The sequence below is a fragment of the Sorex fumeus genome, unplaced genomic scaffold, assembly GCF_029834395.1.
Source record: "Sorex fumeus unplaced genomic scaffold, SorFum_2.1 ptg000072l, whole genome shotgun sequence".
Taxonomy (NCBI): Eukaryota; Metazoa; Chordata; class Mammalia; order Eulipotyphla; family Soricidae; genus Sorex; species Sorex fumeus.
In genome coordinates, this window is record NW_026606129.1 from 44956315 (window position 1) to 45100493 (window position 144179).

General features: G+C 47.5%; 2 protein-coding genes, 1 non-coding gene and 1 pseudogene across 3 annotated transcripts; 2 read left to right on the plus strand and 2 right to left on the minus strand.

Annotated features, from left to right (window-relative positions):
• Nucleotides 1–11765: 11765 nt before the first annotated feature.
• LOC130037511 (5-beta-cholestane-3-alpha,7-alpha-diol 12-alpha-hydroxylase-like) lies at nt 11766–16635 on the plus strand (annotated as a pseudogene).
• A 3013-nt stretch (nt 16636–19648) lies between these two features.
• On the plus strand, nt 19649–86856 carry GASK1A (golgi associated kinase 1A). The gene is made up of 6 exons (XM_056129352.1): nt 19649–19700; nt 21818–21915; nt 66777–68060; nt 83997–84119; nt 85850–85953; nt 86509–86856. Exons 1-6 carry the CDS (start codon nt 19649–19651, stop codon nt 86804–86806), a joined length of 1959 nt encoding a protein of 652 aa, XP_055985327.1. The 3' UTR covers nt 86807–86856.
• Nucleotides 28627–28726, minus strand: LOC130037988 (small nucleolar RNA U13). Its single transcript, XR_008794557.1, has one exon. It is a non-coding gene; the product is annotated as a small nucleolar RNA U13 (small nucleolar RNA).
• A 10072-nt stretch (nt 86857–96928) lies between the features above and the next one.
• On the minus strand, nt 96929–99001 carry POMGNT2 (protein O-linked mannose N-acetylglucosaminyltransferase 2 (beta 1,4-)). The gene has a single exon (XM_056129132.1). The coding sequence runs from the start codon at nt 98924–98926 to the stop codon at nt 97184–97186; it is 1743 nt and encodes a 580-aa protein (XP_055985107.1). The 5' UTR covers nt 98927–99001; the 3' UTR covers nt 96929–97183.
• Nucleotides 99002–144179: the final 45178 nt, after the last annotated feature.

Sequence of the window (144179 nt, forward strand, 5' to 3'; positions counted from 1 at the left end):
CTCGAGCAAATCGATGAACAACAGGAGGATGCTAACTAACAGTGCTACCCTCCAGGTTACCTGGCCTGCAGGTCCTACTCTGATTTTCTTTATATTTCCTGTTTTCTGCAGCCCCTTGGAGCAGTACAAGAACTATCCACTGTTTGAGCACTTGTTGTGCATTAATTCATCCTGCCTCGTCTGCAGGAAAAAGAACATCAAGTTTCCTCAGAGTTGCCCAGCAGCTGCAGACCAGGCATCTCTTTGTGGATCTTTTTCGCCCTCCATGTTCCCATTGGCCTGTGCTTCACGACTTCTGGGCCCTGCGCTCTCTTCAGCCCCTCCAGGGAAGCCAGTGCTTGTTCTTCTGCTCCAGACTGCCTCCTCAGCAGGCTCCACACTCCCATCTCGCGCTGTCACCCCTTTAAGGGGCCTGGTTTTTCTCTTCCCCACTTTGTTGCTCCTGCCCACCACACTGTCCTGGGAAAACTTCCAGCCCTTCCCTGTTTCACCTGCTCCTGTGGACCCCCCTCATTTTTCTTTGCCCTCCCACCTTAACTACCCTAATAGAGCAGAGGAGGAACAATGTACTGGAAGCTGCCTTTCCAATCCTGTCTGGACCCCAACTTCTCCCTCCCTCTGAGGTTCCTCCATCTCCCAGGAGGTGAGACAGAGCCCAAAACAATGAAACCAGAAACCAGCAGAATCTCCAGGAGGGGTGAGGCAGCAGCGGATAGACAGGGAACAAAAGAGGCCCTCTACCCTTGCCCCCTCATCTCATCATGACCAACATGCTAATAGGGGCTCCCTGACCACCCCTCTGGGCATCAATACAAATACTGCCCCATCTTACCTATTCCCTGCTATATGGAAGTGAGTGTCCTAGGCAGAGAGCAGCTCCCGAGCTGTAGACCCTGAACAAGGGCCATCCCCCACCAACTGCAAACCGTTTAAGTCTCTGCAGTTGCATCTTAAGCTTCTGTCATTATATCAGGCAGCCCCGGAGCCCAGGCAGAAGGGGACAGGTGCCCAGTGTGGGCCCTCTCGGCAGAGTCCTATGGTAGGAACAGCTCATGAGATGGAGCTGACAGTGAATCCTCCCAGGGATGAAACTCCCTCTTCCCATGGTAGCCCATCCTCTTTATTAGAGTCCCCACCCTACCTCCTACCCCCACCTTGTGAAAGGAAGCCTGTGCCTAACCCAAACACAATCCCATGATGGGCCAAGGGGATGACAGTCCCACACCACTCCACCCAGGGTCCCACAAAGGCACAGAAAACAGGCTAACACCCACCCTAATTCTGGACTATCCCTCATTAAATAATCTTGAATCCTAAAGAAGTGTTTTGTGTGTTGTGTTGGGGGTTGGGGTTGGAGTTACTGAGAGCCTGATCTCAGGGAAAGGAAGGAATTCTTTCAGCTCTTAAAAAGTCAGCCCCTTCCCAGAGCTCATGGGAATCAGGAGGAATCACATGTGCCTGCCCCAGCTGTTCCGCTGGGAGGAACTGCAGGATATCTTAGTGGTCCTGAAGATGCAGAGCAGCCCAACTCCCCTTCATTGAATGCTTTCTCACCACTTGAGGTACAGGGGGTGTCCCTGAAGAGACTCAAGGACCCGGATAATTCTCAGTAAAACAGTTACGAAGAATGAGCACCTCCTCAGTTTTCAGAAGTCAGTGATAAGAGGATGCTACCAGGGGGTGAAGACTAAATGTGGGACCATGTGGAAGGGGAAGCAGCTGCCACAAACCATTGGATCTAGACCTGAATGGGGGGAAGTACTCTGACCTGATGGGGGAAGGGACCCTGACCTGATTGGAGAAGGGGCCCTGAACTGATTGTGGGAGGGGATCCTGATCAGGTTGAGGAGGGATTCCTGACTGGTTTTGACTATAGGACCCTCTGCTAGTTGGAGTTGGAGTATGGCCAAGTATCAGCAGAGATGCTGCATTGTGTGCTGGGAAACATGATTTACTTCTGGCTTGGGGGAAAACCCAATGGTGCGCCAGGGTTTACTCCTAGCTCTGTGCTCAGGGATCACTCCTGGTGGAGTTCAGAGCACCATATTAGGTGTTGAGGATTGAACCTGGGTCTGTCACATGTAAGGGAAGCACCAGCCCGCTGTAGTGTCTCACCAGCTCTGGAGAAGCATCCTTTAAACTTGACCCTGAGATTAACCCACTGGAAAGGCTGGCTCTTTAGTGATTTTCTCCCCCAAGCATGTTCCTCTGGTCCCTGGGGAAGATAACCTATTTTCAGGACAGAAGCATTTACCTGATCAGTAGGATTGGTGATCAGACTGCCACCTGCTCCCAGAGCAGAATCAAATTGAGAGTAAGGTCATGTTTCTTGGTGGTGGATGGACAGTGAAAACTGGGGAGGTAAAAGGAGGACTTTGTAGTGGGACCAAGGTTTGTGCCCCGTCCCTCCTTCCTGTCCTCACCTCTCAGCACATCACTTTGCTAATCTTTAATGTAGGAGCTTGGATCCCACAGAGGAATCACCACTGTCAATGTTTTTTGAGCTGACTTAAGTGAAAGCTCTCTGTGGAACTCTTAGAGACCCTGAACTAGAAGAGAAGCTTGGATAGTTTATTGACAACATCTCCATCTGAACTTGACACACAGTGGGCATGTCATAAATACCTGTGGGCTGAACAGAAGAGTATTCCAGGTGAGCCTTCATGACAAGTCTGTGTAGAGGAGGAGGCATCTAGAGAAGTGAAAAGTCTTGTTGGAAGGCGCAAGGACAGGAAATTCCAAAGTCTAGGTTTGGCTTCAAGTGCGATGCAAATCAGAAGGGAAAAGAGGATCCAGTGCCACATCTCGAGAAGAAGATAGCACTGATGAATCTTCCTGGGTAGACTGATCTGGGCTGACAACTCCAAGGCCTTCTCAAAATGGAGGTCTGTCTGCTTGAAGACACAGCAGCTCATAGCCACACCCAACAGCCTCTAATAGGAAATGGAGCAGTAGTACCACTGCTAAGCCACCAAATTGTTCCAGGTTTAAAGCTTCTGTACTATGCAGTCACATATGTGGTCACACAACACCTCACAATTTCATAGTACTGTCAGCTCAGTAGAATCACAGCAAATCTGATTGGAAAGTTGCATAACCAAGATCAATAATGAGCTTTAACAACACAAAAGACTCAACTAGCACTAACCAGTACAATAGAATCTCAGACAATAATATTAGTAACATCATTGTGATAGATAACAATTATCACAAACTGACCAGTATTGATATAAAGTTTGATAATTCCATTTACCTTTGTATTGTAACAAACAGTATAAAGTAAATCTTTTGTGCCTACAAGAGAGCAGGCTGGGATGAGAAACTGGGGACACTGGTAGTTGGAAGGTCACACTGGTGGTGGGATTGTGGTGGAATTTGGTGTTGAAATGTTTAAGGCTTGAAACAACTGAATTATGAACAAATTGGTAAACCTCAATGCTATAATAAAAATATTTTTAAAAAAGAAGAGAACTCAGATCCACTTGACAGCAAATGTGAACTGGGAGTCATTGGAACATAAGATAAAGAGAAAATAGGAATTGTCAAATGGGACCCCAGCTCTCTGGTTTCTGTCCCAGATCCTCACCCTAAGGACTTGTGAGACCGAGACATTGGACCCCTAGGAAATTGTGTTCACTTTGTAGATCCCTTTGTTCTGTGTGACTACCCTCCAAGGTGTGTTGGGATAAAGAGGATGGGGATCTGGTGGGTTTATAGCAATAAAGCATCTCTACTGGAGACTTTCCTGGAATCTTTAAGGGGTGAGGCAGAATTGCTTACGATCCTACGAGACAGGGTGTAAGTTGTGTGTCTGTATCTTGTGATCTGAATCACATCTCACGTGATTTTAATGAAAAGATGGAAAGGAAGGGGTTCCAGAAGTTCCTGAACTCACTGTGGGGCTCATGGTGTGTCCTGTGGAAAAGGTAATGACAAAGCTCAATATTGTCCCAATGTTCTCTCTGTTTTAATCAAATTGCTCCACAACCTCCCAAAGCTGTTGATTTGGTTTTCTCTAACCTAAAGATTGATGGCATACAGCAGAGAGCCAGCATTTGCTTTCAGACATTACTGCCACAAATGTAAGAGATCTAAAGTTCTCTCCCCAGTCCTCGGATTGTCTTAAGTTCTCTCCTGAACTTGAGGAGAGAATCACAATGGCTCTCCCTGAAAGCCTGTCTGTCCCTCTCACTTGGCTGATTTGGAGTCAGAGGCTAGACTTCTTGGAACAACTGTGGATTCAGTCCAGCGATGTGACTCCAGGTCAGGAACCATCTCAGGTGAGTGTATTCATGGGTTTCATGAGCTGGTACTAATAAAACTTTCTCTAAGTTTACATCAAGTGCAGACACTCCGGGACTACCTGACAGAAGCACCCATTCTTCTGGCAAAAGACACCATTTCTTCAGAATCATCCCTCTGCGGTAGAGTCTTAGGTGTATCTGGGATGACAAAAGCCTGTCTGGCAGTAAGAGTGTTGCCCCTTCCTTCCAAGTGCAAAGTTGAGTTCAACAAGGGATGTGCATGTGTTCAAGGTCTGCCCACCTGCCCAGGTGTCCTGGGGCTGGGGACTTGGCCTCACCAGGATGCTTGAGCAGCACTTCACAGCAGGATCCCTGGCCCCACATAATGTCTTCTGAGCCCCCAGTGATCCCTGAGCACAGAGCCAGAAGTAATACCTGAGCACTACTAGATGTGGCCCAACAACAAACAAACAAAAGACTGAAAAGGAGGGAAAGGAGAGGTTAAGGACCAAAGAAATCAGGGGGCTGGGGACAGAGTGCAAAAGGCACATGTCTTGCTGTGGGAACATCGATTCCACCTCCTGTACCTCAAAGTCACTTGAACACCACCAGGGGGAACCTTCAAGTACCAAGCTGGTACCAAGTGCCTCTGGGCGTAGGCTCAAAATTAACTAAGTAAGAAGTGGAGAAAACTGCGGTTGAATAGAGCAGGTAGGTTGCTTGTTTTGCATGTGGCTTCCAGGTTCAATTCCTGGCACCACACATGGTCCACTGAGAACTGCCAGGAGTGATCCCTGAGAGCAGAGCCAGGACTAAGCCTGAGCACCATAGCAAAAGAAGGAAGGAAGGGAGGGAGGGAGGGAGGGAAGGTGGGAGGGAGGGAGGGGTGAAAGGTGACCATTTATCACCTGACTGTGACCATCCTGAGTCCCCACTCACTTCCCTCTCTAATATTCTCCTTCCAGCCCATATATAATTGTAATTGCATACATACCTATTCAGACAGTGATCTTACATCTTTCCTCTATTGCTTGGGTCATAAACTGTAAGATTTAGAGACCGTATTTCTCTTGGTCAATACCATAGCAAAATTTCCACCACTAAATGCCCCGTAATTTCTGTTGAAGGGAGAAATGGGACTGTTGTTACACAGACAACGGGACTAAAAGGATAGGTGAGTAGGAAGGATGGAGAGTGAGAGTGAATGTAAGGTGGCACTGCCATTGATGGAGAACCATCCAATAAAGCTTATGTGGATGGAGCAGACCCACCCTCAGTTTCTGACTGGATTGTAAAGCTAGGAGAGTGCATGATGCCCAGTTTTTATTCCGGTTTTCCTGAGAAATCAGAAAGAGCTTTCTGGAGGCAGCCAGTGGGCATTTCCAGTTCCCTGCTGAGTGCAGCTGAATACAGCAAGGGGAATGCAATCAGGAGGGCATTTGGAAAATCCTGTGGTTCTCTGAGGAGACAAAGTCTTGTTTGTGCATTGATTCATAAGTTAAAAAGTAATTTATTATTTTTTAAAGGGGTTGATTTTGGGGAGGAAGTAGGGGTTTGAGCACACCTGGAGGTGTTAGGCAGCTCTGTACTTGAGTATTAATCTGGGTGGTACTTGGCGGGGTGGGAGAATCATTTTGTACTGGATATCAGACTAGGGCCTCTTATAGGCTAAGTGTGTACTCAGTCCATTGAGCTACCTCTCCGGCCCTTGGCAAGTCGAGGAGGCTCAAACTGGTTGGATGGACCTGAGTCTCACCTGTCAGCACAACAATAAGGCTGCTTGACTAGAGCCTTACAGTAAAGGGCACAGCTTTCTCCTGGAGCCTGCTGCCGGGAACCTACCCAGCCACCTCATCAGTAAGCAGCAAGCTCACCTTGGCCCCATGTCAGAGCACTGTCAGACAAAGTTTATGTTTACACTCTGGGCTAGGTCTTCAGTACAAAACGAAAGTTATTGATTTGAGCTCCCTACCCCTTTGGACATTTCATAATGCCAAAAATCTGCCCCCATCAGCCTTTTTCTGGAGAATTATATGGCAAGCCAATTGGGCAATACCCAGGCCTCAGGCTAGAACTTAGAAACTGAAATCTGAGCCTCTGAATAAGGGTCCTCAGCCTGGGAGCTGCTATGGACCTTCTTAGCTCGATTCCCTCACAGAATTCCTAAGGATGCAATCAACACCCCTTGCCAACTCTCCCTTCCATGGATTTAAATCCCTGGCATTGGTGTCTCTGTCCTTCAGGCTAGATCAACCCAGCTCCTGTGAATGCACTTACAGACATTGTCCCCTGGCTGGAGACCATGTGCACTTCATGAACACACCACTCAGAGCAGACATGATTCCAACGAGGCCCTTCTTCTCAGCAAGCATCTTGGAGACCAGAGGTGAAGACAGTATAAAGAGGATGATGATGTATCTGTGGGGCCATGGGGCCAAGGGGCAGTGGCAGAGGCAACAGGAGGACATTGGGTTAAGATGGACAGATAATGAGCACTAACCCGAGTTCATTGTATGTACCTGCCCTGAACTGTCACCTCAGAACAGCACTTCTGAGACACTACTTTTATTTCCATTTCAAAGATGAAGGAAAAGAGACATAATGAGGTTTAATAACTTGTGGAAGATGAGAGGAAGGAGAGAAGGGCAAACTAGATAAAGGTGCTTCTGTCGATTCACAGCAAGATGAGGATGAACTTGGTGGGACACTTAAAAAGTGCTTTGTGAATTTGTGCTGAAAGGGCTAGCGAATTTTGGAAAAAATGTCTGTGTGAGTGAATGGAAATATCGAAGGGCAGTCAGGATGGGATGTAGGTAGGATTAAGAAATGACATGGCACTAATCATTAGGGAGATGCAGATCAAAACAACAATGAGATATCATCTCACACCAAAGAGTCTGGCCCACATCCAAAAGAACAAAAACAACCAGTATTGGTGCCGATGTGGCGAGAAAGAGACCCTCCTTCACTGCTGGTGGAAATGCCGACTGGTTCAACCCTTTTGGAAAACAGTATGGATGATTCTCAAAAAATTAGAAATTGAGCTCCCACTATATATATCTGGCAATACCACTCCTGGGAATATATTCCGGAGAGGCAAAAAAGTATAGTCAAAATGACATCTGCACTTGTATGTTCATTGCTGCACTGTTCACAATAGCCAAAATCTGGAAAAAACCCAAGTGTCCGACAACAGATAACTGGTTAAAGAAACTTTGGTACATCTACACAATGGAATACTATGCAGCTGTTAGAAAAGATGGAATCATGAAATTTGTATATAAGGGTTCTACATGGAAAGTATCATGCTAAGTGAAAACAGTCAGAAAGAGAGGGACAGACGTAGAAAGTCTGCACTCATCTGGGGAATATAAAGTAACAGAAGGGAGACAAACACCCAAGAATAGTTGAGATAAGTACCAGGAAGTCTGCTCCATGGCTTGGGATCCGGCAGCAGATGCTGGGGGGAAAGGCAGCTCAGATAGAGAAGGGAACACCAAGTAAAGGGTGTTTGAAGGACTCGCTCGAGATGCAAGATGCGTGCTGAAAGTAAACTATAGCCTGAGCAGGATGGCCACTCAATACCTCTATTGAAAACCACAACACCCTATAGAAAAGAGAGAGTGAAAGGGAATTCCTTGCCACAGAGGTGGGGCAGGGTGAGGGGGACGGGGTAGGGGGTGGGAGGGCTACTGGGTTCATTGGTGGTGGAGAATGGGAACTGGTGAAGGGATGGGTACTCGATCATTGTATAACTGAAACCCAAGCATGAAAGTTTGTAAGTCTACAACTGTACCTCATGGTGATTCAATAATAAAAAAAGAAATGACATGGCCTGAGACTGAGCAGATGAACGCAAAGCTGATGGGGGACCCAGGAGACTGAGCAAGCACTGGAGCAGTAGTCTTCGTACTGCTTCCCTCTATCCACGAACTTGGATTTCTGATATGTGGCTTCAAGAATAAGCATCAGGCCAGCTCGGGTTGGGAGATGCAAGCCGAATGTAGACTATAGATCAAACACAATGGCCACTCAATGCCTCAAGTGCAAACTACAGCACCCAAAGGAAAGAGAGAACAAAAGGGAATGCCTTGCCACAGAGGCAGGGTGGGGTGGGGGGATGGGTTGGGGTCATGGGAGGGATACTGGGATCATTGGTGGTGGAGAATGCTGGTGGAGAATGGGCACTGGTAGAGGGATCATTGTATGACTGAAACACAAGCATGAAAGTTTGAAAGTTTGTACTCCACGGTGATTCACTAATAAAAAATTAAAAAATAAAAGAATAAGCGACAGGGAGTGAGAAGTCTTAGAAATATATCCTTATGAGCCAAGCCACAGGATGCCAGACAGCAGGTTACAGTACAATCTGGCATCATGAAAAAAGAAAAGCCCAAAGATGGCTAACTGCAGCTACAGTGCTTGCCATTAGGTACCAACCAAAGCACTCAAGGAACATTAGTCCAATGGGGTCAGCAGAAGTGCTGAAGAGGATGAGCCTTTTAATGGGCTAAAGGTGATTTCACCAACTGCCAAATCAAATGAAAAACCCAATGCTCTAATTGGGATCTCTGATTCTAATATCTGGAATATAGATAATAATATCATTCCTCATTCATTCTTTCCTTTGGGGGGAGGGATTTTGAGGGGGCAGTTGTGGCAGTGCTCAGTAATTAGTCTGAGCTCCGAGCTCAGGGGTCACTCCTGACAGACTCACAGGGCCATATCAGTGCCGGGGGTCAAATCTGGGTCAGCCGTGTGCTGTTAAGGCAAGTGCCCTAACAGTTATCCTATCTTGCAGACCACTCTCTGTTCATTCTTAATATATTTGCTCCCAAATGCTAGTTTGTGAAAGTGACTCAAGAGGCAAAAAAATGAATTAACATTCTAACAATAAGATTTGGAGAAAAAGTCATAAAAACTGATGGAAAAAATCGTGGACTAAAGATCCAACAGATATTAAAAAAAAATTCCATTCACAATACTGCCTCAGAAAATCAAGTACCTTGGAATCAGCTGAATTAAAGAGGTGAAGGACCTATATAGAGAAAAACTACAAAACATTACTTAAGAAATAAAAGAGGACACTAGGAAATGGAGACACATCCCCTGCTCATGGATCAGGAGGATTAACATCATCAAAATGGCAATACTCCCCAAAGTATTGTACAGATTCAATGCAGTTCCTATCAGGATACCCATGATATTTTTCAAAGATATAGACAAAACAGCCCTGAAATTCATATGAAGTAATAAACCCCCCAAAATAGCCAAAGCTATCCTTGGGAAAAGGAAGATGGGTGGCATCATCTTTCCCAATCCCAAACAGTATTACAAAGCAGTAGTAATTAAAACAGCATGGTATTGACATAGAAACAGACCCACAGACCAATGGAATAGAGTTGAATATTCTGACACAGCCTCTCAAGTATACGATCACTAAATCTTTGATAAAGGAGCAAGAAATGTGAAGTGGAGCAAGGAAAGCCTCTTCACCAAGTGGTGCTGAGAAAACAGGACAGCTACCTGCAAAAGAATGAACTCAGACCTCTACTGCCAAATAAAAAAGTGAGATCAAAATGTACTAAAGACCTCAATATCAGACCTGAATCCATAAGGTACATGGAGAAAAATGTAGGCAGAACCCTCCATGATATTGAAGCTAAAGGCATCTTCAAGGATGAAACATCACTGACCAAGCAAGTTCAAACAAATATAAACAAATGAGACTACATTAAACTAAGAAGTCTGCATCTCAATAGAAACAGTGACTCAAATACAGAAAGTTCATGGAATGGGAAAAATATTTACCCAATACCCATCAAGCAGGGCTTAATATCCAGGATATACAAGACACTGGTAAAACTTTACAAGAAAAAATCCTCCAACCCCACCAAAAAATGGGGAGAAGAAATGAACAGAAAATTCCTCAAAAAAAGAAATTCAAATGTCCAAAAGGTGCATGAAAAAAGGCTCTACAGCACTACATCAGGGAGATGCAAATCCAAACAACAATAAGGTATCATCTTACACCACAGAAACTGGCACACATCAATAAGAACAAGAAAAACCAGTGTTGGCATTGATGCGGGGAGAAAGAGACTCTCATTCATTGTTGGTGGGAATGCTGACTGGTCCAGACTTTTTGAAAAACAATATGGACATTCCTCCAAAAACTAGAAATTGAGGTCCCATATGACTCAGCAATATCGCTCTTGGGAATACATCCTGGAGATGCAAAAAAAAAAAAACCAATAGAAATGACATCTGCACTTCTATGTTTATTGCAGCACTGTCCACAATAGCCGAAATCTGGAAAAAGCCTGAGTTCCCGAAAACAGATAACTGGTTAAAGAAACTTTGGACATCTACATAATGGAACTTTATGCAGTTGTTAGAAGAGATGAAATCATGAAATTTGCATTTAAGTGGACGGACATGGAGAGTATCATGCTAAGTGAATTAATCAGAAAGAGAGGGATAGACATAGAATGACTGCACTCATTTGTGGAATACAAAGCAGCATAAAATGAGACTAACACCTAAGAACAGTAGAGATAAGGACCACGAGGATCACACCGTGGTTTGAAAGCTGTCCCCACGTGCTAGGGGAAAAGGCAGCTGGGTTGGAGAAGGGACCATTAAGTAAATGATGTTTGGAGGGATCACTCAGGATGGGAGATGTGTGCTGAAAGTAGACTAAGGACCAAAATGATGACTTTTTAGTATCTGTAATGCAAACCATAATGCCCCAAATTAGAGAGAGTGTAAGAAGGAAAGTACCTGCCTTAAAGGCAGGGAGTTTGATGGGGTGGGGGTGACTGAAGGGGCACTGGGAACAATGGTGGTGGAAAATGTGCACTGGTGGAGGGATGGTAGTTCGATCATTGTATGACTGAAACGTAATCATGAAAGTTTGTAACTGTATCTCACAGTCATCCAATATAAATAAACAAATACATAAATAAGTTAAATTATTCCAAAATGAAAAAAAAAGATAAAACAGACAAAATTTATATATACTTTCTTTTTCTTTTTTTTGGTCACACCCAGTGATGCACAGTGACTACTCCTGGCTCATGCACTCAGGAATTACTCTTGGCAGTGCTCCGAGCACCATATGGGATGCTGGGAATTGAACCAGGATCGGCCACGTGCAAGGCTAAAGCTCTATCTGCTGTGTTATTGCTCCAGCCCCCATTTATACTTTTTTAAACATTTGCAAACTCTGTCAACTTATTATTGGCATCTTAACATATAAGTATATAAATAAAGAATTCTCAATGCTGCCTTATTGGTGAAGCCTTCAGGGTCGGGGGAATGAGACCCATTGTAATTACTGGTTTTGGCATATTGAATACACAATGGATAGCTTGCGAGGCTGTGCCGTGTGGGCAGAATACTCTTGGTAGCTTGCCAGGCTTTCCGAGAGGAATAGAGGCTTTTGGGGCGACCTCTAATAGTCCTTGTAGGTGTTACCATATTTGAACCCTAGCAAATATGGTACAGCAATTTCGGAAGATGGGTATTTAGTGTCTTATAACGTGTCACACGACCACAAAGCGGCCGCGCAGGTCCGGAAAACATCCTGGAGTGTGGCGGCGGCTGAGTAGTGGAGGTAGTGTTCAATATGAAGCATTGAGAAGGATGAGAAAGGAGAGGCCGATAAAATCTCAAGACCGAACTAGGCTGCCACAACGAAGGAATACAAAAATGATCATCTGTACTTTCAATGCACGTACGCTAGCATCAGATGCATCCATCGAGGACCTGATGGTGCAAGTGCGAAAGATCAAGATCATTGGTCTCACCGAGACAAGAAGGCACCAATCTCATCATGCCGTTTTCTACACTGGAGAAGAATTGTTCCTCGGAACATGTGATAAAAGAGGTGTCGGAGGCGTCGGTGTCCTTGTCAACACAAACTTGGCCATGAGCATTGATTCATTCGAATGCCTAACAACCCGAATCAGACGTTTACATTTGAATAGATGTGGCTCACTGCCAGCAGTTTCTATCTTCATTGTCTATGCACCAACATCTTATTATGATGAAGAAGAAATTGAGAAATTCTACATGGAGCTGGAGAAGTTCTATAAAGAAGACCACACCTTATACAAGATCATTGTGGGTGATTTTAATGCCAAGATAGGACCGAGAAGATAGGCCGAAGAACTCCACATCAGGACCCATGGCCTAGAATGGAACGAACAGGGTGAGAGACTGTCTGAGTTCATCATGTTGACCAAGACCATCCATGGTAACTCACAGTTCCAGAAGGCCGAATCTAAACATTGGACATGGGAGTCTCCCAGTGGATGATTCCACAATGAAATAGACCACATCATATTCAATCGACGGTTTTGCCTGACTGATGTCGCTGTTGTCCCAAAATTCCAAATGGGATCGGACCACCATCTCCTTCGTGCAAAATTCTACTTCACAGAGTGGGGAGAAAGGGCTGCAGAGTTTAAAAAGAGAACTCCCGGAACAACCACCAACTGGGAGCTCTTTGGCACTATTGCTGCAACATGGGAAGATGCCATTGTTGACAACATTGACGAGGAATACAATCAACTGGTTCAGAACCTCCATGATTGTGCGAGGAACGCCGAGAGAGATAGCCACAAAAAAAACGCCTTTCTTTGAAAACTCTTGAGCTTATTTGCCAATGTGGTTTGGCGCATGCCTCAGGCAACCGCAAGCGAACGTCCGAGCTCACAAAGCAGTGCAGAGATGCGATCAAGGAAGACCTCAAAGAGAGAAGGGCAGAAATGCTGGTAGATGCGGCAGAAGCCGGGAAAAGTATTCCTAACGCCCACCTGTCCTTCGCCAACTACAAGAACAAGACGACTGCCCTCCAACGTCCTGATGGATCCATCACATCTTCCAGAACGGCAATGGAGAAGATTATCCATGACTTCTACTCAAATCTCTTCAATAGCCATGTCCACCTGCCCACATACCAAATTCCACAGGATGGATATGTCGTTCCCAATGATCTCCCTTCTGAAATCCGACACGCCATTTTGTCAGTAAAGAAATGAACAGCACCCAGCCCAGACAAGGTCAGACCTGAACACCTGAAGAATCTGCCGTCGGTACACATCAATACGCTGGCTCGGCTTTTCACATGCTACCTGTCTGAATGCAAGTTTCCATCCCAATGGAAAAACAGCGGGACTGTACTACTGTACAAGAAGGGAGTCATCCATGACATTGGCAACTATCACCCGATCTGCCTATTGTCTGTCATCTACAAGTTGTTCACTCAAGTCATCCTATATAGGATTGGCAGAACACTAGATGAAGGACAACCATGCGAGCAAGCCGGGTTCCGCAAAGGATTCAGCACCACCGACCATATCCACACGATAACCAAGCTCTTTGAGGTTTCTCGGGAGTTCAAGATGCAGCTCTGTCTAACGTTCATTGATTTAAAGAAGGCCTTTGATTCTGTTGAGACAGAAGCGGTCATTGAAGCCCTAGCCAATCAGGGCATTCAAGCCCAATACATCAGGATCCTCTGTGAGCTGTATTGCGGATTCACTACCAGGATCTCACCATTCTACAAAGAAGTGATCGTTGATGTCAAGAGAGGGGTTCGGCAGGGTGATACCATTTCACCGAAACTCTTCAGTGCCACCCTCGAAAACATCATGCGATGACTGGAATGGGAAGGAATGGGAGTGAAGATAGATGGTCAGCAACTACACCACCTCCGCTTCGCTGATGACATTGTTTTAATAACACCAAACATTAGCCAAGTGGGCACAAATGCTGACCAACTTTGATCTTGAGTGTGGAAAGGTCGGACTACAGCTGAATCTTATGAAGACAATGTTTATGAGAAACAGCCTCGTTCCTGATGCCTCATTCGCTCTCAATGGAACGACCTTCTCCAAATGCAACAGCTTTGTGTACCTAGATCGAGAGGTCAACATGACAAATGACCTGGCACCCGAGCTTCGCAGGAGGTAGAGAGCAGCTTGGAACACCTTCAAGAGCGTCGAAGAAATAGTTAAGAAGACGAAGAACCTCCGGCTCCTGGCACATCTCTTTGATTCCACTGTTCTTCCTGCATTAACATATGCCTCAGAGACCTGGGCCCTATGTAAACAGGATGAGAATGCTATTCAGGTCTCCCAAAGAGGAATTGAAAGAGCTATGCTTGGAATATCACGTTTCACTCAAATGAGAGAAAGAATCCGGAGTTCCAACCTCCGTCGACGATCAAGAATCAGGGACGCTGTCTCGTTTGCCAAGGCATCAAAAATCAGATGGGCTGATCACGTAATGAGATTTAGAGACGACCGCTGGACTAGAGCTGTTACCGACTGGATTCCACGGGATGTCAAAAGACAGCGTGGCCGTCCACCTACCAGATGGTCAGACTTCTTCATCAAGATCATGAACGATCAGTTTGAGGCTCTTCGTGTTCCTAGAGCGAACAGACGCCATTGGGCTACACTAGCATGCGACAGGGACAAATGGAGACATTATTGGCATCCGCTCGAGCAAATCGACGATTAACGGAGATTAAAGAACCTGCTCTGGCAGGTTCTTTGCCTTCAGCGAGATAAAACTCTTTGTCCTCATGAGTCAAGTGATCAAGTGAAATAAAGAATTAACCTGAAGCTTCCCTTTGGTCCTCCTCCCACACCTACCTGCTCTCCTACAAAATCAAGCATCAACAAAATCAATAAAACCAGGGTAAGTACTTTTGCCCCAAGGCACTATCTCTCTCTCTCTCTTCTCGTTCTTTCTCTCTGTTTATTTACCAGAATTTATGGTCACAGGACAAGGTCAACTGGGCTGGCCTTTCATCTGATTTTATTTAAATGTGCACAAAACTCCATTGGCAGAGACTAGTGCTCAGACTGTAAGAACACAGCCTTGGTGTTCTGGACTCCAGTGCTGGGAGCCCTGCTGGTGGCTGTGTTTGGGTACTTGTGCCTTTTGCAGCTTCTCCGGCAATGCAGTCCCCAGGAGCCCCCTCTGGACAAAGGCCCTGTACCCTGGCTGGGCCATGCCATGGCTTATCGGAACAATATGTTTGAATTCCTGAAGCACATGTGGGCCAAACATGGGGACGTGTTCACGTTGCAGCTGGGGGGCCAATACTTCACCTTTGTCATGGATCCCTTTTCCTTCGGCCCCATCTTCAAGGGAGAACGGAAAAATCTAAACTTCATCGCATTTGCCAAAAAACTGGCGCTATAGGTATTTGGATATCAGTCAGTGGAGGGAGATTTCCAAATGATGCACTATAGCAGCGTCAAGCATCTCAAGGGGGTCAGCTTGGAGGAGCTCAACGAAGTTATGCTGGACAAACTCTCCCTTTTTATCCTGGAGCCCCTGGGCCAGAATCCAGACTCTAGTTGGCACGAGGATGACCTCTTTGACTTCTGCTACAAGGTGTTGTTCAAAGCTGGCTACCTGAGCCTGTTTGGCTACACCAAAGACAAGAAACAGGACCAGCTCCAGGAGGAAGAGATCTTTAAGGAGTTCCTCAAGTTTGACCGCATGGTCCCCAGGTTTGTTTACTCTCTGTTATGGCCCCAGGAGTGGCGGGAGATCCGCCGGCTCCAGCATTTCTTCCACAAGACACTCTCTGTACAGCACAACCTGGAGAAAAATGGTTCCAGTATCTGGATATTGGACATACTTCAGGGATCATGATGTCATAGCAGACATGCAGGACAAATTCAACTTCATGATGCTCTGGGCCTCTCAGGGGAACACGGGGCCTAGCTCATTCTGGACACTCTTGTTCCTCCTGAAGGACCCAGAGGCTTTCCAGGCTGTGAGGAAAGAGGCCATCCAGGCTCTGCGGGAGGCCAGACAGGATGGTAAGCCAAGCTTTGACAAGGTGGTCAGCATCCTGCAGCACACCCCTGTGCTGGACAGCGTGATGGAAGAGTCCCTGCGGCTGGGTATTGCTCCCACCCTCTACAGGCTAGTTGAAGAGGACTATACTCTCAAGATGGCCTGTGGGCAGGAGTTCCTGATCCGCAAGGGAGACATACTCACCCTCTTCCCTTACCTCTCTGTGCACATGGACCCTGAGATCCACCCTGAGCCAGGTACCTTCAAGTATGATCGTTTCCTCAATCCCAACGGCACCCGCAAAACAGACTTCTACAAGGACGGCAAGAAGATCCACCACTACACCATGCCATGGGGTGCAGGCGTGTCCATGTGCCCTGGCAGGTTCTTTGCCCTCAGGGAGATAAAACTCTTTGTCCTCATGATGGTTGTGCATTTTGACCTGGAGCTGCTGGACCCGAATGCACCTGTGCCTCCCATAGACCCCCACCGCATGGACTTTGGAACCACCCATCCCAGTCATGATGTACGCTTCCGCTACCGGTGGCGGCCCATCCTGTAAGCTTGACCACATGGCCGAACACCTGACCTGCACGGCTCCTTTGGGGTTGCCGTGTCTCTTAACTCTCTGAAGCCCCAGACTCCCACTAACCACTGTTCATCTGGATCTCTGGGGACAGCCCCCCATCCCACCTCCTGCTGCTGGGATGGCCAAAAAAGCATTTTCCGGAAGTGCCTGGCTGCCTCTCAGGCTCAGCAACTCCATGCCACTTCACATTTCAGTTTTGCAAATGTTCGTTCCCAAATGTTCAGCCAGGCATTTGACTTTGCTAGCTTCCTCTAATTGAATTAGTCAGAAAGTACCATTTCTTGTTTTCACTGCCTTATCTTGTTTTCTAGTCCTGAGAACCTTCTAGAATCTTGGCCCTCCCATCCTCTGGCTTGAAGTGGCCTTCATCCGGATACCTTCTGCTTGGTAGGTCTCACAGATGACCTGTCATGTGTTGTTTATGTTCGGTTTTCCTAGGGCTTAGGTTTCTTATTCCGTCACTGATGGGGTCCTGTTTTCTAAGTGTGGATTAAAATGCAGAAACCTGATTTCCACTCTGCTAACTTGTCTCAAGTCATTTCTTCCTTTCTCCCCCACCCTTCCATCTGGGCCTTATTCAGCTCTCCATCATGTGCAATGGAAACAATCGGGTTCCAAACACACTGACGGTCTGGGCAAAGGTAGGAGGCTGCTGTCCTTGGGGCTGCCTTGTGGGTGGGCTCCAGCAGGAGCTGGGGCAGTGGATAGCAGGTTGTTTTTCATTTCATCCTCTCAGCCCTTTGCTTCTTAGGACACTAGAGAAGAGCCACTTTCTGGGACTAGCTTATATTCAAGAACAGTCAGAGGGAGCACACCAGGGGTGGGAGGGGGACACCTGGGAAAAAACAGAAACTTCAGCATGGGTGGTAACTGCTGAGAAGGCTCCCATGAAGCTTCTCAGTTGGAGTGAGGACAGTTTTGCTCCCAGACAGAGTCATCCTGCCTTCCTCCCCAGCCCAGCCCAGGGAACTACCCCTCTGGCCTCTAGCCTAAGAACAAGAGAAACTAGAAATTTTCCTGGGACACTGGTGGGTAGGACAGTACAGACAGGGAATAGCAGGGGAGACAGGTTCCAGGCTGGAAAGTGAAGGTGAGTGCAAAGGGCTCTGTCCAGATGGCACCTGTGAGGGGCAGCACAGGCTGGGCCTCTGACCAGTGCCAGTGTGTCGTCTTGTTACCAGTGCTGAGAGGGGGGGAGCGGCTGTACAGGACATGTATGATAGTGAGAGGGACCAGTGGGTCACCTATAGCCAGCCCTTCTCTCCTTTGGGCAGTTTCAGGGCATTTCTTATCTCCCTGTTTTCTCGAACACATATTCACACCCAGACCACTTGAGAAAACAACATAGAAAACCCAAAGGTGTTTTTACATGCCCAGACCACATGGCCACAGCAACACCCCACCCACAGAGCTCATGACCTCTGCACAACCCGCACAGCAGCACAAACACATGCTGTGGACATCACTCACGCTGTCGGGGCTGGTAACAGGGAGCTCTTTGCTGAGCAACCACGACCCTGTTGACTGTTCAAGTTGTATCTTACATAGGCAGGACTGAGGACCTGTGTCAGGTACAATTTCAGGAACTCCAAAATGCAACTCTACGTGGCCCCCCAACTCATCCACTACCACCCCCACCACACACTCACACATCCTGCAGTGGGCATCTTTAATGCCAGAGCTTCATTTCCCAGGGGTTCAAGGGAACTCCTGAGATTAGGAAGACTTTGGCCTTGGTAGGGGTAGGGGTGGGGAGTGAGAAGGCACAGAGACAAGAGATACTAAGAGGATTTCAGGAAACTTCAGGGACTGCCCTGATGCTGGTGAATGCTGTGACTCGACTCTCTGATGCTCTGGAGGAGGAGAGAGAGAGTGGAAAAAACACTGACCACCTGCATGATTCTCTACCCACTCAGCCAGTCACTAAACTCTTATAAAATATGTGGGGCCGGAGAGATAGTACAGTTGGTAGGTCACATGGATGACTTATATTTGATCCCTGATACCCCATATAGTCCTCCAAACACTGCTAGGGGTAATCCTTGAGCACAGAGCCAGGAGTAATCCCTGAGAACTGCTGGGTGTACAAAAAAAAAACCAAAAAACAAAAAAAATTAAAACAACATAAAATACATGAATTGGGAGTGTGTCTCAGTAGGAGCACACATGCCTTGTGTATGTGAGACCCTGATCAACACTGCTTTAGAAACACACCACACATCCCTAAGTGAACACCTACCTCATTGGCTACACTCACTGAAGCACGGGGATGTAGGGTTTCACATGGCAAGACCCAACTCTCCTGGGGCTTCCATGCACCCAGTGTGGGTTCTCCCACCCTCCATCCCACCCACCAAAGTTTCCATCCACATGCTGCTGTCTGCCATATTCTGTGCTTGATTGAGCAGGACTGACAGACCAGTCCTGTCAGTCAGGAAGTGAGACCAGGGCAGATTTTTGCTAAGTGATTCTGTGAGGTGAGGGAACAGAGATGTCAGAGTGAGCTCTGGCCCAGAGTTCCCCGTGGCAGGGCTTTATAGCTGCCCTGTCAGTGCACCAGGGAGGAGGACTGAGCCCTGCATGCATCAGCACCCACCTCCTCAAGACAGAGCCTCCCATCAGGATTCCTTAGACTTCATAACAAAACACTCCTACTTCACAGAGGAAAGGATTTTATTAAGTTGTGTAGCTGTCAAGTTCAGGATTGGAAGGAGCTTCGTTCTTCCTAGATTCTGGAATCTAACCTGGTGCCCAGACCTGACTCATTCGCTGGGCCATGACGGCAACATGTGAAGTTCAGGCTATCGAAGGAACAGCTCAGGTCTCATAGTCTCTTAGCTTTGGTTTCATGACTTTGTTCAAGCAGACTCCCACTCAGCCTGGAGCACGTGCTCATGCTGAAATGTAGCACTGTCCTCAGAAACACAGTCCAGAAATGACCCAAGTGCCCTGCTCTATCCAACCTCCGCCCAAAGCAGGGGGCAAAATGACCAATGAATGGTTATCCAGAGCAAGTGGGGCTCCTTCACAAGACAAAGGTAAGTGGGTGTCTAAAAAAATAAAAGGGTACCCACCAGGAAGCTGCCAACACAATGTTGGGAGGTGGGTGGAAGTGTGCAGAGAGAATCTAAGGCACCGGAACCCAGGGAATGAAAGGGAAGTGGAAGATGGAAAAAGATACATAATGAGAATACATCCTATGCTGAGAGTAGATAAAGGACCAAACATGATAACCTCTCAGTATCTGTACTGCAAACCATAATGCCCAAATGGAGAGAGAGAGAGAGAGAGAGAGAGAGAGAGAGAGAGAGAGAGAGAGAGAGAGAGAGAATGAGGAAAATTGTCTGCCATGGAAGCAGGGGGAGGGTTGCAAAGGGGGGGGTGTATACTGGGGAAATTGGTGGTGGAGAATGCACTGGTCAAGGGATGGGTGTTCGATCATTGTATGACTGAAACTCAAACATGAAAGTTTTGTAATTGTATCTCACGGTGATTCAATTTAAAAAAGAAATAAAATAGGGGTGCTGTGTAGATATGCACTTACATATGCATAGGTTACATTGGAAAGACGTAAAATTGCTGCTTCAGAATCAGACTCAGGGGTAAGAGAATGATTGTTCTATTGTTTAGAGTTTTTCAGTCTCTGATCCCTTGCTCCCTGCTATCTTTGTTCTTCATGTATTTACCTCAATGTAAAAAAAAAAAAAACCCTTCTCTTTATTGCAATGCCATGAACAATTAGACCATAAAAGTCACCAGTCACACTTCTTTGAGTGTGTTAAATATATGGTGTAATATTCCCAAAACTTTACCAAGTTTTTCATGAATCATATTCCTATTTTATCTAATTTTGTGGCTTACATGCATTCAAATATGACATCTGTAAGACTGCGAGTATGAATCCAACTATTACTAAATCCAGTCTCAGGAGCAGTGTATTAGATTTTAGAATCTAGAATCAGTTTTCCTGAGTCTTTACTCATTGGCCTCCTCTTCTTTCTCACAGGAATTATTCTTTTTTTCCCCTGGCTTTTTTGGGTCATACCCAGTGATGCTCAAGGCTCTGCACTCAGGAATTACTTCTGGTGATGCTCAGGCGACCATATGGGATACTGAGAATTGAACCCAGGTAGTTCGTGTACAAGGCAAATGCCCTATCTGCTGAACTATTGCTCTAGCCAGAATTATTCTTGACAGGGTATTCAAAGAAGAAAACCCAGCAGTTAGAACTGTTCCCTCTACCCCTCCAATCTTTACCTGTTGCAAGTGCCTAGCAGCTGTGGTTTTGATGCTGAATGTGGAAAGCACAAAGGTGAGAATGCTGAAAAGATTCAAGCCAGCCAATCAACAAAAAATGAGAGAGAGAGAGAGAGAGAAGAAGAGCCACAGGGTGAAATGTGGCACATTTGATCCCTATTTCTACCAGCCCCTCTTCTTTTTTATTTGTTTGTTTGTTTATTTATTTATTTAGAATACCCATCCCTCCACCATTGACTATTTCCCACCACCATAGATCCCAGTATCCCCCCCACCCCCATTCCCCCCATCCCACCCTGCCTCTGTGGCAGAACATTCCCTTTTGTTCTCTCTCCTATTGGGTGTTGTGGTTTGTAAAAGAGCTAAGCCTGATTTTCAGGGAGAAATGTTGGATGATTTACTTTCCATTGATCACTTTGTATATAAGGAGATGTCGCGCAGCCGCGTAAGTGGCCACGCAGTTTGGAGTAAAAGTCCTGGTTCCCACATGCCCGAGCTATGCTTGTAGAGGCTCATGGTCACTGGGGTTCCATCTGGAGGAGGCGGGATGCGGCACCTACCCCATCTGGGACTTCCCGGTGATCTCGGCTTTGTTTGGAACCTGGAGCATTCTCCGGGAGCTGGAGCCTCCCAGCGGCCTTTCTTCTGTTGCTGTGTGCTGTAAAGATGGCACTGGGGGGGGGGGGGGGCGGGTTGTGGGCGTGACTTCCAGAATCAGAGGTTACCTGGGAACCGGGGCAGTCCCGGCAGTTTGGAGTAAAAGTTCTGGTTCCCGCATGCCCGAGCTATGCTTGTAGAGGCTCATGGTCACCGGGGTTCCATCTGGAGAAGGCGGGATGTGGCACCTACCCCATCTGGGACTTCCCGGTGATCTCATGTCCCTCTTCTTTTTACTCAGGTTTGATTGTGCAGGAACAGAAGGATAAAACCTTGCTCTTTCCCACCACAGAATTCTTCCTGGAGCTCTTGCAGAAAGCATGCAGCATGCAGTTCCAGGTGGGGTATGGTGAAGGATGGACTTGGATTTAATTCAGTCCCTTGTGCAAACCCAGGGAAAATTATAAAGGGTTCAGTTTTGATATTTCTTTTTTTTAATAATGTAGGAGTACTGCTATTTATTCAGCCATTGATTAAGCTGATTGAATTGGGCATAAACTCCACATTATTTTTTAAAAATTTTTTAAATTTAAATCCATGACATTGGCAACTATCGCCCGATCTGCCTATTGTCTGTCATCTACAAGTTGTTCACTCGAGTCATCCTAAATAGGATTGGCAGAACACTAGATGAAGGACAACCATGCGAGCAAGCCGGGTTCCGCAAAGGATTCAGCACCATCGACCATATCCACACGATAACCAAGCTCATTGAGGTTTCTTGGGAGTTCAAGATGCTGCTCTGTTTAACGTTCATTGATTTAAAGAAGGCCTTTGATTCTGTTGAGACGGAAGCGGTCATTGAAGTCCTAGCCAATCAGGGCATTCAAGCCCAATACATCAGGATCCTCCGTGAGCTGTATTGCGGATTCACTACCAGGATCTCACCATTCTACAAAGAAGTGATCGTTGATGTCAAGAGAGGGGTGAGGCAGGGTGATACCATTTCACCGAAACTCTTCAGTGCCACCCTCGAGAACATCACGCGACGACTGGAATGGGAAGGAATGGGAGTGAAGATAGATGGTCGGCAACTACACCACCTCCGCTTTGCTGATGACATTGTTTTAATAACACCAAACATCAGTCAAGCGGCACAAATGCTGGCTGACTTTGACCGTGAGTGTGGAAAGGTAGGACTACAGCTGAATCTTACGAAGACAATGTTTATGAGAAACAGCCTCGTTCCTGACGCCCCATTCGCTCTCAACGGAATGACCATCTCCGAATGCAACAGCTATGTGTACCTAGGTCGAGAGGTCAACATGACAAATGACCTGGCACCCGAGCTGCGCAGGAGGAAGAGAGCGGCTTGGAACGCCTTCAAGAACGTCGAAGAAATAGCTAAGAGGAGGAAGAACCTCCGGCTCCTGGCACATCTCTTTGATTCCACTGTTCTTCCTGCATTAACATATGCCTCAGAGACCTGGGCCCTATGTAAACAAGATGAGAACGCTATTCAGGTCTCCCAAAGAAGAATAGAAAGAGCTATGCTTGGAATATCACGTTTCACTCAAATGAGAGAAAGAATCCGGAGTTCTGACATCCGTCGACGATCAAGAATCAGGGACGCTGTCTCATTTGCCAAGGTGTCGAAAATCAGATGGGCTGGTCACGTAATGAGATTTAAAGATGACCGCTGGACTAGAGTTGTTACCGACTGGATTCCACGGGATGTCAAAAGACCGCGTGGCCGCCCACCTACCAGATGGTCAGACTTCTTCGTGAAGATCATGAACGATCGGTTTGAGGCCCTTCATGTTCCTGGAGCGAACAGATGCCATTAGGCTACACTAGCACGCGACAGGGACAAATGGAGACGTTACTGGTGTCCGCTCGAGCAAACCGACGACTAACGGGAAGTTAAGTGATTAAGTGAGTTCATAATGTTTGATTACACTCAATATTCAAACGCTCCACCACCATTACACCTTCCCTCAACCAAATTTGGGATGTTTCCATCCCAAACCCCAGTCCCTGTCACAAAACACAACCAAAGTAATACATTTTGTATTGTCTGTTATGAAGAACTGCTGAATATGCTTACAAAAAAGTTTTCATATAGGAAACAGCGTGAAGATTGTTCTATTTTGGCAGGAGCCATTAAGACATTCTATAAGATATCACTAATATGTTGTTAAAGTTTGGGTGGTGTGAGCTTTAGTATACATATCTGAAAATATGCATATATGCATATATATATTTCTCTCTATGATTTGTTGCCTACTATCTGAACCCCATCAAATGTTTATTCATATGTGAGGCTCTGCCCAAGCGAGTGGGGAGTGGCATTGAGCATGGCAACATTTGGGTTGTGGAAGTCTTTGGCTGCTGGGTCCCTTGGAGCAGGGAGGGCTCTCACATGCCCCCCTCTAGGGCGCCCCATGTGAAGCAGCCTGGCACGGAGTCCAGTGGCATGGTTATGGGGGTCTCATTTTATGCTCCCTTTAGGGTGAAGCAGCAATGTGATCTGGATGGTGGCTGATGGATGACAGGATTATCTGGCGCAGGCAGGAGGTGGCTTATGGGCGTGACCCCTGGGTCACTGGAGGATGGGGGAAGCGGGCAGAGGATCTCCACTCCTGGTCCTGTTGAGCCCAGAGTCCAAGGTCACAAAGTTCCACATTGCCTGGGTTCCATAGGACTCCATTCATGCATGAGGCTCAGCCTGAGCACATGGGGAGTAGCCCTGAGCGTGGCACAGGTTCCTGCCTACCTCTGCGCTACAGGCCCTAACTGCATATTTTGATCTCTTTTGAGGTTTATGGGTCTCTGAAATAAGGGCAATAAATGAGCTTATATAGCTGAGCTGGAGGTGGTTTGTGGGTGTGTCTCCCACATACCTAACTTTTGGCCATTTAATTTCTTGGTAAACTTGGCCCCAAGTTGTTGGGGTCTGGCCAAAGGCACAGCAGCAATTTTGAGGTATCTGAAGTCTGAAGACACCATCAGGAGGCTGATGCACTCGCCCCACAGGTACAGGATGACCTGCTGGTGGCATCATACCCCCAGTTTTGACATTTTTTAGATGAAAAAAAGTTTCCCCAAAGTCCGAGTCAGAGATACAGATAGGACAGACAGCCAGACACACAACACAAACAGCACTTCAGTTTGGCCACAGGACCGTCATACACTCTGGCAGTGGCAGAAGGGGTTTTGAGGGACTTTTTGGTGAAAAGTTGGTTGGGATCTGTTCAGTGTTTCTAGCTCTGCCCATGAATAGCAATGTAGTACCTTTGCTGAGCACAAGGGGGAGTTGGTCTCAATTGAAGGAAAATGAAGGAAATTTGGAGCAGCAGCAGAGGAAGAATGGAATGAAGAGAGGTAAATTCCATTTAATTGAGTCATATGTTAGTGTCCTGGACGCGTTCTTCATTTCTGGGTCAATTATTTCCTGAACCTGGAAGTGGTGTGGAACCAGTAGGCTGCACTGGAGACTTAATACAAACTTAACCCAGTCCCTTGGAAGAGAGCATTTCTGGGAAAATGAAAAGATGGGATTTCTCCAGAGAAGAAGAGGAATCCTTGGATGACATTGGAGAAAAAAAGGAAAAGGGGATGAGGGAGCTTGGTGGATAAATAAGGAGTAAGTAAATGAAGTGGTCGGGAGTTGAAAAATGAAGCTGAAAAGTTATGGGGTGAGGTGGACAAGTAAGACATCACTGGAACATTGCAGAGGGCAGGAGCTGTCACAAGAATGAGCCCTGGAGGGGTAGTGGCTGACCAGAGAGCAAGACCAGAGAGCACCAGGTATGGCAAGTGGGACTCTGCTGATCTGTCCACGTGAAGGTGAGTGTCCTCCACAGCTCCACCAAGGCAGGCATCCTAGTGCCCAGTTCTTGCTCTTCTCGGGTGCCCACAGAACTTCCGTTCTTCCTACCACCCTAAGCTTCAGATATTGAGGTTGGTGGTATACCTATGGCCTAGTAGACAAAGTGTGGCAGTGATAGAGGGCTGATGTGAACTTGTATTTTGGGCGTGCTTTCTTGTTTTAGCCCCCCCCCCCATGTATTCAGAAAAATTAGCTTCAGGCATTTTTTAGAAAATTCACTAATTTTTGAGACCCAGTGACTTCTCTCAAAACTTCTCTTTTAATTGTAAGCATTTGTAAGATGATTTTATTGGAGACAGGACTTGACCATTTACTAATCTGCAGGCCCTGTTGTTAATCAAGCTCTTTCATGATTTGTTAGAATAATAATCATCATAAAAACAAAAGTTGGTATTCATGCTATCTTAGCCAGAATCATTGATGGGGGCGTCTATATTGGTCGACCAACTATCTGAAATCCAATCTCCGGTTTGAGGTGCAGATGTTCTGGGCAAATCTTCTCCGGCTCCAGTATGTCTCTGCATATCTCAGGTGGCACCTCCCCTCGGATAGTTGAACTGGACATACTCAAGGTTGGGTATTTTATGTTGTTGTCAAATGTGAATATAAACAAGGCAACATGATAAACTTAAACAAAGAGGAGAGGCCAATCTGACACAGCCCCGCAGGTCTAGTCTGGCGCGCACACCACCACAAAGGGCAGCGGGATGCGGTGCAGAGTTCCCAGAGCATCAGCGTAGTGGTGCCCGAGCGACTATGGGCATGAGAGATGGGGACAGGGTGGAGACAGGTAATAAACCTTGGTCCAGCCACAAGATCCTTCTTTCCCCCTCCATGGTTTTCTCATTGTCCCTCACACCCCTGAGAATCTTGCCCTTTCCTCTACGTGAGTTTACCCTGGGGCCATGTGACTGTCTGCTAACCTCTCCTCCTGCTCACCTCACCACCTAAGCACTTCTGTCCTGAAGTGAGGTCACACTGCCACCCTCCATGGGCAGCCTGAGGACCAACTTGGGCAAAAAAATCTCTTGCTAAGAAGCCTTTTCCAGTGCGACGATTTGAGTGGCAAGTTTAAAGGACATTTCCTAGCTCACGACGCAGCAGCACTGCTGAACCTTGGTTCTGCTCCAACTAGTTCAAATCCCCAACAACCAAAATGGTTAGTGTCCCCTACCCCAGAGTGTCAGGGTCCACTACTCCAACCTCCTCAGCATCACCACCCATTCAGATCATGAACCCCTCTCCCTGCCCCTTGCAAACAGTTCTTGCCTCCTAATAGTCCCACATCCAGGCTTTACCCCCTGTGGTATCCTCTGATCACTGACCTCAGAATATTGAGAATGAGGTCACTCATTCTTTATGTTTGATTTTCTGGGGAATAACCTGTCCTTGATTTCCTTCAGAAGCCCCCTACTTCTCTGAAGGCTGTAAAATATTCAGTGAGGGGAAGGTTGGGTTGCTCTGCATTTTCAAGAACAGAAAGAGACCTCAAACTCCTCATAGGAGAACTGTGTGGCACATGATTTCTCCTTTTTAAATGGGCTCCCAGGAACTGATGTTTTTGTAAGATCTGGACAAACTCTTTTCTCTAAGCTCAAATCCCTAGTAACTCAAACCCCACACTCACAATACAGCAGATGAAAACTCAGTTATTAGAAAGAATTTACTGGGGAGAGTCAAGGAGTTAATTTGGGCCTGATTGTGCATTTCATTGCTTGGACACGCCCTGAGTAGAGTGATAAGGGGCTGGTGGTTCTGCACATCTTGCTGCCCACAGGTGATGTTTAGATGGGACACAGGTTCTCTGTGAGACATGGCAAGGGGAGGCAGTGAGGTTCTCAGGCTTGCTGCCCGCAGGAGACCCCAAGAAGGATTCTGAGCTGTGAGGACCTGGCGGTGGCCTAAGGGATGCCATGCTGTGGACAGTGCTGGGGTGTCCTGGGATGCCCCCTGCATGTCCAGTTCCTGCATGTTCCCTGTAGCTTTGTTAAGTGAAGGTGACCTGGGATCAAGTTCCAAGAAATGGGGGTCAGGTTTTATTGGTGTAAGATCACTGAGTAGGAGCATTGCACTTGGAATCTGCCATAGCCGGCATCTCTCTGGTTCCTGCTCTCCATCCAGTGCTGGAGTTTTAAGCCTGGCACTGAAGAGCTGGGGTTTGGGGGGTTGAGAATGAATGACATCAGGTGTCCATTGACACTCCTTAGACTATACTAACTCGAGGGTCTCCATGGAAACTGCCTGTACGTTATCAACCAGATTAGGAATTCTTCTGTGATGTGGCTATGAATACGGCCACTGGGAAAATAGATGTGAACTGTGAATGTGTTCCCTAAAGATCAGGGCCATGGTCAGCTGTCTTAAATCAATTCGTTTCCTTTGGTGAGAAAACTCAAAGGAAGATGAGAAGATTCAGGATGAAAACTGAAACTTTCTTGTGAATACCTTGCATAGGTGGATTCTTAAATACTATCGGAGAAAGGATGGCCGTCATCGCTGGGTCACCAAGTTAAAGTAAAAGCCAAAAGAAAAGAAAGTTTTATGGAATCACCAATAGTTAAGGGATCACTTGTTGGAACAACCAGACATATGCATCATTCTAAAAGATGCTGTTCCTATGAGCATGGCAAGCAATGCCCAATGACAGTAATACTAGCAAAGCTCCCCCATCACAGGTCACCCTAATAGATAGTAGAACAGTGAAAATATTTGAAATATTGCAAGAATTACCAGTGTTTGACATAGAAACATGATGTCAGCACATGTTATTGGAAACCAGTACCAATGGACTCACCCCACATAGAGTTGCCATAGAATGTCAACTAGAGGAGACAATGCAGCATCTGTTAAGGCCCAGGAATGGAGCACAGCATAATACAACGTTGTTAATTTAAACTATTTTTTACTGTACTGCATTATACATTAAACTTGTTCAGACTTATTGCTTGTTTGCTCAGAAACCTGCAGACCAAAAGATAAAAATATATCATAAAGACACACCATCACACACAGGAATTATGACTCTTTGGTTGGGGCCAATTGGGGCAATTGAGCCCAGTGGAGTTCAGGGCTTACTCTTGGCTTTGTGCTTGGGGATCACTCTTCGTGGTGCTTCAGGGACCACAAGAATTGGGTGGGATTTAGCTGAAATCTGCCACGTGCAGGGAAAGTGTCTGATACCCTGTAAAATCTTTCTGGCCCTTAAGAATTGATTTTCAGATCAGAGGAATAATGCACTGACCTCATAGTAAGATTTGAGGGAGGTCCATTTCACACAGCATGTGAACACCCAGTTATGCTTATGAATCACACGAGGATCAGTGGTTTAATAATTTTATTAGGCCTTTCCAAGACTAACTTTCTATTGTATATTTTATTTATGTTTTATTAATATTAGGACTTATTCTAGGTTCTGTGCTCAGGGATCACTCCTAGTAGAACTCAGAGGAATAAATGTTATCAGAAATCACTCCCAGCTTGGCAGCTCATTTATTATAATATTTTTTTCCCTTTCACCCTTTGTATTACTTTTTTGTGGTGGGGCCATACACCTTACTATGTTCAGGAAACCATATGGAGTGCTGGGGAACCAAACCTAGGTTGGTTACATGCAAGACAAACAAGCTTATACTGTGCTATCACTTCAGCCTTGCTTTTTTTGCACTTGGGCTGGTGCTTATCTTTTTATAACATCTTAAGGGTTTTTTAAAAAAATATGTGAATTTATAAAGTAATTTCTCCTATGTACACTGCTTTATCTGTATCTTCAAACTTTATTATAGTTGTATCTTAAAATTCCTCATCTCAGCATACCTGCTGCCAATTTCTCATGAAAATTTGCAGTAAGTATGCTGATGGATATTAGCTAGACTTATTGGGACTATTTAACAATATTATCAATGTTAAATAAAATGTTGCACACCTGAAATAAATATATTGCATGTCAATTATACCTCAATAAGAAAGTGGAATGATTTATGAACTCAGAGGTTACACTATATACTGGACAGCTTAATCATTTCAACCTCTGTTTATTCAAAAATGCGTATTTAGATCTGTGCCAAACATCATGATGTATGGATCTGTGAATAATTATGGTCATGATATATTGTGCAGGGAAACTCACAAGAAGAGAGCCACGTATGGTGGAAGTGCAAGACTCTGATGAGAAATACAGTTGCATGAATCCAATGTTGACCAACTAGCAGTGAAAAGGAATGGGGTGGGGTTTGCCAGATCAAAGCCTATGTCGAGGTTCTTGAAGCAGAACCTGTAAGTGAGGCACTAAAGTCAAGGATGTCACCTAGACACAGATATTTTTGGGGGGTGTTTAAGATATTGTGGATCTAATGTAATTACCTCCCTGTTTATGTTTTAGTTCTCTCCATCCTGCCAGGACATTCTGTAGTGGCTAAGAAAATTCCCATTATTGAACAGTTGCCATGTGGACTACTGGCCACAAGGTGATGCTATTTACTTCTTTATCCCCTCATTTTATATATTCTTGGGAGAGGGTGGCTTCCTAAATGGAGTTCAGGGAAACTGGGGGGCCTTACTGGTGATTCTCAGTCAACTCAGGCAGCAAGTCAAATGCATGAAATCAAGGATGGGGTGCTCGGTGGGTCTCCAGGGTGTGTGGGGACCAACCATGGTCAGCTGCATGCAAGACATTTGCCTTAACTCGTGTACTCTCTCTAGTAGTACCAAACTCTCCTTACTTATGATATTTCTCTTATACTTTTCATTCTGGGACTAGCCCAGAGGAACTAAATCTTACCTAAGTGCCCTGAAACTGAGGTGATTTCCTACTTTCATTCTTTCTGAGAGAATTTCTGTATGTCAACTGGTGAGAGTTATTTCGGATATCCATTCCTGTGAGTCCTCAGAAGTAATCTGGGGTCTTGAATGAACTGAACAGTGTCTCCAGCCCTTGACAAAGGTGATTGCCCTCAGGAAGCATGTTGTGGCTCTTCGTTGATTCTCTAGATTGCTGCGTGGATACTGGAAGGGGTTGTCAGAGCCTGCATTGGAGGGAAGGCTCTGCGAGCAAGGCCAGGAAGAAATGGAGAGCTACCACCTAATGAGCCCCTCTCAGATATAAGGCCTTTTCCAGTGCCTATTCAAACTTTCTAATAAACTTCATGGGGTAGGTTTTCTCATTTTAGAGGCAAGGAACATGATACTGGTTGTCTTAATCTGTCCACCCCAAAGTGGGGAGGCTCCATTTCAAACCCAGACCTTGATTATCTTCATGGTGCCACATTCTCTTTCTTCATCTGTGAGATGTGCAAGATGAAGTCCCCTCCCTGTAACTCCCTTTGTAATATGTTAGAGGTCAAAGCATGAGGTACCTTCCTTGAGGGACAATGTGACTCAACATAACAAAAAAGAAGGCTTAATTATTTTGACTTATCTTATTATTATTATTATTTCTATTTTAATTCACGGGCCACATCCAGCCTTGCTCAGGGGTTATTCCTGGCTTTGTGCTTGTGGGTCACTTCTCTTCTCTTCAAGGGATCGAACCAGGGTCACTGTATGCGAGGCAAGCACCTAAACCCCTCTCTCTTCAGTCCCTTGGCTTAGTCAATGCCAGGTAGAAGGACACCTACAACTGCATTATGGAGGGGAATAAACACAACAGAGTACACAGGTCATGATGCAGAAAATACCTTGAGGTCCAGCATCTTAGAGAAGGAGACATGCAAGTAGGTATATGGACAGAAGTCCATACTCAGTATGGGATGTGATAGGTAAACACTTATAAGTTGAAAGATTTTTATTGTTCTTTTCTTCCCCCAAAGATGCCAATGCTCATGAAAATTCCAAGAGGGAATATATATGTATATGTGTGAATGTATACATACATTTATATATAAATACACATATAAATGTGTATATATATGTGCATATATATACATATATACGCGCATATATATTACTGTATAATTTCCTCAATAGCTCTTGGAGACTGAGTAAAATTATATTTCCTGATTCAGAGGTTATAACTTAAATATTCTGTGTGTAATCAAAAGGGGAAATTTGGAAATAGATGCATTGATTCTTGCAATCTACACGAATACTTACACGTTCTACAGTATTTCAAGTGATGCATCTAATTATGGCAACAAAAGCTATTGCCCCTTGCAAGTAGGAGAAAAATGGAGTTTCAAATAATCTTCTTGATATCTATTAAAATCTCTATAAAAGTAAGCCAGAAGCAGAAGAAGAGATACAAGATGACTTCACTTCTCTGTGGTACATAGAAAACCAAATCAAGGGTATGGGAAATATCAGTCGATAATAAACCTTGGAGACTAGAAATTGGATTCGAGAGTGCTAAGTTGAGGGGTGGGCGGTGAATGGATTGCTGGGAGGCAGAACAGAAACATAAGGGTAAGGTATTGAGCACACGGGTGGTGCTAAGGGAAGTAACTGTACCAGAGCTATAACTGTCAGTTGTCAGTTAACAAACAATGGTGCAGGGGTAGGAGGGAGGGAAGGCTGGACCTCAGTGGACTTAGGAATGGGAAGGAGGCTCATGGGCAGTGGCGTGGGCAGATCTTTGTGCATCACCATCAGAAACTTGAACACTATTGTAACTCTGTCACCTAAACTATAATAAGTACTTAAAAAAAATCAGAAACAGAAGAGTCTTTATATCTTAACCAAATACAAACTAGATTTTGCTCATTGAGCCCAAAGTCTAACAGAGAGTGAAAATATAAATCTATCAAATTTTTGCTCATTCTATAAATGTCTTTCTTACTACAGGAAAAGAGAATATTTTTTTTCTGTTAATTTATCCATATATTTTGTATACAGAAAGAATTGCTTAAAATGGGTGTTGTTTGCTTACCTGTGGTGTGGAGGTTTTATAAGGAAAGTCTTGGGTCACTTCTCAGTTTTCTCAAAGCCTGAAGAAGCCCTTTATGCTCTTTGAAGAGGCCACAGGAGCCCAGAGCAGAGGGAGCCACACCTGAGCCCTCTGTGTAGCACTGCAGCACTGTCCTCCTGTTGTTCATCGATTTGCTAGAGTAGGCGCCAGTAATGTAGCCATTGTGAGTCCTGTTACTGTTTTTGGTATATCGAATACACCACGGGTAGCTTGCCAGGCTATGCCATGCGGTGGGCTACTCTCCGTAGCTTGCCGGCCTCTCCGAGAGGGACGAGCCCTCTGTGTGGGCTACAGGAAAGACTCAGAGCAAAACAAATTGACTACGAGACAATTTCAGAACTCCAAAGGTATCACCAGAAAGAGTGTGGCATGGTCCTCTGAGTCCCCACTGGGAAATGGCCCTGAGCAGTACTGGGTGTGATCCTCAAGTAAAAACTAACAACACGAAACAACCCCACCAGTATAGCTTCTAAGTTGATTAACCAGAAAAAAAAATAGGTAAAATCAAAGCAGGTTGGGAAGGGGTAAGCTCAGAGTTCAGTGGCCAAGGTATCCATCCCTGGCCTCATGAGGTGAGTGTGAGTTGAACCTGGGATCTCTGCTGGCTGGTTCCAGCTGCAGGGAGGCCAGGTGTGTGGGAGCACTGCCACTGAAGAGTACCCTTCACCAAGAGCATGCGAATGAGCCCTGAGTACTGTGACCAGGATATGTGTTAGTGCCAATCTGAAAGAGAGTGAGCACGTGTGCAAGCATCACCCCTACCAAGGAGTGAAGTCCGGGGCATACCACAGTCCAGTGTGTGAGCCCCACAACCTGGCATGTGACCCCAGCAAGCACCCCCAGTCAGGTGTGAATGGGACCCCATCATTACACTGTCCCTGAAGGAAGGGAGGGGGAACATCTGAGAGAAATGTATCATTTATTTTATTTTATTTTAGGGTTTAATTGGCCTCTCCTTTCTCATCCTTCTCAATGCTGCCATATTGGTGAAGCCTTCAGGGTCAGGGGAATGAGACCCATTGTAATTACTGGTTTTGGCATATCGAATACACAATGGATAGCTTGCAAGGCTCTGCCGTGCAGGCGGAATACTCTTGGTAGCTTGCCAGGCTCTCCGAGAGGGATAGAGGCTTTTGGAGCGGCCTCTAATCGCCCTTGTAGGTGTTCCCATGGCTAAAACCATATTTGAACCTTATCATATTCCCAGAGTGAACAGATGCCAGTGGGCTACACTAGCATGTGACAGGGACAAATGGAGATGTTACTGGCGCCTGCTCGAGCAAATCGACGACTAACAGAAAGTTAAGTGATTAAATGATTAAGTGATCAAATATGGTACAGCAATTATGGAAGATGGCAGCATTGAGAAGGATGAGAAAGGAGAGGCCGATAAAATCTCAAGGCTAAACTAGGCTGCCACAACGAAGAAAGACAAAAATGATCGTCTGTACTTTCAATGCACGTACACTAGCATCAGATGCATCCATCGAGAACCTGATGGTATAAGCGCGAAAGATCAAGTACAACATCATTGGTCTGACCGAGACAAGAAGGCACCAATCTCATCACGCCGTTTTCTACACTGGAGAATTGTTTCTCGGAACATGCGATAAAAGAGGTGTCGGAGGCATCGGTGTCCTTGTCAACACAAACTTGGCCATGAGCATTGATTCATTCTAATGCAACCCGAATCGAACGTTTACATTTGAATAGATGTGGCTCACTGCCAGCAGTTTCTATCTTCATTGTCTACACACCAACATCTAATTATGATAAAGGAGAAATTGAGAAGTTCTACACGGAGCTGGAGAAGTTCTATAAAGAAGATCACACCTTCTACAAGATCATTATGGGTGATTTTAATGCCAAGATAGGACCGAGAAGATCAGCTGAAGAACTTCACATCGGGACCCATGGCCTAGAATGGAACAAACAGGGTGAGAGACTGTCTGAGTTCATCATGTTGACCAAGACCATCCATGGTAACTCACAGTTCCAGAAGGCCGAATCTAAATGTTGGACATGAGAGTCTCCCGGTGGATGATTCCACAACGAAATAGACCACATCATATTCAATCTACAGTTTTGCCTGACTGATGTCGCTGTTTTCCCAAAATTCCAAACGGGATAGGACCACCGTCTCCTTCGTGCAAAATTCTACTTCACAGAGCGGGGAGAAAGGGCTGCAGAGTTTAAAAAGAGAACTCCCAGAACGACCACCAACTGGGAGCTTTTTGGCACTATTGCTGCAACATGGCAAAATGCCATTGTTGACACCATTGACGAGGAATACGATTGACTGGTTCAGCACCTCCATGATTGTGAGAGGGACACCAAGAGAGAGATAGCCACAAAAAAAGTCTGTCGTCTTCAAAAACTCTTGAGCTTATTCACCAATGTGGTTTGGCGCATGCCTCAGGCAACCGCAAGTGAATGTCCGAGCTCTCAAAGCAGTGCAGAAATGCGATCAAGGAAGACCTTAAAGAGAGAAGAGCAGAAATGCTGGTAGATGCAACAGAAGCTGGGAAAAGCATTCGTAACACCCATCTATCCTTCGCCAACTACAAGACCAAGATGACTGCCCTCCGACGTCCTGATGGATCTATCACATCTTCCAGAATGGCAATGGAGAAGATTATCCATGACTTCTACTCAAATCTCTTCGATAGCCATGTCCACCTGCCCACATATCAAATTCTGCAGGATGGATATGTCGTTCCCAATGTTCTCCCTTCCGAAATCTGACATGCCATTTCATCAGTAAAGAAATGAACAGCACCCGGCCCAGACAAGGTCAGACCTGAACACCTGAAGAACTTGCCATCAGTACTCATCAATACGCTGGCTCAGCTCTTCACACGCTACCTGTCTGAATGCAAGGTTCCGTCCCAACGGAAAACCAGCAGGACTGTACTACTGTACAAGAAGGGAGACATCCATGACATTGGCAACTATCGCCCGATTTGCCTATTGTCTGTCCTCTACAAGTTGTTCACTCGAGTCATCCTGAATAGGATTGGCAGAACACTAGATGAAGGACAACCATGCAAGCAAGCCGGGTTCCACAAAGGATTCAGCACCATCAACCATATCCACACGATAACCAAACTCATTGAGGTTTCTTGGGTATTCAAAATGCCGCTCTGTCTAGCGTCATTGATTTAAAGAAGGCCTTTGATTCTGTTGAGACAGAAGCGGTCATTGAAGCCCTAGCCAATCAGGGCATTCAAACTCAATACATCAGGATCCTCCATGAGCTGTATTACGGATTCACTACCAGAATCTCACCATTCTACAAAGAAGTAATCATTGATGTCAAGAGAGGGGTGCGGCAGGGTGATACCATTTCACCGAAACTCTTCAGTGCCACCCTCGAGAACATCATGTGATGACTGGAAAGGGAGGGAATGGGAGTGAAGATAGATGGTCAGAAACTACACCACCTCCGCTTTGCTGATGACATTGTTTTAATAACACCAAACATTAGCAAAGTGACACAAATGCTGGCCGACTTTGACCGTGAGTGTGGAAAGATCGGACTACAGCTGAATCTTATGAAGACAATGTTTATGAGAAACAGCCTCGTTCCTTATGCCCCATTCGCTCTCAATGGAACGACCATCTCTGAATGCAACAGCTATGTGTACCTAGGTTGAGAGGTCAACATGACAAATGACCTGGCACCTGAGCTGTGCAGGAGGAAGAGAGTGGCTTGGAACGCCTTCAAAAGCTTTGAAGAAATAGCTAAGAGGGCAAAGAACCTCCGGCTCCTGGCACATCTCTTTGATTCCACTGTTCTTCCTGCATTAACATATGCCTCAGAGACCTGGGCCCTATGTAAACAGGATGAGAACGCTATTCGGGTCTCCCAAAGAGGAATTGAAAGAGCTATGCTTGGAATACCACGTTTCACTCAAATGAGAGAAAGAATCCAGAATTCCGACTTCCGTCGACGATCAAGAATCAGGGACGCTGTCTCGTTTGCCAAGGCATCAAAAATCAGATGGGCTGGTCATGTAATGAGATTTAAAGACGATCGCTGGACTAGAGCTGTTACCGACTGGATTCCACGGGATGTCAAAAGACCGTGTGGCCGCCCACCTACCAGGTGGTCAGACTTCTTCATCAAGATCATGAATGATCGGTTTGAGGCTCTTCGTGTTCCTAGAACGAACTGATGCCATTGGGCTACACTAGCACACACTCACTTCTCTCCCTCTCTCTTCCTCCACCCCCATCTCTCTCTGTGTCTCTGTCTCTTTATTGTTCCTCATCTACTCCAGCACTGTTCACTTCAGATCCCACTACCCCTACTGGTAGGGACAAATGGAGATGTTACTGGTGCCCGCTCAAGCAAATCAACGATTAATGGGAAGTCGAGTGATCAAGTGATTTTAGGGTTTTGGGCTATGCGCAAGGCTTACTCCTGGCTCTGTGCTTAGGGATCACTCCTGGCAGGGCTCCGGGAACCAAATGGGGATGTTGGGAATTGAACCTGCCTGCGAAAAAAGCGCCCTATCTGCTGTATTACTGCTCTGGCCTGGATGTGTAATTTAAGCACAGTTGTGAGGAAGGGAGTGCAGGTGAGAAGAGACATGCAGGTAGTGAGAAAAATCCTAGCACATCAGTCTGAGGACCAGTAGGAGTAGTGGGATCTGAAGTGAACAGTGTTGGGAGTAGATGAGGAACAATAAAGAGACAGAGACACAGAGAGAGATGGGGGTGGAGGAAGGGAGAGGTAGAGAAGTGCATGCATTAGGAAAGCTACAAGGACCCAAATGTGGACCAGTTTGGAGGCTCTAGGGACATTACTGAGGGTAAGGTAAGGCCTCTGGAGGTGAATCAAAGGAGGAAATACCCCTGATTTATGTTTCTTCTTATGTAAGCTTTTTCAAAAGTAATTTTATTAATGTAAGATGGACTCAGTTCTGCTCCATTACTGACTAAGGTTTGAATTTTATGATTTAACACAAACATTTCCTTATTTTTGCAGGCTATCGAATGTAGCCTGCCCACAGGGCAGAGTCTGCAAACTCCCCGTGGCGTACCAAATATGCCAAATAGCCTTGAATATAATCTCAGGGCTAAGATGAAAGAGACGTTACTGGGGCCTGCTCGAGGCAATCGATGAATGATGAAATGAAAAAATTTCCTTATTTACTTTGATTTCTGGGCTGGAGCGATAGCACAGTGGGTAGGGCATTTGCCTTGCACGCAGCCGACCTGGGTTTGATTCCTTCACCCCTCTTGGAGAGATCGGCAAGCTACCGAGAGTATCTCGCCCGCATGGCAAAGCCTGGCAAGTTACCTGTGACATATCTAATATGCCAAAAACAGTAACAAGAAGTCTCACAATTTGTTGTGAGATGTTACTGGTATCTGCTTGAGCAAATCGATGAACAATGGGAGGACAGTGCTACAGTGCCACTTTGATTTCTAATGAAGGCTCTCAGGAACTCTGCTCATCATGGTCACATAGAGACAGAAAGGACACATGTTTTTCAGTCACTGTTTTCATGACTTATGACTCCCACCCAGAAGTGAGTTCATACTTACAGCCTCCTGACAAGAGCAAGTAATTTGACTATCCCAACTTCATATGATATGGAGAAACTCATCCCAGCCTTTGTCTGGAAAATGGGGAGTGTTATGTTGGCAAACAGTTCGAGTAATTTTTATAATTCAGCTTCTTAGAAATATAGCCTTGCAAATCTGTATTTCAAATGAGAATCCTGCACAATCAAGAGCTCCACTAGTATGTATATGTGTTGTGCATGTGTGTGTGTGTGTGTATTGTGTGTGTGTATGTGGAGGGAGATGGAATTTAAGACTTTCCTGTTATCATAGAAGCAAAGAGTGGTGAAATCCAAAATATAAATCTCTCTGAAACCAAGTTGGCTCAGAAGTTGAAACAGAAACTTGCCTTGCTTTCTTCATGTACTCCTGGATTCAGCCTGATTTAGAGCTCATGTAGCAGGTCTTGTTAACAGAGACGGTTCTGCAGGAAGGCCTGTCCACACCCTCAAGCCTTAGCTCAGGCAAATCCTCTGAGGTGGAAGAGAAGAAGGTAGAAGTTCTACCTCAAGGCACCTTCTGTATTTCTTCTATTTCTTTTCCTTTCTTTTTAAAAATCACACTAGATAGCCTACCATTGAAACTGTCAGTGGTTTTCAAAACAAGTCATCCAGTGTGGAGGAGGGTGTGGAAAGAAAACATTTTTCTTTCTAGCCTGTTCTGTTAGTGATACTTTATATTTCCGCTCTTAAAACCTCACCCTTTCAAAATCTCTTGGTTGTGGTTTGAAAAGTTTTAAAGTAGAAAGACAATAAAACGGCTCACTGAAGGACCTTGTAAATATGTCCTGCATTTATTGGAGGATGCAATCACCCATTTGTTTCTATGGTGAAAGACCAACCACGTTGGAGGCTGCTGGTATGTGTAGATAATGAGGCCTGCAATCTGGGACTGTGTCAGGTAGCTTTTAATTGAAATTTAATACATAAAGTGAAAGGAACATCCTGAGAGTTACCTATAAATGTTCATCTGGTATCAGTAGCTAGGAGTCACTAAACTCTGGAAGTACCACAAGAGCTCGTTCTATTTCCTTCCAAGTCATGATCTCTCCCAGGGAAGGCCTTCACCTCACTTCTCACAGAAGAAATGAGGAAGGTTTCTGGGAGAAGATCCCTTACACAGAGTCATGGGCAGATGTATTTTTGTGGCTGACCACCTCCCCTCCCCTTCTGTCTGAAAGTGGTTGCAATTTACAAATTCTCACAACTACAAAATACTTCAAGGGCTGGAGCGATAGCACAGCGGGTAGGGCGTCTGCCTTACAAGCAGCCAACATGGCCGACCTGAGTTCGATTCCTCTGCCCCTCTCGGAGAGCCCGGCAAGCTACCGAGAGTATTCGATATGCCAAACACAGTAACAACAAAGTCTCCAATGGAGACGTTACTGGGCCCGCTCGAGCAAATCGACGATCAACGGGAGGGCCTTTACCTTTACCTTTACAAAATACTTCACTGGGTGAATATATCAGAATTGACTTCTCCTCTCTGCTCTGCAGAAGTGTTTGGGTTGGTTCCTGGTTGTGACTATTGCACTAACACTGTCTGGCCATTCTTCTTAGGTGGCTCTGGGGCTGGTGCCGGCATTTCTGGGAGTGGATTTGCTGGGTCACACACGGCCTGTTTTTTCATTTGGTGGCACAGTTCTGTGGAGAAGGCTGTGGTCAGAGAAGTGTGTGAATACATCCAAGAAAATGTGAGCTGCTGGCTAGGGTGGTAAGGTTTCCGGCATCAGTGCAAGTGGGAACTTGCCAGGAGAGGACATTGATTGCTCAAGTCCAGCTCCTGTGAAGATCTGGTGAGTTCCCTGCAGATCCCTGGTGGATGGTTGGGAGCTCAATTTTATCTGTTCGCTCTGTTGAGTTGTTCCAGGAGTATTCAGTGTCCTGGTCAGTTGTTCATCTATAAACAGAGTCACTCTACTCACCACTTGGGCTTCTCCTTTACTGAGCCTGAGCATGGAGCATAGCACTGTAGAACTGTCCTCCTGTTGTTCATCAATTTGCTCGAGCGAATAAGTCACGGGTAACTTGCCAGGCTTTGCTGTGTGGCGAGATACTATTGGTAGCTTGCTGGGTTCTCCGAGAGGGCGGAGGAATTAAACTCTGGTCGGCTGGGTCAGCCACCTGCAAGGCAAACACCCTACCTGCTGTGCTATCGTGGTGAGCGAAATGGCATTGAGCTAGGAAGGTGGGCTTCAGCACAGAGGGGTGTGTGCTGAGATATTTTGTTACCTTCCCTAGGCTAGTCCTGGGCCAGATCCTGGAGTTGCTCATAGCAAGTGACTTCCCGGAGACCTCGGGGCAGGGGCTTGGTCCTCTCTGAAGACAAAGTTCCATCCAGTACACCCGAGGGAAATTGGGCAGTTGCTTCCTGTCCCAAGAATCTCGGTGCATGTCAGCATGAAAGACTGGTGTGCTGCCCATCTGTTTACCTGGGCCTGTTTTTCTCTAATGTGACCAGGAGCATCGCTGCTTCTTACATGCTTCCAGTGTCTCCCTCTTCCTCTGGAGCAAATTGATGTTGGTTTGCTAAAGGATTTACTCTCTGGTCTCTGGAATGTTCCCTTAAACTCCCTATTCCTTGGTTGCCTCATTTGTGAAATGGGGATGATAAATTTCTCTCTTCAGACTGTGATGATGAAATGAAACAACCCATGGAGAACCATCTACAATGTAGTAAGAGTTGAAAAAAATACTTTCTCTTCCGGTTCTTTTCCTCTCCTGTTTCCCAGTGATAATTTAAGGAGACCATCTGGATCTTTTTTTTTTTAAGCATCATCCAGGGGGGAGGAGAGAAAATGAGCAGGTAAGGTACCTTGCACATGGCTGACTTGGGTTTGATCCTTGACATCTTGTTTGGTCCCCCAGGCACTGCCAGGAGTGATCCCTGAGCACAGCACCAATGCGCCCCACCCCCCAAATATCCTAAGTATTACCCATGACCCCCTCAGAGCTTTCTGCTGTAGGGGGTTGAGGAAGATGCCATAATCTGTCCATTTAACTTCGATTTTTGTTAGTGTCAATATTTCACCCTGGTTTGCAGCTTCTCAGCGTGTCTCCAGCCCCATCTCCCGGCCAGAAGCTCTTAAGAATCACTGCATCTGGGGCATGGGATGAGTGGAGTCTGGGGTTCATCCAGTATCTGCCAAAAGTTGTTCCATACTTAGGAACACGGGCCTCACAGCTACAAACACCGGACCCGATTCTCATTCCAACGTGCTTTTTTCAGACCTCTGGGTACCACCCACTCACCGCAACCGGCTATAGGTAACCCAGGCACTGTCCATGCATCTGTAAGCCAAGGAGGGGGTCGATTTATAAATCACTTCAGCGGCTGTAACGCCGGTCCATTCTCAAGGAGAAAAAATTTCACTGTTCATGACCGTAAGTGGTCAAAGGATCCTGGTTCTGTATATTCTGCCCAAACCGCTCTTGGCACGGCGCCCACACAAGGCTCGGAGGCGCCAGTAAAGAAGACTCGCAGAGGAGCGGGGTACCTCAGGGTTGCCCTGATCTCCCTGCCCACCCTGCAGACAGCCGAGGTCCCCGCAGAGCCCACAGACTGCGGCGCTGGAGCCCCGGGCCCCACACTGCAGGGCGAGGTGCTGGCGGCGTTTCCCGGGCTCGAGTCCCGGCCGGCGGGCGGCTGTTGGCGCGGGTTCCCTGCGAGCACCTGGACCCCAGCCCCGAGCCAGCAGCCTCGGTCAGGGCTTTTATTGTGAAAGGAGCCCCACCCCCCGCCCTTCGCTTTCGGGGCCGGGCTCGGCCAACTCTGCAAACGTCCCGGGACCCCCGCGGCGCGCAGCTCGCGCACTCGCGGAGCCTCGCGGCGGTTCGTGGACCCCCGGGGAGCGTGTGCCCCGGGAAACTCACCCTCGGGGGCGCCCGGGCGAGCCACTAGGAGCTGGAGAAGTCCCCCGATTGACCGTGGGGGACATGGTAGGGATCTGCTGAGGGTAGCGCGCGGGGCGGCGGGGGCTGGGGGCACCCGGCAGGTGGGCAGGAGCCTGCACGGCCTCCCCGTGAAACGCCGGATGGGGGTCTGGGGCAGGGAGGGCTCTCTCCTTTCTACACCCAGGATGGGGCTGGGGGTGTATGGCAATGGGTTTTGTTGCTTTGCCTGGGAGGATCGTAATAACGGGGTGGTGTTTCAGATGTCTGGTCCCCTGACTGAGCTGTAATCCACTTTGGGGGCTGTTCCAATCTTATCCCTTCCGCCCGGCAGGGAGAGGAGATTCCAGGACGCACCGTGGGCAGCTCTGATAAGCGAGACGCCTTAGACGTCTCGTTTTCCCTCTGATACATGCATATGAATTTTGTATCTTCTTCCATCATCTAGTTCTGTTTTTGTTTTAAATGAACTTAATTTTTTTTTATTTGGGGAGGAAAGGCATACCCTAGCAGTGCCTGGGAGACTGCTCCCGTCTCATTGCTCAGAGATCACTCCCAGCAATACTTTGGGGACCAAGTGGTCCTAGGGGACTAAACGGAATTCCGGCAGGGAAGGCATGTGCTCCAGCCCTTTGAGCCGTCTCCCCAGCTCAACTCAGTCATATTATAGTATTTGAAAAGGTATCTTACATTGGTTGCCTTAGAATTAAAGCAGCCCTGGAAACATCTCAATGCCCTGGTCCCTGGGCCACCACCTACCCCTCTCCCGCTCCTACCACCTCCAGAACCTTAGGGTAGGTGTGAGAGGACTGGAGTGTGGGGGCAATGCATCTTGTGGAGAAGGTCATTATCCCACTGATAAAACCCAGGATAAAAAAAAGCCAGAAGCAGCAAGGAAGGAGTCTTGGATGGCGCCTGCAGGAAGTTGCTGACACATTTTATGTGTGTGTGTGTGTGTGTGTGTGTGTGTGAGAGAGAGAGAGAGAGAGAGAGTGAGTTTGAGTCACTAGGACGAGTGTTAAGTTGCTTTCCTTTCCTTGCACACAGATAACCTGGCTTCTATTCCCAGCAGCATGTACAGTCCCTTGAGCCCCACCAGGGGGGAGGGATCCTTGAGTGGAAGCCTAGCATAAGCCCTGAACCCCAGTGTGGCCTAATCCTCCCATAAATAGCTTCGTTAACATGGAAATGCAAACACCCCCAAGTTATTTGAATGTGATCGCTTGCTTTACCCAGTCATTCCTTAAGAATATCCTGATGCTGATCCAAAGTGGATCTTGTGGGATACCCTGGCTTAAAAATTTGAAGCAAAAAGTGTGGACTTCTTCCAAGTCTTTCACAAAAGCAAAAAATGAGCCGCAGGACCTGAAGGAGCATTTTGGATCGTCCTGAGGGGTCCATGGGTCTCTGTCAGGGTTGGGTGCGTCTGTATCTCAAGCTAAGAGTGGGACTCTTGTAACTTTCTTTACAGTTAGAGGTGCGCCAAGGACTCTGAAGTTGGATGATAAATATCAGTAGAAGAAATTTTGACCATTAGGGCCAGTTTTAGAAAATTCTCCCTGATTCTTAAAAAGCAAAACAAAACAAAGCAAACAAACAAAGGAAAGCCCAAAATCAACTTCCTGAATGAATGCATTTATGTACAATGGTCTTATTGCCAGCTTCGACAGATAACCCTGTTGTGTTGATATCAAACACGCAGTTTTGTGATGCGGCTGTTTTTCTTCCCTTTTTATTAAAGCCCACTCCCATGCCTGCATATGGGAAGATTCTTTATAGCCATCCCTTGCATGGACATCTTTCTGCTCATGGACTCTAGGTCATTTCTAGTTTGGGTCTGTTTATGGTGGCAGGTGGCCAGCTTCTGATTGGCCATGGAAATGGGGATCTGAGAACCCCACTAAGTGGCAATCAGACAAACTCAGGAGAACAAATTGCTTCCACTTTACTGCAATACCCTCAAGGGCTCAGGATAAGGGCCTGGGGGGAGAATTTTTTCCAAACCTCTTCATTTTGTGCTGTTGGGGCACGTTATTGTAGGAAGAAGAGAGTCCCAAGAAAAGGGGGTAAGGTGGCTGTTCTCCGAGAAAATCCAGGAGCTAAAATCCCTGGAGACAGAATCTCCATTTATAGAGAAGAGCCACTGGGCCCTGGGCTGAGCTCAGGTCTCCCACTTCTCTGGCTCTTTTCCTGAGTTTTAACGTCATATTCATGTCTGTGCCATATGTGGTCACGGTGTGTGGCTGTGAGAAAGCACTCCAATGCTCTGAGTTGGTTGCTCTGGCTGAGAGAGCCTGTAGGTCCCTGGGCTCAGCTGGCAAAGAGGTAGGAGCCAGAACTGGAAATCAGGACAAGCAACTTTCAGGAAACTGGGAAACTGGATCCCCCTTCCCTCCCTCTCTCTTTCTCTCTCCCTCCCTCCCCTCTCCATCTCTCCCCACCCCCCAAGAGACCAGCTGCCCCCACAAGGACCAGTTCTGCTGCCTCTTCGAGCCCAGCTTTGTCTAGTGCTGGGTGGTTTTTAAACCCACAGGCGCTATCATCCATCTGAGCAAGGATCAGTTACAAAGTTGTCGGAGTGGGGTTCAGGACTCACAAAGAACTGAGCCTCACAGCTATTCAGGAGCCAGTGAGAACAACAAACTTCCCTTAGGTCCCCTAAGCACTAACCACCCTTTAGAACAGGTGGTTAGCTGCCCAGTCCGAGGGTCTCATTGGGGGGGGGGGGGCGGAGAGGAATCTAAGGGGGTGGAGACAATCTCTCTGAGCCTGATTATCTGAGTGAACTGGGGGCACTTTGGCTCAGATCAGTTTTTCATGTGACTACTGATATCTTTCCAACTGGGGATTTAGGGCGGGTGTGTAATCCTGCTGTTTAGATACAGGCCTGTTTGAAGGACCACTTGGTCTGAGAGTAAGAATAGAGAGATGGTTTGTGGGTGTCCCCCACACCCCCCATCCCCAGCTGCTATTCTCTGTGTGGAACACCTCCAATCCCCCACATACACTATATATAGTCTCAGCAGTGGTGGTCTGGGGTCTGGCCATATTATTCCTGACACCTTGGTCTGCTGACTCAGTGCAAGCCAGAGTGGCCATATGACAGCAAGGTTGAATCCAGGGGCGAGTAGGGTTCAGAATGAAAGGGATGGGCCAGAATGATAGTACAGCAGGAGAGGCACTTACCTTGCATGCAGCTGACCCTGGATCCCTGGCATCCCATGTTGTCCCCCAAGTCCCACCAGGAGTGATCCCTGAGTACAGAGTTCAGGAGGAAGCCCTGAGCACAGCTGGGGCTGGCCCCTCCCCAAAGAATAAAAAGGGAGGAGGGCAGTGGAGAATGAGGGAGAAGTAGGCCCTAGGCGAGTCCCTGGGGTGGTTTCTTCAGTGAGCACTGTCCCCCTTGGGAGGCAAGTATCTTACTCTCTAGTGGCTTTGGAATACTTCAATGGCCTGCCCAGATGCCATGAAAGGGTAATTTACAAACTCTCTCTCTCTCTCTCTCTCTCTCTCTCTCTCTCTTTTGCTTTTTGGGTCACACCCAGCGATGGGGGGGGGGGCGGGGGGAGGGAGGATGCTAGGATATTATTCCTGGCTCTGCAATCAGGAATCACCCCTGGCAATGCTCCGGGGACCTTACGGGATACTGGGAATCGAACCCAGGTCGGCCATGTGCAAGGCAAATGCCTGATCCGCTGTGCTATTGCTCCAGCCCCCAGACTCTCTTAAGAATGGGGCCAGACACAAAAACTCAGACACCCAGGCACCCATTTCTGACAGACCTCTGCTGTGATCTCAGAGCGGGTTGGGCCAGCTCCTGCCCTAACAAAGCCTGAGCAGCTGCTCTGCTCTCACACCCTAAATCTGCTGCCTGGCCGAATTGCCCAATTAAATATTCTGGGTTTTCTGAAGCAACATCTCCAAACTCTACAACACTGACATCACAGTAGTGGCATATCAGATCAGATGGGATGTAACTTGGAGATTTACAGCAGGTAGGGTGCTTGCCTAGCATGTGGCCACCCTGGGTTCGATTCTGGCGTTCCATCTGGTTCCCTGAGTACTGCCAGAAGACCAAGGAGACTGTAGGGAATGGAGGCCCGGGGGTGAGTCTGGTGAATGGTCCTGTCTGGGTGGAAGATGGAAGAACAGCCTGCAGCTGGCCAGAGGGATAAAGGCCGTCAAGACTCAGGAAAAGAGCTGGTGCCAGGGACTTCTCTCAGGGGCCAGAGGGTTGCCAAGTTTCTTGGCCTGGTGTCTGGGTACATGGGCCTCTGTCTGCTTTTTTCTCCTTCTTTTATTCTTTTATTCTCATTTTTCTTACTGTGGCCTTTAGTCACACTTAGAAGTAATCATAACATAGAAATGTTATGTGGAACATTGTGTACAAGGGCGTGTGTAAAATGATACTCTGCTTAGTTCTATAAAATAACTTGTTTCTCAAAAACAAGTTCAAGAATATTTCAAAAAGCTAAAATTCATTTCACAAACAGTATTGTCTTGAAAAATAAAGTTGATTGTTAAAGTCTTCAGGCAAAGTGTTTGTCATTTCTTCCTTAGTCATCTTACTGGCTTTTGTCTTTCTAATGTTTAACCTAAAATTGGAGCCCGTTAAAGAGGTAAAGTGTGTTTATTAGTGGGTAAGGAATTGAAATTTGGGGAACACAGATTTAGGTCGAGACTTAAAAACATGGTTCAAGAAGAGACAAAAGTTAGGGGGTTTTACGGGAAGAAAAGAGGAAGAAAAGAGATTGAAGGCTAAAGAAAATAGTTAAGAGTCAATTAGCTTGTTTCTTTGCATGTATTTTACGTATTTTATTTGCTTCATCTAGTAAATAAAATTATTCTATGAAAAAAGAGTCAATTAGTTTGACAATTTTAAGCTATTTGTGACTGTATAAAATTAGTTCCCACTTGGTTCTGTTCTCTGGCATTCAGTGTCAGGCATCAATCATTATGATCAGGGTTTCTGTTCTGCTGACTTCAACAACTACTACACGCAAGACACAATTGCCATTTGGTCTGTTCTAGTGGCCTTTGGTCCAATCCAAACAAGACTCTGAAGTGGGCTTTTTCTACCGTGGCACTAGTGGCCTCATGTTAAAATGGTTTCACAGTTTTTGACAAATCATGCAGGGAGACAGATTTGTCAGTTGATAGACATTTGTCAGCTTTTCACTAATCATACAGGACAGAGGACAGAGATAATTACCCTGATAATGAGTATAGTCCAGCCACCCTAACCACCTTACCTGTGGTTCCCGAGATCTTGTCTGACGTACGGTGGCAGATTTCTTCCTCCAGGCCCTCACCCACTATCTAGCCCCACCAGTGGGTGGGCAGGGGCTGTGGCTTCTCTGCCTTTCCAAGCCCAGCTTTCCCACCTGTCTCAGGCTTGGGTTTCTTCTAAGTGGCTGCGGGAAGGAGCTGTGTCTCATGCTGTTTATTTGTGGGAAGATTCTGTTTGGCTTTCAAGGGTGTTTGCTTGCAATGAGCAAACAGTCTCTTCCAAAGCATCTGGAGAATTTAAATCCATCTTGGCTTGGGCAGTGGGTGCAGGTTTAGGAGCCAAGTTGGGTAGGGATTTTTTTCAGTAACGCCATCAGCCAGAATACTGGTCAAAGGTTAAAGGGCTGGGAGAGGAAAAAGGAGGAACATAAACCCCTTTGGAGCCATTGAAGTAAGTTGGTATTGAAGTAAGAGAAGAGAGTCCCAGACATGGGCCATCTCCGCAGGGCTCCTTGTTACCTCCTGGGTCCTGTCCTGGAGAAGCAGGCACTGCTCCCAGCTCATATGAGAGCCACTTGGGGTCCCGGGGGTCCTAGGCTATGCTGGGCTGGATGACAGCAGGGCTCTCTGGTAGAGTAGTGGTATTCTTGGATGGCCTGGCTGTGAGGGTGATTTTATATCCCTCTGAACACTTGTGCCTTCAGGTATGGCTCAGTGCTCCTGCCTGCCCTTCCTTCTAAGACAAACACGCTGACCTTGGTGGCTTTCCTGGCCTTGGCCCATGCTGGTCTGGCAGTGCTGTGAGGTGGCTTCCCACTATCCCAGGTTCTGGGAGAGTCTTAGGACCTTCTGGCAAGGATTACAAAAGCTTCTTTGGCTATTTTAAATGATTGGCACCAGGTTTGAGGTGGGGAAGGCAAACCTAGGTAGGGTCAGGCCTCCAGTACAGAAGGGGCAGCCATCCTGTCCGCTTGGGCTCTTCAAGGTCCAGAAGGCCCTAGATCTTCCCAATCTTTTGAACCTGGAGTTGAAGTCGGGACTTGGGAAGCCTGGATCCTCAAGAATAACCTTGCTGCTTTTCCCTCCCACCTAATCCTGGGAGATTTTCCCTTTCGGCTTTCCTCTGTGGCCTGAGAGCATTTTTTCCAAAGCTCTCACTGTCTCCCTTTCTCCTTCAGTGAGAAGCGGCTGCTTGGTTGGGGCATGGGGGGTGGGGTGGGGGTGGGGATGGGGATGGATGTGGAGAGTTGGGATGGCCCTTGGGTCTCCCTGGCCTAGTCCCACTGAGTAGACCTCCCCCTGGTGAGGGGGGCACAATGTCAGCCCCTTGAAGGCGCCTCCTCAGAGGTGGATTCCAGACCAACCTTTTTCGGGGCAGCTCCTGGGACTAGAGCACAGTCAGTTGTGGGGGTGGTGACAAAGGGCGCCCATGTTCGCTATGGTCAGTAGACACAGAGGCACCTGCTGATCAGGTCCCTGTGAGTGCCTCCCCCTCTCCATCATCCCGGTCTTGGGGGAGGAGGATGAGTCTCCTGAATCCCACTTGTGGGACACTCCCCCCCAGGAGAGGGTTTGTTGCCTCCCAGGTATGTGTGGTGCAGCCAACTCTGCCTTTTATAGATGCGGAACCTAAGCTCATCTTGTTCAGCTTGTGGCTGGGAGTGGGGTGTGGGGTGGGAAGGCAGGGCCCCATCCTATTTTGTATTGCTTTGTTTCGAAGTTTGTGCTCAGCCTTATCCCTGACTCTGTGCTCAAGGATCACTCCTGGCAGGGCTCACGGCACCATATGCAGCATCAGGGATCAAAACCAGGTTGGCTGAGTGCAGGGAAGTGCCTTAACTCCTTTGCCATCTTGTGGACCCTGGATCCCATCTTTAATGAGTGACAGGCTGCGTCTTTGTCCTGAATCTTTAAAAGTAGGGGAGAGAGTGCAAAGGGCAAGGACGCAAATAGTGGCAGAGAGCTTGTCCTCTTCCAACGCGGCCACCAGTCAGCCAGCTGGGGGAACATCTGGGAACCCGGAAAGGAGCCCTGAAGTCAAAACAGTGGGGTGTGGTGGAAGTGGGGGCCAGGCAGGATTGCCCTGAGCCAGGGAATGTCCCAATAAAGATGACTCCTGAGGTCTTGGAAACCCCTTGGGAGCCTCTTCTTGAAGTTTCCTTCTCGTTGTATCTCAGTTCATACTGCCCCCATCCCCACAACACACACACACACACACACACACACAAACACACACACACAGTCACTCCCCAAAACTCTCACCCTGGATACTAGCACCCCATGTGCCTTCACATACACTTGAACACCACAGAGAAGCCTCAGGTTGGGCTCCTAGCACGCCAGTACTCCACTCCAAAGGCGGGGGTGGGGGCTGCTTGGGAGAATGATGGGGTGAGGGGTCCAGAGCCAGGCCCAAGTTTGCCCAGGCTGGAGTGGGGCCGCAGGGTCTGCCCTGGACGCCTGAGCCAGTGGAGGTGGAGGCTGAGCTCTGGGGGCGGGGCTGGCCAGAGAATGGACCGTTTGGATGCCTGTCCTGTGTGGTGGGCAGGACACACACAGCCTCCTTCTCCAGGACAGAGGGGCTCTGTTGTCTGTCCACACAGAGGCCCAGTGTGTACCTTCTGGGGGGCCTGGATCCTGGTTCAGGGACTGGCCTCCTCGACAGCAGGAGGCTGCCGGCTGTTGCATACCGGCCACTCTCTGTAGACCGTGTGAGTCCCTCACTGAGCCGTCTCCTGCCCCCCCCCTCCCCCCAACGGCGCCCTGGAGATCATGCTGTATGTACAGAGATGCTATTGTGTTTCTTTCTTTCAGAACCTTCTCCGAGGAGGACTCCAGTTACAGCCCCCTCGCCCCCTCGGTGGGAGGGTGTGTAGACGGGTTGGCTGGGCCATGTTGCTCCATTTAGTCTCTCCAGCATAGCACTGTAGCACTGTAGCACTGTCCTTCCGTTGTTCATTGATTTGCTCGAGCAGGCACCAGTAACGTCTCCATTGTGAGACTGGTTGTTACTGTTTTTGTTACTGTTTTTGGCATATTGAATATGCCACAGGGAGCTTGCCAGGCTCTGCTATGCAGGCAGAATGCTCTTGGTAGCTTTCCAGGCTCTCCGAGAGGGATGGAGGAATCAAACCTGGGTCGGCTGCATGCAAGGCAAACTCCCTACCTGCTGTGCAACTAGTCTCTCCACCATGAGGCAGAAGAACACTCCTTGATCGTTTGTCTTTTGAAGTGGCCCAGGGTGAATAGGTTTAGACTGTGCCTATTCCTGGCCTTAGGGTTCCGAGAGTGAGTGCTAATGAGACACACTTGGGCATGCCATGAACCTTGTACCTTCCAGCCTCAGTTGCCCCATGAAGAGAACACTGCTCCCCTGGGGAGGTGGGTGTTGGTGAGGTTCCTGGGCACATACTAAATACTAAGCTAGTGGAGGCTGGCTCCACTGTCCTTAGTCTGCAGAGAGGGAGCACAGCGAGGCCCTCTGGGCTGTTTACTGGATCCTTTAATATAGGCAGGTGAGCAGGACCTGGGGAGAGCTCTTCCTGGCCCCCAGTCATCTGCCCCAGTGCCCGGGAAGTGAGGCAGAGGCTGTGCCTCATCCTAAGGATTGTCACTATTCCGTCGCCTCCCATATATGTGTTGTATTTGTTCTGTTTTACTGCTTTTGAAATGTATACAGATTTCTTTTTTTTATGTAGGAGTACTGCTATTTATTCAGCTACTGATTAGCCGATTGAATTGTGCATGAACTCCACCTTACTTTTAAAAAAATTTATAATTTTATTTATTTATTTATTTAATTTTATTTATTGAATCACCGTGAGAGCAGTTACAAAGCTTTCAGGTCTAAGTCTCGGTCATACAATGAAACAACTGTACCTTCACCAGTTCCCATTCTCCACCCCCCAACAACCCCAGTATACCCCCATCCCACACATGGGGCAGATGATTTCCACATTACTCTCTCTCTACTTTGATCACATTCAATATTTTGACACCAGACTCACCATTATTATTTGAGATTTTACCCCAACACTCAGATTTGCTGAAAAGGCAAGAGTAGACAATTTGTTTTCTACTGCTGGTTATGAATAACATATGATGTTGCATGGCTGCAATAGTGGTTGCGCAATTTTGAAATTCCGAAATTTTAACACTTAAATCTGGAGGGATTTCTGCCAAAACTTACTGGATTCCGAGATTTGCTCCTGAGTCTCTGGGATCATGACCGTTAAGCAGCTTGATCAGGAGCCAGAGACGCCGTTCTTGGGCGGTGACTTGGGGTCTTGTTGGGATGGGGAGGACAGGACCGGCTCCGCCCCCATCCCGTGAGGCCCAACAAGTTTCATCCCTGCGGGCCCAAACCTGACTGTCCAATAGCCTCTGGAGGATGACAGCCACTGAGCCGCCAGGGGGAAGCAGGTGGAGGGACAACACCCTTTCCCCCCTGGGGTGGCCCAGAGAAAGTAACCTACTGTGGGGTCCGGACACATTTCTGCCAAAAGCCACTGGGTTTTGAGATTTGTTTCTGAGTCTCTGGGATCATGGCCATGAAGCAGCTTGATCAGGAGCCAGAAAGGCCATTTGTGGGCGATGACTTGGGGTCTCGTTGGGGTGGGAAGCACAGAATCGGCTTCCCCCCATCCCGTGAGGCCCAAAATGTCTCATCACTGTGGTCCCAAACCTGACTGTCCAGTGGCCTCTGGAGGATGGTGGGCACTGGGCTGCCAGGGTGAACAGGCCAAGACACGAAACCTATTCCCACCAGGGTTGGCCCAGCACCAGTAACTTACTACAGGGACTGGACGCATTTTTGCCAAAAGCCACTGGGTTTTGAGATTTGTTTCTGAGTCTCTGGGATCATGGCCATTAAGCAGTTCAATCAGGAACCAGAGAGGCCATGCCTCCAATTATATAGTTGAACCGGAGGTGGTTTGTGGGTATGTCTCCCACATACCTAACTTTTGGCCATTTACTTATTTGGTAAACTTTGCCCCAAGTTTTTGGGGTCTGGTCAAAGGCATAGCAACGATTTTGGGGTATCTGGAAGTCTGAAGGTGCCATCAGGCTGCTGATGCACTCTCCTCACAGGTACAGATTGACCTGCTGGTGGCACTATACCCTCTGAATACAGATTTCTTGAGACATATGAGGCATTTGTAGAGAAATAATTAAGTGGCATGTCACATGACTTTTAAGGTACACATGTGTTTAAATCATTGTACATTTGTATCTGTGTGTGTGTGTGTGTGTGTGTGTGTGTGTGTGGTGTTGGCAATTTAACCCAGGGCCAAACACATGCTAGGTAAGTGCCCTAGCCCTGAGCCACATCCCAGCATTTGAAATATATCATTTGAAAATTATAAATATATATATATTTAATGATAAGTCTTTGACCAAGAAGGTAAAATCATTGGTGAAAGGGAGTCAGAAGTAGATTTTGAGGGCCTTGAGGTTGTGTTTAGGTATAATGCTCAACACCCCCAGTTCAATCTCGACACCACCCCACATTGCTGACTGTCATCTCCTGCACTGCTGAGTGCTGTCCCAGTGCAAAAACGAGTAAGACCCTGGAAATATGCATCAAGCAAACCACCTCCGACGACACAGCATGTGTGATCCCAACACTGCCACCACCACGACAACAGCACCAGATAGATTTTGAACCTTGCACTGCATGGCCCCTGGGAGAGTCTGTGCAGGGCTGCTCTGGTGGTACCTGTCAGAAGAGGTGGGCAGGCCTGCCAGAGAAGATGGTGACTGAGCTGGCAGGATAGAAGGCCAGGCTGGTTGGATGGGCATGGCCTGGGACAGTCAGGAGACAGGTGCAAGTCCAAGTCCAAGTCCAAGTCCTCCCTGCCAGGTTTTTTCTTTTCTTAAAAAAATATTTTTTAATTGAATCACCGTGAGATATAGCTACAAAGCTTTCATGATTGAGTCTCAGTCATACAGTGACTGAGCACCCATCCCTCCACCAGGTACATTTTCCACCACCAATGTCCCCAGTAACCCTCCCACCACTCCTATCTCACCCCTCCCCCTTCCTCTGTGGCAGACACCTCCTTCTACTCTTTCTCTACTTTTGGGCATTATGTTTTGCAATACAGATACTGAGTGGCCATCATGTTTGATCCTTTGTATACTTTCAGCACGCATCTCCCATCGTGAACGATCCCTCTGACCATCAGTGACTTAGTGATTCCCTTTTCCATCCCAACTGCCTTCTCCCCCAGTTCATGAGGCAGGCTTCCAACCGTGGAGCAATTTTCCTGGCCCTTGTCTCTACTGTTCTCGGGTGTTAGTTTCATATTATGTTATTTTATATTCCACAAATGAGCCTGCCAGGTTTCTTTATCAAGTACATGAGGTGTTAGGAGGCTCCTGCCAGCTATGGGTGGGTACCCTTTGGAGGTACCCCTTCAGAGCTGCCAGGGGCCACCACAGGTTCTGGAGGCTAGACTTCAGAATCCATTTCTGTGGCCCCCTTGTCCTCCACGAACCAGCATGACCCAGAATCCTTCAGTCTCTGCTTCTTTTCCCCCAGAGCTGTCCACCAGGACTTTCTGAGCTGTTGAAAACATCTCTTCCATGTAGCTCACATGGTGTCTCTGCTCGAAGGGCTGTTGAGTGCTTTCAATTTGACTAGTGCGACCAGAAAAGGCAATTCTAAACTTGTATGTGAATGGTATGTGAATGGTCTCAAGTGGTCAATGCAATAGTGTTAGAAGTGCTGATGGGGCCCAAGTAGCATACAATATTTAAAGCATCATTTTGTTTTCTGGTTTTGTTTTTCTTTTGGTTTGGGGGCCATACCTGGCTGTGTTCAGGGCTAACCCCTTGTTCTGTGCTCAGAGATCATCCTGGTAGGACTTGGGGGACCATACAGAGTGCTGGGGGTAGAATCTGGGTTGTCCATGTGCAAGGCAAGAGCCTACCTGCTGTAGTATCACTCCAGTCCCACTGTCTGTGTTTTCTTCTCTCAAGTGTCATTGAGCTATGACCAAAGACAATAAAGGTAAAGGTAAAGGTAAAGGCCCTCCCGTTGATCGTCGATTTGCTCGAGCGGGCCCAGTAACGTCTCCATTGGAGACTTTTGTTGTTACTGTGTCTGGCATATCGAATACTCTCGGTAGCTTGCCGGGCTCTCCGAGAGGGGCGGAGGAATCGAACTCGGGTCGGCCATGTTGGCCGCTTGTAAGGCGAACGCCCTACCCGTTGTGCTATCGCTCCAGCCCAAAGACAATAAAGTCAGTGAAATTTCAATGGCAACTCTCCTTCTGTCTTGGTGTTGGGAGGCAATAGGGAGAAGCAAGGACTGTGGTGAACTCAAGATCTGCTATTGAGAGAGGGAGCTTACTATTGCTTACTTACACACACTTGGAGTATGAGCAGAGAGATATCACTGGGCCCAGCACTACTGCAGGCACAAGAGAACCAGCATGAACAAAGTAGACCAAAGTCATTCCCCTGGAGAGGGGCCATTCGGGTGGGAAGCTGGAAGCTTGTATTTTCATGAAAAAAATTTGGGTTCTCAATTATTGGCTTAAATATATTTAAAGTATTTCCGGCTCAATGAAATACATCTGCAAGCCAGATATGGCCCATGGATCCTGTTTATAAACTCTCCTCTAGGTCTTAGGTCTAGAGGTCCTAATATTAGTGTGATAGTTTTAAGGAGAGTAAGACAGGTTCTTCTTTGAGAGTCTATAACCTGCTCATGCCAGTTTTGTTGCGCGTGTGGTAGGAGGAAATCTGTCTGTAATACAGAGAACGGTCTCCTCCTGCTCTTCTCTGGCTCTGGGCTGGCCTCTGAGCCAGAGATCAGAAATCTCTGGAATGCTGGAACGACTGGCCTGGAGAGAAACTGCTTTGTCTTTCTACCAGCACTTCGTCCTCCCTTCCTGACCCAGCCCCACGACTAAATGTATGGCTCGGAAAACAAGACACCAGAGAAAATTCCCAACAAATGACAAGACCTTGCAGATTGGTTTGGCCTGCGGTATTCCTGCACTGGTACCCTTGGAAGCTGGAACAAAGTGGTCCGTAATTCACTTATGGATAAGGAGAGGGTTCCTGGGGCCAGCAGGACTGCAAAAGCCCCAACATATAATCAACAAGGAGACTCGAGCAGAACCACTAGAAAGTGGGAGTGTGGTGGATATAGGACAGAAATTTAACTCCCTGTGCTCGGGACCAGAAAAAGCATTACACTCCCACCTCCGAGCTCTGCTTTCTCAAGTTTCCCCATGCTCTACAGTGGGGATAATTCCAGGAGCATTACTAGGAGAGGCTATGATCATGGCAACGAACAATCCGAACACTCACTTAACTAGATGGCAGACAGTGTTGAATGTTTTTCCTGCAACCACCCCTGTAACTCTCCCAGGGCTGTCGGAAGCAATTTTACTTTATGAGCAACAGTCGTCTTTACTTTCCCACCCAAATGGCCCCTCTCCAGGGGAATGACTTTGGTCTGCTTTGTTCATGGTGGGTCTCTTCTGCCTGCAGTAGTTCTGGGCTTGGTATCTCTCTACTCTATGAGTATCTACGAGGAAGGTTCTGTTCTTATTGCCACTGGAAAGGCAAAGCCCAAATTCAGCAGCCAGGACGCAGTGGAGCTGGACAGACATCAGGGCCTGACTCCAGAACTCATGAGTTGAGTCAATGGGGCTCAGAGATGAGGCTTGTCAGACAGCTTTGGGGACTGGAGAATGGTCAAGGTGAGCAGATTTTCTTTGGGATCAGGGGGTGAAGGGGGCCGTCAGTAACAGTAGGAAGTGGGGTGTTTGGTACCTGGCTCATACTATGTTTTCTGTGGGCTGCGAGAGCTGAGGAGAGGACACACACACACACACACACACAGACTGGGGGAGGGTGGGATAGAGAGAGAGAGAGAGAGAGAGAGAGAGAGAGAGAGAGAGAGAGAGAGAGAGAGAGAAGAGAGTCCAGGGAAAATTTTTTTCTTGTTCTTTCCATTTTCCTTTTCTCTTAATCTTCTCCCATTGTATGGCCTGCTCTTTGGTAATCTGATCTTTCTCTGCCTCTTTTAGAGCATATAGGATTCCATTAGATCCCACCATCCTGGATAATCTTATTATCTTAACGTCCTCACTGATTTCCGTTCTCCTTCATCCACCTCCCAATAGAGTTAGATGATAATTATGTTTACGTGTTTGTGACAACATTGAAATGATTTGCTGCGGTCTGAGTTTTCCCTCTGTGAGTTAACAAACGATTGCCTGGTGGTGAGTGAGGCTGTGAGGCTGTGGGGATGCTTTCCTGAGAGGGAAGTTTTCAGGGAATAGATGAGTTGATGTGGGTAGAGGTGTGCTGGGCTTGGAACCAGGCACAGGAAATGCTCTGGAGAGTGCTGGGGACAGTTGTCACCACGGAATCCTCACGAGGAGGGCCACTGTGTGTCAAGTTGGTGTGACCTGCACCCTTGCCATGGCCACTCGATTCTTCTCTCGTCCTCTCTGGCCCTGAGCTTCCTGCCAGAATCTGTGCAATAGTTGTTTTAGACCACCATAGTCCAATTCCTCTATGTTCTCTAGGGTTTATCTTTCTCAAATAGGTATCTGGTAAATATTTGCAGAAGGAGCACAAAAGCCACCATCTCCAAGGCCAGATCACGCAATGAAGAGACAGACCCAGGAAGTTCTCTTGTCTCAGTTCCCCACTGTCGGCACTGGTTTTCCATATCCACTGGGATTATTGGATGTTTCTGGATGAGGATGAGCACCCAAAGATGGGAGATAATCCTTCTATCATGTTCCCCAAGTCCAGACCCAGGCCCAGCTCCTGCAAGCTGGGATGGGAGCACTTGGTCTCTGGGGGCTGAAGACCTTGCAGGAATCCTGTCTCTTTGATACCATGAGCAGATGACGCCATATGTCCGAGCTTTGAGGTCTTCAACTGAAAAATGGACATGATAAGAATTCTTCTGCTGGGACGTGAGAGGGTCTAGAGGCAATCTTCTTGGTACCATCCTGGTGAGAAGTGCTAAAGAATTAAGAGATGCTGCCAGGCTTGGAGGTGTCCTTGGGGAGAGGCACCTGGCTCTGTCCCTCATTTTTCATACTCCACCACCTGTATCCCTACATGCTTGGAAGATAAATATCCTGGGAGGAAAAAAGGCTAGAAGGTTTTTATTTATTGTTGTTCGCCTCGTCAGCCACACCTGGCTGTGCTTAAGAGTTATGTGGTGTCAAGGGTTAACTCAGAAGCCTCACAAATGAAGGCTGCACCCTATTAAATGGGGGAGTTTTGAGGTAGAAAAAAACCCAATATGGGCAAATGATCATATCCTTCTCATTGTTCCAAGGAAGCTGTGAATGGCCAAAGGGCAGCACTTATTCTTCTTCCCCTGTGTCCCCAGCTTCTGATCAGTGACTGGTACTGGGACTGCTGAGAGTGAAGGGGTCAAGTTTTGAGCAGCAGTCTTGGTTCTGTCTCAGCATTAGATAGTTTCTCGGGGGAGGTTGCTGATGTTCCAGCCTAGGGGGCCCCTGAGTCCCCACACCGGTCACTGAGATGCTCAGAAGTACCTGATGACACCTGGTTTACCCAGAATCCTCCATTCCATCGTACCCAACAAGCCATGTGTTAGGTTAAAGGCAAGTTTAAATCACAGCGCAGCTGCCACTAACAAAAACCTCTGCAGTGAATGAGGGAGACTGCAAAGGCGAATTTATACTCAGAGGCTGTCCCACCGCTGGGTCCTCCCTCCTGCTGGGTCCTGGAGCAGGAAGCTGATGCTTGTGGAGTGGGAGCAGGGGAGGGCACATCCAGGGGGGTCTCATACTCCTGCATTTGAAAACACCATTAACATGTTATGTAAATGCATCAGGGTGAACTGAGAGGGTTAACATTTCAATTCCTGTTACTGTTCTTGCAAATAATTTTCATTTTGGCTGAAGTCTTTGCATAAATTGTTTCCTGGTGTGAAGAATTTATTTGAATCTTAGATTTCTGCCACCTCTAAATGTAACATTCTTCTGTTTAGTGTTATTTTTTTCCCTTCTAAATTTAAATAAATGCCTCCCCATATCATTCTTTTATTGTTCTGACAACCAGGAGTTGCACATATTTGGCTGTGGAGCTCACTGAGAGTCGTGCACACATTTTTTTTTTTCTCATGGCAGTGCTTGTACATGCTTGGTTGTGGTTCCCCAGCGATTTCATTGTGTGTGTGTGTATCTGTGTTTTTCAAACAGCAGAGTCCTGGAACAGCATTTGAACTTGGAGGAGGGTGCAGGAATTGAAATCACTGATGCTAGCAAGGCAGGTGCTCAACCACTGCACAATGGATCCTTAGGGTCCTCCTTATTGTTTGGAAAAATTGCTTCTTTTCTGGGGTTCTTCTCCACTTTCTAGTTCTCATTTTCAGATGGTTCCCATATCTAGGACTAACTTCTGCCATTTGCTCATTTGGAAAATCCCCATTACTTATCAAAGTCACTGTGTCCCTATGGAAAGGTTATGGGAGTGATTAGGCAGCAGAAACTGTGTGGTGGTCTCTCACATATTTCTTTGGGTAGAGGAATCTCAAATGTGAGCTGCAGGAGCACTTCAGACAACCCCTGCATTCCATAAATCTCTCAAGGCGGGGAATCTAGAGATAGTATAGTAGGTAAGGTCAGCCTTGCACGCGGATGACCCAGGTTCAATCCACAGCATCTCATATGGTCACCATAAGCCTGCAAGGAGCCATTCCTGAGTGCAGAACCAGGAGTATAACCCCTGAGCATCATCAAGTGTGACCCCAAACCAAAAAATAATCTCTCAAGGCCAAATATCTGAAGTAGCTTTTGCCTTCCCACCATACTTTTCTCCCTAAAATGACAGGAAAGGGTTGTGGGCTTGGGCCAATGAAAGAGAGAGGGAGAAGAGGCATTCATTTCCTAAGGCTTTGGACAGGACTTCAGAGCCACTAGGCAGACCACCCTTTCCAAGACTGAGCTGGCTTCTTGAACTTAGCAGCTATGGAATTGTACAAGTCAAGATGGGAAGCCATGGGAAATTTTTGAACAAGGTAGCCAAACCCCAGGTTCCTATCCCATTGTTAGTCCGTCTCCAAACTCACCTCTGTCTTCCGAATTCAGGACTTCCTTTATTTTCTTGTATAGTGGTGCAAAAAGTACATGGGCTTTGGGGGAAATTTAGATCCTGCCTGACACTAATCAGCTGTGATGCCTGCTCTAACTCTTCATTACTACCATGGTGAAATCTTCAAATGCGCAGATACAGTGTGGGGCTTGGAGGGGATCTGACACTGGGGTGTACTCATTGTGTGATCTTTTCCCAATGAGAAAAATTTGATTCCCTGACTTAAGAAGACTTGAGAAGGAAGGAACTTGGGTACCACCTAATTCTGGAAGGAGCCAGAGGCATGGACCCTGTGTGGGTTTGAGATCAAGCCCTGGACCTAATTTGAGGATAACAGATGATAGAAAGCTTCTTCTGATGTCACCTCTCAAATATGCCCAGACTTCAGCTGGTAGCATTTTCTCATCAATATTCTTCTGTGCAATAGGCTAGGACAGAAAAAACAATCAAGTTTTTAGGAAAATATGAGGGGGAAGTCATGGGTGGCGGTCTTTGGGGTCTACTCATGGCTTAGTGCTCAATTTCCAGTGCTCTTCTCTGAACCATGCGGTTCCAGGGATTGAACTCAAGGCTCCAGTCCTTTGAAATATCTCCCTGGACCTTAATTTATTTTGTTTTTTGAAAGAAAAATAGATGTTTCCAGGAACTTCTCTCAGTTTGCCCCACTGCACAAAAAGGTTGTTACCAACTCATTAAGTCTCAATTTATGGAGGGTTTATACCCTGATCCAGTTCTTGCTAACTTTGGGTCAACCCAGAGCTTTGGTGCAACCCTTAAGCTTTCTGCCTGCTGCTCTCTTCATCTCTAAAATGAGACACTGGTACTGATACCTACCTCTTAAGACTGGTGCAGATGAAACAAGTTCATAGAAGGCAGCTTCTTCCAACAATCTCAGGCACTAATCAACAGTAATACATGTCAGTTATTGCTCCTTTGGCTTTCCTCCTCCTGCCCTGAAAATGGGCCCAAATGACAGGGGCAAAGGTCCTTTCTAGTTTTGCAGCTGCTGACGTGGAAGGAAAATCACAGCTCTCCAATACTGCTGAGCAAGGAGGCCAGGCTGGTGGTGCTGAGGAAACAGGCAGCCTGGAAATCTGCCCAGAGCTCAGCAAACAGCTCCAGCTTCCAGCAGATTTGATGGAGCAGGAGGCTGGGTGCTGGGGAGGCTCTCACAGCTGCTTGTTGAAGCCTGCACCCCCAAAGGCCCCGAGCCAGCTCCATCCCACCTCTCTGGTTCAGCCAAGGGAAGCAGAGTATGGCCAGGTCCAGCCTGCTGAGTTACTTTCAGAACTGACATGTGGTTTTAATTCAGCCTCTGAAAATATGCGTGTGTACTCCCTCTCACCCCAGCCATGGATTGGTTGTGGCAATTATTTAACAAAACTTTTAAAAATGGAATAAATTCTGAAATCTCCATTTGTCTCACACAATCTCCTCCCTAATACCCCCCTCCCGCAACACACACACACACACACACACACACACACACACACACACGGTGGTGTCAAGGATTGAACCTAGACCTTCACACATGGAAGGCAAGTACTTGACTGCTGCCCCATATTCCTGGGCTCACAATTGTTTTAGTGGGGAGGAGAGGGTTTGGTCCATGCCTGGCGGTAATCAGGGGACCATGAGATGCTGGGATAGAACCAAGGTTGGCAGCATTCAAAACAAGCATTTCGTTCTATCTTTCCAGCCCCCTCACTCAGTGTCTTAATAGTGATGATGAATCATTGACCAGACAATGGTCACTGCTTAGAAGAGGGCCATGGTTGGAGAACAGACTAGAAGGGTTGTCACATGCTTAATGATGACTCTAGGACCAGAAGTAGCTGTGATTCTTAGGTTTCACACTACATACCACACACATGCACCAACATACAATACTTACATGTCTACTCATGTGCATAAACCTACGTATATAACACATCATCACATGGCTTCCCTCTGTGTGTTCCTTCTCCTGCCTGAAAACTCCCTCTTAGAAATGCTTTACAAGGGATTTTGAATTCTTCCTAGTTGGATGGGGAAAGGAAGGTGATTGCTGTCTTTGCTCCATCTTGCTCACTCAGCAGGGTACCCCAGGGGCCATGTCAGTTCAGTTTGTGGCATGTTTTTTTGACATCTGGGAGTTGGGGAAAGATGTTTCACCACTATCTTTCCAGATTTCTCCTGGGAAATATCTGGATGGAGAGAATCATAGTTGGCAACAGGATAGGCAGAGTTTAGGGAGGAGAGGAGAGGGATCTAGAATCAAAGAGGGAGGCAAAACTTAATGGGATTTTTTCCAGGTGGGAAAAACCTTTCTCTTCCCATGGTAGACCCTGAAAAGGAAAAAGTCTGCCAGGACATAGTGCAAACTGGGTCTTCTTCCTGCTGCCCTGTTTCATAAACTGTCTCTGTGTGAAGGTCACCAACTTAGGTTGCAGCTTTCCAGAAAAGTCATTCAAAGACCTCTCTGCTTTCCATCTGGCCAGAGAGACCTTCGGTGTCCTTGGCCCATCCGATGGGGAAACCTTCACCTGTAGGTGGGATTTTGTTACCATTTCCGTCACAGCCTAGATCACAACTTCATGGCAGATTCTCACCCCTATCAATCCAAAGAAGGACGCTCCTCTTCTGGTCATGGACATGTGTTGATTCCAACAAGAAACACCAAAGGGTGTGTAGTAGCTGGTATGTCACTGTCACTGTCCTCCCGTTGATCATCGATTTGCTCGAGCGGGCCCAGTAACATCTCCATTGGAGACTTTGTTGTTACTGTGTTTGGTATATCGAATACATCACGGTTAGCTTGCCAGGCTTTGCCGTGCAGGCGAGATACTCTCGGTAGCTTGCTGGGCTCTCCAAGAGGGGCAGAGGAATCGAACTCGGGTCGGCCATGTTGGCTGCGTGCAAGGCAATGCCCTACCGTTGTGCTATCGCTCCAGCCCTGGATTTGGCTGAGATAAAGCTGCCTAGACTCCCAACTCACCATCTTACAGGCATTTGACAGAGGCATTTTTATTGTGGCTCAGGATTGTGAGAAAGCTGACCTGGCTGGGCTGACTTGGCTCCAGTCTGCAGCTGGTTTCATGCCCAGTTCAGAGGCCTCACTGGGTGTGTTCCTCTCACAGTGTAGAATAACTGTGCAAGGAGACAGGTGAAGCCACACATCCACCTTTAAGGCCTCCAGTGTGAAAATGGTAGAGTTATATCCACTCACGTTCCACTGGTGGAAACAAGTCACATGGCCAAAGTCAAGGAAAGTGGGCAGAGAAGAGTACTTGTACTTGATCTATAGTGAAACCATGGCAAGAAGAAGAGGGAGGAAGAATTCTGAACAAATCCTATCAATGATACCAAATTTACTCCCTGTATGGAGACCCTGGGTGGAAGTTTGGTGGTAGCTACTCAGTAGGTGAATTCTGTGTGTATATGTGTGTGTGAACTACTTTTTCTAATTTTATTTTTAAACACTGTGGTTTACAAAGTTGTTCATAATACAGTTACTTCAGGTATTTAATGTTCCAACACCAATCCCACCACCACTGTGAACTTCCATATACCATTGTCTTCAGTTTCAAGCCTCAGCCCTTAGCAGGCACAAAATAATTTATTTTATACTAGTTGTTACAACAAAATGGCAAGTGGAATTATCAAAAAATAGTTCAGTAAAAGAAAATTTGTGAAAATTATATCTCACCAGGCGGTTGGTTATTAAAGTCATTGTCTGAGGATTTACTGAGCTGTGTGTGGCTAGGTGAATCATCAGTGTTATTGTTTTTGCCTATTGAGCTAAGTTGGCTTTTATGCTACTTTTGCATCTAATTTGCTGTGTTCCTCATGGACTGTCCGTATTGTGGGATTTGGAGGCATCACACTCCAGCAGTCACAGAACTGGGATGATTCTTTGACTTGCATCTCTAGAGATTACTCTTGGAGCTGTGAAACTGGGCTGCTTATAGGCCAGTGTCATATATACACTGAGGTTTACAAATCTGAGATTGCCATTTGAATGCCAGAGGCTGTGGGGTATGGGTGTAGTTGCAGGAGCTTCCAGCAGTACATAGGATGGGGTGGGGGTGGGGGAATTCCTTCCCAACCCCTCTCCGAGAAGGCCTCAGAATTTTCAGCTTGAAATTGACTTGGTGTCCCCTTGCCTGACTGTGTGCCAGGGAAGCACCTTAATTTCTATACTATCCTCAAGACCGGAATCTTTCCTGTTCCATCCTGGACTGTCTTTGGAAAGTGCCTCTCTAGGATGACACTTTCTTTCTGTTCAAGGGGCCTCCTCTTGACTTACACTTTATTTTTTGCTGAGAGTTTCCCTTATTATTTGTACCTGGATTTTTTCCCAAATACCAGCCCTCCATTTCTACTTTCTTTCAAACTCAGAAGCCAAAACCCAGAAAGAGAGGCGCATGGGTACTTCTCAGATGCAAAAAAGTGAAGGAGGTTCAGAAAGTGGTGAGAAAAACCGGTGCCACCCCTCATCCCAATGTATCAAACTGTATACAGTAAAGTCCTTGGCATGTGCTGTCTTGCTTAACGTTATCCAACACTCAGAGGAAGGAATGATGTCGCCTTCCATATTTTTTAACTTAGAAAATGGGGCAGAGGAGGTTGTGTAACTTGTTCATTGTAACAAAACTCCGACAGGCACAAGAAGAACCCAGCTGTATTTTACCCCAAAGGCTCTGAAAGACCTTTTATTTATTTTTTGGAACTACCATTGGGTGTGCTTTCTGGGCCCATGGGCATCTTTGCTGAGCAGTTATGCAGGGTCAAGGATGGGTGGGAGGGATTTGAGGAAAGGAGGAGAACTGAGCACACTCTTCATTCCCCCCTGCTGTACCCATGGTAGAACAGACAATTGTGTGCTGGTGGGGGAGAATTGGGGGCGAGTTTAAGCGACAGGTGATTCCACTGCTGCCCCTTGAGACCCCCCTCCCCATGCCAACAGATGTAGGCATCATCTCCTCTCCGTTTTCTTGAATGTGCTCTTTATTACTCAGTTGAATAGTTCTCTTCAGAGGATTTTTTCCCCAGTTTGATCAAGTCTGTTTTTATTTTCCCAAAGCCTTATGAGGGTGGCCTGCAGGCCTCATGGCCATTTTGCACAGCCCCACAATTGTCAATGTTCCCCAGGTCATCATCTGAAGCCAAGGAAGATCTGGGAGAAGGATCAAAGCTGGTGGAAACATTTTTGAAAGATGATTTATTTTTCCCTGGTGCCATCCAATACTTTGAGAATACAAATCTTGCCTCCAACTTGAAAAAAATACTTTTTTTTAAGAAAAAGAATTCCGAAGTCTTTATTAAGGCCATTCCTCCTTTTAGCTCTTATTAAAATGATTTGTTTTCTTTCCTGCTATGTTTTCTTTGGTAAATGGTAGCAATTTGGATACTTCCATTTTCTTATCTGTGAAATAGAAATTAAGTAATTGCCAGGTCTCAATGTTATTGAGGGATTAAATGAGTTAATAACAACTCTAAAATCAAAGGTTACTATCAATGAAAAAGAAGGGGGCCCCAAAACTTCATCTTTTGATATCTCCTTTATAAAATTCTCATATTCCCACCACCAAGTTCTATCTGTTAGATACTCATTACTGCATGGCTTGTTATAATACAAAAATGAAAATGATTTAAATAATCTTTGGTAGGGGCTGGAGAGATAGCACAGTGGGTAGAGCGTTTGCCTTGCATGCGGCCGACCCAGGTTCGATTCCCAGCATCCCATATGGTCCCCTGAGCACCACCAGGAGTAACTCCTGAGTGCAGAACCAGGAGTAACCCCTGTGCATCGTTGGGTGTGACCCAAAAAGCCAAAAAAAATAATAATCTTTGTAGAGGAATGGGCAAAGAAATGATGACATATTTTCACTGTGAGCTCTTATGCAATGGACAAATAATATAGATAGTTAAATAAAATAAACAGTTGTGAAAATATCAACTAAAGGAGGTTGTAGAATAACCTAATAAATATCTAAATAATTTTCTTGTGTGATAGCTCCAAAAATTATTTCCCTAAAGTTGTCTACATCCTAATCTCTGGAACCCATGAATGTTTGAATGTTGTTATTTGAAGAATTTCTTTTTTTTTAATTAAAAAAAATTTGTTGTTGTTTTGGGGCCACACCCAGCAGTACTCAGGACTTACTCCTGGCTCTGCGCTCAGAGGTCACTCCTGGCTGTGCTTAGGAGACCATATGGGCATGCTTGGGATTGAACCTGGCTCTGCCACATGCAAGCAATCGCCCTACCCGCAGCACTATTGCTTTGGCCCCCAGGTCTTCACATTTCTGATGAAACCAATGATGTTGGGAGGGGGAGCAACCTGGATTATCCAAGTGTCCCCCAATACTGTCACATGTTACTTAGTAGAGGGAGACAAATAAGTCTGATGTGTATCTATAGTCACTTTAAAAAGGGAGGTGGCAAAGTGACCACAAATTGGGGTGATGTTTTCACATCCAAGGAATGCAAAGGGACGCTCGTTGCCACTAGAAACTGGGAACAGTAAGGAGCATATTCTTTCCTAGAGCCTCCAGAGTAGGATGGCCCTGCTTACGTCTTGGTTTAGATACAGCGAAACTGATCTTGAACATTATGCTTAATGTTGCTTGAAGCCAACAAGTCTGCGGTGATTTCCCATCATAGAGCATGAACTAATACTAATGCAATATGACATTTGTTGCTGCACAGATGCACTTATTTCAGGGACTCCAAAGACATCCCAGCTCTGCTTCTCAACAACCAGGCAAGATCGCAAGCACCTTCCTGCTGGCAGTGCCAAGGTTCCTGAGCACCAGTGTTGAGATACTCAGATGACTTACTAGTGCTTATATCGCCAGGATCCCTGTTTGTCAGATGGTACTGGGGTGAAGTCTGAGAATTTGCATTTCTGACTAGTTCTGCTAGGTGATACTGATGCATACTGTTGGTCCAGGGACTGCCCAGGGGAATCCTGGGGGCAGAGTTAGTGCTGTCATGGAGAGAGGGAGGAGACCAGAGAGAGAGAGAGAGAGAGAGAGAGAGACAGAGACAGAGACAGAGACAGAGACAGAGACAGAGACAGAGACAGAGGGATAGAATGAGTGAGAGAAAGAGTGAGAGGAGTGAGAAAAAGAGAGAGAAAGGAAGGGAGGGAGGGAGGGAATGAGGGAGGGAGGGACCAGGAGAGCAGGATAGCCCACTTCCTTTTGAACAAGTGGGGGCCCATACCTGGACCAGGTCTCAACTATTTGAGTTTAATCAAGGGAGGTTGGGCAGAGTCGCCTATAGCTGGGGCCATGTGCTTGGTAAAAGCAAGGTTATGTTTGGTCACACTAGAGATACCAGTGTAACCCCTACGATTCTGTTGGAGATGAAAAGCACTTTGTGATGGGGATGGGGTGGGAAAAAAATCTTATGGTGCTTGGGGACTGGCATCAGCGTTGATGGAACAGAAGCCCAAGTGTGTTCACGGGCATCTGCAGTGGTTTCCTAGATGATGTGGCTGACTAGATGCAGGGCATGGGTGGTGACCTTACCTGATGCTCCTCTGCCGGCAGCAGGTGCTATTCCCTCTGGGTTCTGCTTCTATCTGATTCCTGCTCCCCACACTGTCCTCCACTCTATGTCCCCTCTGTTCTGTGGACTGAGCTGCTCTCAGGTTTGCTTCTTCTGTTCTATCCTGCAGGCATCTTGGCTTTGGAGAAAACTGCGTGGCAAGAGGCGGCTGGTGATGGCATCGTGCCTCCTGATGACTCTGTCGGTGGTGGCTGTCACCCGTATCCCCCCACAGCCTCCGGTCCTTGATCCTGTGGAGCCCCCAGGACACACTGGCTCTGCTGTCTCCCAGCCCCGGCAGGCTCCAGGTTTGAGTCGGAGGCAGAGGGCAAGGCACATGGGGCTGCGGCATGGCTGGGCCTTACCCTGGAATTCCAGCCTGGTCTGTGCCAAGCGGCAGGGTCCTGGGGTCATGGAGGATAGAAACGGGCTGTTACTGCATGGAGACAGTGTGCATCCAAGGAGGACACGGAGGGATTTGCCTTTGGTCCCTCTGGGAGATCTGAAGCACAGCACCTGGCCTCTGGTGCTCCCGAGAGAGGACGAAGTCCGGGATCCTGAAGTTAAGGGGCTGGACACCCTCTGGCAGGCTGATCTTGTCCCAGAGGCCCAGAGAGAGAGGGGTGCCTTGGACAGCTCCTTCCCAGGCAGCCACAGGATCACCTCACAGACTCGGACACCAGATGCTGGACTGACCCTCCGGTCCCAGCCAGAGAAAGGCCGGGATCTGTCAGCAGCTGAGGCCGGCGCCCGGGCTGGTGGGAGACCAGCATGGACTCCCGGTGTGACTGCTGGGGCTCGCCAGTGGCCTGGCTCCATGAAGGAGCTGAGAGGTTCCGTCTGGTGCACTGCTGAGCCTCTGGGCCAGAGGCCGGGCTCTGGGAGCCACACTCAGCTTCCTCCCTGGCTCACGGACCATGACATGCAGAGCCTGCGGCTCCTGGCCCAAGGACAGGTGGTGGGCAAAGCCAGGGTCCCGGGACACGGGCAAGTGCTGCAGGTGGGCTTTGCTGCCGAGACAGCCCTGCACAATGTGTCTGCTGGGCTCGGCCAGCTCTGCTCTGGGGGCCACTGTGGTCTAATCAAGAGGCCTGGGGACTTGTCCGAAGTCCTGTCCTTCCATGTGGACCGGGTTTTGGGGCTACGTCGGAGCCTCCCCGCCTTGGCCCGGCGTTTCTTCAGTCCCCTGCTGCCCTACCGCTACACGGATGGGGCTCCAAGGCCCGTCATCTGGTGGGCACCGGATGTGCAGCACCTGAGTGACCCAGACGATGATCAGAACTCTGTGACCCTGGGCTGGCTGCAGTACCAGGCCCTGCTGGCCCATGGCTGCAGCTGGCTCGGCCAGCCCCCATGCCTGGGCATCCAGCATGCTGAGTGGGCACGCCTGGCCCTCTTTGATTTCCTGCTGCAGGTAGGTAGGTGAACGGGGAGGGGAGGAGGCAGACCAGGCCTGGAAATAACCATCCCATCTTTTCGTCTCTCAGACCCTCTCTTGCTTTCCTGCCTCTGTGTTTAATCCCCCAATGGTGAGCCCAGACCAGCTCACCAGAGCCAAGGGATGACGTGATCAGGAATTTGGTGACTTGCATGTGAAATACAGGTATTAGTTAATAAAAAATGTTTATAAGGGCCAGGAGATAGCTCAAAAGGTTGAAGCACGATCCTGGTACACTCCAAGTCCTAGGGGCATCCCTGGCACCACATGGCTTTCAGCACTGCTGGGTGTAGCTCTCTCTGGTGGCCCCCAGCACTACTGGAGAAGAGTCCCCCCAAACCCTCAAAGCAGAACAGAAGTTACATAAACTAATAGTGTAATAAACTCGAAGCCAGAGTAATAAGTGCTCAGAACCCATGACTTCCTAATTATTGTGTCATTTATTTTACTGTGGTCTATGCTCTTGAAGTCTTTTTCAGGTATTGATTGAATTATACATCCTGGTGAGCTACAGCTGGCCTCTTGCCAGTTCCAATCTAGTCCTGTTTAGGGTGAGGTGTTCACAGGATGTAAAACAATCAAATGCTCCAAACCAGGATTTCCCTCTGTTCCTGGAAAGCTGGCGGTCAAATATTTATAACTCATCACCATTTGCAATGTAATGTCTTTGAATCAACAAGGATTCAAGATAGTTGCATAATTTTTAAAAGAATGAAAGAAAGAGGGGGAGAGAGGAAGGGGTGAGATCCCAGAGCTCCAGCCCCAGGGCCACCTGAGGTCTCTGCAGTACTGAGACTTCCCCCTGGAGTTCCTGGGGACCCTAGGAAAGGGGTTGAGACTTTCAGGGTATAGGGTTAGCTGGGGCCTGGAAGCTACCAGTCATTTACTATTGACAAGTGTGGCTTGTCAAGTTCCGGTATCCTTTAGCTACACGTCAACTATGGAGATATATGTGGCAATGTACCCAGGAAAATGCAAAAGAAAAAATACCAGTAAAGCTTGCTGTGGGGGGTGGATATTCACATAAACACACCCTGAACCAGTCCCCATTTCCTTAGGGACCCCTATGATGAAAGATACACCAGCCCTTAGATCTGTCTACCAGCATTGGTGAATGAGCCATAGGATAAGATTCAGGAGCACAATCAGGGCCTGAAGGGCTGTGTTTGGTCCATACAAAGCTGGGCTACAATGCAATTCTTGGGCAACATACATCATTTGGAAGTCTCCCCGCAAAAATCCAGCTTCCTTTGAAAGACCAGATGGTTTCAGAACTTTGAGTCTCTGTTTCCATAAGGAGGTGATCAAATAATCTGATTGAGTTGCCCCACATTCCTGTTGGCTGACACCCACCCATTGCCCCAGTTCCAAACCCTTGGCATGTACTGCTTGTCCCAGGTGCTTCTTGACCCCTAGTCTCTAGCTCAGTCGAAGAACTGGAAGGCATCTATGCCTCCAACTAAGAGGGTACTCTTCCCAAGCCTAGGAGAATGAATCATGTAGACCTCAGGGCCACCTTATGAGTGAAAAACTGTACCCCTGTTTTATTTTTAAATCTAATTTTATTGTTTATTTACTTTTGGGTTTAAGGACTATGGCCAGCAGTGCCCAGAGGCTTTTTATTTCCCCCTTGTGGGCTGGAGTGATAGCACAGCGGTAGGGCGTTTGCCTTGTGTGCAGCCAGCCCGGGTTCGATTCCTCCACCCCTCTCGGAGAGCCTGGCAAGCTACTGAGAGTATTCAATATGCCAAACACAGTAACAGGAAGTCTCACAAAGGAGACGTTACTGGGCCTGCTTGAGCAAATCAATGAACAACGGGAGGACAGTGGTGCTCAGGGGATCATACGCAGACAATCTGCCTTAACCCCTGTGCTTTGCTCTGGCTTGATCCCCCTGTTTGAAAGCTGAGAAACTGATGTCATAGATGTTGATTCACTTGTTCGTATAATCTCAACCAACAACCACTCCTGGCTGCTGGAGCAGAGACCTGGCCCAGACAGTGTGGACTCTTCATTGCTCACTTTCCAGCTATCTGGGGCAGGAGAGGGACCTTGCTGCTCTGATGACTTTGCGCTGTACACAGAGCCCTTCTGTCCGTTTCCTGGGGCTGCAGTGTGGGGCGCTCCTCAGCCACCCAGTGGAAGTCTCAGCAGCCAAAACACACACCGGTGGGGTGTGTGGTCGGCCATGGCTCAGCTGGCCTCATGCCACTCTTCCCCTGCTTGGCCCAACCGTGACTGGCTGCTGCCTCCTTCCTAGAATGTTCTAGAGAAGGAGAAATTCAGAAGAGGCTGGACCCTCAGTCCTAGCTGGTGACAAAGCATGAGCCTGGGGGCCAGCAGAGAGCAGAGTCTGGGTGGCCACCAAGGGGCCACAGCAGGCAGTGGGATCCTCATGCTAACTGGTTATGCTCGGGAGAGCTGGAAGGTGCTTTCTGGCTGTGAGGGTGCAGCTTGTTCACTGGCCGTCAACATGGACTTGCAGGGCCTGGCCTGGCTGCTCAGGAGTGATTGTCTCTCTGCCCCCAGTTAGCTCAGTTATTTGTGAGGGCTGGGGGGGTGGGTTGTGTTATACCCAGCAGTGCTCAGGAATACACCCTCAGGGTCTGTCACTAGTGAGAGCCCATATAGCATCGCCATTGCTGCTGCTGAAAGATGGTGAGAGGTCATCATGGTGGCACTGCACTGCTAGTGATCCGGACCCTTGTTTATACCCTCCCAGCTTCTCGCCTCCTGTTGCAGTGTTGTGAGAGTAGGCTTGTAGGATTGGGGTGCTGGGTGTTTGGCTTAGAAACCCCCTTGCTTCCCAGGATCCAGTTCCATGCCTTAGAGATCTCTTTCCATTTGTTGCTTGTAACCCCACAGCCAAGTTTCTCTCTCTGAGGGCTTCTCTCTGACGCACACCCGTCTATCCATCTGGGCATTCTCCTTTGTTTTCTGAAGGCAAAGCTTTGCTCATTGGGGTTTATCTGTAAAATTTGGGGTCGATTTTCTGTGATTGGTGGAAGAGGTAAATACAGGGACTCCCTGTCATGTCCTCTTGGTTCCCAAGACAAGGCTTCAGAATGTGGGTGTCTCAGCACAGAAGCCCAAGGTACTGACCGGAACAAATGCCAGAGACAACTCACTCAGCAGCACGTTCCTTGTTTGTTTTGTTTTATGCAATTCAAATGTTTGCTTTCCTGTTTGTAATATTAGGATGTTCTGCTGACCTGATCCAACATGCACCAGCTGGACACACATCGTGTTAGTTTTAGACTCATACCTTAGACTAGCACAAATCACACCCTCTGCTTCATGGGTCCCACATAGCATTAGCTATTAGTGACTGATGAAATAATGCTAACAGACCTCTCCAGATATAACAGTGAAGAAGGAGAAGGAGAAGGAAAAGGAGAAGGAGGAGGAGGAGGAGGAGGAGGAGGAGGAGGAGGAGGAGGAGAGGAAGGAGAGGAAGGAGAGGAGAGGAGAGAAAGGAGAGGAAGGAGGAGGAGGAAGAGGAGGAGGAGGAGGAAGAGGAAGAGGAAAAAGAGGAAGAGGAAGAGGAGGAGAATAATAAGAAGAAGAACAACAGAAACAACAAATCAGAAACAACAACAACAACAACAACAACAACAACCAGTTCTTCAGTTCTTGCTCTGGGGTCCATAGATCAGCTAGCCTCAACTGACGTGGTTCCAGGCTGTGGGTTTGTTCAACTCTGCTTTTCATGTCTTATGCTCTAGTCCTGGCTGAAGGAGTGGCACTGTCTGGGAAAACTTCTGTGGGGGGGTGGAGGGGGGAAGAATGGAAGGAGCCAAGAGCCCAACCAAGCACATTTTTTATTTGTACTGAAATGTACCAGAAAAGTACATTTTAAGTCTTGTCACTCATATTGCACTGCTCATATTACACTGGTCAAAGCCCAATGTCAGAGGAGGGGAGAATGCTCTGCCCGGAGAGGAACCAGGAGAAAAAGCAAACATTTCTTGGACAATAATCAGATCAGGGGGGTGGAGCGATAGCACAGTGGGTATGGTATTTGCCTTGCACGCAGCTGATCCGGGTTCGATTCCCAGCATCCCATATGGTCCCCTGAGGACCGCCAGGAGTAATTCCTGAATGCAGAGCCAGGAATAACCCCTGAGCATCGGTGGGTGTGACCCCCCAAAAATAATCAAATCAGTCACACTTGAAGTATACAATCTATATTGAACACAAACGCTACATGTCCATGTGAGCCTCGCACATCATATACATATGCACACCATATATAGACCCATGGCCCCCTTCCCCTCACATTCTATGTGTGCTCAGATTCTGCTGCAGGCAAAGAAGGGGGTTAGCACTCAATCCTGCTCAAACCTTTATGAGCGTTTGTAAAATATGTCTGAAGGTCATCCCACTAAGGTCCAAAGAAATTGGGCTGCTGACTTACTAAGACCCGCCTGTCCTTGATTGAGGCTGCTTTGTGTGTGTGTGTGTGTGTGAGAGAGAGAGAGAGAGAGAGAGAGAGAGAGAGAGAGAGAGAGAGAGAGAGAGACATAGATTTGGGGGGAAGGGGTATTAGATTACATCCAGCAATGTATTCAGGGACTATTCCTGGCTCTTTTCTTAGCAGTGACTGCTGGTATTGCTCAGGGGACTGTGTGCTACACTGAGGATTCAAACCAGGTCAGCTGCATGCAGGGCAAGTGCCTTAATCCCTATCTATCTCCCTGTCCCTTTCCTGGGATTTTTAATTTCTGACTTGTGTAGCCTCACCCATGCACTGGCCATGCTCTTTGAGCCAAAAACAGGCCAAGACAGAGAGGCGCAGGCACTTGTAGAAAATCCTCAGGATGCCCAGGAAGAGGGAATGCCCAGTGGACATGGGTAGAGTGGCAACAGGAGCCATTCCTCGGAAGGAATAAGTGAGACACAAGCTGAGCAGGCCAATGGGCCTAGGGCAGCATTCTCTGTGAACAATGGGCTCTTACAAAACCATACAGCACTGGGCCATAATGATAGTACAGTGGGTAGAGCACTTGCTCTATATGCAACCAACTCAGGTTCAATCTCCTGCACTATAAATGGTTCCCTGTGCTTTGCTAGGAATCATCCCTGAGCATAGAGCCAGGAGTAAGCCCTGAACACTGCCGGGTGTGGCTAAATAAATAAATTTAAAAAAATCTACACTATTAACACAGAGTGAGTGGGTGTCCCCTCCCTTCTGGCCCTGGGCAATAATGAGACAAGAGGAAGAGTGGCAGTGGGCCCAGTTCTTCCAATGGATCAGGGAGAAGCCGATTCTATCTGGATGGAAATAGGTCAGACAGAATGCCTCTTTGGACTGGGGGGTGGGGTGGGGGTATACTGAAGATGCTCCATTATGCTTAACATTAGAGGCCATCTGTACCCCAAGTTACGCTCACTCTGCTGAGAAGCCTAAAGCCTTTATTCTGCAGGGACAATGAAGGGGATATAAACAAGCCACGGAAAGGAGGTGCTGCAACCAACCAGAGAGCTCAGAGAGCTCTTCCTTAGAGGCTAGGGTGTGAGACTGAAGTGTGGGTCATGGGCCGCTTTTCTGTTTTCAAGGAATTTCTTTGTTCTTCTGTTTCCTTATAGAGGGTGAGTGGCTGGCTGGAATGAAGAAAGAGTCATGGAGAATTTGGGTAGGTCACAAGGGGCTGATATTAGCTTACAGAAGTCACTGCACTTCTGTTTAGGAAGAGACTCAGGTCCCAGCATCCACTAGCCTGGTCCTGGCCCCTCCTTTTATTCCCTGGATAAACCCAACATCCCCTAATGCACCTTTCTGCCTCTTATGTCCCCTGTATGTCTCCTCCAAGCCAAGGGGTGGTCTTGGTTTGGGCCTCCCAGGCAGAACCTGCCAGTGACCAGGACTCCAGTCTACGGGCCTCTCCAAGGGGACTCCAGGGAAGGTGGACAGGGAGCAGAGAGGGAGCCTGGACAGCAGGGGGTGGCATCAATCAGTCTAGGTGCCTGGGGCTAGTTCTCCAAGAAATTCTGAGAAATGGAATAAAAGATGTGTTCAGGGTTAGCCCAAAAAGCGAGGGACCAGGTTTGGGGCTGGGGCTTCTGCAGGTGCTAATGCCCCATTGTTTATAATCACAGGCTTGCCCTGAATTTGGAGAAAGTCGGCCCTTGTTTTTGCAGCTGTAGGAAATGAATGTTCCAGGTCAGGAGGGGCCAACGCTAACGCTGCAAGAGCACTGCTCTCTTAACCATCTCTTCCTGTTCTTCACTCCATTTTTTTTTTTTTTGCTGCGTTGTTGGTCTTTTCATGATTTGAAGAGTTTTTTTTTTTAATTAAGGAAATTAGGAATTTGTTTTCATCTTATTCTAAGATTGCTCTTAGGTTCAAGTGTTATTCAGCTTTGTTTATAGTAAATATTCAATTTTTTTTATGTTGGATTTTGGAACACGTCCAGCAGTGCTCAAGGTCTGCTCCTGGGTCTGTGCTCAGGGATTCCACCTGGCAAACTCAGAGATCACATGGGGTGCTGGAATCTAGCAGGGTTGGCCACATGCAAGGCAAATACTGTGCCTGCTATACTATATTTCTGGTCTCTACGGTCAATTTAAAAAATGTAATTAGGGTACACACTCAGTGGTGTTGAGCCCACGTGGTGCTGGAACCAAATTCAGAGCTTTGCACATGTTGGGCACATACTCGGCCACTCGAGTTCTCTCCCCCGTTCCCATCTTTAATTTATTATTTACTTTTCTTTATAGCAATTTAGAAAAACTTTATGTTGCTTAAATGATCAAGCTTTTTTTCTTGAATTCTAGGTTACGATAGTATGTTTTTAAAAGCCCATTCTCAATTTAGGGCTATTAAAAATTCTACCATGTGGTTTCATACATCTTTAGAATATATATTATTCATAATCTCTTTGGGGGGGAGGGGAAAGATAAGGTACAGAACAACAATTTTATATTTCAGATGGTAATCTGAATGTCCCCACACACCATTTGTTGTGTAACTAATCTTTTCATAGTCTGAAAATTTGCCTTTACCATGTTGCTTATTTCCTTACTGGTCTCTGTCTATTTCTGGGCTCATTTCTGCTGCAGCGAAGCAGAAATATATGACTATTTATATGACTAGTCACACTGTTTTATTATTGTGCTTTAGAGTTTATGCTAATAAAGAGTAAGGGTTGGCATTTCTCATTGCTTTACTTTTTAAAAATACAAAAACGTGTTTTATTTAAAACACACATATTATAAAAATAAGACCTTTTTCTGAGGATATTTATAGTGAATTCATGTGTTTCCTAAAAAAAAATCCCAGCTTAAATTGTGTCTCTAATCAGGGGTAGCAATATACTCTGGAAAATAATGTAAACTGTAATATATGTACATATGAAAAAGAAATGCCTAAAAATAGCACTGTCCTCCTGTTGTTCATCGATTTTGCTCAAGCAGGCACCAGTAATGTCTCCATTGTGAGACTTATTGTTACTGTTTTAAGCATACCGAATACGCCACGGGTAGCTTGCCAGGCTCTGCCATGCAGGCGGGATACTCTCGGTAGCTTGCCGGACTCTCCGTGAGGGACGGAGGAATCAAACCCGAGTCGGACACATGCAAGGCAAATTCCCTAAAAGTAAAGACATTAAATTCATAGTAGTTCTTACCCCTAAGAAGTGACAGTGATGGAAAGAGAAAATTTGGGAAAACAGACCAACTATAATGTCTGCATTTTATGCACAAATATATTCTCATGTTATAAAAATATTTAAAGATTAATACATTGTAGTGGTGCTGAGGATCAAACCCAGGGTCTTATACATGCAAAACAAGTGCTCTGGCACTCCAACCTCAGATTAAAAATATTCTAAAGGATAAACATATAGTTGAAACATAAATATAGAAATGTAAGGGTATAGATTATTATTACTTCAAACATTTATTCCCATAAGACATCACTGAGTACTTATTCTCATGGCTTAAAGCAAATAAATCCAGACAACTTGTTTGACAAAGAACAGTATTAAGCATTATTATGACCACATTAATTTAAAAATAAATGAAAATTTTTAGAAGAAAACATTTATCTTTGCTCTTCTGTGTGACGAAGTTCAGTTTGGTATAAGATAAACTTATAGAATCATCACAACAATCCGGAATGGTTATTGTTATCACTGTTTACAAGTTAGGAAATCAAGTTCAGAAAATACTTAGCCTGATATCACACAGCCCAGACACAGCAACACCAAAATTAAAGCCCATATGAGAGTCCAGAACCAGAAGACTTTCTACTGGGCAATTTACTGCATGGAAATAAGCATATTTTCAGCATACATTATGAGTCAGAAGGCAAAGTCCTTATATGCATTTATATGTGATGCATATTCATTTATATAATATATGCATTATATACCATTCATATTAAGAATATATATGAATTTATATATAATGCTTACAAAGAAAGTATTTGAGGCTGGAAATGTGGCTAAAGTTGGTAAGAGCATGTGCCTTGCATGTGCAAAGTCCTGGGTTTGATCCCCAGCATGGCATAGCCCTTAACCTCTACCTGGAACATACTAGAAGTGGCCCTTGATACGTAGTGTTAAAAATAAATGGGAAAACAATTTTATTTTTATTTTATTGGGCCACACCTGGTGGAGCTCGGGCTGTACTTGTACTTGTAGGTCACTTCTGGTGGTACTCAGGGAATGGTATGGGTACCTGGGAATGAACCCAGGTTGGCCACATAGAAGGCAATATCTGCTGTACTATCGCTCCTATCCCCGAATTTTTTGGGTTTTGGCCACAAACAGCTGTGTTCAGGGCTTATTCCTGGCACTTTACTCAGGAGTCACTCCTGGTAGGGCTCAGGGGACCATATGGGATGGCAGGGCAAACAATTTGGAAGGCAAGCCCCATATGCATATGCAATATGTTAGGCAAGCACCTTGAGGCTGGAGCAATATCACAGTGGTAGGGCATTTGCCTTACGCGCAGCTGGCCCGGCCGAGCCGGGTTTGATTCCTCCGCCCCTCTCGGAGAGCCTGGCAAGCTACCCAGAGTATCTCACCCACACGGCAAAGCCTGGCAAGCTACTCATGACGTATATTCAATATGCCAAACACAGTAACAACAAGTCTCACGATGGAGATGTTACTGGGCCCACTTGAGCAAATCGATGAATAACGGAAGGACCGTGATAGCATGATAGGCAAGCACCTTACCCACTGTCCTATCTCTCCAGCCCCTGCTTTGAAATATGTTATCCACCATTTTTCTGCTTCTCGCACAGTTGTTACAGTTTAAAATTTCCTTAACTGTTCCTGCCAGTAAGAACCAATTTGTTCTCCCAATGTCATTTTCCCAGCTCACCATCACCTCCTTCAGGTCATATAGCTCATGGACACCTTGGGCCATCAACCCATGGCTCCTTTGTGGTTTGTCCTTGATTGACACCCTTTAGTCCTATGACCTCCTTGCAATTATCTTTGTTTCTCATATTCTCATCCCATAGCAAGTTCTGAATAAATACACTTCCCTTGTATTTCCCAAAACTTTGAATGTGTCAGTAACAATGTTCCTTCCAACGTGAGGTTATATTATTGACACCAGTTGAAGCTTTTTTTCTAGACTCCAGAGTAACTAAAACTGAAAAGCTCGTGTTTCAGAGCAGTGTTTCTCAACCTTTTCCCACCATGATCCCTTTCTAACCTTGTTTGCATACTGTGGCCACCTGCTGGGAGGAAGTTGACACCCTACTCCCCCCCATTTTTACATGAATTTCACCTATGGTCTTCTTAGAAGATGGCCCTTGGTTGAGAAATATTACTTTAGAGAGATTGACTCTTCATCCATTTCTAAAAAAATCCCTCCATCCACTTTGCTTTTTAAATCTTATGATTGCTCTTTTTTTTTTTAGAGTATTTGTGTGTGTGTGTGTGTGTGTGTGTGTGTGTGTGTGTGTGTGTGTTTTATTAGTTGAAACACCATGAGGTACAGTTGTAGGCTTACAAGTTGTTATGTTTGGGTTTCAGTTATACAATGATCGAGTACCCATCCCAGCACCAGTGCCCATTCTCCACCCCCACCAATCCCAGTATCCCTCCCACCCCCCATCCCCCATCCCACCCTGCCTCTATGGTAGGGCACTCCCTTTTGTTCTATCTCTCCTTTTGCGTGCTGTGGTCTGCAGAAGAGACATTGGGTGGCAGTCATGTTTGGTCCATGGACTACTTTCAGCAGGCATCTCCCAGCCTGGGCAGATCTTCCCAGCACTCTTTATTTGGTGCTCCCTTCTCTATCTGAACTGCCTTTACCCCTAGAGTGTGCAGCTGGCCTCTAAGCCATGGAGTGAACAACCTGGTATTTATCACAGCTGTTCTTGGGTGTGTTCTTGTTGTCTTATTCTGTTACTTTATGTTACCCAGATGAATGCAATCTTTCTATGTCTGTCCCTCTCTTTCTGACTCATTTCGCTTAGCATAATTAAATCTTATGATTGCTCTTTGCCTTCCTTTTTTATTTCTTTCTCATCTTATATTTTAGGTAATATGATTACAATCATGTTAATATTTATGTACAGAGTTATAGCACCTCATCACCACCAAAGTGACCAATACCCCCCACCAATGTCTTTACTCTAATGGTTGTTCTTAATTTGCTTAAATCAGCTTCTGCAGCCATGTCTGTTTGATTGGTGAGGATAACGCAACTTGTCTGATGACTACTGAAAAGACCATGAAGTTTTCTTCTATTAAGTGTTTTCAGTCACTTTGAATTTAGTACTTTGACTCCACAACAGGTGTGAGACCATCAAGACTAACATCCCCTCCCAACTCAGCAGGCCCCCAAACATAGGACCCGTGCCACCAGGACCGGCTGACCCCTTCAGTGTTCTCTAACAATATAACCGACTTTTCCTTTCTCCTGCATCAGTTCTCAATTGCCACAGGTCCTTTACAGAACAATGGAGACCACTGTCATCTCTAAATTCCAGACATTCTTTATAGTACTCTCCAGGCTGACAGGATTTCAACACTACGCTTCTCCAGATTCATTCAAATTACCTGCTGCTCTTTAACTCTGTTGCTCAGTCAAAACATCATTCAGAGGTGTTGTTCTGGCACCTAAATTTTCAGCACTTTTAATCAGTTAATTTCTGTTTGGGGGCCACACTTGGGCTGCACTCAGGGCTTACTCCTGGCTCTGGGCTCAAGGATCAGTCCTACCAGGATATGGAGGGCCATATGGGGTGCTGGGAATCAAACCTGGGTTGGCCCCTTATGCAAGGCAAATGTTCTCCCTGCTGTACTATCTCCGCAGCCCCTTTTAAATTCTGTCCATTTCAACTGGGAGCTCTCTCTCTCTCTCTCTCTCTCTCTCTCTCTCTCTCTCTCTCTCTCCTCCTTCTCTCCTCTCTCGCCTCCTCTCTTTCCTCTCTTTTTCCTCTCTCTCTCCTCTATCCTCCTCTCTCTCCTCTCCTCTCCTCTCTCTCACTTTCTCTCTCTCTCTCTCTCTCTCTCTCTCTCTCTCTCTCTGGCTTTGGTGCAATAGGGACCAATTCAGGATAATCCTCTCCATCTCCTCCTCCCCTCCCAGAGCCTGAATGTTCTGGCCAACAGCTTGTTTCTCTCACAGTTTAGGAGCTAGAGCTGAGACACTGAGCAGTATGCGTGCGTGCTGACAGTCTCATTGTTCTTTTCCAAAAAATAATTTTCCCTGACATTTATGCATACTTTTCTCATGATGTGAAATTTGCAATCAGGTTTTTATTATTTTTAAACTTCCTTCTTCTTCCCCCAAACTTTTGGAATTTTATTGGTATCAAATCACCATGTATGCACTAATATAGAGAAGATTTACATCTGTTTTGGAGGAATGGGGGCTTGACCAACAGTGCTCAGGGCTTCTCCTGGCTCTGTGCTCAGGGATCACTCCTGGTGGTTTTCGGGGGGCCATCCCTGGTGCTGGGGATTTGAACTGGAATCAGCTGTATGCAAGGCAAATGCCTGTACTACCTTGAGCATTTGCATCTTTTTTTGTTTGTTGTTTTTGTTTGGGAACCACACCTGGAAGTGCTCTGGGGTAACTCCTGGCTCTGCACTCAGGAATTACTCCTGCTGGTGCTCAGTGTACCATATGGGATGCCAGGGATTGAACCTAGGCAGGCCAAGTGTGGAAGGTAAATGCCCTATCCATTGTATACTACTGCTTTAATCCCCAGAGCATTTACATCTTTAAAGAGAGTCATTCTAGGAAAGATTCTGCTCCTCCATTTATTCACATTTCTCAGATGTTTCATATTAATATTCCTTGATGTTTCCCACAGCTCAGTTATTCCCAGGTATTTAATCTTGTGGCCAATAAAAATAGGAGTCTTCCTTTTACATGATCTGGCACAGAACACTTGGTCTGTGTAAGAATATTACTTCTGTGTTGGTTGGTTACGGCGAACTGCTGTCTTTGCATTGCTTCTGACAGTTGATGGGTGTTGCCAGGATATTGTCTGCCGTGCTCTGCGTGTGCTTCTGACCTGTCTCCCTCTCTCGCTCACCAGTGCTCCCAGAGCAACAATAGACTAAGGAGGATGTTACTTTTTGCACATTGGGTCACTTTTGAGTCCTGCCATCAAACTCAGGCCAGTGGTTTCCGCATGTTGAAGATATGCAGAAAAAAAAAACTCATCACTTTAAGAGATTTCTGTCAGAAATGAAATTTTCTACAAACCCTTTCGTGTCTGTGAAGATATTCTTCTCTGCCACATGTTTATGTGGGAACTTTGGCCAAAGGGGTCTAAAGGGTGACATCCCAGCCTTGTCTGTTGGCAGCTCCATGGCTGTGGCAGTTTCCTTTTCAGAGACCTTGTTTTTTGGGGGGGTGTTTACAATGTGAACCGCTCTGCAGGTGTCTGTTCAGGTGCACTCTCCTCCAACGCAAGAGACTGCAGAATCTTTATTTTTGCGAGGTGCCCTCCTGGCAACTTTCAGCCAATTGTGCCAGCGGTTCAGTGCCTGAGTGCAAGGGTGTGGTGCTGCTTTATCCCTGTGGCGTCAGGGATCACTCAGGTCACCCTGGCAGTGCTTGGGGTTTCCAGGATCACACCAACCTTGCTCAGGGGCCTCCAGAGCTGTACCCCACAAAGCTTGGGGGTCTGTATCTGGTGCCAGGCATTTAACCACGGTCAGAAGCACTCAAGGCAAGTGCCTTCCCCCATGTACCAACTCTCAGGCCCCACCCTAGGGAAAGGTTTTTGCCCCACCCCGTTCCCAGGAGGCCTCTACCTGGCTTATGTAGAGCTACAGGCTTGAAAACAAGAGTCTGAGTGAAAGGAGAGTGATGGCCTGATAGCCACTCTCTTCCACACACAGGCTGAAGCTTTCGGTGTGTGGACAGAAGCCCTCTGGCTGGGAGATGAAGATTCTGGTAGCTCCAGCAAGACTGAGACACAGTGAGCCCAGGATTGAGCACACCTCATCAGAGCTGGCCAAGCCTCTTCCTCCGGCCAGTAGACTGGCCACTTCTCCAAGCCCCTTTGTGCAGATTTCAACACGCAGCAGCATTCAGTTCCGGAGGGAGCACCAAAGAACACAGATTCTCCAACTGCTGCCTCTGCTGTTCCCCCACTTGCCCGTCTAACCATTTCACAGGAAGGGGCCCGCTGGGCAGCGCTGCCAGCTGGATTTCTCTGCCACGCCATCTGGCTGTTCTTTCTTAAGAGAAAGGCAGCTTCAGCAGCAGGGGCTGGGCAGCCAGACAAGACCAAGCTCCAGGTTCATTGCGTGACCCTCCGTGATTTGACTCTGTCCTCTTTTTTGGGGGGGAAAATATAAGGAGATGTCAAGGGGAAAAAAAAAAAAAGGAAAATCTGCTCTGGTTTGGATTTTCTGACTCACCTGGCAGAGTTGTGTGATGACAGTGTGGCTGGGTGGTTTGGGATATTTTACGTGTGCAGGTATGAGGCACTCCCTGAGGGCCAGGTCCTTCTGGTGCCCGCATCACATGGCACATGCATGTGACCTCTCTCCAGCTGGGAGGGACAGGCTGCTGTTATTCCTACGAGGAAATCGGGTCACAGAAGAGGGGTTCTGGGCCCACATCACCACCAGGAAGTAGGACCTCAGCTCTCAGACCTGAGACTGGCTCTTACCCCAGCGGGCAAACTCTGAGGCAGCACGTGTTAGCTGGCATTAAAGGTCATGCGTGACAGGGATGGGACTCCCTCGACTGCCACTGCTAGTGGGTGTTCATAGAGAGAGTGAGATGGAGGTGGGTTGACAGCAGGAAGGAGGAAGCAGGGACTTGCTATGAGATCAGAGGCCCTGAAGGGCAGCTCGCTGGACCTTGCTCCTGGCCAGTACCAGAGAGCTGCAGCCGACTGTATTTGGCCAGGCATGAGCTGGGCCTTCTCTACCCTCTTTGAGCCAGATATGCTGGCCTTAGGGATTGTTTACCACTGTTCCATTTCTGGATGTCTGGTTCTGCGTGGTTAACTAGAATTAGTCATTTTTTTCCCTGCTGTATTGAAGGGAACTGATTTTGTATTTCTTAGGGACTTTCAGAGAGGTTTTTGTTGTTGTTGTTGTTTTCCTCTAAAGGCAAACAGAAATGGAGCAAGACCTGTGACCTGAGGGTGAGAGCTGGTGGCTGGGTGGGCTGACTGGGGCCTGATCTGGCTTTGTTGGGCGATGCAGCCAGAGTGCCAGACTGTGCCCCAGTGCCCTGCATGTGTCGAGAGGGATGGGCTGCAGGGGGGCCCATGCCTGGTGCTGACTAAAGTCCGAGTGATTTGTGCCTCAGGTTGGTTGAGCGGAAGGAAGCACTGTAGAACCAACTGTACTGTGGCTTCTGGGTCTCCTAGTCCCCCCCCCCCCCCTCTCTCCTTAGCAAGGCTGCAACCATATTTGCATACCCTGAGGAGTGAGGCTGGGGTGGTCATCTGCCCCACTGCAAACTTGCCCTTTCTGTTCTTCAGGGAAGCAGGGCAGGAGAAGGGGGAACTGGACTTCCCACCTGAATTCTAATCCCTGCTGGGCCTTGGACATGGGGTGCAGGAGGTGGGATAGGGGCAGGATTGACCCCAAAGTAAATATGGGGACAGCAGCGTCCCATTTTGCAGGGTTACAGCGAGAAGTGAACAAGGTAGAGATGGTGGCTTTCAGAGTGCCATGCCCCTGATGCTCACCAACCCTCCAACAAGGACACTGTGCTCAGTCACTTTGTTCTGACAGTGGCTCCCAGAACCAAGCCAGCAAGACCTTCCCTGCCACCTCTCCTGCTAGTCCTCCCACATTGCCCTACCCCCACCACCTCCCATTTATGTGTTCTTCCGTGTCTGGGGGAAGGAAATCCCTGCAGGAAGGAAGCAATGAGTGGAAGGTGACACAGGAGTAAGTGCCCCGAGATGGGTGGCCGGCCTTGGTTTTGCCTGTTACAGCGTACACAAGTCACCCACTCTGGAACTATCTTGGTGGTTCATTCAAGGCCTTTTACCACTGAGGAAGAATGGGGTCCCCAAGGCAGCCTTTGTATTTATTTATTTATTGCTTTTTGGGTCATACTCGGTGATGCACAGGGGTTACTCCTGGCTTTGCACTCAGGAATTACTCCTGGTGGTGCTCGGGGGACCATATGGGATGCTGGGAATCGAACCCGGGTCGGCCACGTGCAAGACAAAAGCCCTACCCACTGTGCTATCGCTCCAGCTCCACCAAGGTAGCCTTTGCTGCCCAAAGAAAGGTGGGGGCCTTCACAGATCTCCCCAGCAAGCACACATGGGTAGCCGGGGAGCGCCTCCGGGGCCTGGGAACTCAGGAGCAGACAAAGCCGAGGGCACTGGGTGGAAATCATGCTCATGGCTGAGGGGTACAGGGCAGCAGTCCCAGGTAGCCTCTCTCTGGGGCCTGGTGGAGGTGGGTGGGTTTTCGGCCTTCCTCAGAGGATGGTGTCCCACAGGTGCACGACCGTCTGGATCGCTACTGCTGTGGCTTCAAGCCCCAGCCCGGGGACCCATGTGTGGAGGAGAGGCTGCATGAGAAGTGCCGGAACCCGAGTGAGCTGCGGCTAGTCCACATACTGGTATGTCCTTCAGCCCCTCCTGACAAGTCTCATGCTTGTCAACTGCAGCGTGCATGGGGGGTGTGTGTAGGGGTGAGGGGAACAGGTGGGGGGATGGGTTTCCAGGGAGTCACACCAGAGTGGGGTGCATGCTGGAGTCAGAGACCCCGTTGCCTGGAGGGTCTCCGGAGAACCCCTCGAGCTCCTGGAAGCTGAGTCAGAGAACTGGGTGTCTATAAATAAAGAAACCGGGGTCCGGAGTGGGACAGAGAGTTTCCTGGGCCATGAGAATGGGTGAGGACTGCCAAGGAGCTTTCAGAGCACAGGACCTGAGGCTTTGGGCCCTACAGTGCACAGGCCGGAGCTGACCAAAGAAACACAGGGGGACTCCTTGGTAAACCAGAGCCAGTGACCATCCAAAGGACCATGTGGCAAATTAGCCACATTCTTGCACAAGAAGGAAAGGCCATGCATAGAGGGAAGGCCTGCCTTATCCCTGTGAGGGACAGTGTCCCTTACTTGCTCTGGCTCCTCACTTTTGGAGAGTCATGGCTGGAGCGATAGCACAGCGGTAGAGCGTTCGCCTTACAAGCGGCCAACATGGCCGACCCGAGTTCAATTCCTCCGCCCCTCTCGGAGAGCCCGGCAAGCTACCGAGAGTATGCAATATGCCAAACACAGTAACAACAAAGTCTCCAATGGAGACGTTACTGGGCCCGCTCGAGCAAATCGACGATCAACGGGAGGGCCTTTACCTTTACCTTTACCTTATGGTCAACACATGTTGTGGGCTGAGCCACATCAAGCTAGAGGCCGGGGATGCCCCCCCTGGACCATTAGTTGGGGGGAAGCCTTCATCCCCCCACCCCCAGAACCACCTTTCCCTCTCCCTGGTGGAAGGCAAACACCTGGGGCAGGGAGGAACTTTCTAGTATTTCCTTGGGACAGGCAGCCAGGAAGCAGGTCCTGGAGGGCCGCAGTTTTCAGAATGACTCATAAGGCTCCCAGAAGTAGATGATTCCTGATGTGTGGAGGCAAGTGAGGAAGAGGCAAGGCCAGAGACAGGGGAAGCACATGTCCATGAGCCTCCTGGAGCTTACCTGGAGAGGGTAATGGCGCAGCAGTTGTGAAGTGCAGGGAAACGTGGAGAACTGGGCATGTGCTGGAATGACGAGGAGCCAGAGAAGCTGCTCTCTGTGCAGGGATCACGGTATACTTGAAGGGGTGGCAGGAGTTTTCAGCTGCCAAGGTCAGTTCTGAAGAAGTTGGAGAGTCGTTGACCCCAAGTCCTAGGGGGACAGTGCATGGTGGCTGCTTCCTGAGGATAAAGAGTGCTTTGTGCTCTGAGGAGTAACCAGGGTGCAGGTGAGCATGAGCAGTGTGAGACACTGCCTCCTCTCCTCTCCCTCCACACCCTGCCCCTGGCCATGTGGGAGATGATCTTGCACCTCAGCACTGTGAATCCAGCTCTGAACCGGCTGCCACTGCTTAGCTGTGTGATCTCGTGCACATGAGTCTAGATCTTTGTGTTTCTGTAAAATGGGTTAATACCAGTGAGGTCTCAACCTCTGGAGGTACAGGAGGGCTCCCTGTGATGGTGCCTGTGAGGCCGCAGAGGGTCAGCTCACTGCGCAGCGTGTGGGGAGGAGGGCAGCAGCCAGGTGGGCTCTTCCACCCCTGAACCCTGACATTTGTGGGTGCTGGCTCAGCCATACCCTCACCCACCCATCTCTGTTGGGCTCCTTCTCCAGGTGCGAAGCAACAACCCATCTCACCTGGTCTACATCGATAATGCTGGGAACCTTGAGCTCACTGAGGATAAGCTGAACTTCCGGCTGCTGGAGGGCATAAAAGGGTAAGGGGCTGGTCTGACGGGCTGGAGCCCTGGGACTGGAGGGTCCTGCTGCAGATCCTGGGACCTTAGAGAGTAGCTGCCCCAAAGTCCATCAGACAGATGCAGCTGTGGCTCACATAGGGTGGGGTGGCCTGGAAAAGCTGAGAGAGGATCCTGTCACTGGTGCTCAACTCTGGGCTGGCCTGCTGCTCGCTCCCGCTACCTAGAGGACCTTTTGGCCCCACAGAGTGGGGCTCTTTGGGGTGCAGCCAGGCCAGTGTTTCCTTGCCCTCATGAGTGGAGCTGGTCTGGGATCCTGCCTTTTGCTCCCTTCTCCCTGCAGGCAACTCAGTCTTCCCGGGGCTCATTTCAAACATTTGCCAAGCAGAGCTGCAAACACCACCCAGCTTCTCTGTTAGGTGGGACCCAGCCTGGAACACTGTCCCCAGAAGTGTTTTCACAGAGAATCCCAGTCAGCAGGACCGGTGATATGAGCTCCGACTTGCTGTTCCCTAGAGCCTTCCTGCAAGGCTTCTGTTCCACTTCCTGTAACAGAGTCCACTGACCTTCCTGCAGGTTTCCTGAGTCAGCCGTGAAGGTTCTGGAGTCAGGCTGTCTACAGAATCTGCTGCTCCACTCTCTTCAGATTGACCCAGTGTTCTGGGAGAGTCAAGGTGGGGCCCTAGGGCTGAAGCCAGTTCTGCAGATGCTGGAGCAACGTGGACGGATCCTGCTGGGACATATCCAGAGACACAACCTCACACTCTTCGGGGACGAGGACCCGGGAGCCCACCTGTGGGCTGAGGCAGGGCCCTCTGTTCCCAGGTGGGTTCCCCCATGGCAGGCATCAGTGGATGAGTCCCTGTCCCCATAATCACATTTTCCTGGATCCCTCCATCTCGAAGATAAATGGAAGAAGCCAGAAACCCAGACTCCATGGATGTCACAGGATGCATCGTGCCTGAGGGTGGATATGGTTGTGGTGTTGGGGGTTCAATCACATGATACTCCTTTCTGCCTTCTTAGCTCTAGCTGTTGACTCTCTGGAACCAATTAAAACATTCAAGAATATTTTATGAGCTGCTCTGCTGGAGCGATAGCACAGTGGGTAGGGCGTTTGCCTTGCACGAGGCTGACCCGGGTTCGATTCCTCCATCCCTCTCAGAGAGCCTGGCAAGCTACTGAGAGTATCCTGCCCGCATGGCAGAACCTGGCAAGCTCCCCATGGAGTATTCGATATGCCAAACACAATAACAACACGTCTCAAAATGGAGACATTTCTGGTGCCCGTTTGAGCACATTGATGATGAACAATGGGATGACAGTGCATGGCAGTGCTCTGCTGCAGATACTGTGAAACTGTGTATTCCACATGCATACACAGAGCTGGACAACTCTGTGTGTTCGTGTGTGTATGTGTGTGTGCATATGTGCATTTGTACATGTGTATGTGTGGGGAAGAAACAATGATGCTGTAGGAGAATGAAGCTGTAAGGATGAGGATGAGGAGAAAATAAAGTCACTGATTACCAACCAGCCTGTGGCCCCTGTACTTCTGTTTCCCCAGGCTTCTGGCCTTCGTTTGTCCATCATTGTGGGCTGGGGTTCTCAGCCGCTGAACACATGCATCCACTCTTATTGAACTCATAGCATTATTTTGAATGAATATATAAACATTGATCTTCCAATTTATTTTAAATTTTAAATTTAATTTTTATTTTTATAAAGTAGTTCACAATATTTGATTAACTTTGATATTCAATCACTGGCAGTTTCTCCCTCTTGGAGAGCCCGGCAAGCTACCAAGAGTATCCTGCCTGCACATCAGAGCCTGGCAAGCTCCCCGTGATGTACTCAATATGCCAAAAACAGTAACACTAATGGGTCTCATTCCCCTGACCCTGAAAGAGCCCCTAATACGCCATTGGGCTACTCTGGCATGCAACAGAGATGAATGGAGATGTTACTGGTGCCCACTCGAGCAAATCAATGTACAGCGGGACTACAAATGATAAAAGTGATGTGTGTGTTCATGTGTGCATGTGTGTTTGTGTGTCATTTGTGCATGTGTGTGTTTGTGTGCATGTGTGTGTTCATGTGGGCATATGTGTGTTCATGTGTGCATGTGTGTGTGCATGTGTGCATGTGCGTATGTGTGCCCATGAATGAAAAGAGTCTACTGAAGTATCTTCCCAGAGCTGTTCATTTGTGTTCCCAGAGGGCTCTTGGTAGCAGATCTAAGAAGTGAAATATTAATGAGTTTGTCCTTAAAAGCTTTAACTGTTCAATTCTGTTGTATTTTGACTTAAGAATGATAAAAGGTAACACGTCTTCACTAAAAACAAATTCATAAATAATAGAATCATAGAAAAACTGAGAGCCCTAGAAATTCCCTAGAGATGTGTATGCATGTATTTTATTTATGCACTATCATGCAAATAAAAGGATAATAAAAGCAGAGTCATCTATTTACCAACTCCCCATTTTTATAAAACCTGGTATCAGTGTGAGGCTGAGAGCAGCCAAGGATGCGCTATTGTCTTCACAGCCCCCTTTTCGATACCAAGGACATGCAGGCACTGTCAGTCTCGCTTCTGCTCAGAACGGAGTATTCATTCTCTTGTCTATCAGCCCTGTCTCACCTCTCCAGCGGTGTGGGTTGTGTGTTCCATGCCAACCATCTCCAGGCATCAACCAATTTCAGGACTGCATGGAATTCCAAGACAGGAAGACACCATTTTTTCTTTTTTAGTCATTCCTATTCTGATAATTAGGTGGCTTCAGTTTTTCATCAATTATAAACAATACTGCTGTGGACATCTTTGCGTAGGTGCAAGTATCTCTGTAGTTATATTACTATAAATAGATTTCTGGGTCAGAGGTATGAGCTTTTTTTACCTTGAGGGGCAACCCCCTCTCCCAAATGCATGATCACAATCATCCTGTTGTTTATCGATTGCCTCGAGCAGGCACCAGTAATGTCTCCTTCGTCCTAGCCCTGAGATTTTAGAAAGTGCCACCTTTGAGGCTTTTTCAGGGTTAGGAGAATGAGACCCATCATTGTTACTGGTATTTGGCATATTGGGTACGCCACGGGGAGTTTGCCAGACCCTGCCGCGTGGGCAGGTTACATTCGGTAGCCTGCCAGGTTGTCCAAAGTAAGAATAAGATAATAAGATAATAAGCTTCTGGGAGCTGGGTTTTATAGTCTCTGGGTCTTGGCCGTTGATGGGATTACCCGGTGCCAGGGGGCCAGTTGGTGGGTGTGACCCCTGCCTACTGGAAGATGGAGGATCTGGGTGGAGGATGCTCAGCCCCGATCCAAGCAGGCTTGGAGATCTCAGCCCCGGGACCCAGGGACTCAGTATGCCTTTGTTCCTCTGCTGGTACCTTCATGTGTGTGGAGAGTGGTCTCAGCATGGTTGTGGCTGGTTCTGGCAGAGTCTCCTGCCCCCGCGCCTGGCTGTCCTCGCCCGGGCCCCTTGCATGGGGGCGGGTTGAGTTTCCCTCCCCGTCCTGAGCAGAGCTCCGGCAGCCGAAGACATATCCCAAATTGATGGTGTTAATTACCATTCTGATTAAGAGCAAGGGTACCAACTGCTTACCAATTGTTTGACATTCCTATTTAGGGTAGGGTAACAAAATTTTACTGTCTCAAGCTCTTTATTTTTATTGAACTATCTTTATTTTTAAAAATCTATTTATATTTTTGCTTTTTGGGTTCACACTCTTCAATACTTAAGGGGCTATTCCTGGCTCTGCCCTCAGGAATTACTCCTGGCCGTGCTCAGACCACATGGGATGCTGGGAATCAAAGTTGGGTTGGCCGTGTGCAAGACAAATGCCCTAGCAGCTACATTGTCACTCCAGCCCCGAACTGTCTTTATTGATCTAATATATTTGGGTGTTGAGGGGACAGGTTGGTCACACCATGGTGGACTGATGCAAGGCAAGTGCTTTCACCCTTGCACTAACTCTGCAACCCTGGGAAAACTATTTTTTAAAATGGCAATTCCTTAATCTTTCCATTTGCATGTTAGTCATTTGAATTTTATTTAAGTTGTCTTTTCCTTTTGAGATGTTTGTTCTTTCCTTGTTAATTTGTTAGCAATCTTTAAGTCTAATTAGTGTAATCAATCTTTCTCTGTTAGATATGTTGCAAATATTTTCTTCCAGTCTTGTCATTTGTCTCTTGACTTTGTTTATGGAGTCTTTTGCCAAGTGGCAAATTTTAATTTCTGTGCCGTATTATCTATTTATCTTTCCCTGTAAATTTTCTGAGTTTCACGCCTTCTTAGAAAGGCTGTCACTATTTCAAGATTATTGAAATAATCTCTTCTTTTTCCCCTAGCACGTATAGAGTATTTATTTTAAACATAAAGCTTTAACAATCCATATAAAATTTATGTTGAGAGCTTTGTGAAGCAGAGATCATAACTAAATTTAACTCTACCAAGATTAAATGTGCTAACATCATTATTCAACAATTCACTCATTGTCTACTGATCTCACAATATATTGTTCCCAGATGTTCAAGAGTTCCATTTGTCAATTCTGTGTTACTCCACTGATTTTTTTCAGTTCCTGCATCAATATAATTCTATTTCAATTAAATTTTACTATTTTGCCAAAAATATTCATCTTTTTTATGCTTTATTTTTTCACTTTTTTGGTTGCGCATTTGCTTATAATAGAATAGTGTTAATCTATGAAACATGCGACCCAGTTCCCAGCGGCATTCAAAATTCCATTAGTAATTCAATGGGGATTGTATGAAATTTATAAATTAGGCAGAATCTGACCTGTTTGTGATATTGTGTACTCCCATTAAGGGACATGATTTATCAAATCATTCTTTGGTAACATCCATGAAAAATTTAACATTTTCTTCAATAATAAGTTTGCTTATTTATTTATTTTTTGGTTTTGGGGTCATACCCAGTAATACTCAGGGCTTACTCCTGGTTTTTCACTCAGGGATCACTTGTGGTGTGACTTGGGGTGCCAGGTACTTAACCCAAGTCTACCCACCGTAAAACATGTGCCTTACCTTCTGCACTGCACTGTCCTCCTGTTGTTCATCGATTTGCTCAAGCGGGTGCAGTAACTTCTCCATTGTGAGACTTGTTGTTTGGCATATTGAATATGTCACGGGTAGCTTGCCAAGCTTTGGCTGTGCAGGCAAGATACTCTTGGTAGATTGCTGGGCTCTCCAAGAGGGGCAGAGAATCGAACCCAGCTCTGCCGGGCTGGCCACTTACAAGGTAAACACCTTATTGCTGTGCTATTGCTCCTGCCTACTTCTGTACTATCCTCACAGTCATGGTCCTCCCATTGATTATCAATTTGCTCCAGCGGGCTCAGTAACATTGTGAGACTTGTTACTGTGTTTGGCATATCAAAAGTTCACGGGGAGAGGCGAGATACTCTCGGCAGCTTGCCGGGCTCTCCGAGAGGGGCGGAGGAATCGAACTTAGATCAGCCATGTTGGCTGCGTGCAAGGCAAACGCCCTACTCGCTGTGCTATCGCTCCAGCCCATGTACTATCCCAAAATATTTAAATAGAAAATCATAGATTCAAATAATGATATTTTCACATTTTTATTAAGTTAAAGACAGTTTCTGACAGACATATTTCACTAAGTTCAGAAAGTTTCTTTTACCCTTGGGTTTTAATAAATTTTTCAGGATTCAAGATTGGTGCTTTAATGTTATTAATTACCTTTTCAATGTCTACAGAATAAATAATAATATGTCTCCTTTATTTTCTAATGTGGAATGCTCTCTACAGCCCCACAATAAACCTATAGGATAGGTTTTTAAAATTTAGTGTTTGTATATATGTTGCATATATATTCACATATGGTCTAAGACACAGATTTCCAAATGTATTTAGTCCTTGTCCTTTTTTCAGGAAGACAAAAGCAAAGCACAACTTTTTACGGGACAAGCTCCCTGGGACTCTACCTTCTTTAAGGGAACAAAGAGGACTGTAACAGCAGCCACTTCTGTCACCCTTGGCTTGTTCCATCACCCCCAGGGGAACAACTGTAACCCTCTTTGGGATGTGCTGGTCTAAGTTTTCTCTCTTGTGTGTGCCCTCCATGCTCATCTTATTCTGAAAGTTATGCAGTCTCACTGGATGGATTCAGAATGTTCTCATCTTTTAATATATTTTTTTAAATTTTTATTAGTGAAACACCATGAGGTACAGTTGTAGACTTACAAATTTTTGTGCTTGGGTTTCAGTTATACAATTATCCCTCCACCAGTGCCCATTCTCCACCACCACAGATCCCAGTAGCCCTCCCAACCCCCCATCCCACCCTGCCTCTGTGGCAGGAATTTCCTTTTGTTCTCTCTTCCTTTTGGGTGCTGTGGTTTGCAAAAGAGGCACTGAGTGGCAATCATATTTGGCCTATAGTCTACTTTCAGCATGCATTTCCCATCCTGGGAGGATCCTCCCAAAACCCTTTACTTGGTGCTCCCTTCTCTATCTGAGCTGCCTTTCCCCCTGGCATATGCGGCTGGCCTCCAAGCCATGGAGCGTACCTCCTGGTACTTATCTCAGCTATTGCGTGTTAGTTTCCTATTTTGTTACTTTATATTCCCCAGATGAACGCAATCTTTCTATGTCTGTCCCTCTCTTTCTGACTCATTTCACTTAGCATGATACTTTCCATGTAGTACCACTTGTATGTAAATTTCATGACTTCATCTTTTCTAACAGCTGCATAGTACTCCATCGTGTAGATGTACCAAAGTTTCTTTTACCAGTCATCTGTTCTTGGGCACTCGTGTTTTTTCCCCCAGATTTTGGCTATTGTGAACAGTGTGGCAATGAACATACAAGTGCAGATGTCATTTCGATTGTACTTTTTTTCCTCTTTGGGATATAATTCCCAGGAGTGGTATTATCTTTTAACTTATTTATTTGGGGGCTTTCCCAGCAGCTCTCAGGGACACAGTCATTCTCTGTCAATGAAGGAGAGGGCTTCCAGGCTCATTGGGGCAGCGTGATGGTGATTTAATGGGAGAAAGCATCCCATTTCCCCACAACTCAGTGTGCCAAGTCATGTGTCTTCATAAAGGAGGTACAGAGAGGTCAAGTTATTTGCTCCATGTCAACCAGCATGTAGGTGGAAGAGCCAAAATTTAAATCCAGGTAGGAATAGAACCAGCAAAGTGTTGAACTTTTTTTTTTTTGATTTTTGGGTCACACCTGGCGATGCACAGGGGTTACTCCTGGCTCTGCACTCAGGAATCAACCTTAGCGGTGCTCAGGGGACCATATGAGATGCTGGGAATTGAACCCGGGTTGGCCGTGTGCAAGGCAAACGCCCTACCCACTGTGCTATTGCTCCAGCCCCAGAACTCAGGACTTTTCACGGAGACTCTGACACTATTCCCAGCCTCCGCAACCCTTGTGACAGCATCTCTTGCTCTCATCCCTTTGAACACGGAGCTGATGACTGACTGGGGGTAAGGCAGGGCAAGTCCCGGAAAGCAGCAAAACGCAGGTCTCGGCTCTGCGCCTTCCCAGGCTCCCTGCTGTTGCTTGCCCTTCCCTTGTTAGCGGCTCTATGAGCAGTTTCTCCTGCACCACAGAAACTTCAGCTGCTATTCATCCTTTTCAAAAAACACCCAGTTTCAGGGTCTGCTGCCAGCACCTTGCCCTCCACCCCCATCACAACCTCGGGAACAGGGGCACCCTGCCAAGTGGAGGATGGGATCAGGGAGGGCTGATGGTGGAGGACAGTTCCAGGAGGACCGTGGCTGCCCCAGGTTGGCCATCCCCCCTCAGTTTACTGCATGGGAAATGAGAGGCCAGTGGTAGTAATGCAGCTTCAAAAGCTCCCACAACCAAAGGCGTACTGGGATGTTCAGTGCCAAAGCGCAGGGCTGACCCCACGGAATCTTCCTCGCCAGCTGCAGGAATGCCGAGATGTGGGTGGAACGGAGCCTCCCCAGGGGACTCTGTAGGCACTGAGTTCTCTTCCCATTGCAGAATAATCCATATCCCGTCCGTGTTTGGGCCTCGAGGGCTTGGGGATGATTCTAGACCTATAGTGAGTCATTGGTGACTGGTCAGGCCCCCTGCCAGGGGCTTCACACAGACCCTGTGAAGGCGTCCATGGAGGGACCGGCCCCTGCAGATAAAGAACCATAGGCAGGATGGAGGGAGGACTGAGCCGTGCAGAGAGGGGTGCAGAGCCTCCTGTGAGCCTGGGGTGCATGGCCTGACAAAAGCCGAACAAATGACTCCACATGCTGAGTCATTTGTGCCTTGGTACTACAAACCTTCCCAGCAGCCCCACTGAGCAGGCCCTGTCAGGCACTACCGTTCCCTTTGACATGTCAGGAAACAGCTCAGCCAGGAGGCACGCCCTGTCCTCGGTCCCAGAGCATGGGGAGAGACTTGACCCTCAGCCCCAGGGGCTGCAGGACCTGTTCCGAGAATCTCCATCCTCCCTCCCATCCTCGTCTGGTTAGTTCTTTCCATCTACCTTACAACCACCGCTCACACCCAGGTTGGCCACTGCTCAATCAGGTGGGGCTGAAGATCAGGTGGGGCGGGGTCCTCTTCCATCTGGTAATAAGAGTGCATGTCTGCTGAGCAAGGTGCTGGGGCCTGAGACTTTGGGCAATGCAGAAGCTGTGCTGGGGGAAGGGACTGACCCTCCCCAGAGGTTGGAGGTCATAGGACACAAGGGTGAGGGAGCATTAAACTTGGGGGACAGTCCTCTTGGCTTGGCCCAGGTTTTGCCTCTGCTGTTCCCTGGATACCGGCCTCTCTTTCCCTGCAAGTCTGCTCCGAGGAGGGGAAGAAGAGGGTAGATGCATTTAATTTCAGTTTTAAAGTTTTGGAGCTACCTCTAGCAGTGCTCAGGGGCCACTTGTGGAGGTGCGTGGCTTCAGGAGTTGGAGACTGAACTTGTTCTGCTCACATGCACTTCAGTCTTCTGAGCCATTTCCCCAGTCCCCAGACGTTAAAACCATTTGTTTTTTTATCTGAGGAGCCCCCCAAGCAGTGTTCAGGGGGCCTGGGATCCATTCTGAGCTAAAACTCAGCCACTGAGCGTGATGGCTCAATGTCAGGGACAGCAGGACCACACCCAGTGCTCCTGATTGGGGAGCAGGACATGCAGTGCTGGGGATTGAACCTGAGGCCTTGGGCATGCAAGACCTCAGGGCAGATTTCCTTTGGTAGCTCTGTGGGTCTTCATGGCCATCTGCTCCCCCTAATTCACTTCTCTCAGTCCAAATACCTTCCACCCTTGGATGCTATTGACGCAGGCTCCCCTACCTCCTGGGGGAAATAAGGGACCCTCCAGAGCTCCCCCACCTCCCCACTGGGAGAAACTGGGAGCTGGGTGTGTGTGTGTGTGTGTGTGTGTGTGTGTGTGTGTGTGTGTGGCGGGGAGTGACTGCCCTCTCTCTCAGCTCTGGTCCTCGGAAAGATGATGCTTCCCGGGAACCTGCAGAAAGAAGTCCCATTGAGGAATTTGGGTTTGGGGCATCAGCAGTATCCAGCTGCCCAACTCACTCCTGCATCGCCCCCCCCCCCCCACCCCCACACACAGCTTCTGACAGTGTTGCTTTTCATGGTGGGAAGATTTTTTTTAAACGTTGATCAGGATTTTTTTTGCTTTATAAAATTTGTGTATCATAAAATCTAAAGGGGAAAACCATGAGAGGCAGAAGAGTACCCCCTCCTTTTCAGATTTCCTCAGACGACGCATTGCATGCAGGTTCCCTGTGGCTTGAGCCACTGTGTGTCTGTGAGTGTGTGTGTTAGTTTGTGTGTGTATGTGTGTTAGTGTATATGAGTGTGTAAGAATATGTATGTGTGAGAAGGAAGTAGCCCCTAAACACCACCGAGATAGCACAGTACTCCCTCCACTTCCCACCCCCCTGCAATAAGATGGGACCAAACTGTCATGAGGCCATTCCCAACCCCCCGCTCCCACTGTGGCTGTCAGTTAGGGACTAGGATGCAGGTCTGTGATGCTTTGGTGGGAGAATGCCCATCAACCTGCTACTCTCCAGAGCTAAGCTCCAGTCAAGGTGAAGCGTTAGCCCCACTCTTCTCCTCTCCTTCATGGGGCTGGGACTTGTGCTGGGGTTTTCCTATGAAGAAAGGGTTTTACTGCTTTCCCCCTAAGGACATGGCTGATCTTGGGCTAGCTTTCTGTTTCTGTGGAAGTCACATTAAAAAAGGTGAAAGGTATCTGACAAAACTGCTGTGGGGAGAAGGGCTGCAAAGTGATGTCTCACTAGGGATGGAGTGTCTGGATGATGCCCAACAGCTCATTTCACCGAATTATGACTCATATAATGCGATGGGCATGGACTCAGGAAGGAGCCTGGGCACTGTGAATACTGACTGTGGCTCCTATGAGGTTCTGAGGAAAAGCTGCCCTCACAAGTCCTGAGGTCGATGAAGGTCATCTCACCCCAGGTAGAGTGGTGGCATGGGGAGGTACAAGAGAATGGTTCCTAGACGTGTTGAGGGCCCGTCCTCAGAGCCCTGGGCCCTGCCTGACCTGCAGCTCTGCCTCAGAATCAACCTGCAGGCAACACCACTTCCTCATCCTGCCTGTCCTAACTTGCTCACCAGAAGGCATCTATCACTCTCAGTGGAAATGGTCCCGGGGTGGTCCCACTTGCTCATCCCCCTCTGATGTCCTCGTGGCTTTCCCAGTGCCACCCCGCCTTGTTGGGCAATCAGGAATATTAACACCTGAGTATTAACAACAGTCCCCCACCCCCACCGTCCCCCACCTGTTCCACAACAAGACTCAAAAAGATGTTCACGATCATTTAATGGTCATCCCAAACACTCTTTATGGGGCAACAGGATGAATTCCATGATGGGCACTGAGGACCCAACATGCCCCAGACACCCTACAACCGAGGGCCACTTCCAGATACTTGGATCCCGCCCAAAGAGACACGGGGATAAACAACATGATCTCAAAAACAAGGCGATTCTTTCAGGGATTCTTACTTTTTTCTTCCTTCTCCTAACAACCTTCTTCTCTAGGAATCTGGACGCTCAGGATAGGAGAAGGCAATGAGGGGTAGGGGCTGTCCCGTGGCACTGGCAGAAAGAGAGGCGCTGCGAAGCCCGTACCCCAGTCGCAGCCGGCAGTCCTAGAGGCACAGGGCTGCTCAATAACGGACCTGCTCAATAATAAATAAAAGGGTGATTCCCAGAGCCACCGGCCTCGTCCCCCGCGCATGCGCACTACGTGTTGCACACAAGCACATCTGCGAAGGGTCCTTGGAGGGTCTTGTTGAAGATGCAGCGGACCCACACCAGGTAGGTGGTGAAGGGCTTGATGTTCTCGGTGAAGGTGTGGTTCTGCAGGGACAGGATGTAAGGCACGTAGGTGTTCTCGCCCTGCTCCTGCAGCCACACCTCGTACTTGACCTCCCGTACCTTCAGGTACTTGAGATTCCATGGGATCTGCCAGGAGACGCTGAGGCGGGCCTCGGATGCCCCCTGCACTGACGCCTGGCACCGTGCATCTCGCACCTTGCCCGGGTACAGGCCCATCGTCCACTTCTGCTTCCGGGACCCTGGCCGGCCCTTCACCACCTGCCGGATGGTCTGCATGAGGGACGGGATGTCCACCGTGGTGTCCTGGTAGATCCGGAAAAGCCATTCCGGGTTGCGGCAGCACAGATGCCTGGGGACCTCCTGGCTCTGCAGGATGCGGGCCTGCTCTGCCCGATCCAGGTGGGTGATGCCCCCCTGGTCCCAGGGCCGCTCGGGGTGTGTGACCGTGTTCTCCGGGATCATGTTCCGCCAGGCCACATACTGGAGGTCCATGCCGGGCAGCGTGGCAAGCGTCTTATAGGGGGTGTAGTGGTCAGGATTGACGGCGTAGGGGAAGAGTTCCACCACAGTGGCCCCCCGGGGAAGGAAGAGCGCAGTGACCAGCTGGGCCCCGTGCATGCTGACCAGCATGGATGCATTGCTGACCAGCCGGACCACGTCTGCGAAGGTATGATCTTCCAGAGTCACAGTGACCGTCTTCATCTGGAACTCCTGGGCCAGCGCGAGCAGCAACTCAGCCTCGTTCAGGATGAGTCTGTTCTGGGTGCGGCTGAAGACCAGGATGTAGTCCTCCCTGAGGGGGGTGCCCGTGTGGCTCACGTTCAGCTTCTTCATCATGAAATGTGCAAACTGCCGGATCTCTGTGCCCGAGACCAGGATGTTGGCCTTGGGGCCCTGGGGCTGGACGAAGCCATACTGGTACCAGGTGGTGATCTTGGAGAGACCCACGAATGCTTGGGAGAAGCACAGCAGCCGGCCCAGGGCCTTGAGCTGTGTCCGCAGAAGCGGTTGCTTGGGGCTCAGCAGCTTGTAGAGGTCGAAGTGTGCGCCCTCGCCCCAGCCCTCCATGAAGAAGAGCCGGGCCTCCTGGGCCAGGCCAGGAAACTGGCGCAGCGTGTAGAAGAGGGGCAGCAGGTCATCGTGGAAGACATGCATGAGGTTGTCGGGGTTGAAGCGATTGAGGATGAAGGCCACATCGGGCACGAACACGGGCTTGGGCATGAAACGCAGGGCAGCGGCCGGCAGCTCCACGAAGTTGAAGTACTGGGTGTTGTGGTCCTCCACGGTGGACAGGTCGAGCAGGGCTGGCTGGAAGCGCCGGGAGCCCAGGTTGGGCAGCATGACGGAGACGTTGCCGTGGAAGAAGATGAACTCCTCCGCCTCATTAGAGTAGCACAACCACTTGAAGCGGCAGACACGGTCGGTGTGCGTACGGCCGCTGCACACCATGTGCGTGCCACCCTCCATTAGCATCTGCAGGGCCTTGGGGTAGTTGATTCTCAGCATGGGGGTTGGCTCCGGGGCCTGGCGGCCCAGGGCCAGCTCCTCCTCCAGGGTAGCCGCATGCTCGCATAGACGCACGTGCTTCCACAGGACAGCTGCCAGCACGGACACCAGCAGGGCGTTGAGCACTGCTGAGAGGTGCATCCTCGCCACGCTGCAGGCACCCTAGGGACAAGGGGGCCTTGGGGAGGTGCTGCAGGACTGGTGTGTTTCACCCATCCCTGGAGGCACCCTGGGGACTGGTGAAAGTCTGCAGGAGGAGAGAAGGAGAAAGAAAAGGCGCTGACACAGGCTGTTTGGCAGAATTTCCAGCTCATGCTATGGGTCAAGCTCTGCTGTCCACAAGAGCCCTGGATCCAGCACCATCTGGTACATTTCACAGGAACAAGAGATGAATCTGTCCCAAAGTATTCACTCCCTCTCTCCTGGACGGCTTCCAAAGGGGTGGGGAGGGAGCACCCTGACTTTGATCTTGGCCACACAGCCTCCTGGCTGATGAGGTGTTTGACAGAACCCCCTTCAGACCTGGCTGGCTGCAGGAATTCCCAGAAGCAGGTGCTCGGTACCACATCCAGGGGCATCATCTCCTGAGACTCTGCTTCAGGAGACTTAGAGGGTGGCCTGGCAGCTGCATCTCTTAGTCCTGACTCATTTTCAAGTTTCCTTGTGGATTACCCAAATTCCATTCTACTTCTCTCTAGTGTTTTAAAATACATCTCATGGGGCTGGAGCAATAGTACAGCGTGTAGGGCATTTGTCTTGCACGTGGCGACCTGGGTTCAGTTCCCAGCTGGAGTAATTCCTGAGTATACAAGCCAGGAGTAACCCCTGTGCAATGACCCAAAAAGCAAAAAAAAAAAAAAAAAACCCAAAGAAAACCCCATACACACAAAAAACTAAAACCTCATCTCATTATACACACAAACACACCTATCTATCTATCTATCTATCTATCTATCTATCTATCTATCTATCTATGGCTTCCCTAGGTATCAGAGTCCATAGATGTGATTTAAAGTTTATAAGTACTGATATTTTGCCTTTGTAGGAGAACCTACCCCCTATCTTACACTTATTTAGAATTATCTTAAATTTACGTACATTGAGACCCACATCAGACAGTCCTGCCTTGTGCTTCAAGTGGAAAATGTAATTTCCTCAAGAGAAAAGGGAAAGTCTACACTGACCCATATTTTTATACTTTCTGTTCTCTCTTCGTCCCTGATGTTCCAAGGTTTCCTTCCATTATTATTTAGTTTTCCTGAAGAATTTCTATTAGTCATTCTTTTAGGCAAGATCTGCTAACAACAAAATCTCTTGGTGCTGGAGTGATAGTAGAAGGTAAGGCGCAGACTACACATGCAGCCAACCCAGGTTCAATCCCTGGCACCACGTAAGGCACCTGGAGCCAGGAGTGATTCCTAAGCCCTGAGTAAGGTGGGTTGCCCCCACCCCCCCAAAAAAATAGCCCTCCCCCCCCCAAAAAAAAACCAAACCAAACTCCAAATCTCTCATTTTCCTTCAAGTGAAAATGTCTTGATTTCAACTTCTTCCCTAGAGGGCATTCTTGGTGAGTATGGAATATGCTGACCTCAACGTTTTCGGGAAACATCTGCTTTGTTTGGATGGCCACTGCCCTTGAAGCAATGCGTCCTTACCCTCTTGGGACTCCTAAGAGTTTTCCTTAGTCCTGGTGGATGGAGGGTCAGAGTTGTGGTGGTGGTGGTGGGGAGGGTAGGGAATTTTGTTGATTTTACTCACTCTTATATCTATAGGTTTATGCCTTTCACAAAATTTGGGAAAATTTTATTTATTTAGTTTTGGGGTCATATTCAGCAATTCTCGGGGATTACTCCTGGCTCTGCACTCAGGAATTACTCCTGACGGTGCTTGGGAGACCATACAAGATGCAGGGGATCAAACCTGGATCCACCATGTACAAGGCAAACACCCTACCCACTGTACTATTGCTCCGGTTCAAATATGGGGAAATTTTAGGCATTAGTCTATTCAATACTTTTCTAACCTCACATGGCTCTCATAGGGCTCTAAAAATACTGATGATGGATTGAAACTTTTTCTTTTTTTTTAGGGAGAGAGAGATAGCTCAAAAGGTGGAGCACATGATTTGCAGGCACAAGGGATCAAACATGATACCTGATCTAGGAAGCTCCCTTCTCTCTCTCTCTCTCTCTCTCTCTCTCTCTCTCTCTCTCTCTCTCTCTCTCTCACACACACACACACACACACACACTCTGTATCTATCCAGCTGGAGCACTGACCTACCAAGCAGGTACCAGGCCAAGTAGAGTCAGGAGTGGTACCAGGCCCCCAAGCACCACTGTGGAGGCCCCATTACAAATTTGCTTTATATTGGGGCTGGAGAGATGGTACAGAACTTAATAAGACACTTGCTTTGCATGCAGCTGACCAGGGAGTCAATCCCCATCACCCAGTTCTGTTCCCCCAAGCCCCACCAGAGTGATCCATGAGCACAGAGCCAGGAGTAAGCCTGAGCACCACCACGAGTGATCTAACTCCCCAACCCCCACTCCCATCACTTTATAGGAGTCTGAGGCCATGTAGAGTTCTTTTTCAAGTCTATTTTCTGTCATTATCTGTCATTGTCCTTACTGGGTAATTTTAATTGTTCTTTTCCCTGATTCTTCCTTCTGTCATCGCCCTTCTATCTGGTAATTTTTTAAATTGGTCACTGTATTCTTCAGTTCTCAGACATCCACTTAGTTCTTTATATAACAGTGATTTCATGCAATTAGGTTCAACCCAATAAGGTGAAGATTCTGGCAGAGAGGAAATGGGGGGGGGGGAGAAATGGGGGAATCTCAGAAGAGATGCCAAACCAATGAAACTTCCAGGTATACAGATCTTCGGGCTGAAAACTCTGGGCCCTCCTGAAGTGGGGTGAGCAGCCTCCCCTCTACCTGATAATGCTAGAAGTCCCAGCAGCTGCACCTACAGCCCTCAGCCTCCACCATATAAATGGCTCAGCTTCACAGTTAAGAGATGCCAACTGATGAAACTCCCAGGTACACTGGTCTTTGGGCTGAAAACTTCGGGGCCTTCTTGGGAGGGGGTAGGCTGAGTCCCCACCCTCCCAAAGCTCCAGCAGCTGCACCCACACCCCACAACCTCTGGCATATAAATGGCCCAGCTTCACAGCGCCAAGACTAATCTCAAGAGATGCCAAGTCCAAAAATCGTCCCAGTTCTACAGCTCCTGGAGCATGCAGCCACATACCTTCAAATTCCATAATACTGACAGCCTAGTAGATGCACAGTAAATTAGATGGAAAAGTAACACAGATGCCCACTAACCTCAATAAATAAAAACAGTAACACAGGAGGCTCAATTAGCGTCAAACAACTCAATAAACCCTCAATGACTTTAATAACTCCATTGTGAGTTATAATAATTTTCACAAATTTTATTTTACTGTATTATTTTTTGATAATTCCACTTACCATTTTGTTGTAACAAGCAATATAAAATAAATTATTTTGAGCCTATAAGGGGGCCGGCTTGTTGGGTGGGTGGGAAACCAGAAGCAATGGTGGAAGGAAAGGTCAAAGGTGGGATTGGTGTTGGAACACTGAATGCCTGAAACAATGATATTATGGACAACTTTGTAAACCACAGGAACTAAAGTTATAAAAAGAAAAAAGAAAATGTCAGGGCCTCAGGTGGTTAATGGAGGGCCACGGGAACAAGCACAATGAAAGATGGAGTTTTAAAACATGCTGGACATGCATGGCTGCCTTTGCCCCATGTGACACAAATGCTGATCAGTACCCAGGTAGGAACTGTCACTTTCTACCAGTCACTGGAACAAGAATTTTAAACCTAGGCAGGAGAAAAGGAAAATCCCTGTCAAAGACGGATGTTGAGGCCACATGGAGGATGTGGCTGTTCTGTGCTGCTGTTCCGTGTGGTGCTGTGGCCCAGAGTCTGATGTCAAGCCCAGTTCCTTGGGATTCTGGGTCAAGCGTATTAATAAATGACACAGAAGATGCCAGGACTACCTAGCACCCTCCCCCTTTTCCGTTTCTTAATCAAGTCCTAGACTTGCCCAGAGAGTGGTCCCTTCCCAAGATCAGATGCACTCCTACTATGCACCAGGCAGCAGAAAGCAAGTGCCCACCAGTCAGTTACCAGTCCCCTCGGGTCCTGACTAGGGCAAAGCAGACCTCAGGGTCTGAGTCCTGTTCCAAGCCACCACTAGTAGACAGCGAAAGGAAGGTGGATTCCCAGGCTACTGCCTGCCACCTGCTGACCAATCTCACCAAGTGGATAGAGAAAGGGAGGCAGTTTCCAGTCTAGCCTGCCACCTGCTGACCAATTCCCACCTAGTGGAAGCGGTTCCCTGGATGCTGCCTGCCACCTGCTGACCAAGAAGGAAGTAGCCCGACAGCAGAGCCAAAATGCCAAGAGCAAAATTCCTGGTACTAATCTCGGCCATTCTTGGGTGTTAGTCTCCTATTTTGTTACTTTATGTTCCCCAGATGAATGCAATCTTTCTATGTCTATCCCTTTCTTTCTGAGTCTCGCCACAGAGGCAGGGTGGGATGGGGGTGTGGGGGGTGGGAGGGATACTGGGATCCGTGGTGGTGGGAAATGGGCACTGGTGGAGGGATGGGTATTTGATCATTGTATAATTGAAACTCAAGCACAAAAATTTGTAAGTCTACAGCAGCCAACATGGCCGACCCGAGTTTGATTCCTCCGCCCCTCTCGGAGAGCCCGGCAAGCTTCCGAGAGTATCTCGCCTGCACGGCAGAGCCTGACAAGCTCCCCGTGACATATTCGATATGCCAAACACAGTAACAACAAAGTCTCCAATGGAGACGTTACTGGGCCCGCTCGAGCAAATCGATGATCAATGGGAGGGCCTTTACCTTTACCTTAACTGTACCTCATGATGTCTCACTAATAAAAATTTTTTAAAAAGTCAAAAAAAAATTATTCCAGTCCTCCTAAAAAAAAAACGCCAAGAGCAATGTGGCAGAGGAAAAATGCCACAGAGACCCCAGTTGCTGGAGCTCTGGCTGGGGGTGGGGGGGGGGCTTTCCTCACCACTGATGCTGGTTTGAGTTTGGCTTTGGGTAATAGCTGAGAGTGGTCTCTTGGGCACAGAATGATACTTTTTGCAGAGTATCATGCATGAAGCAGATGCATGAAAGCTGAGTCTCCACCTCCTGACTCTGAGCTCTAACTCGCTGGCGCTATTTGGCAGCAGTTTCCAGGGCCTGGGAAGGGAAAGAACAACATGAGCTTGGAACATCCTGTAATGTCAAATATAAGGAAGTTTTTTTTTAAAATGATGAGGTGTAAAAAAAAAAAGGCACAGAAGCCAACCCTGAAAGGATTTAGTCCAATGGCTAAATCTGGGGCAAGTCAAATAACAAAATTAAAAAGTCAGAGCAGTGGTTTATAACCTACAGAGTAAAATTAAGATCCACAAGTCCAGACTGATATGAATAATTGACTAGACTAATAGGGAAGAAAGGGTGGATCTTTCTTAAAGTACAACTCCAATTAATAAATGTAGCAGCAATAAAAAGGCAGGAAATCACCATTTGGCAAACATCACAGAAATAATTGTTCCAGGCAAGAGCCACTGATGGATGCTAAAATTAGACGACGAAACTAAGATGAGAACCAGAATATTTGCATAGTCCTTAGGATATACAGATCAATTACAAAGATTTAAAAATGAATTTTACTTGTAAAGAAGCCGGCAGACATTTCCTGAACCAAACAACTGACATCCCCAGTAGTAAGTTATCATGCACCCCTAGATATGAAGCACTGGGAGGGAGGAAGGCAACACAGATGGGCTGGCCTGCATGGACCTCACTGGGCACTTTGGGCTCAAGGGTTATAAACCCAGCGCGAAATCAGGAAGGTAGGCTTGTAGTGGTGAGAACACAGGCACTGAGATCAAACTGTCTGGGTTGTTAACTTGGCCACTAATAGACCAGGCAGCTTGGGAAACGTCCCAAGGGAATGGATATATCAAGAACACTGAGGGGGCTTGACACGGGCACCCAGAGAGTTCCCTGATGGAGCAGGGGGTCCCCACAGTGGCAACAGGCCGGGTTCAGGCTCCCACCCATCTTCTCCCCACTCTCATTTCTGGTTAATGTGAGATAGGAATCAGGTGGGGGGGTCCTTTGGCAGTACATTCAGGGAACCATCCCAGCAGAGATGACCTGGAGAGACAGAAAAGCATAAACCTGAATGTTTGCAGGGATGACACTGACTGCAGTGAGAAGCCTTCCTGTCAGTCTGGAATGAGGGCAAGAACCCACCAAGAGATGGCTCACAGGTGGGATGGTGTGTGTGTGTGTGTGTGTGTGAGAGAGAGAGAGAGAGAGAGACAGACAGACAGACAGACAGACAGACAGACAGACAGACAGACAGACCCAAGCCCCCACAAGCTAAAAATCCTTGACAGCTTTCCAGCTACCACCCTCCGTCAAGCTGCAGCCACTCAGACAAGACCCTGTAGAATGGGCTTTCCAAAGCAGCTCGAGCACCCCATTTTGGTTTTGATTTCATTTGGGGGCCACATCTGGTGGTGCTCAGGGATCACTCTTAGCAGGAATTGAGGGAACAATATAAGATGTCAGGGATTGAACCCAGGTGGGCCACATGCAAGGTAAATGCCCTATCCACTGTACTATCACTGGCCCCACCAGGCACCCCATTCTGGAGCTGCCCACAACTCGCTCTGGGTGTGGGAACTTCCCTTCCTCTACTCCACGATTTTCTACAGCCTTCTTTAGAGCATTATGTCTTCTGACTTTCAGTGAGTACACACATACGCACACACACACATACACACACATGCGCACACATGTGCATACACAAGCACACTCTGTCTCTTTCTCTGGAGAAGTGCACATTCTCTGGAGGATTAGGACGCTCTCTCAATAAAGCGATTTCACTTCCTTTTCTGTTTCCATAAAAATTCTTTTTTTTTTAGTTTTTATTTTTTAACTATCTCCATGATTTATGAGACTCCATGAAAATTCTCGTCTATGGCCAAAGACAAAGGCTCGGGTGCTGCTGAAGGTCTTTCCCTTGCCTTTGTCCCCTGCTAGGGTCTTGTCGTGCTGCGGTCTGAGAATCTTTGAGATCCAGAGACCCTGCAACATCCAGAATGGAGGGCCAAGCTCCCCCAGTGGGTCTCAGGGGCAGCTTAGCAATGACCCAGGCAGGGCGGGCAAGACTTGAATGCCCACCCTGCACAAGAGTTCGCGTGGCTGGAACCAGTCCTGACCTTCCGGGGCATGCACCCCACCCACAACACGGGGACTGGACACAAATAATCTACTTGCACTTGAACTCTTATCTCAGGACTGGCAGCCCGGGTGGCAGGACATTAGCTTTCTATGACACCAGAGAGATGAAAAGCCATCCCTGAGAAATAGAAGAAAGTCTGCAAGTATTCAGGCTGGCCAATGGCATTGCCAAATCCTTCCCAACAGGTATCACTGAAAGAACACAATACCGCTGAATCTTCCCAGGGAGACTGGTCCGGGGTTGATAACTCTGAGGCCTTCTCAGAATGGGACTGCAGATTCCCTTTTTTTTGCTAGAAGGCACAGCATCTCACACCTGAACACTCTCTGACATAAAAATGGCCCAGAGACACAACTGAACTTCATCAAACTGCCAAGTCACGAAGTTGTTGCAAATCTTTGGCTCATGGACCATGCAGTCACATACATGGTTGCATCATACCTCAAAATTTCATGGTACTGTCATCCAGGAACACAGCAAATAGAAACAAATTTGCATAGAAGGCCACCAAGCTCAATGAGCCTAAATGGTAACACAGAGGCTCAACTAGCCTCTAACCAGATCCTGAGACAATGACTTTAGTAACATCGCTGTGAATATAACAATGACCACAAATTGAGACTTATTAATCTGCACTGCACCATAGCACTGTCCTCCCATTGTTCATTTGCTCCAGCAGGCCCAGTAACATCTCCATTGTGAGACTTATTGTTACTGTGTTTGGCATATGGAATATGCCCTGCGGGCGAGATTAATCTAAGTTTTGATAATTCCATTTGCCTTTGTGTTGTAACAAACAATACAAAGCAAATCCCTTTGTGCCTGCAAGGGGGCAGGGTGGGGTGGTGGGTGGGAAACTGAGGATATTGGTGGAAAGAAGAGCACACTGGTGGTGGGATTGGTGTGGGAACATTGAATACCTGAAACAGCTGTATTGTGAACAACTTGGTAAATCATGGTATTATATAATATACATGTATTATATAATACCATGACATTTTACATATATATATATATATATATACATATATATATTTGCTTTTTGGGTCACATCTGAAGAGGCACAGAGGTTATTCCTGGCTCTGCACTCAGGATTACTCCTGGATGTGCTCGGGGGACCATATGGGATGCTGGAGATCGAACCCGGGTTGGCCGTGTGCAAGGCAAATGCCCTACCCATTGTATTACAACTCCAGCCCGGTATTAAAATAAATTTTAAAAAATGTCTTTCCCACACGTGCCCTGGGACCCCCTCTTCCCACCCACTGAATGTACCACTAGAACCAAAGAGTCAGGCAGAAGGATTAAAAATCTCAAAGAGAAGAGATGGAGGCATAGGGCATGTTCATCAGACTGGCCCTGAAGGAGAGAAAGGAGAGCTTTCCCCTGCACCACAGATAAACGGTCCTGGACAATACATTCCAGGAGGAAAATTCAAATAGGCGGCATATATTTGGGCCAAGGGGGAGGCCACAGACTAGGGCAGTTTTCACTTTTTCACTGTGACTTGGACCTTGGAGGGCTGCCGGTCTCAGTGAGTGATGGGAGAGAACTTGGGCCAGGAGATCTAGTCTGGGAGATGAAGGCAGATGCCCTGCCCCATGCAGGCCCTCAATCGGACTGTGGCCAAGTTGTTAGCTGACCACGCTCACTTCTCAGTGCTCCATGCACTGACGGGACCCCAGGACAACAGCAGAGGCCGAGCCCTCTTTCCAGAGGCCTCAACTCTCACCTGGCTCTGACAAAGAGGGCAAAGGGGGAGGGATTTGCACATCAGGAGGCAGCGCCTCTCACTCCCGCAGATCCCTAAACACGGTCCTTGGCAATTACTGCAGTGAGGGACCACTTTCCTAGGACAGCAAGAGCAGAGCTGGCATTGTCACACCACCCTCTGCTGTCCTTCATCCTCCTCTCCAGCTGAAGACACCTCTAAGCCACTGCTGTGCAGATCTGGTGAGCACTGCATGCTCCCACAGAGTCCCAGCACTGGGCCAGGCCCCACCCATGCACACGTCTCCTCTTCCTCCCCCTCTGCACGGCAGCAAGGATTGCACTATCCTGTTCTCCACCTGAGAGGCCTGGCGTCTGGCCACAGTCGCATTTCCAGTGGGGCTGCCTCTCACTTCGAGGCTTCTTGGACAAGGAGGCAAAGTAGACCCAGAGGCAAGACCCTCCCGAGGAAATAGAGTCTGTCTCCAAGTCCTGGGCTGCTGGGGAAACCAGAACAGCAGAACCCAAAGGTTGTCACAGGAGCCTATTTTGAAGTGAGGGAGGTCACAGCAAGGAAGGTCTGGCCAATTCACTTCAGTCCGCCAACCTGCTTTGCCCATCCCAGCCTGTTTTTGTTTTTTGTTCCCCCCCCCCCCCCTTATCACCCCAGAAACCACTGATGCAAAACCAGCACCTGACCCAACAGGCAATTCTGGGACCATGAGCAAACACCCGCTCCTGATGGATGCAAAAGGACATCAACACCCTGTCCTCTCAACGACAGAGGCCATCTCTCCGAGTGACCAAGAGCACATTCCAAGTGACCAAGAGCACATTCCACCCGTGGGAATGGGTTCCCACCCAAATCTTCCACATGTGTCACCTAAAGCTACTTAAACCACTCACTCCCTTGCTTAATTCTTTTTTTTTTTTTTTTTTGCTTTTTGGGTCACACCTGGTGATGCACAGGCATTACTCCTGGCTTTACACTCAGGAATTACTCCTGGCAGTGCTCGGGGGACCATATGGGATGCTGGGAATAGAACCTGGGTTGGCTGCGTGCAAGGTAAAAGCCCTACCCGCTGTACTATTGCTCCAGCCCCTCCCTTGCTTAATTATTATTAAAAGCAAAATGAAAACTCCCACTCCTGAATCTGGGAGATGGATATGAAGATGCCTCCTACCTGGAGGTGTCATAAAGCTTCTTTCGTGCTTTTATCTCGTTTTATTTTCCTGTTTTCATTTTGTGCTGGGACGAAACCCAGGTCCTCATGCAAGCAAAGCCCGTGCTGCATCACAGAGCTCCATCCCAGACCCTCTAAGGCTGCTTTCTTCTCTCCAAAGCCAGTGCTATCAGCCGAGGGCTCGTGTGCATGTCCAGAGGTGATCTCTCCCCTCGGGCCAGCCTTGCAGGGCACAGTGGTGAGGATGCCAAGGTCACTCCAAGCATCATTCTCTGCTTCCTCAGGCACCAGATGGAGGACCCAACTGGTGCAAAGCACAAAGAACTTCATGGCTCAGCCAGGGCACAGCATGAGAGAGCAAGAAGCTTCTCCAAGATACAGAAAAAGGAAAGAGACTAAAAGCAAACCCAACAGAAGCCCTGAGAAATGGAGGCAGACGAACAGATGCTGCTGCCTTTCATGCCAACCCCCACTCTGTCCCCCATTAGCTGCAGACTGGCTAATGTCACCCGGTTCCTACAGACAGAGTGACCCTCCTTTTCAGGATCCCATCTATTCTGAAAAACAGGGTGGCCTTGGTGCTGCCACCCACAGACACAGCCAGAGCTGCAAAGTCGGAGGGGGGTGGGATGGGGGAGAGGCAGTGGGGTGGGGCTGTCATGGGGGATGATGGTCTAAGGCTGCTCATCTGGCAATAGGAGCAGATTTCACAACTGTCCCCCCTTCCACTCCCCCCTGCCCCAGTCAGCTCCAGACACAGGTGCGAGGAGGGTGTGATAAAGCTCTAGGCATGGGTGTGTGTGTGTGTGTGTGTGTGTGTGTGTGTGTGTGTGTGTAGAGATTTGGGCCACACCTGGCAGTGCTCAGAAGTCACTCCAACCAGGACTCAGGGGACAGTATGTGGCTCTGGGGATTGAACCTGAGTCAGCCACGTGCAAGGTAAACAGGGACCCTGCTGTACTGTGTGTTCAGCTCAAGTATATCTAGGCTGAGGGAAGGGGTATAAATCCAGCATCCCATATGGTCCCCTGTGACCAAGAAGCTGGCATGCAGAGAAATGAGGGGCAGGCATGTGGTTTGGACATGGACCCTGTAACTGACAGTTCTAGCTGATAAGGACCAGACCCAGCTGGCTGGGAATGTGTCGGGGGCGGGGAGGTGGGTAACTTGGATGCATCAGGGAGCTCAGGCTGACATCAGAAAATGCCACAGATGGAGATTTTAAACCACAGAAATTCGGGGCTGGAGCAATAGCACAGTGGGTAGGGCGTTTGCCTTGCACGCAGCCGACCCGGGTTCGATTCCCAGCATCCCATATGGTCCCCCGAGCACTGCCAGGAGTAATTCCTGAGTGTAAAGCCAGGAGTAATGCCTGTGCATCACCAGGTGTGACCCAAAAAGCAAGCAAATAAATAAATAAACCATAGAAATTCATGTCCATGTTTATGCAGGCTGGGACAGCAAGACCCAGGTGTTAGCACGTCTGGCTGTCCCAGGGCCCCTCGCCTTAGCCTGCAGAGGGTTGCTCACCCACATGCTTCCATGACCAGACCGTGGGTATGTGGAAAGAGGGGAGCTCTGGTCTTGCTCCCTCTCCTGCTAAGGACACCCACCAGGTCTATGAGCCCAGAACTCACACTATGACTTCATTTTACCAGAATGAGCTCCTAAAAGGTGCTATCTATAAATTAAGTCACGGAGGAGAAGAGCTTCAACATGTCATTTGCGGTCAGGCAGAGACCCACAGTCCATACAGTGCCCAGCTCACCCCAGAGAAGCTAGTATCCATTTGTGATGTGTTCTCAGTGGTAACTCCTGGCAACTGTTCTAACTGAGTGAAGATGATGTGCACACCCAGGGCTGAAGCAGGGCTTCCCTGCTGGCTGTTAACAGCCCACAAGACAGTTCTGCCTAGAAAAGAACTAGGGCATCCCTGCCCATCTCCAGCTGTACCAGGCGCCCGACTCTCCACTGGGCACAGGGCAGGGAGTGTACTGCTGGTACCCACTTGACTCCAGGAGACTCTCCAAGGCCCGGGGCAAGATGGGCTGTGAAGGCACTTACAAAAAGCTTTCCATTTATTGACAGGGTGACATTACTCTTAAGGGCTGCTCATTCTCCCACTGAGAACCAAGGACGCGTTCTTCCGTGTGTCACTGAGAGGTGCTTTTATCCTAACAGCAGTCTGAATGTGCTTTTATAAATGTGCTTTTAAAATCAAAACAACAATGAGAGATCATCTCACACCACAGACATTGGGACACATTAAAAAGAACAAGAACAACCAGTGCTGGCGCAGATGCGGGAAGAAAGGGACTCTCATCCATTGTTGGTGGGAATGCCGACTGGTCCAGCCTTTTTGGAAAACAATACAGACATTACTCAAAAAAAAAACTAGAACTTAAGCTCTCATTTGACACAGCAATACTACTTCTGAGAATATACCCTGGGGGTCCAAAAACACACAGCAGAAATGCCATCTGCACTTCTATGCAGTATTATTCACAATTGCCAGAATCTGGAAATAACCCAAGTGCCCAAGAACAGATGACTGGATAAAAAAATTTTAAAAGCAACAACTATGGTACATCTATACAATGGAATATTACACAGCCACAAGGAAAAATGAAGTCATAAAATTTGCTTACAAATGGATGGACTTGGAGAGTATCTTGCTGAGCGAGTGAAATGAGTCAAAAGGAGAAGGAAAGACACAGAATGACTGCACTCATTTGGGGGATATTTAAAAAAAATAGTGTGAGACTAATATTCAAGGACATAAAAAACAGGGGCCAGGAGGGTTTCCCCATGGTTGGAAGCTTGCCTCAAGTATGTGGGGGAAGGAGGGCAGCTAGGATAGAGAAGGGAACACTATGATGATAATAGTTGGAAACCATCACTTTGGACTAGGACTGAGTGCTGAAAGTAGGTAAAGGCTATATGCATGATAACCTTTCAGTATCTATATTGCAAGCCATATCCGAGTTCGATTCCTCCACCCCTCTCGGAAAGCCTGGCAAGCTACCAAGAGTATCTCGCCCGCACGGCAAAGCCTGGCAAGCTACCTGTATTTGATATGCCAAACACAGTAACAGCAAGTCTCACGATGGAGACGTTACTGGGCCCGCTCAAGCAAATCGATGAACAATGGGAGGATAGTGATACAGTGATGCCCAAAAAGAAAGAGAGTGAGAGAGCAAGAGACATTGAGAGAGAGAGAGAAAGAAAGAAAGAAAGAAAGAAAGAGAGAGAGAGGAAGGAAGGAAGGAAGGAAGGAAGGAAGGAAGGAAGGAAGGAAGGAAGGGAGGGAGGGAGGGAGGGAGGGAGGGAGAAACGATTGAGGGAGGGAAACAGAGAGAGAGAGAGAGAGAGAGGTGTCTGCCATAAAGGCAGGCGGGATGGGGTGGAGGGAGAGTAACTGGGGACATTGGTGGTGAGAAACGTGAAGAGACCAGCATTGGAATATTGTATGACTGAAACCCAATCATGAATTACTTTGTAAATGTGTATCTCACGGTGATTTTGAATAAACAAAACTTTTTTATTTAAAAAATAAACCAAGGGGCTAGAGCAACAGCACAGCGGGTAGAGTGCCTTGCACGCGGCCGACCTGGGTTCGATTCCCAGCATCCCATATGGTCCCCTGAGCACCGCCAGGAGTAATTCCTGAGTGAAGAACCAGGAGTAATCCCTGTGCATTGCCGGGTGTGACCCAAAAGCAAAAAAGCAAAAAAAAAAAAAAAAAGTGCTTTTATACAAATGTGCTTCTTATCTGAAATGTCTGCATTGATAATTAATTCACCAGGAGGATTATAAGACCCCTTGCTTTAGGAAACGCGGGAACATCACAAAGAATCATAAAGAAGCATGCAGGGCATACCAACATAGACCAGAAGCCAGACATCCCTGGGAAGCATCTGTGGGTGGACTAGGTGGGGTCTTTGTGGTGGCAAGTATCAAAGTAAGAAGCTGGTGTTGTAGGCAAAGAGATGAGAGAGGGGCTGGTAGTGTGTATTGGAGGCAAAACAGACCATTTGGGGATCCAAACAAGCAGTCGACATAACACCCAGTTAGAGGAGCCCAGCCTGAAAAATCTTTAAGATACAAAAATTTCAAGGGTTGAAGAGAACAGTACAGTGGGTAAAGCATTTTCCTTGCATGTCGTCAACCCAGGCTTACGCCCCAGCATCTCATGGGTCCTTCGAGTCTGACCGGGTGTAAAAACTGAGCACAGAGCCAAAAATCAAAATCAGTAACAGCAAAGTTGTGGAATTCCAGCCTAGAGCATGGCTGGACCCTTTGGGAAAAGTGGCTTCACCACTGGAACAAAGGCCAAGCTAAGATTATCAACGACCACCAACAGCTCAAGACTCGCCCTCCCCAACATACACCCGAGGAACAGGCTCCAGAGCGGTGCGGTGCGTGAAAAGTGTATAAACTGACTAGAAAGGGGTAAAGGAACACAGGGCCCTTTCTGGGGGACAAGACGCATCCCTGCCTGAGACATGGACCTTCTCACTGTGTGACTTGCACTCCTGGTCTTGGGGACTCGCTGTGGCACTCCTTGGGATGTGTACTGGGCTCTCTCCACCCGGGAGCTTTATAAAACCCTTTTTCTCTCTCCTCATTTCCCAAATAAACTTACTTCACTCTTGATCCCCTTCCTGGGATTCTTTTCCTCAAGGGAAAGTGACGTTCCTGGGAAACCTGTCTAGGATTTAGAGCTTGACTTTCCTTTCCAGATTCTTTGCTCCAGCCTGAGTTCAGGGCTCCTGAGAACTCGGGGACTGGAGCTCATTCCCCCACGAGTGGAGTATGTGTAACTCAGCTGCGGTGAGATGACGGGTCTCAGGGCTGGGGAGATGTCAAGTCTGTACCGTGCAGGGGCTCACTGCAAACTCGCATCAGTCCTGGGTTCCCCCAGGCACTTTCCTGGGTGACCGAGGAGGGGAGAGAGGTGAAGGGGAAGATGCCCTTCTTTGGGCTGCCACCTCTCTCCTGCCCATTTCGCATAAGCCACCTACAGCACCTGCGCATGCTCACTGATGCCCTCTAACAATGATACTGCAAGTCTGCCGACAGCCAATGTCACTAGGTTCCTTGGGCCTCCACGCCGCGGGCTCTTCCACCAAGGGAGCTGGCGTGGCAGAGCATGGCAAACCAGGTGAAGATGGAGGAACGAAGGCCTGGGCAGTGCCAGGAGGCCTAAGGTGTCCTCAAGTGGGCAATCACATGGGTTCTGCAGGGTGAAGCCTGGTCAGGAATGACCCTGCCAGATGGGTCTGCCTAGGGCCTCATTACCTTGGCATCACTCTCATTCCCGTCCTTGTATAAATACTAACAAGAACAGCAGCAGACCAGACCAGGTCCGGATTGTCCACTTCCCAGGGAAGGAAGTGAAACCCAGCCAGAGAGTGGAGAAACCTGCGCCCAGTTAGCAGAAAGGGCTGCGGGCCTCAAGGCTCAAAGCCTGGTGCTGCATCTGCTACTGTTTCTTCTTTTTATCGGCAAGCAATTTCAGACCTGCAACATGTTGCTTCCACTAGGAACTCGCTACGTTTTTCACTCTTACCTACTGCTCAGTTAACACATTTTTAAAAAAATTTTTCATCCTCCCACCCCCAGACACACCAACCCTTAGGGCAATATTGTGCTTCTCAAGGCCCTCCATTATGCTTCTTTTAAGAATAAATTACATCACCAGAATGCAGAAGTGGGATATTGCTATACTAACTGCCAGCACTTCGTGGTCTATTCTGTGGTTCGGAATCCAGTCCAGGATGAATCACAGCCTCCAGGGATCAGTTCTACTTCCCTCCGACCTGAGTGGCTTCTGGGTCTTTCCCTGACCTTCAGGACCCTGAACTTTAGAACAGTCCAGAAAGCAATTTCCTGGGAAGTTTCTTAGGTTCAGTACATCTGCTGTATCCTCCTGATTGGACTTAGGTTCAAGAACTGGAATGGAATCTACACATGCTCAACCTTTCCTTCTGAAGCCTTGTGAGTCCTGCTGGGGACCATTAGGAAGGATCTGAAAACTGGGACCCTAAGGGGAACCAACTCCCACTCTGCATCTGCGTGCTGAGGCTGCTTTTGCATGACAGGAGGGGGCCTGACTGTCCATATGCAAGGTAGGCTCCAGGAGTAAGGGGAGTCACACCACCCCATCCACCCACCCCTACCCCTTGTGGCTGCCACTCTGCTTGGGGCAGAGTCCTGAGGGTGTGCAGAGCAAAGGGGATGGGGGACTCCAGCTGAGGAGGGTTGAAGCTCGCTGAACAAGGAGGGATGGGCTACTCTACAGGCCCAGGTCTACTGAGTCCCTGTTTAGCAGCATCAACCCAAGAGGGCTGCCCCACAGCAGAGAGAAGGGTTGGTCACTGTGTCCTCCATGGAAGCACCCTTAGATGACCCCCTCTACCAGAACACCAGAAATGCAGAATCCTGGGTTTGATTCCAGACCCATCATTCCAGAATGGGAGGTGGAATCCAGAGAGCCGAGTTTTACCAAAGTTCTCACAAGGTGCCTTCTGTGTATTCCCATAAAGAGCTCAATTTCCTGCTGCTAAATACCCAGGGTGGGCATTGCTATCTAGGTCAGAAGCAAACAACCTCTTCAACAGAGGAAAATCCTCCCCATCACTCATGTCTTGATTTGTTCCCGGTCTCTGCTAAGACGATGCGGAAGCCTAAATTCTGGGGCAGGAGAAGCCTGCGATAAAACACTTAAGGACCCTCCTGAGAAGTGTTCTCAACTATCTCCTCCTCATAAAAAGTACTTAGCTTGTGATCTTGAAGAGGAAAAAACAAACAAACAAACAAAAAGGCAGCCTGATCTTTCAGGCCAGCTAAATGAATGAAAGCAAAAGCCACTGTCTAGTGGGACAGGCAGGGAGAGGTCAGACTCCATGGTGGGCCCCAGTATCAGATGCACAAACCTGCAGAGAGGGTAGGTGCCCCAACAGCAAGGTTAGCCAGTCACTCTGTCTGCATTCAAACCTGTGTCAGACTTGGGGGGGAGGGGGAGAAATGGGGAAAGGGGGAGGGGGACAGAGGAAGGGGGAGGAGAGAGAGAGAGAGAGAGAGAGAGAGAGAGAGAGAGAGAGAGAGAGAGAGGAAGGGAGGGTGGAGGAAAAGAGAGGGAGAGACTGAGTAAGAGGGACTGTGTGGGGGGGTTGGGGGGGGTAGAGTTGTGGCCCGGAAGAAAGAGAGACACAGAGAGAGGGCAAACCTTAGGGCAATGCAGCGTTTTTATGACTTAAGGGCAGAGCAGGAGTGGACTGTTCTAGAAATACAAGCCCACAGGCCTTGCACTGTAACTTAGCAACCCAAGGGCTCTTGTGTAATCGCTCCCTACTGGGGGAGGCAGAGTGATCCTGTGGTGGTGGCAGGTGGCTCAGGAAGATAGGGTCATGTTCCCACCTGGAGAGACATCTGGGGAGCCCACTGAGGTCATAACACCCCTAAGCCACTAATGTGGAATTCCAAATCCACTGCTTTTTAGAGGAAAACAAACAAACAAACAAACAAACAACCAGAGCCCTCAGATATGATCTGCTCTGACTATTTTATGAAAGATACTCCATAGGTAGGTCACGTGAAAACAGGGAAGTGCAGCAGGAGGGCTGCCCCTTCACAAAGCAGAGTTGGGCCCAGAGAGGCAGCCCACGTCCACAGCTCGGGGCTTCTTCCTAGCCCCTAGATGAGGCATCCTGATGGCACAGCCAAACTCCAGATCTCTCAGCCTGGCCCACCGGGTTTCATGGCCAGAATTTCCAGGGGCCTCAAGGCTTGCTCCCAAACACCCTCAGGGACACCCCCTCTCTAGTTCCCCAAATAGACAAGCTGTTGCAGACTCCTGTCCTCTTCCATGTGGGAGGAAACCCCCTCCTAGAACACAGAAGCCTAACCATCCCAACACCAACCTCAACAGCGATGTGGACCACATGTGCAGAAGGCCAGTAGCAGTAGCAGGCGCTGGTTCTGAAGCTGAGATGCAGTAGGTGGGCTGGGCTCTGGTCCTGCTCATCTCTTCCCCTCCCTCCCCAACCCCCAGCAACTGGGGCATGCTGATTTTCCTTTCTTTTCTGACATATAAAAAGCCGTGCATCATGACTGCCCAAAGTTTGATGAGTTAGAACGTAAGGATGCACCCCAGAAACCATCACCATAATCTATGCCACAAACCATACATCTATTCACCACTCCTAATGTTTCCCCAACTTCCTTATTTTTTATTGTAAGAAATACACTTAACCTAAGATTTAGCTTCTTCTTAGCAACATTTTCAGTCTATCAAAGAGCACTGTGAACTACAGGCTGTGTAGTGGATCTCTGGGACCTCCTCATCTTGTAGACCTGAAAATTCTGTGCCGCTGGACTAAAGGCCTTTCAGCTCTCTCTTTACCTTGCTTCTAAGAGGTCAAATATTGGGGATGGAGCAATAGTACAGTGGGTAGAGCGTTTGCCTTGCACAGGGCCAGCCCAGGTTTGATCCCCAGCATACCATATGGTCCCCTGAGCACTGCCAAGAGTGATTCCTGTGTGCAGAGCCAGGAGTAACCCCTGTACATTGCTGAGTATGACCCCAAAAGCTAAGAGGCCAAGTATTTTATTTTTTATAGGAGCCATATGCAGTGTGCTGGGGTGGTGGGGAGAGCAAGGGCCATTTCCTCAATGCTTAGCTCAATGCTGGGTTCACTCCTGGTTGGGAATGCTTATGGGCCTTCAGAGCCACACCCACGGGTATTCAAGGGACCAGGCAGCCCTGGGGACCCCATTCAGGGCCATCCAAATGCTGGGTGTGCTTCAGCTGTATTGCCAGGCTGAGTTTGAATATTTTAGCTTCATCATATAATGGCACAGTATGACATTTGTCTTTCTGTATCTACAAGCATTGGCATGGTGCCTGACAATTATTTTTGTATTATTAATCAGGATATTGTAAGCACTCTGTCAGGCCGGGCACAATGCTCAGTGCTTTCCATGAATCGTCTCATTGATTATCACCTACAAACCAAAAGGAGGTGTTAACAATCTCATTCCACAGCTGGGGAAGTCTGCACAGAGTTGCTAAGTGACCTGCCTGATGTTGCTTGGCTGTTAAGAGGCAATCAGCTAGAATGAAACTCAAGTCTGACTCCGAGGCCTAGGATGACATTGGCAGGTTTTGCCTCTCACATTTATTATCTTCTCCGATAAAAACCCCTCTCAGAGGACAGGAGCGTCCTGCGGGAGATGCTGACAGAGTGACAAGGACCCTTGGGGAATGGTTTGGTAATTAAATTTTCTCATTAGCTCTGTATTCTGGAGGCACCTTTGTTTATTGCTGAATGTTCTAAAGCCAGGTCGCCTGAAAGTCGGCGGGGAAAATGCCACAGCTCCACTGACAACTCAGCACATCAAGGCCTCCTAGACACTTCCATGGACACGCAGACCACGGTGTGTGTGAACCAGCATCTCATCCTCTTGAACCAAGGATCTCTGCTCTGACTTCTGCTCATCTTTCCTGGTGAGTCAGGTACTGCAGCTGCTACCTGCTGGCCATCTCAGAGGCAGAGGGGTTCAGTGTCATTCCTGCCTCTCCCAACTACAGCCACTGACATTTCTCCTCCAAACAGTGACTGGAGGTGATGGAAGATTGTCAAGATGTAGGTGTGCTGGAGAAGGGGTCTTGCTCTAGCAAAGGTGGTCCTGGGTTCCACTCTCCCTCCCTGCATGCCAGACTGAGACACCGGGCAAAGGATATCTGGTGCCCAGCTTCACAGATGCTCATACCAAGTGGGTCCTTTTATTCCCATTTGGCAGAGGGAAAAAAAAAAAAACAGGTTCTGAGCTGACAGTGATTTGCTCAAGGGCACATGGAAACTCGGGACTGGGATCCGAGTGCCCAGCACACCAAGCATCAACTCTGAGTAGGTGATGAAGCCTCTTGTGCCAGGGCTGGGAACAACTCAGGCCTTTTGTCCATGCTTGGTCTGGCTTTCCCAAGAGTTGCATAAAGTAAGCTGACCCCGTCCACCAAGCACGCATATATATGCCTCTGGTTCAGGACGCCAAGACCTGGGGAGGGGATATCTATCAGGGATGGGGAGGAGGGTTCGGACACGGGTCTCGGGTCAGGGACCCACCGGCCCCTTCTTCAGAATCTAGCTCGCTACTTTGCAGCAGGTTAACACCCCATACAGAGGGGTCCTCTGGCACCAGGGAGAGCAGGGATGGGCTGCAGGCAGCCTACATAGTACCCTTGGAGGGAGTGCACGAGGCCCAGGCCCCTTAGGTACCTCGCCTGGCTCCCAGCCCTACCCGCGCCTCCTGCGCACCATCGGTACCCAAGCAAAAGAGCTTTGGGGACGTGCAGCTGGTGCCAGCCCCAAGCAAAGGGCTTCGGCGGGCAGCACCTGCTTGCCTGGGCCCGCAGCCCCCGCCCCGCGAGGGTCCACCTCCTCCACCTTCCCATCCCCGTGCCCCCCCTCCCCCCGCCCCGCCACCTCTCGGGCCAGCAGTTCGGCCACACCACGCGTCCCTCCTCGGCTCTGCCAACTCCCCGAGGTTCTCCCTCGCTCCCCGACTTCACGACGCGCCATCCGCTCCCAGCGGAGGTCGGGGGCGCGGCAGCCCGGTTGCAGACCCAGGGGGGTGGTGGCAGGACCCCCGAGAGCAGAGGGAGCGCGCCCGTCTCACCTGCAGCGCCCCCAGGCTGAAGCCAGCCACGCCGCCGCGTCCGGGTGCGAAGCCCGCGCGGAGCCCGCTCCGGCCAGCACCGCGGCCGCGCCCGGCACCCACGCACACAGGCCCGGGCGCAGCGAAGTCCCGTCCGCCGTCCCAGCCCCTGCTCCGGGGCCAGCGCGCGCCTACCCGGCTGGCCAGCCCCGCGCGGCAGCTGCGCGCGCGCGCAGCTCCTGCGGTCCGGCGGCACCACCCCGTAGCTCTGGGAAGCCTGGGAACGGTAGTTTGGAGCCGAAGACACCGGCCCCTGCCGCCCTGGAATCCTGGGAGTCGTAGTTTTCTCTTCCGGAGGCGCTTGTTGAAGTTGCTGGGGGTGTCCTAATAGTCCATTTCAATGCGAGTTAAACCTTAGGCAGATGAATGATAAAGTATTTAAATTCTAAGTACGTGAAGTCTGCCCATGATCTTAAAAATATTCTCTGGGAGTACCGCTCTGCAGCGCCACTGCAGTTCCCCGCTCCCTACCCTAGTGACCTGCACTCTTCAGATCGAGGGCAACGCTTCCAGATTGTGTTGGCTTCCGACTTGAAAATACAGACGACTCGATTTGTTGATTTTATGAATCTTACGCCCCTTGGCTCTTTGCTAGGACTTATAAGAATTGAGCTCATGCGTCAACCATGCATTTATTCATGCATCAACCTTGGCTACTTCTACCCCCTCCTCCCCACCCCCCTTTCGTTGAGATATGAGATAATTTCAATCGAACTGGGAAAATCCTGTCTCTCATTTGTGATACTTTAAAATGATAACGAGCAAATGTTAAGCCAGTGAGTTGGTAATTTTTTGCAGGACAATTTGATATTTTTTAAAAGTCCTTAAAACATGCAGATCCTAAGACAATAAATTCTAATGACTGTGGGTGGGTGCAAAGGCTGAACAGTGTGTTTGCAAAAATTAAAAGGCTTGACTGTCTGCATTAAGCAGTTGTATTAAATTCAGATAAAACAGAATCAAGTGTAAGAAAATTACCAAGGATAAAATTGATATTATGTAAGGCTAAAAACGGGTCAATTCACAAAGAGGATATTATGATTATACTAAATCAAACTAAATGTGAATGTGCTCATCAAGAGAGCCTCAAAATACATAAGTCAAATACTTGTAGAAGTGTGATAAAAGTACAAACCTACAAATCTGCAACTACAGTTAAAGACTGCAATAAATCAATATCTCAACAGTCGATAAAGCAAACTAACTGAAAACTCAGCTAGAAAAAATAGATAAACAATATTCTAGATCTAACAAAGCAACAAATCTAATTGATATTTACTCACTACCACGGAGCAGAAACAGAATACACCATCTCTTAAAGCACCTAAAGCACATACTAAAATAAACTCCATCCTGCCATCCTGCCTAAAAATTAAAAAAATTCAAAAGACAGGAATAGATATTTTACAGGGGTATGTTTTTACTATAACAAATCAAGACTTGAAAACACATTCAACACCTACCTACTAAGGAAATCAAGATCATATTGCATGCCACTGTACACCTACAAGACCATCTAAATTGAAAAATAATGGTAATACCAAATTCTGGTGTGTTTAGAATTAGATCTCTAGAATTGAATCTCTGCTTTGCTGCTGGCAGAAGTACTTTGGTATCTTCCTTTAAAAATAAATACACATCAATTGCATTTTTTGAAATTTATCGCAGAGATATTAAAATTCATTTTACACAAAAATTTGTAATAATTTTTATTGTATAAATAATAAACACTGTCCTCCCATTGTTCATCGATTTGCTCAAGCGGGCCCAGTAACGTCTCCATGTTGAGACTTGTTGTTACTGTGTTTGGCATATCGAATACATCACGGGTAGCTTGCCAGGCTTTGACGTGCGGGCGAAATACTCTTGGTACCTTTCTGGCCTGTCCGAGAGGGGCGGAGGAATTGAACCCGGCTCGGCCAGGCTGGCTGCACGTAAGGCAAATGCCCTACCACTGTAAACATTTTTTATTTTTTTGCAAAATCTTGTTCATTTCTGCAAAGTTTTATACATTTTCCCTGCTCTTTCTGTAATAGAGTCAAACCAATAACAAATGTCCCTTAACAGAATAGCGGTTAAATACAGTGTAATATATCTTAAAATAATTATATTGAAATGATACTCCACCACTAAAAAAGGAATGGAAGATCGATACATGCACAAACTTGAATAGAGCTCAGAGGTATTATTCTAAGTAAAAATAAGACATTAACAAAAGGTTTCATATAGTATAATATTTAGGTAGAGTTTGTGAAATGATAAAAGGTATAGAAATGGAGAACAGATGAATGGTGTTTGGAATTAGGGATGGAGTAAGAGGGGTGTGACTAGGGACAGCATTAGAGAACGTGAGGCAGGTCTCGAAGGTGGTGGACTAGGTTCTGTATCATGATTACAATGGTGATTGCATGAATATGAACTCATATGATAAAATGACATAGAAGTGGGCCATGGGTATAGCTCAGCAATAGAGTATTTATTTGTCTTGCATGTGTGAGGTCCTGGTTTTGATCCCTGGTACATACTCCGCCAGATACACACACTGCCAGCACCCCCCCCCCCCCAACACACACACCATTTTGTGACAATTTTGTACCATTGTAAAATGCCTGGTATTAATGCTGCATTCTTATTATGTAAGAAGTAATTATTAGGAAAAATTAGATGAAGAATATCCATGGAATTTCTCTGTTCTATCTCTGAAACTTCTTGTAAATAATTATTTAAAAACAAAAGAATGTTGTAAAAAAATAAATTCGGCCAGAACTCTCAAGGACTGGAGGGCTGTTTGGGTTTGATTTCAGCACTGCATGAGCCCCCTGGCACCACTGGGAGTGACCCAGAAGCATCAAACTTGGAGTAACCCTTGAATATCAGTAGGTGTGGGGGGGTGAAAGAAAAAAGGAGGAAGGAAGGAAGGAAGGAAGGAAGGAAGGAAGGAAGGAAGGAAGGAAGGAAGGAAGGAAGGAAAGAAAGGAGGGAGGGAGGAAAGGAGGGAGGGAGGAAGGAAGGGAGGGAGGAGGGGAGGAAGGGAGGGAGGGAAAGTAAATTCATATATCTGCCAAACAGAATTAGTTCAATAAAATTGTAGATTGTCTAAGAAGTCATTAAAAAGATATTACAGAATAGTATTTACTTAATGTAGTAGAAAAGAATTCACATTATAACATTTAATGAAAATAATAGAATGAATATTAAAATATTTATTTGGATACAGTGGAACACTGAAATATTCAATATGATCCCGGTTTTATGTAGCAGATATTTTTTGGTGATCAGTCACACCTGCTGTGTTCAGGGATTTCTTCTGGCTCTGTACTCAGATGTCACTTCTGGTGGGTGTTCGGGACCATATGGGTACCAGGGATCAAACTAGAGTCAGCAGGGTTGTAAGGCAAGCACCCAAAACTGCTGTGCTTTCTCTCTGGCTCCTGGTTTCCAGTTTACAGGAGAACTGGGCTGAGTGATTAAATACTTTCTCTCCATTTTGTAATTGGTCAGGAGACATATGAGACCTAGCTTAGTGTGATTCCACCTTCTCTCCAATCTCTGTCAAGGGCTTGAAACTACGCCTACTGCTTCCTCTCCTTCCCCACTGCTAAGTATTGTACATTCCTGCAGTGTTCATCCTCCCTCATTCTCTACCAGTCTTGCTTCTGCTGCCCTGTAAGTTTCAGCAATTTCAAAAACTGAAAGATAGAAAGTATGTGTTAAATTAATGAAGAAATTTAAGCAACCTGTTTATAACTGCTCAGTTCGAAACGTCTGAATAATAAATTCTAGTAACGGATTATTAAAGTATCCGCAAACTCAAAGCCAGTGGAGAAACAGGAAGTCATAAAATCTCTATAGTAGCTGTGCCCAGATTTGGGGAGGGGGGAGAGGAGATACCATCAGGGCTGAGATTGCAAAAGAGGCAGAGAGTAATGCTGCAGAAGACAAGCGTCTGCCTGCCAGTGTTGAATGCAGGGTTGGTTTCTTAGTGATGGTCATAAAATTAGGGGTTTTTTTTTTTTTTTGCTTTGTTTTGTTTTGTTTTGTATTTTAGTGGTGGGGAGAGGTGAGGCACACCAGGGAGTTCTTATGACTTATTCTTGACTCTGTGCTCAGGGTCACTCCTGGAAGACTCAGGGGACATTTTAGGGTGTGTCAGTCATATGCAGGGCAAGTGCCCTGCCCACTATACTGTCCCCCTAGAGTGAGGTTTTTAAAGAGCTTTAAAAACTTGCTTTTGGGGCTGGAGCAACAGTGCAGCAGGTAGGGTGATTGCCTTGCATACAGCCACCTGAGTTTGATTTCCAGTTTCCCATATGTTCCCCTGAGAACCAGGAGTAACCCCTGGCTCTGCACTCAGGGATCACTCCTGGTGGTGCTTAGGGGACCAATATGGGACACTAGGGATCAAACCCAGATTGGCCGCATGCAAGGCAAGTGGCTTACCAGCTTTACTATCTCTCCAGCCCCAAATATATTTACTTCTTGACTGAGTAATCTCCCAGTAATTGATCCTGGAGGTGTATTCTCCCATATATGTGTGGGCTTATGGACTTCAAGTTGTTCCTTTCTGTTGGGAAGATTCACGGAAATGCTTTCCCAGCAGTAGTGCCGTGTCCCAGTAGATGCCATATAAAGCTTATCATCTTGAAACTAAGTACAAAATTAAGGAGAAGAGAAATGACACCCTACCCCCAGCCCATAGCCTCTCCCCGCACCCTCCCCCCAAGGGAACCAGAAGCAGGAGTTAAAGGCAAAGAGATCTTGCCACAGATGAAAAAGGTCACTCCAGGATCTGTAAGCATCACCCTATTGCACTTCTCTTCATAGAAGAAGCAGGAGAAACAAGCTCAGAATGTGGTTGTTAATACTCAAGGCTCTTTTTTAAAATTATATTTTTATTTTAGTTTTTAAATTTTACATAGGCACCGTGATTTGCAAAGATTATTTCTGACTTTCTGGGTTATACCTGGCAACGCTCAGGGGTTACTCCTGGCTCTGCACTCAGGAATTACTCCTGGCGGTGCTCCGGAGAACTATGGGATGCTGGGGATTGAACCTGGGTCTCAGCGAGCAAGGCAAACACCTACCACTGACTATACCATTGCTCCAGGCAGCTGATTTTCAAAGATTTTACAACACTAAAGACTCTTTTTTTTCTTTTTTCTTTTTCTTTTTTCTTTATTTTTTTAAGCTCTAGATACTTTATTGATAAAATTTTAAGTCACAAATTTTCCAATTCAATAAAATAATATGTTAGTTTTTACAATTTTTTTCAAGTACCCATCCCTCCACCAGTGCCCATCCTCCCCCACCACGGTTCCCAGCATACCTCCCCCCCATTCCCCTGCTCCCTCTCACCCTGCCTCTGTGGCAGGGCATTCCCCCTTGTTCTCTCTCTCTTCTTTTGGGTACTGTGTTTTGCAACACTAAAGACTCTTAAGGACAATCAGATCCACCTTTTATTTTCAGGGGAGGAAGCTGAGTCATAGAGAGTTGTGGTAGTAACAATGATGGAGATGCTTATGGGTCCCCTATAGGCAGTGGTTGTCTCTGGATCATTGTCCACACTCACAGATACAACTCCTAGCACTAAACAAGCAAGTTCATGCCCGAGGACTGCTCAGAAACTAGGCTGGGTCCTGAGGCACCTGCCTGCCTATGTCTTGACTCAGCACTCACAGCTCAAAGGGACCCACTCTTGACTCCTTGGTGGCTCCATTCATCAAAATCTTCTTATAAATGATATTCAGAGAAGACACTCCCCACCCTCACCCCTAGGAAGAGAACTGTTGGGAATTTACATGAAAACAGTCCCATTGTAGGGGGAAATACAATGTGAGCATCATCAAACTATAGCTTGGTATGTTCTTCAAGTGAATGAGGCCTTTGTGGAAGGACTCAGTTGCCATAGCATAGAGACGAAGAATACGAACATTTGTTTTTTTCAGCTGACAGTGGAGATTGTCATTTGAGAGCTCTCCTGGTGAGGCTCTAGACATAGGTACTGTGCTGATTGCATGTGGCATCCCTTTCTATCCTGTCTTCTCCCCATGAAAACATCAAAGACCTCAGTAGGTGCGGGAACATCTTTATACCTTTCCTCTCTAACTGATTCTATTTTATTGGGGGGAGGGGAACACCCTGAAGTGTTCAGGGCTTACCTCTGGCTCTGTGATCAGGTACACTTGGTGGTGCTCAGAGGATCCTACGTGGTATGGGGAATTGAAAAAGAATCAGTCATGTACAAGGCAAGTGCCTTACCCACTGTATTATCTCCACAGTCCTCTGCCTGGCTCCAAACCAATACTATTCTCTCCCTCCGGTTCTGAGGTCTTTTGATGTGGGATCAGGCAGGGTTTAGAAGTTCTTTGACATGAGTTACTATGAGAAACTCTAATAACTTGAAAGAAGCAGAGGCAAATTAAATCCCCCAACACATGGTCATTCAGACTGGAACCTAGGGGTCTTGCTCACCAGCCTTCCTGAGCCAGCAGTGAGCTATTGTTTATTCCATTTCTGTGGAAGGATCTGGAAATCTCTCTGCTTCTTTAGTCTCACTCGCTCATGCCAAGGACTTTGTTCAAATCTGTACCAGACACCATGCTATATGCTGGGCATGAAAATGAGGCTGCTCTAGGCAGGTGTGGCCAGCAAGTCAGGCCTTGTCCTTTGCAGAGCCAGGACCTGAAAAAATTCCACTGAAATGGATGGGAGAGGCCTTTAACAGGACTTCAGTGGGACACAAAAATGAGGGTCTGGACAGAACAACATGTGGTGAAGGTGAAGGGGATGACTGGGCATAGAAAAAACCGTAAAGGCAGAAAAGTGATTTTTTTTTCTGATTTAGCCCACCTAGCATCCTTTTTCTGTGTGAATAGGTTCCCTGGTGTTCTTGTGGAGAACAAGCCCTCCTCTCCTTCAGTCCATATGGTGTGAGTAGACTGGGCTTTATTTTTGCTGGTAGCTTCTGAAAGAACCAGGAGAAGGAGAGATTGAGTATGGAAGAATCTCGTCATGTGTAGCAAAGGGTAGGGATGCTGGTGCAAGACAATTCTCCACTTGCCAATGCCACTGAGGATCCATAACCGGGCCTGGCAGCAGTGGGCTGGTCCTCCTCATGTCTCCCTTGCTGACTTAGCATTCGTATGCTCTTCCTTTTTGCTGCTTCCGTTAGGCTCCTCTGTGAGCCGTACAGCTCATGAGCAGAGCTGTTGGAAGCGGTGGGAATTCAGGCTTTGAAAGCAGACAGGTCTAACCACTAGCACTGGCTCTGTGTTCTCTTCTAGCCTCGGATGACTTGTTCCCAAGGTGAGAAGAAGAGCACTCTGCAGGCATGATGAGTCCTCGATGTCCGATGTCCTGCCTTGGGGGGTGGGGGGGGGGAGGTTCTTGCCTTCTTGAGAGCCCAGGGCAGGGGGATTAACTTGATCCTTCCCCTGCTTTGAGGTCATGTCCTGGTTGGTTGCATGGCAGCCCTAGACTGCAGTGGGTTTAAGAATCAATTGAAACTGGAAACCTTGCTCTTTACTTGTTTTCTACCCAAAGACAGGCATAAAGTGTGTTTGCAAGCAGAACAGAGGTTTCGACTTACTCACCGTGGCATCCGCTAGGGGGCGCTTCGCCGGCTTTTTCTTCACCGGGAGCCTTGGCGTGGGCAGTCCTTGACCATCTCCTCTCCCTTCTGCTCCTGGCTCCTCCAAACCTGCTGTTCCGTCCCTTGACCTTAGGCAAGAGAGTCTCTGCTCTTCTCTGAAGCCTCCACTCCCGTCGGCATCTGCTTTCGGACCTCTCGACTTCTGTCTTGCGCTGGTTTATAACAGGCAAAAGTCTGCAAACGTGAAGGGAGCCTCAGTGGTCTTCCCAGGGCCCCCGGGGACAGACGCTGCTGCTACTGCTGCTGCAGTTGCTTTTGCCGATTCACGGCAGGGCAGGTCCGAATGGCTGCACCAGGACCCTGGGGGACCCAGCCTGCTCCTCTGCAGCCCGTGGCAGCTCCAGGATGAAGTGGCACACTTGTACCAAGGCTTCCTTTCCACCTGACTCCGGACACACACGCGAACAGAAAGAAACGCTGTTTCCAACAAGCTTTGGCGGTTTCTTCGCTGGAGCAGCAATATTATGTCACTGTGGGCAAAAGGACAAGCCAGCACGTGCCGTGCTTTCAAAGGACCCTTCAACCCCCTCTCCAGAGTGGTGCAGTTGTCTTTGGCTTTACCACCTGCTCTGCTGCTCACTCTGCACGGTGGGAGGGAGCCCAGAGCACTGGTTTGTTGTAACCTGCACCAGCCTTTCACTCCCCAAGAGGGCAGGAGGGTCGCAGTCAGAGCTTTGGGAAAGTGACAGCAGCTCCTCTGGGAGTCACAAACAGAGGGGAATAAGGTTGCTGACTCATCTGCCTTGGCCCAAACCACACTTTTCTTTAAGTGCCTCGGTGATGAATGCAGGCATCTTTAAATGATCATTTTCTATTTTTAATAAGCTTGTGATTTTTCTTGCTGTTGTTGTTGCAAACGACTTGACTTTGTTTTCTCCCACTGGGATGAGTCTGATGTTACTGACACAGTGAGCTAATTGCTCATTCTTTGAGATCTCCAAGAAAGTGTTTTGCAAAGGTAATTAAAGGGACTCTTAGCAGTACCTTGCCCAACCTTCTTATTTTATGGGTCAGAAAATTGAGATCCAAGATAGATGGCACCTACTTAGGTCATAGAACTGGCAAATGTCACATAGTTAAGATTACAGAAATGGTAATTTTGCACATCACATTTTCAAAGGCATGACAGAGAGTTTGAAGAATACTGTAGCACTGCGATGAGGCAGTGACCTCTGATGTGAGCATCTGATTCAAGAGTGCGCTGTGGAACCCGAGAGATAAGTCCTTGGTCTCTGTTCCGTAGAAGGACCTGAAGTGTCATTTCCCCCACCTACCCTCAAGATCCTAGGTGATTGGGGTGGCCCCTGTTGTCACTGAATAAAACAGGGTTGGGCTGATCCTGCTGGCTTCCCACTCTGGCTTTTGGGGGGAACTTTTAGATGGATCCTCAGGGATGGGTGAGTGATGGGAGAAGAATTGTGTGGGCAGAAGCTCTTACTTAAGATTCCAGGCCTTTCCTGTGACTTCCTTTTTTGGGGTGGGAGTGCTTGGGCCACACTTGACAGTACTCAGAGATTACTCTTGGCTCTGTGCTTAGGAGTCATTCCTGGCAAGTTTCAGGGAACCATACCCAGTACCAGGGACCAAACCCATTTTGGCTTGTGTAACGCAAGTGACTTACTTCTGATCTATCTCTCAGATCCTCAGCCTGTGACTTCTTCCACCCACAGAGCATTCCAGGCCACTATAAAGGGGCTAGTTTCTCTTTACAACCTTGAAAGCAATGCAGCAATTACTGTAGGTCCCATTTCTCTCCTGCCTCTTAGTCAACCTCCTCCTGGCTCATTATCTCCCACTTCTTTCCCTCTGATGGCATTTCTTTTGCATAGACATGTGGATCTGTGTTTGGCATCAGAGAGAGGAGAGGATTTTCTATGGGTGAGTGGTTTGAGGTAACTGCTGAGAAGACAGATGATTCTAAATGCATGCCCGGCCAGTAAGCATCCCATGAAGTCAACCATGTTCACGATGGGTGGGAAGTTATGGTAGTATTCGGTCTGCCACACTGTAATGATCACACAGTTTCCATGAAGGTGGAAAATGTAAACTGAAAAACAATCCAGACCCTCTTTGGGATGGCTCAGAGTCAAGGACATTGAGTCATGCCAGCTCTCGCCAGCTGGTGCTGGCTTCTTCGACATACTTGCTGGTTCCCCTCGACGTGTACACTCAATTTATATCTCTTGGTACACAAATATCTTGCTCACTTTCAGCATGAGTATTTTCACTAGTAGTTGGCTTGAAATTTCATGTGTCATACAATTATTTGAAAACTCTGTGAAAACAGAAGTCTTGGCACCCTCCCGCCCACCCACCTGCCACTTCTTGGATCTGTGGCTTAGCAGCACCTGAACCATCTTTCTCCTTCAATATTTTGATTTCTTGATCTTTCTAGATATACACCCACTCATCCCCCACCCCCCACCATCAACCCCCGCCCCCCACCGCCCCCTTCGTCCCAGCTTCTACCCAGCTGGGACAGAATCCCTGAAGAGGTTCAGGAGGAGACTCCAGCATTCTGGGTTAATGAGAAAAGAGTTTTCAGGACGAAGGACAGCAGCCCCAGGCTGGCTGCCCGACGCTTTCCCAACTCCACCACACCCCAAAGCGCAGATCCCTGCCTCCTCTGCTCAGCTCATCTTTGCTTCAAAACCAACCTCCGAGGCTCCCATTGTCTTTCCGTTCTGAGGCTGCATCCAAAATGACCCACCATTTCTCTCTAAACCTTTGAACATGGTTTCAGCTGCCCTCATCACAGCTGTGTGCCCTGGGACTCCCCTCAGGGGGTTCAGAAATCAGCTCTGAAATAATATAAACTTGTGTCTTCTTGGTTGATGTGCTTGACCATTTTCTGGGCACCCATTACTCCAGAAGTCCCACTTTTGTCTAGCTCTTGGCTGTAATTTTTGTTTCTAGTTCTCAGCAATGTTCAGCCAATATTTACTGCCCGTGTAAATTCACCCCCCACCCCAAGCCTGGCATCTGCTTCAAGGTTAACAACTGGATTGGGGAAGAGAGCGAAGCTAAGAGGGGAAAGGGAGACAGGGTTTGGCTCATCCTGGGTCTTAAAATCCAAATTAAGAGTTCTCTATGTTATCTCTCTCTCATAGCTTCTCAAATGAATGTGTTCAAGAACCACCTGGGATCGTGCAACTTCTGAATGTGGCACTCAGGGGCCACCAGGACCAAAGCAGTACTGGGTGTGGGGACACAGAGTACCAGTGAAGGAGCTCAGGCCTCACATATCTACTGAACTCTGCATTTCTAATCATGTGATGCTGATACTGCTGGCCACACTTTGAGTATCCACCTTTGGTTCCTCTTTCACCAAGGTTGCCCCCAACTTCCTGTGGTTATCAAGCAGTTGAAATGTGCTAGTGAGATGAATGAGTCACACCTAAAATGTTTATTTCATTTTCATTTACCTGAATTTAAAATTGAAAATACATTCAATTGGTCATAAAAAATCCTTTTGAAAATGTTTAGATTAACTTGAAATTGTGACTTGATGCTTTCAGTTGCATATTTTATGAAATCTCTATATATCGAGTGTTTCCAATAAAGACAGCCTCTGAATAGAGGAGTCTTTGAAGTATAAAAACCAGCCAGAATTCACAATCTTATTATGTGAGAAAGAATCTGAGACATTTAGTTAAGTTTTATATGTGTTATATGACATTTGAAATACACAGTGATTTATGGGGCTAACTACAAACAGTTCTTTGTAGGGGTTTCTGGGTCTTAGTGCTTTGGGATCACTCCTGGGTCTTTGTGTTTATGGATCAATCCTGGCAGTGCTCATGTGATCACATGCCATGCCAAGGATTGAATCTGGTAAGTGTTTTACCTACTGTATGATTTCTCTGGCCCTAAATCATTAAAATTAAACTCACCAGTTTCTTTTTTTTTAAATGTAGGAGTATTGCTATATATTCAGCCATTGATTAGGCTGATTGAATTGGGCATGAACTCCACCTTGCTTTTTTTTCATTTTTATAAATTTATTTATTGAATCACCGTAAGAGCAGTTACAAAGCTTTCGGGTCTAAGTCTCAGTCATACAATGATGAAACACCTGTCCCTTCACCATGCCCATTTTCCACCACCAAAACCCCCAGTATACCCCTATCCCATACCCTCCTGCTACCTGTGGGGCAGATGATTTCCACATAACTCTCTCTCTCCTTTGATTACATTCAATATTTCGACACCAGACCCACCATTATTATTTGGGATTTTACCCCAACACTCAAATCTGCCAAAAAGGCAACCATAGACAATTTGTTTTCTATTGCTGATTATGAATAGCTTATGATGTTGCGCGGCTGCAGTAGTGGCCACACGATTTTGGAATTTCAAAATTTTAACAATTAAATCTGGAGGGGTTTCTGCCCAAGCCTGCTGGGTTCTGAGATTTGTTTCTGAGTCTCTGGGATCATGGCCACTAAGCAGCTTGATCAGGAGTCAGAGAGGCCGTTTGTGGGCAGCAACCCGGGGGTCTCATTGGGGCGGGGTGGAAAGGGCTACTTCTACAACCCATCCCATGAGGCCCTGCGTATCTCATCACTGCGCGCTCAAACCTGACTGTCCAATGGTCTCTGGTAAACTCACCAGTTTCAACTTCTTAAAGTATAGCTACAAGGAAATGTAAAATGACATTTGCACACTGTTGGCTGGCATTCATTTATTGGAAAGCAATGTTGTTGATGAAGGGAAGTGATAATTACCTTTCCTCTAAGGATAGTTCTTGGGAGTGGCTCACTGTTTCCCATTTGGAGAGTTGCTAACCTGTAGTTATTCTTCCCTGTTCCCATGCCTGGACAGATGAAGATCTTGGGAAGTTGTGTGATATGTCTTGGAACACTAGTCTGACTGCTAGAGGAGAACATTTATTTGTAGAGAATTATGGTTCCAACTCTCCCTGGCCTGTGTCTGTCCACAGGCAACTCCTTGCTAGGAAATGCTGTTGGCTTTCAGCACTTTCTTTTCCAGGACAAGAAGACAAATGGATGCATCTTTAAGACATGCAGCTCAAGGAGCTCACAGCTGAGCTCTGGCAGCTCACTTTCAGGTTCACCTGTAACCATGACAACCCCATGGATGCAAGTTGCCATGGAACATAATTTAACCTGAATCAGATTGAGAAAGAAAGAATGGAAAAAATACTCCAGGTTGTCATAGGGGACAATTGGAGAGGGGACCAATGGCTCTGTGTTCTTAGCCACCAGAACAATTTCATTACTTTTACATGTGATTTCCCTAGGGAGGTGTCTCTGTCAGGACTGATATTTGGAGAAGACTGGGGAGGGGAGTATTTGCATGCAAATGATGGGCACTGAGGAATCCATAGGCTCACAGGATCTTGGGTTGGTCCTCTTCAGGAGGATTTTCAACACAAACCTTCAGGTTCATCTTATTTCCACCTCATTAGCTCGAATAAGCAACATCAAATTTCAGTATGTTTCAAATATGGAAGGTGCTCTGATAGGAACAAAAGGGAGAGGTATGGATGGTTTTGAGCACACTGGTGTTTAGAACTTGGGCTACACAGAGAGAATCAAGGATGGATGCAATAAAGAAAGAAAGATAGAAAAGGGATACAATCAAAAAAATCATGGGAAAACCTTTTGTTCTTACATTTAAATATGAAGCATCAGTAATCTGTGTTCTCTTTCTAATGTGTTTATTTTTAGGATCAACTCTGCTTGCTGAAGAGGCCTAGTATCAGCAAATTACTTGCATGCCTTGATTGTAGTTCCTTAACATAATTTCCCACTAAAAAGAATCTGGGCTCCTTGAGAAATACCTGATTCAACACCTAAGGCTAAAAAAGTTCCAGGTGGCCCTGGGACATAGAGTTGTGCCAGAAAAAGAGGAAACCTTTGGTTAAAATGGAATGATTTGTCCATAAAAATTTAGTACATGCAACTGAAATGACAATTGACTAAATTATGTCACTTGCAGTTTAAGTACTGTTGTAAGTTTATAAGGATACAAAAAATAAGAAAACTTTATCATTATTCTTCAGCTATTGCTGGAGCGATAGCACAGCGCGTAGGGCGTTTGCCTTGCACGCAGCCAACATGGCTGACCCGAGTTTGATTCCTCCACCCCTCTCGGACAGCCTGGCAAGCTACCGAGAGTATCTTGCCCGCACGGCAGAGCCTGGCAAGCTACCCGTGATATATTCGATATGCCAAAACACAGTAACAACAAATCTCATGATGGAGACGTTACTGGGCTCGCTCGAGCAAATCGATGAACAATGGGAGGACCATGACCATGACCATTCTTCAGCTATTGCTAGGGAACACAACCAAGGAAGGGAAAGAATTAAGCATTTGTCATGTCTCTTTTTCCATGACTTTTTAAAAAAGGCAACGAAAGAGCTGACAACAGTGCTGTGTAGAGAATACTGGCTTAGGAATGCAGATGGGAGGAAAGAAACTAGTAGAGTGACTCTGGTAGAGTGATATATTTAGGTAGCTATTGTCTGTGACTGCTTACACCATTGGGAGAAATATTGAGAAAGAACTATGTAAGGGACAGATCAGGCTGATGACACCTAAACCCATGGAACTATCTTAGCATTAATAAGAGTGAAACAGGGTAGGGGAGATGGTTCAGTGGGCAGAGTATGTGCCTAGACTGCAAGGTCTTGATTTTGATTCCCAGAACCACTGGTCCCTGAGCACTGTTGAGCGTAGCTCTGGTGGTCCTTGAGTGGTGGAGAGCCAGGGAACTGGGCTATGACACACCCAGCATCCTTGGAAGCAGTCTATGGTCCCCAACTCACATGGCCTCTATTTTTAAAAATGGAAAAACTAGACGTGATGGTCCAGAAAGCAACCTTTGTTTTCTGGGACAAAAGAATCCAATCTCTCAGTAAGAGGCAGCAGGTGACTGAGACCAGTAAGGCTCCTTCCATGCTGGAGTCCTTTGGAACTCCACAGGGTTTAGTGAGACCCCAGCCAAACTGGCACCAAACTGACCAGTTGCACTGCAAAGGCTGTGAAAATGGAAATGTTATTGGAACCAGAGCCCACAAACATGAGACAAAAACCTGTAGGCTAAGCCAAATCAGGGTGGCCACCTTCTAACACCAAAGAACTAGATAGGAACCAAGTCTCTTAATCCAAGAGCCCAAATATCCAGAACCCAAGAGAAAAATCATCTGTCATGCTCAGCCCAGGGAAATCACCTCTTGAAGAAGGAAGGGCAACCCACTGACATGAATATCAAAATGAATCAGGTGTTGGAGTTGTCTGGCATAGATTTTTACCTCAGTCACCAGGACTGTTCTTCTGTGATGATTAAACAGTTTCTGGAAGCAGGTGGAAAACAGTTCAGCAAAGAAATTGTGTTCGTTCAAAATCAAAGGGAAATGATGGCACTGAAATATACAATACAGATTTTTTTAAAGCAGAGAATGACTGTCAACACAATTCATGAAGTCCAAGACATAATCCATTTGTCTTGGACTAAGATTCACTAAGTTGATCTGCAGATCAACTAAGCAAAAATGAAATTAAAAATAAATGAAAATATATGTCCTCCACCAGACTAATGGTTCAACAAACTGGAACATGCATACCATACCCATAAAAAGGAACAGACTCCTTTTCAAATTGTCATTATTTTCTTTTCTTTCTTTCTGATTATTATTTTTTGCTTTTTGGGTCACACTCGGCGATGCACAGGTATTACTCCTGGCTTTGCACTCAGGAATTACTCCTGGCGGTGCTCAGGGGACCATATGAGATGCTGGAAATTGAACCCAGGTCAGCTGCGTGCAAGGCAAACGCCTTACCCGCTGTGCTATCACTCCAATCCCAAATTGTTATATTTTTAGAGCAATTCTGTTTGTTTGTTTTGGGTCCATACCCAGTAGCGCTCAGGGTTCACTCCTGGTGGACTTGGGAGACCATCTGGGGTGCTGGGAATTGAACTCAGGCTGACCATACCTACCAGTCAAGAGCTCCACCTGCTGTACTATCTCACAGGCCCTTAGAGGGATTTTTTTTCATTGAATCACTGTGAGACACACAGTTACAAAATTGCAAAGATATAGGAACAATTTGACTGAATATGCTAGGTTATGCTGAGGGACAAAAACAACAACAAAAACTTGTCAATTCCTCAGACTGTGTGAGTCCCTGCAAAGATCTCAAGTGATGAATTCTAGAAAATATTTTGATGGTTGTTGGAGCTGCAGGAGGGCCTGGTAAGAGGGAGGTAGATTAGAGAAGGTCATATCAGGGACCTCAGTGATGAAACACAAGATATTTTTATCAGACATGGGGGTGGATGGGAGAAAGTGGGAGAAGATAGGGATATGAGGCTATTGGGGAGAAGTCCTACTCATCTAGAACTTCAAATTAGTAGCTAGGGAGGGACTAAGCCACAATCTACCTGAGGTCTACCGGACAGGGTGAGGCAACGGATCACTTAGCCAGGGTCTGCTGCAACGATTATCACAGTGTTACAAACCACCTCAACCCGAGTGCCATAAAGTCACATCGATATAGCTATTTAGTGGGTCATAAATCCAGAAATGACACAGCAGGGACAGTTTGTCTGGACAGACCTAGAAGCTGGGCCAACCCACCTCAGACGGAATCCAGAACTACCCGAAGGCGTATTCTTCTGTGTCTGGCGCTTGGTGCTGGACGTGGCTGAGCCAGTCCACCCACAGTATGGGTATCTTGGGAACAGCAGGGGACGGCGAGGCTGGACTTTCCAATCTAGTTTGGGACTCACGAATGTCCTTTCCACTCTCTTTACAAAGTCAAAATGGGGCAGACTCAATGGCTTCATGGGAGAAGTGTGAACTATTGTGGTCATATGTGGAAAAATATATTCTTCTACAATTTAGACAAATTTGTATACTCACACATTTGTACAGTTTTCTACTGAGCTTCTATTGTATGCTCGGCTCCAGGACCAAAATGTTTATCATAGAAGCCCCGTTGTGAGAATTCTTGTTAAAATTTCATTGGGGAATATTTCCTGGCTCAATAGGTTCTGCTTTTTTCTGAGAGCAGCTCTGGTATATAGTAGCTACTTGGTCACACTCTCATCCCTAGCAGTCTGGGGATTAACTCTGAACAAACAAGGGCAACAATGGTCCACAGTGACTTTCTTGAAGTGGTTCCAAAGCGGAGCTATTGTTTCTTTGTGTGTTTCTGAGAGAGAGAGAGAGAGAGAGAGAGAGAGAGAGAGAGAGAGAGAGAGAGAGAGAGAGAGAGCACGGCCTTCAGTTCTAGGCATCTCTGAAGCCTGTCAGCACTCTTACCTTTCCCAGAGGTATATGAAGTTTTCATTCTCTGCAAACATTCTCCTTTCAAAAGCTGAATTTCTGTCTCACATGCAATTCAAAGGGCCTGGCAAGGGCAGGTTTAACAATACGAGGGCTTCTCGGTGTGGGCTGTCCTGGAATGAGGATGGGGAAGGAGAGCAAGACGGACCAAGATCAATATTTCATGAAAAACACTGCCATCAGATTCCAGGGCCAAGTGGGAGGTGACATTCTGGAGGTGGATTAGACATCTGGAGATGAGCAAGCAAAGAACTGGCCAGGAAGTGGAGTTCAAAGTGGCCATGGGAAGGTTTTTGCAGTCAACAGATCGAGATTTAACAGTTGCCTTGGAGATTTGCTGCTCCTTTTCTCTGAGCTTTACTTTTCTTGTAAAGTGGGACTAATTCCCACCTCATGGGGTTCTAGAGATTAAATGTCTCGTTTCAGTAGTATTACATGGGGGAAATTTCATTCACTCATGTAGAAATATAAGATTCTAAATTATTATACTCTCCAACCATATTTTATTGGCAGCTGATTTTTCTGGCAAGGTCAGGGGTCACCCTTATCAGAGAAGCCTCCGTGTGTGTCCCAGTCCATAACCTCCTGCCCAGCCCACTCCAACTCTCTGACTTCACATGCAAGTGTGTGTGTGTGTGTGTGTGTGTGTGTGTGTATGTGTGCACGTGTGTGCACGCATGCATGTGTTGGTCTCCTGCCAATGTCATATTGAAGCTTTTTTGCATTGCAATGAGGCCAGACTGTCCTTAGAATGCCTAATGCCCAGAAACCTTCATTTGACAAAGGTAGAGTTAGTGGACAAGTGCTTCCCCTCCTCATCCTGGACTGATGGGCTCATCAAGGCTTTTCAGGGGTCTACAAGGACACTGTTTCAAAGCCCACCCACTCAGCAGTCTCTACTTTGTCAGTTTTTCTCCTTTTCCTTCTCTCTGCTCTTCTTGTACTTGTCACATGGAAGTCTTTCCACTTCCTGGAATTTACCCTAGCATAGGGATCCCACTGCTGTCCCCAGGTCTCCCCAGATCTATCTATCATTGGCCCAGAGGTCTGCCAGAAATGTGGGAGGGCAGAGTGCAGCACTGCGCCCACTGGTCATAGACCAATTTGGCTTATGTGGTGTTTTCTGCTACCATCTCTCTTCCCTTCAATCAGGCAAATTTTGTTTTATTTTAAATTATGATCATTGTTGTATTTTAAGCTGAGTCCCACTGGGTCTAAACATGAGAAACTTAAAACCCAGGAAGATTTTTCCTTTTTCTTCTAATCTACACTCATTCCCTGAAGTTGAGCTTAGTCAGTCCCAGGTGACTGAATGGGAATAGGGGTGAGGAAGGGCCCCCAAGTGCGGGAAATGGGGTAAAAAAACCACAGTCTGCATTCTAAAATTTAACTCATCTCAAAGAAGCCAGAAAAATAAGACATAAAAAGATGAAATGTCATGATCAAGGTTCACACAAGTTAATATAGAGTAGAGTTAGGACCCGAATCCAGTGATGTGGCATGCTTGCCAAAAGTGTGGCTCCCATAATGTTTTTTGAAATCCAATATCCTGTGTATAATTAGGGTCCCTGAAGAGCAAGGGCTCAGATGCATTAAATCGAGTTCTGTCTTTCAGAGACCAACATTGGCAGAGACTCAAGAAAGCCTTTGCAGTTCAGGATAATTCATTATAAAGAACTGCAGCTGAGGGCAGTAGCTACTGTTTTCTGTATCATGGAGGCATCTGCCTAGGCATCCATCATTTTCCAATGTATGTTTGGATATTCCATGTATGTTTCATGCACATCATGGGTACCCAAAAATGAACCTGCTCCTTATGAGAGTTCACAGACAGGTCTCTTGAGCCTCAGCCTGCCTTGGTTTATCCACCCTTCAGTTTGCTTTGCTTTTTCTAGTCTTCAGGACCTGTGCTCAGCCAGAGAGTCATACCTGTGGATGGAGGAATGGGGAAGGAGGAGTGTGAAGTCTGAATGCATGTCGTTGTCTGGCTATTGCTTTGGCTACCCACTGGCATTTAGATTTGAAATGAATACTGATTCTGTGCACAGGGTTACCAGCCATCTCCAGACTCCCAAGACGGTTGCTTTGGTTCAATTATTCAGAGGAAATAATTTGACTGACATCCTGCCGCCAGGTGTGAGCCATGAGTCATGTTTTGTTGGACTTAGCCCCTCCCCGTGTCAGATACCAGTGTTTACTGCAGTTATGAGCAGGTGAATGAGAACATGGGGTGACTTGCAAAAAAAATTGTGGGAACCCATAAACATATTGTAATATTAATCTATAAGCCAGGTTCTTAAGCCTTGTTTACTTAAGCCTCTAGAGTTTTCTTTCTTCTTTTTTCTTTTCTTTCTCTCTTTTTTTTTGTTGGTGGGTTGTGGTGGTGGAGGTGGGAACACTCAGCTATGCTTATGGCTTACTCCTGACTCTACTCTCAGGGATCATTCCTGGTGAGGCTCAGGAGCCATATGGGTACCAGGGATTGAATCCAGGTTGGGCCACATGCAAAGCAAGTGCCCTCCCTGGTGTACTTACTCCAGTTCCAAAGTCTCCAGGGTTTTCGGGATTTCTTCCCTGACATAGCATTAATAGCTCCTTGTCATAGCCTTTCTGTTACAGCTTTCCTTTGAAGATGGAAAGAACCATAGATAATGCTAACAAGCAGCTTGTGAGCCACTGGCTGACATTGGGGTGTCAGTGGAGATCCCCAAGTGCTCAAGAGTAAGGCCAATGGTGTGATTCTATGGCTAGGGAGCTCACAAATGTATTCACTCTGCTCTAGAAATTTCTTGTGGAAACCTGTTAGGGAAGTTCCTACAGTAATTCCTGGATTGTGGTCTACTTCCTCAAATTCCAGCTTCTTTCCAAGTCTTGCCGGTGGAGACCTTTGGAATAGTTTTCACTGTTTGGGGGCTGCCCAGGGAAGCTGGGAATATAATGTCGCTTCAGAGGGAAAGCTGTCTCAGTGGGTCCACAAGGGACACACTTGCATTTAAGAGAGCACACAAAAGAAGGCCCTCTGTTGGCAGCTTTCTTTTGCTCACATACCAGGGAAGCTCTCGGCTGACTGTTCTCATTGGAAGTTTTGCAGTGTTACAAAACAGAACTCACAAGCCAACGTCAATTATAATGATCTTGGAGACATATTAGATGACGGCATTCATTTCCTTCATGGTATTTATAGTTAGAAATAATCCAATGCATATAAAATATGATAATGTGGTAACAAAGGCCTGAGGAGGTAGTCCCGAAACTTGCTGGAGACCAGGTTATCCATCAGCAGTACTCACAAATGATGGTGGCATCACTTCCTCCCCTTCCAGGAGTAACAGACTTGTTCGCCCAGCTGCTCTCCCAGCGGAGGTTTCCATTCAAGAAAACGATCATGCCCAAGTCTTCTAGAACAATCAAATAAGACAATTGGACAACCCAAAGGTGGGAAGGCTTGGACACCCTCATCTCCTTGATACTGCACTATGGTCAGCTCTTCCCATCTTCCCAATCCTGCTTCTTCTCCCTCATCGATCTCCTGCACATGATTCTCTGTGCCAGTCTTAATGAGACCTGCCCTGCGACAGTAGGGCCACAATTCTCTGCCACTCCACCATCTCAGTAACACAGGAGATTGCAGGAAGCATGTATTCCTCCATGAGAGGTGGGTGGGTCAGCGGGGGTGACTTGCTCCAGTTGCTGGCTATCTGGGCTTGCTGAAGGTTCTAGGTCAGTTCTGGTCTGCTCTGGGTGCCCCTCACTCATTCTCCTTCAACGTGTTCCTGCTGGAACACACCCCCAGGTGCAGGATGGAGAACAGAAATAGACACTGTCTATTAAGGTCTTGGCTCTGGATTGGCTCTTCCCCTTTTCTTCTCAGCATCATGATAAGTGGGCACAGAGGAACAGACTCTGCCCAGTGGAGCCCGCACTAAGAGAGATGCAGGAAAGACCCGAGAACAGGAATCTCATCTTCCTCCATCTTCCATTTTCTCCTCCATCCTCTCATACAGTTCTTGGTCTGCAGAATCATGTCTCATGTCCCCTCACAGTCACTGAGACTAAGAAGATGGGCAGGGAAGGCTTCTTGCTCTCAGGACATGCCCAGTCCTGTAGGGAGCCTGTGAGCAGCAGCAACCTCACATGACATGAGGTTGGTCCATGACCAGGTGGCTCTGAATCTAGTAGACATGTAGAAAAGGCACTATAGTGTCTGATGTTACCTCCCAAGCATCCATTTTGATCCCAGTTTCTTCCATGTCATTGCATTTTTGAAGAATTAAAACAGTGAAGGGACTCAAATCCAGAGGACCAGGTCACTGTCAGCCCAGGGCCAAGCACATGAGCCAAGCCAAGCCTGCTGTTTCTGGATTCTGCAACCTGGATGTGTGACATGCGATGCTAGATGGAGCCCATATACCCAAGGGATGGCAGCCAGACCACTGACCAGTTCTTCCCTCTGTCCTCATCCTACCTCAGTCTCTCTGGAGTTTAGCCCACATGGGAGAGAGCATTTTTCCAACAGGATCAAGGGAAAGTGGGCACAAGAGGGGAATTCTGGGAGAAGGAGGGGTGGTTAAAGAGAAAAGGACTGAAGGAGGAACCTGGGAAAGGAGAGAAGGAAGGAAAGAAGAATAGAGAAAGAAGAGAGAGGGGAGAAAAGGGAGAGAGGGAGGGGAGGATGTAGGGAGAGAGGAATAGAGGAAGCGAGGGAAGGAGAAAGGGAGGGAGGGAGGAAGGAGACAGGAGAGGGGAGAGGAAGTGCAGAATGTATTAAATGGTGAGTTCTGAGAGGTCCATACTTTGAAATATCTTCTGTCCTTGCAACAACTTTTCCATTTTGCTTTTGCCAGCTAGATTGAGTGTCTTTAGTCAAATTAGGATCTGAATCCAGATTTGGGAGGGAGCAGGAATAGGAGAATCACCCAATGGAAGAGATCTATCAAGCTTAGCCTTATAGCGTGGGAGGGGCTGACAAGGGGAGGGAAGGGCAGAGGGTACCATGGAGAAGGAGAAAACTGGACAGGGATCTAGAGGTGGCAAGATTCTGGCACAGGGAGTAAGTGCAAGCCGAGCATAAGAAAAAGGGTTTGTGTTTATAACTCTGATTCCCAGGGTCTGTTTGCTGCAGCCATCTTACCTAAAGTGACCCATGCACAGCCTTACAAAATACCAGTGGCATTTTTTCACGAAAATGTTTATTTAATTCTAAAATTCATATGGAACTTTAAAAAGCATATATTTAAAAACACAAACAGTTCACCTGTGATAAAAGAGCCAAGTCTGACTTCCTCCACTTCAATATAAATCCACCCCAAAATGCAGGTGGGGCGCAATTCCACTGGCTTCTTTAGAAGCCGATGAACTTTGCTGGGGAGAGCCTTCAATAAACTGGTTTCAGCCTGATTCTCCTCTCATCTCTGTTTGCCAGTTCCTGGACCTTTCAAGGACAACATGGGTAAAAATAGACTAGGAAGCTGTCAGGATTTTGTATTTCAAGGGTACCTTCTGGTAGCTATGTAAAATACCCAACCTCTGATCTTCATGCACCTCTTGAATGTTGATGTGCTTATTAACTGTCCTTAATGTCTCTGTCAACAATGGCTCACCCACTGGGAGTGCGGTGGGAGGTGGGGGACCCAGATTGTATTGAGTAATGTCCTGTGAGATCAGTGAGGGCTGCCTAGGGGACTCTAGAGCTTGAACAGTCCGTGTGTGTTTGTCTGTCTCTTTATGTGTTTGTCTCATTCTCTGCGACCGATTCCTGCTGGATGGAGGTCAGAAGTGCCAAGCCCACTGGCATCAGACACTCCTACACATTATAGAGGTTCTAAGTAATACCCCTAAAATTCTATGAAATCGCAATCCCCAGGAGGCTGGGATCCCGCACTGTTCAGTTCCTCTGCTCGGGAGACGCCCTCATCTTGCTCTCCAGGATGGATGGATGGATGTGGTGGATGGAGGTGGCAAAGCTGCAAGAGTGAGTGACTGGGAGGGACAGAGCGCTCAGATGTGGGGGTCACACCAGCCCAGGAGCGGGCAGCGTGGTACCTCGGGGCACTCGTGGCCTTGGGGGAGGGGGCCTGAACCAGAAAGACGCCTGGAATCAAAACAATCCCGCAGAAGACACACCAGCCCAGCTCAGGACCAGAGGAAGCAGTCAGACTGCAGTGGCGGTACAGCCCTTCTAGGCGTTGCTCTGGAAACCCTTCCTTTGCCTGCTGCTGCGTCCGCGCCTCCCGTCGGTGACCCACTGCTGCCCTCTCCTGGCTCCCGACGGAACTACGGCCCTGCCCCTGCTCGCTTAATCTCGGAAGAAGGTGAGAGCTGGGCGGAGGCCAAAGCTGCTTTCCTCGGAGGGGTTCAACGCCAGAAGAGACCCGCCTCAGCAGTGATTTTCATGGGTCATCATGACGCGTTCCAGATGAGGAACCTGAAGCCTACGGAGGGAAATGGCTTACTTTGGACTCTGCGACCACATGCGTGAGCTCCCTAAGACGCAGTCACTGATCTCTGGGGCTCACAGAGACCTGCCAACTCGGGGCAAGAGATTGGCAGAAACGCACCCGCTTGCCTCTGTGTGCTCTTGGCTGGCACGAGTGCAAGTCGTTTACCATTCCTGCTAGGTGGAATTCCCACGCACATACGCCCTGGAGAGGAACAACAATGAAGGGGACAAAGGAACATGGCTCCTTGTATCTTAGATCCAGCCTCTACTCATGGGTGCTTCTAGATTCAAGTGATGCCGAGAAGGATCAGGGTAGAAGATTCTGGACACGAGTGCCAGCCAGTTCCGCACCCCTTAGGTAGGTGAGCAAACGCCCTAGTATAGGGGAGCCCAGAAGCTTTCTCCCCAGCCAAGCAGACCCAGATCTCCACTCCCAGTCACCAACCAGCCCTGCTCTGCTTTGGAACCTGCTCACCACGGGAGCCTCTGACTTGAAGGCGTTGTGCTGGTGCCAGTCGCAAATGAATAGAAAGAGAGAGACAGCTCAGGATAAGATAGTAAGTTTATTAGTGACTCAGTGTTGAGGACCCCCCAAGTCAGAAGACAAAGAGACTTGGAGCACCGCTCGCTGAGAGGGTCTCTCTTTTTTCCTCTGAAGGTGGGCTATGTACATTCTTATCAGTGAAACAGAGAATACAGAGGTAATAAGTAAAGAAAAACAATCAATGCATGGTTCCCACATGGTATGACCTTTGGGTGCTCCAAAGAATAACAGTCAGTGTCTTGCCCACTTTTGGTGCAGCCTTCAGGTACCATCTCCAGTGCACTCCCATAAATCTGTTGGACCCAGTGCGCTCCCATAAATCTGGTGAGCTGGTGGGCCCTTAACTCCGTTGATTGGGGTCATTAAAGGAATTCTTCTTCCTCCCTTCTCTTGTATAACTTAGGGGGTCGGTTTCAGTTTCCCAGTTCCCATCACATTTTCTTAACTTTCATTACAGTTTCATAATTCTCATTACATACAGCTTCTTTATTTATTATTACAG

Bases quoted from the DNA above. Each gene is read 5' to 3' on its own strand.
- GASK1A (XM_056129352.1), top strand. From the start codon at position 19,649: ATGACCAATGAATGGTTATCCAGAGCAAGTGGGGCTCCTTCACAAGAC. The intron at 68,061-83,996 runs GTAGGTAGGTGA...GGTGTCCCACAG, and splicing joins TCTTTGATTTCCTGCTGCAG to GTGCACGACCGTCTGGATCG. The intron at 84,120-85,849 runs GTATGTCCTTCA...CTCCTTCTCCAG, and splicing joins TGCGGCTAGTCCACATACTG to GTGCGAAGCAACAACCCATC.
- POMGNT2 (XM_056129132.1), bottom strand. From the start codon at position 98,926: ATGCACCTCTCAGCAGTGCTCAACGCCCTGCTGGTGTCCGTGCTGGCA.